The 144,179-nt window shown below is 31.5% G+C and overlaps 1 protein-coding gene across 3 annotated transcripts; it reads right to left on the reverse strand.

The window, feature by feature from the left end:
• Positions 1-11,781: 11,781 nt before the first annotated feature.
• Positions 11,782-81,414, reverse strand: LOC143238848 (leucine-rich repeat, immunoglobulin-like domain and transmembrane domain-containing protein 2). 3 transcript variants are annotated; one of them, XM_076479424.1, is made up of 4 exons: positions 81,179-81,414; positions 41,739-41,834; positions 30,915-31,059; positions 11,782-13,949 (listed from the first exon to the last, which is right to left on the reverse strand). In XM_076479424.1, exon 4 carries the CDS (start codon positions 13,841-13,843, stop codon positions 12,044-12,046), a length of 1,800 nt encoding a protein of 599 aa, XP_076335539.1. In that variant the 5' UTR covers positions 13,844-13,949; positions 30,915-31,059; positions 41,739-41,834; positions 81,179-81,414; the 3' UTR covers positions 11,782-12,043. The 3 variants fall into 3 exon arrangements, 2 of the variants coding, with proteins under 2 accessions (XP_076335539.1, XP_076335538.1); XM_076479423.1 differs by lacking the exon at positions 81,179-81,414 and adding an exon at positions 42,742-42,855; XR_013020804.1 differs by lacking the exons at positions 11,782-13,949; positions 81,179-81,414 and adding exons at positions 23,382-23,909; positions 42,742-42,855.
• Between the last annotated feature and the right edge of the window lie 62,765 nt (positions 81,415-144,179).

Raw genomic sequence — 144,179 nt, forward strand, 5'->3', positions numbered from 1 at the left:
TGAAAGTATTGTTGGGGTTTTGCAATGCTGCTTAATCTTTTAGAGCTTTGATGGCAGTTATCTTCTAAGATTAGTTTTAAACATGCATTTTGTATATGTTCTAGCTTTTTATTTGCAATATATTGGTTATACTGATCGTTTGATGCTGCACAATCCAGGATAGGTTAAGATTCTAGATTCAACCTTGGTAGAACAAGAAATATCTCATTTTTCAGATTTATTTCCTTCCATGAATTTCAATGCACTTTGCCCTGGTGTTTATAATTATCGTGGTGTTAATGTGAGTAGTGAAATGAGTTGTCTGCTTAACGTTACCCATAGGTGTTCATCAAGAACTGTGATAGTTTGTTCCCATCAGCATGTCTGTTGTTCAATTTGCAGATCATTGTTGTGGTTTTGTTTAGATTTATAGCCATTCTCTAATTGTACTCTTTCCTCACACTGCAACCTGCTTTCGATTCTAGCTTTTCTAGTACCACGAGATTGTACTAGAATGTCACCAGTATGGATTAGTATACGGAATCTTATCGTTCTTTGAAGGTGGACTAGATTAAGAAATAAATGTTTAACACAACGGGTGAGAATAGTTATCTTTGAGGCAGACCATTGACTATGGCGATCCAGTCTGAAGGCCATTTTCCATACTTTATCATGAAACTACAAGCTGTCTTGTGTGTGTTATATAGATGCCTATTCTTATTATATGATCAGAAAGTATGGAAAGCTAGACTCTGTTTTACACATCGTTAAGAACTACAGCTAGAGCCAAAGTTTTCTCATCAAACTCAATGATGATGTTAAAAGTGGTTGAATTGGACAGACAAACCTTTTATCTATAACCTTCTCTGGGAGTTCGTCAATGATTTTTTCGTGCGACAGCCATGGTCTTTTAAGAAGAAAGTGGTCCTTTATGGGTTTGATTAAATATCCGCCAAAAGCATTAATCCATGTTTCAGGGGTGCTTCCTGTTGTCCAGTTGTATTCCTACTACATCACTAACTTCAAAAGGTTGGCCTTTTTGGGTTCTTATACATTCTGGACATGGAGCTCCATTTTCAGAGGAATTTATGGTTCCTCTGCTCAGTCAAAATGGACACCATATATACATTTTGTAGTTCAAATAAGAATTGTTGTAGCTTGAGTCTCTCAAACATATCAGAATAATCACATTGACTAATGTATCTGTGCTTGAAGGCTTCACCTTTTACCAGGATGGAGTATCAAAATCATCCTAAATTATATATTATATGCATCTGCTATTTATTTTAATATTATATATTTCAACATTCAACAATACTTTTATTTATATATTTAACTTTAAGTACCCAATGTTAATAAGATGATTTAATAATATTACTTCTGCTACTATTAAGCACTTGAAAAGTTTGACAGGCAAATGAAATTAACAAAACTATTTTATAAATTAAATACTGAATATTATACATAAATATTTTATGCTAAATAAGTATTAAACATTGTATATTGTGCATTAAACTTAATGATAATATTAATAATAATGTTATCATAGATTCCGTGTTATACATAAATATTTAAATTTTATCAAAGTTTAAGAAGTGTTGCAAAAAATATAAAAGTACAAAAACCTTTCACTTTTATTACTAAGATTAAAGTTGTCACTTTAGGCCTAGGAGTGTTTAAAGTAATAATAAGACTGTAAACGTAACTATACCAAATAAGGTACGATCATTGTATATGATCCTCAAAAATAAAGTTGCATTTAATTTATGTATTGAATAATTTATCGTGTACATCCCAAATGTGTGTGTGTTTCTATATTAGTTTAACTAATGGTTATTACAAAGTCTGACAATAAAACGTAATTAAAATGGATGTATAATGTTAAAAGCTTTATGTTATTTAGTTTAAGCAAATATAGTTTTCTGCCATAATTTGAAGTAATTCTAAAAAAGAATGATTTTAATTTATTTTGTATTTTATGGCGGTTACGAGACTAGTGAAACTGACCGATTTTACATAAAATTAGAGTAGTGAATACATTAGATAAAATACGAAGACTTATATAAAAAAATAGTTGAAAATATATTTCCAAGATTTTAAAAATTGCAATAAAGAAATTTGTTTATTTTTATACTGACAAAAGTATTTTTGATTTTAAGATTAAAATCAATTTATACTCGGTGCAGTGACGACTTTAACTCCATGTACTATCACATTAATTTTTAGCGAAAAAAATTGTTAGCAGTTCTTATATTTTCTGTACAAAAGAAATATAATAATTACTGAAGACTTGCCAAATTTTGTGACGATACATAAATCGTATCAGACGATGTATCGATAGAATCATATCACGGTTTCATGATATGATATCGTATCATTGTTCAGCCACACCTCTAGTCTCTATATATATATATGTCTTTGTGTGGGTGTATTGCTTATTTCTTATGTGACGTTAATATATAAATATATTGTTTAAATAAGCTCAAATAACTCTTTATGTTTATTGGTTTCAGAAAGATAGAAACAGGAAAAATCTCCTATATGTTTTATTTATCTTTTTCTTGCGAAAGAAGAAGAGGTAACTGTCGATCTTTACGTCAAAACAAATATTTTGTGAATGTGTAATGTTAAATCTAACAACACTTAACAGCAAGCATAGTTTGTGTTTTCCCTAACTGCTGAAGACCGTTCTAGGTTTGTCTAGTTTGACTCGCAATATTCATTGATTGGATACAGAGTTAACGCAAAATTTAATCTTAAAATCGAGGGACCTGATTTGTTGGTTGTAGAATCTTCTTTGGCTTTACACAAGAAACATTTTAGGAAATATATTAACATTCCCTTATAAACAAGCATATTTATGCGTATTCTCTTCAAATCGGGAATTAATTAATTAAGAAACAGAATATAAATTAGTAAAATAAACAACATTACATGTAGAGAAGAAATCGTTTTTGATATGCATGTCAATTAGACTTCCACAAATATTGTCTCTCTTTGATATACAAGTATATTTCATAATTACGCTTATTTGAGAATTTGTTTTTCTTTTGGAATTAGAATTAATATTATTTTATGTTTCAATATCCAGAAAATTTAAGATTTTCTGATATAATGCAAGTTCATGAAACTGGGATTGTTTCCCATTAAATTTATGTAAGACATCTCAAATATTAAGGATTCGAGAAAGGTTTTTTAGCAAAATTGGCAAAATTAAACATAATTATGAGAAGTGAATAAAGTCAGGTTAAACCAGAACTGTTTTTTCTTCTCACTTCTGCTATTATTATTCTTGAATTAACAATTAGATTACATGCAGCTGCGATGCAGTGTATCACTAAATTATATTAGTAAGTAAACACTGTTGATGTAATCATATGATTGAATATTATACCCTCTCTCCCAGGTAACGTCGAGGTTGGAATGCATAGGTTGGAAGAATACATAATCTAAAAATCTTGTTTATAGAAAGTCCATTCACGTTTGTTTTTGTAGCAACTTCTATTATTCTGGCTTTCTGTGTTATTTGCCAATTACATTAACATAAACAATGTATACTTTGTCATGAGCGGTGCTATATCATCTGACAGAGAAATAGCATAAAGAAGAACACAAGACACATCTGCAAGTACCACACATTCACTACGTAGTAGTGGGCTGCTAGAACACTGGAGAGACAGACAATGAAATGCAAATATTCAAGGTTGTCAATATGTCGAATATGTTAAAAGTGTATAGAGTTAGGCCTATTCTGGCCATTTCCGCTCAAAATAGTAAATTTATTCTCTTGTTTGCAACATTTCATCGTTTTCAGATAACTGAGAAACCCTGACAACGTTAAAATATGGATTTCCATACCTGTGGTGTTCACACCACAGGAAACCCATTGTGTAGATTGGGGTTCAACAACAAACAAACGTTTATAAACAACTAGACAATTGGCATATTTAAAACTTTTCTATAATTAATTTTTAATTTGAGTGTTTTGAGACATTTGTAAGATTGGATCCAATAACATAGGGCAAGTAATTATAGAATGAAATAACAAAACGTTGCACAAAATTGCCATCTAAGATGGAGCTTTTTTGTTTGGTATTTAAAGAATTATGATTTTATATTACAAAAATGATTTTATTTTGTTCCGTTTCTATGTAGCTTTTTCCTATTCTGTTGATTAATTACAATTTATAAAGTGATTTTCCATGTCCCGAGGTGTACTTGTGAGAATATTTACTATCATGGATCGTGCTCAAATTTAACATTCATTACACCTTCTGTAAGACACTATTATAACAGAGTCTGATTTTTAAGAACACATTTAAATATAAAAAGAAAGAAAAGTCCGTTGGAGCAATATCAAAGAACTTGTCGAATAGACGGAGCAAGTGTTGGAGGACCTGAGAGGCATATGGTTGAATTAATCGAGTAGAGCCATAGAACCTAACAGGTATCTGGTTCAATGAATGGAGCAATGCCAGAGAACGTGACAGATATCTGATTGCATAAATGGAGCAATGCAAGACGACCTGACAGGAGAGTGGACAAATGGAAAAGGCAGCATCAGAGGACTTGACAGACATGACGATGGACGTAAATTATTCAGACATATCTCTTAATGAACAATGTAATTTAATTCAAGACGTCGCGGAATCTCATGAACTTTAAATCCCAGTTTTTTGTGCTTGGTACCTTTTTGAGGAAGTCAAATGGTTTTCTTGCATTAATAAAATCTTTTCATTATCTTGTGCAAGGTCTTCTCCTCGAAGTATAATACAAAAACTTCCCTTTTTTCAAACTAAAGTAAGTTACGGTTTTAGAGTTTCTAGAATACCACCAAACATTGTACATGAATCTTACAGTATTAAATAAAATTCAACTTTTATGCTCTTTTTATATTTAGGCAAATATTGCAAGTTTCAACGAATTTCAATACATTCCAATGTATGTCTTATCAGTGGCAATAATAAATTTATTAACAGTTGATAAATGCAGTGAGTCAAATACTCCATAAAAGAGTATAGATATCTGGATACTAAAAATAAAACATCGAACACTACCTAAAATACCTGAATAACAAATATTAAACAAATACTGAATACGAAATATAGGACACAACCTAAAACACCTGAATAATACATAATAAACAAATACTAAGTATCAAACATAGGACACTACCTAAAATACCTGAATAATAGATGGTTAACAAATACTGAATATGAAACGTAGGACGCTAACTAAAATACCTGAAAAATAGACAGTAAACACATACTGAATATCAAACATAGAACACTACCTAAAATATCTGAATAATAGATGGTAAAAAAAATACTGAATATGAAACGTAAAACACTAACTAAAATACCTGAATAATAAACAGTAAGCAAGTAATGAATATGAAACATGAGACACTACACAAAATACCTGAATAATTATAGGAACGAAATACTGAATATCAAACATAGGAGAGTTCATAAAATACCTGAATAATAGATAGTAATCAAATACTGAATATCAAACATAGCATAGGACACTACTTAAAATACCAGAATAATGGTCAGTAAACAAATACTAAATATGAAGCATGGTACAGTACATAAAATACACAAATTAAAACTACTAAAAAAGTATTGAATATGAATCATAGCACACCACCTAAAATATCTAAATAATTGATAGTAAACAAATATTGAATATGAAACATAGGAATTACCTAAAATACCTGAATAATAAATCATACATAAATAATGAATATGAAATACACGACACGAGACAGAATATCTGAATAATAATTACTAAACAAATACCAAATACGAAACATACGACACAACCAAAAATACACGAATAATACATAGTAAACAAATACTGAATATGAAATATAGGACACCACCTAAAACACCTGAATAATAGATAGTAAACAAGTACTGAATATGAAACATAGAACACTACACAAAATACCTATATAATATATATTAAAGAAATTCCGAATATCAAGCATAGGACAGTGCACAAAATACCAGAATTATAACTAGTAAACAAACACTGAATATGAAAATAAGACACTACCTAAAATTTCTGAATAATAAATAGTAGATAAATAATAAATATGAAACAGGGGACACCAGACAGAATACCTGAATAATAACTAGGAAACAAATACTGAATACAAAACATAGAACACTACCTAAAATACACGAATAATACATAGTAAACAAATATTGAATATTAAACTTAAGACACTACCTAGGATACCTTAATAATAGATAGCAAAAAAAACAACTGAATATGAAACATAGAATACTATCTAAAATACCTGAATAATAGATAGTTAGCAAATACTGAATATCAAAAATAGAACAAAAGATAAAACACCAGAATAATAAATAGTAAACAAATAATAAATATCAAACATAGGACAGTACACAAAATGCCTGAATTATAACTAGTAAACAAATACTGAATATGAAACATAGGATACCACCTAAAATACCTGGATAATAAATAGTACATAAATAAAGAATATGAAATATAGGACACCAGACAGAATACCTGAATAATAACTACTAAACAAATACCGAATACAAAACAAAACAAAAATACACAAATAGATAGCATCAAAAGATAGTAAACAAATACTGAATATGAAACATGAGACACCACAAAATACCTCAATAATATATATATGTAACAAATTCTGAATATGAAATATAAGACAATACACAAAATACCTGAATAATAAATAGTAAACAAACACTGAGTATGAATCACAAGACAATACCTAAAGTACCTGAATAATAGATAATAAACAAACATTGAATGTGAAATATAGGACACTGTATTACTAAGATAGTAACAAACTGATACAACTATATACTATAGATATAAAAAACTTAAAGATAGTAACACACCTGACACAACTAAATACTGCAGTTAAAATAAACCTTGAAGACAGCAACAATCTGATACAACTAAATACTACAATTGAGAGAAGATAGAAGAGAGAAGATAGTAACAAACTGAAATACTACACCTAAATTCTAAATATAAGAAAACCTCAAGATAATAAAAAAGTTGAAACAACTAAATACTACAGTAAGAACAGAACTTGAAGTTAGTAAAAACACCTGACATAACTAAATACTACAGACAAAACAAAGCTTCAAGATAGTAACAAATTGATACAACTAAATATTAGAGTTAAAAAAACATTTAAGATAGTAACAAACTGATGCACCTAAATACTACAGGTACAACAGCACTTGAAGATAGTAACAAACCTTTCACATATAATACTATAGTTAAACCAATGTTTGATGACAGTAACAAACCTAACAAAATTAAATACTACATTAAAAAGCTTTACGATAGTAACAAACCTCACACAATTACATACTACTGATAAAACAAAGCTTGAAGATAGTACCAAACTCATACAACTAAATCATACAGTTGAAAGAAGGTTGAACATAGTAACGAACTGGTACACCTAAACACTACAGATAAACCAAACCTTGGATATAGTAACAAATTTTGTTACATCTAGGTACTACAGTTAAAAGAACATTGAAGATAATAACAGACATGACAAATAATACTACAATTAAACCAATGTTTGATGACAGTAGCAAACCTGACAGAACTACATACTACTGATGAGACAAAGCTTGAAGATAGTAACAAACCTGATAGAACTACATACTACTGATGAAACCAATGTTTGATGACAGTAACAAACCTGACAGAACTACATACTACTGATGAAACAAAGCTTGAAGATAGTAACAAACCTGATAGAACTACATACTACTGATGAAACAAAGCTTGAAGATAGTAACAAACCTGATAGAACTACATACTACTGATGAAACAAAGCTTGAAGATAGTAACAAACCTGATAGAACTACATACTACTGATGAAACAAAGCTTGAAGATAGTAACAAACCTGACAGAACTACATACTACTGATGAAACAAAGCTTGAAGATAGTAACAAACGAAAACAAGTAAATCCTACAGTGAAAAAAGATTGAACATACTAACGAACTCGTACACTTAAACCCTACAGATACAACAAAACTTGAGGATAGTAAGAAACTGATATACCTGAATTCTACAGATACAACAAAACTTGAGGATAGTAACAAACTGATATACCTGAATTCTACAGATACAACAAAACTTGGAGATAGTAATAAACCTGAAACAACGAAGTACTACAATTAAAAGAAAACATGAAGACAGTAACAAACCTGACACAACTAAATGTACAGATAAAACAAAACTTGAAGAGAGTAACAAACTGATACAACTAAATACCAGAGATAAAACAAAGATTGAAGACAGAAACAAACTGATACAACTAAAACTTGGAGATAGTAATAACCTTACACAACGAAATACTAATATTAAAACAAAGCACTAAGATAGTAACAAACATGACACGACTAAATAGCGCAACTACAACTAAACTTGAAGATACTAACAAACTGATAAAACTAAATACCACAGATATAACAACACTTGAAGATAGTAAGAAACCTGACACGACTAAATAGTGCAGATACAACAAAACTTGAAGAAGTAACAAACCTGACACAACTAAATAATACAGTTAAGAAAGATTCAAGATAGTAAAAAACTGATGCAACAAAATACTACAGATACAACAAAATTTGAAGATAGTAAAAACCTCACAGAACTAAACACCAAAGATAAAACAAATGTTGAAGACAGAAACAAACTGACACAACTAACGACTAGAGATACAACAGAGCTTGAAGTTAATAACATACTCGACACACCTAAGTACTACACTTAAAACAAAACTTGAGGATGGTAATAAACCTCACAAAACTAACAGTAGAGATACAACAAAACTTGAAGATAGTAACAAATCTAACAAAATTGAGTACTACAGTTAAAACAAAACGTTAAAATTGTAGCAAACTGATATAACTAAATTCTACACTTTAAGAAAGATTGAAGATAGTAACAAACCTGACACAACTAAATATTATAGTTAAAACAATGCTTGATGATAGTAAGAAACTGATAGAACTAAACACTAAGGTAAAAAAAAATGCTAAGATAGTAACAAACCTGACACAACTAAATACTACAGAAGAAATAATGAATGATGATAGTAACAAACCTGACACAACGAGATAGTAGATAAACAATAAAAATTGAAGTTAGTAACAAACCTGACAAAACTAAATGTTACAGATATAACAAAGCTTGAAGGTAGTAACAAACCTAATAGAACTAAATACTACAGAGAAAAGAAAACTCGAAAAGAATAACAAATTTCACAGAACTAAATACTATAGTTAAAACACAGAACTAAATACTATAGTTAAAACAATGCTTGATGATAGTAACAAACCTGACACAACTAAATACTATAGTTAAAACAATGTTTGATGATAATAACAAACCTGACACAACTAAATACTATAGTTAAAACAATGCTTGATGATAGTAACAAACCTAACACAACTAAATACTATAGTTAAAACAATGCTTGATGATAGTAACAAACCTGACAGAACTATATACTATAGTTAAAACAATGCTTGATGATAGTAACAAACCTGACAGAACTAAATACTATAGTTAAAACAATGTTTGATGATAGTAACAAACCTGACAGCACTAAATACTATAGTAAAAATAATGCTTGATGATAGTAACAAACCTGACAGCACTAAGTACTACAGTTAAAAATGCCTGAGGATAGTAACAAAACCAACACAACTAAATACTATATATAAAACAAAGCTTGAAAATAGTAACAATCTGATACAACTAAATACCACAGTTAAAAAAACATTAAAGATAGTAACGAACTCATAAACGTAAATACTACTGTCACGACAAAACTTGAAGATAGAACAAACCTGTCGTAACTAAATAGTAGAGACACAACAAAACTTGAAGACAGTAACAAACCTGATACAAGTAAGTATAAGTACTACAGATAAAACAATGCTCGATGATAGTAACAAACCAGACAGAACTAAATACTACAGATAAAAAAAAACTTGAATATAGTAACAAACAAATACAATTAAATAATAAAATTAAAAGAAGACTGAAAGTGCGAGAATGGTCGGTACGAGCGGGATTCGAACCCATGTCTTTTCGATTCAAACACATTAACACACTTGCCCATGCCGGACTTGAAGATGGTAACAAACTTCACACAATTAAATACTACAGATAAAACAAAGCTTGAAGATAGTATGAAACTGATACAACTGAATACTACAGTTAAAGAAAGATTAAAGATAGTAACAAACTGATACACCTAAACACTGTAGATACAAGAAAACTTGATTATAGTAACAAACATGACAACTACAGATATAAAAAAACTTAAAGATAGTAACAAACCTGACACAACTTAGTAGACATACAACAAAACTTGTAGTAACAAACCTGACTCAACTAAATATTACAGTTAAAAGAAAACTTGAAGATAGTAACAAACTGATGCAACTAAATAGTACAAATACAAAAAATGTTTGTAAGTTATCGATAATATTTTAAAACATTAGTGTTCATAAGTTTGTAAGTAATATATTGATAAGTTTACAAAACATTAATGTATTTAAGGTTATAAGTAAGATATCGGTAGGTTTATAGGACATTAATTCCATAAGTTTGTATGTAATATATCGATATATTTATAAAATATCAATGTCCGTAAGTTTGTAAGTAATATATCGCCACCCGCTAGTTCAGCGGTACGTCTACGGATTTATAACGCTAAAATCAGGAGAGTTCGATTCCCCTTGGTGGGTTCAGCAGATTGCTCGATGTGGCTTTGTTATAAGAAAACACACACAAGTAAGATATCGGTAAGTTTGTAAGTAAGATATCGATAAGTTTGTAAAACATTAATGTCTTTAAGTTTGTACAGGAATAATGTCTGTGAGTTTGTATATAAGTAATTGTAATTTTGTAAAATTGTAATGTACATAATAGTTAAATAAAAAGCCAATACGTTTGTAAGGAAGAAATGTTCATAAGTTTTCAAGTAATAATCCAATATGGTATCAAAGCAATAATATCTATATGACTCTAAATAAGAATTCATAAGTTTGTAAGATAGTACCGTCTATAAATTTGTAAAGAAAGAATATTTATAAGTTTATAAATACGAGAATTCGATAATGTTGTAAAACAGTTTACAAGATTAGAAATAAACAAAGAGTAATTTTATAAACAATAAAGTTGACAAGTTTCGAAATAAGAAGCAAGTGTGTGTGTTTTCTGATAGCAAAGCAACATCGGGCTATCTGTTGAGCCCACAAAGGAAATCGAACTCCTGAAGAAGTGAGTGAATGGTAATTGTTAGGCGATTTCTTGATCTGCCTTTTCTGGTTGTTGTTTTTTCCAGATAATTACTTTGTTTCGAACTCACAATTTTCATAATACTAAAACCAAGAAATATCATTACTTGACCAAAGCTTTAATTTACTTAGAATTTCGTGTTAGCTTCCCTTATTTAGTAAGTGTAGAGTAGATGGAAGGTAGCTATTCAACACTATGTTAGTGTGATTAATAGTGACATTATAACGCAACAACAGCCGAAAGGCGAGCATGTTTGGCGGTACAGGGATTTAAACCACAGATATCGAGTCGATCTCTGTGACTTCAGGCCATGTCACGCTTTTTACATCTTAATGAACAGTTTGTTTGTTTATTGTAACCAAGATCACATTAAGACAGGGTTAAGTGTAAACATATTTTACTATCAACAGAAGTTCGCGGAATATTCATTACACCATTAACAATGTGTGTACATTTATAATAAGATTTTAATCTGCATGACCACCGTAACAAACAAGAAGGCTCAATATAGTTTCTCTGTATAATATACAAATATAAACAGTAAACTACAACTGTTACAATATAAATAATACGTTAACAAATAATACAATAATGAATGTTACCTGACTTAGCGAAGGTTATTTTCAAGCTTTGTTTCTCTAAAAAAAACAGTAAGTGAAATGGTTAAACTGTGACCAAACTAAGAAATAGTAGCTTCGATTATCACGATTTATTCCAAAATATCTGTTTCATATTCACGCTCATCTCCGAGGCCTTCGTCCGGGGAATCTCGAGCTTCGGAGGTTAAGTCGAGGTTAAAATAGTTTGGCATAAAAAGGTAATGAGCAAAACTGTTGTGAGATGGCGCCACTAAGTTTTGGTCGCTTCTTGAATCTTTTGTTCTGTCATTGTGCGCCACTAGGGATTGGGGCTTTGATGAGGACAACACATTTTCACAATCATTGGTAGAGAAAGACCTGTCACATCCGTACATATGCGTGTCAGAATTACATTGTTCTAGTGCTGATAGCGAACTACAGAGCTGGACATCGCATGGCAGGTCCACAAGGTCTGGATTGGCTATTTTCTGACTGAGTCCAGTTGAAGAACTACTAGCATCTTCAAGATCAGCCTGAGACGGCATGCTCAATGTCGCATCTGAAGAATAGCCGCTGTTCCCCCGGGTCTGTCTGTCTGGTCCAGCTCCTTTGTCTTCGACTGCTCCATTATCTAACAATGAAAGCTCCACGTGGTTTTGTTTTACCGAATCGAAATTCTTGTACAAATTAATTCCTATACTCTTTCGCTCTTCAGAGGAAATTCTTCTACGGTACACAGTAAGGAAGGACACAACGATAAGTAACAAGCTGGTAACTAGGAACAAACCAATTATGATTCCTGAAATCTCGCCTCCACTTAGTGTTGTGTCGACAGTAGTTTGAGGAGTGACTTCAACTGTCACGTTCACCGTCACGTTTCCTGCATGGTTATATGCTACACACACGTAGCGACCTCTGTCTTTCATCATCACATTGATTATTGTTAAAATACTCTCCTTCTCGTCCTCGCCTCTTTCTTGTATTAGATACATCTGCTGCCCAAATGACATCAAAGACAGATTTTTAATGATCCTTCCTTGCCACAGCCAAGTAATTTTTGCACTCGGAACAGCCCGTATTTTACAACGTAAAGTAGCGTTTCGTCCTTCGACAATAGAGGTTTTTGTGTCCACTCCAATTATCTTGGGAGAGCAGGCAAAGTCTTCGATATCCATGAGGTCCCAGGTTACACCCTGGACCCAAGAAGGTTGTTGACATCGAGGAGGAACCGAGAATGGAACGTTCATCGAGACCATCCATCTTCTCACGCCACTGTTTCTACAGTCACATACCCACGGGTTATTATGCAAGTCTAAGGCGTACAAGGTTTGAAATGGTTGAAGAACTGTCCCCGAGAGATATGAAAGTCTGTTTCCATCAAGACGAAGATATTCCAAATGCTTAAGTCCACTAAATGCGCTAGGCCCAATAGTATGAATCTGACAGTTGCTCATCTCCAGGGTAGTTAGATGACTTAGGCTAGAGAAAGAGTTGTCTAACAAATGTTGAATAGGATTGCGACTAAGTTGTAACCGACGAAGAAGTGAACAATCTTTAAGAGTGGGTACCCAGCTCAAATTGTTCTCGCTTAAATCTATTTCAATCAAATTGGATACACGATAGAAGGCATCATCAGAAATTTCTGTTAAGCCACACCGAGCTAGGAATATTTTCTGTAGATTGACCAACCTGACTGAGTGGAAAGCCCTGCTAGCGAGAGTATGTAAAACGTTCCCGCTTAGATCAAGTACCTGGGTTGCGCTGTTCAGGCCAGCAGGCACAGTCGTAAGAAACGCGTCAGCACATTCAGCAGTTTGTTTCCCGTGCTTCCACTTACACAAACAACCCTCGACACATGTGGTACCACAGTGGCACAGCTGTGAACAGACGCACGCCGAAACAACAATTAACCAAAACCTGGTCGGAATCATTATAATACATTCACAAGATTCTTACAGTTAGAACACATTATGGAAGTATCTCCTGGCATTAAGAAAACCTTCACAAAACCTAACACCAGAGGACTCTCAATGAAATCTGCAAGCAAATAAAAAAGAAATCAAGATTAAAATAAGAAACATATTACATACTATCTAGATAACAGTGGATTAACTATTTAGATACGAGAAACAATAACAAAAATTAAATTTTATCTTTATTCACGACAAACTATTATGATAATATGGTGTCCATTGTTTATGGAATTCAAATACGCGATGGTTTTCATAAGGTCTCACGTAGAGATCACTGGTCGCTCAGTTCAGGTGACTTTATGTATTTCTATCTCATGACATGCCATTTTGATAGAAATGTTCCCTCAGTTGGACAGTAGTAAGATATGCGGACTTACAATGCCCCGTGATAAACAGAGCTCAGATATTCTATTATATAGCTTCACACAAAGAAAACATCAATATGATATACATAGGTCACTGTGAGAAGAAGAATGGATGTGAAGATTGTTTATAACGATTGACCTGAAACTTAACATTAACACAATTTAAACAACACGCTTGTTAACACCGAATAACTTTTGTGACACTGACGTTATAATAACACTTTTATAAAACAGTTATCCAGTGGTACATAGGTATGTCTACAAAGTTAAAACGGTAGAAACCAGGTTTCGATAACCTTGGTAAACAGATCACAGACAGCCCTTTGTGAAGCTTTACGCTTAACTACACAAAAAAAATATATTTAACGCTCTAATACTGTTTCTATAACACAATTATTAACACTGAACAAATTTTATAACATAGACATTTCATAAAAGTGTAACATTTTTAATATGACACAACTGTTAACACCAAACATCCTTTTTGACACATAAAAACACTTAATATTACCGTTGACACTGTTGGAAAAGTAATGTTGATATTAGAAAATTATTTTTTTGAATGATAACTTAGTGTGTCCAATATTACTTCATTGTATTAAAGATTTTACTTAATGATTTAGTTGACAGCATAAAAAAATTTGATGGAGATTACATCTAGGTAAAGTCAATATTTGCTCCATTTGTATTTTAAATAACAATGTTTATTAAGAATTGTGGAACACTGTTAGTAGGATGACCAGACCTTTAGGGTACACCAGATAAAAATGGTCTTTTCAATGTCTTTCTTCTTGAGAGGAAAGACTTTAAAATTGCTGTATACTATTTAATACCACAGTCCTTTGCATTTATGTACAGTTGGCTCGAATGTTCAAGAATCTTGACTTATCTACCTGTCTTTCTCCTATCTACTGATAAGATTTATATTATTATATTTATGACACCTAGAGATGTTTTAAAGAGCGTATTATTCAGTGTAGCTTCATTGTTTCAAGCAGAATGTTCAAAACACCAGGAGGCGCTCACTTATTTCAGGAGTTTACCAAACGCTATTGACTTTCGTGATAATGAGAAACCCACTTGAAATAAAAATAAATCTCAAGACGGCTGGTGTGGTAATTAAAACTTTTATTAAAATATAGAACAACGTTTTGACCTTTTTAGGTCATCTTCACATTAACTCTGACGTTGGTGATAGTTTTAACACTGTTGGTGTTGTGTATCTGCTGCTGGAAAAATTGACTCTGATGAGGTGTTATAAATCCTCACTATCTTGGAAAGAAAACCCATGTCTAACCTACAGATGAACATACATGGTTTTTGTGATTTAGGTAAGTCCTATTTACTGTTGACAGTTTCTTATTTTTACATTTCAGTTATATAATACATTAATTATTAAATATTTCTAAGTTCTGGTTTGGTTTGTTTCGAATTTCACGCAAAGCTACATGGAGGCTATCTGCACTAGCCGTCCCTAATTTTGCAGTGTAAGACAAGAGAGAAGGCAGCTAGTCGTCACTACCCACCGCCAACTCTTGAGCTACTCTTTTACCAATGAAGAGTGGGATTGACCGACACATTATAACGCCCCCACGGCTAAAAGGGTGAGCATGTTTGATGCGACGGAGATTCGAACCCGCGACCCCCCACATTACGAGTCGAGCGCCCTAACCACCTGGCCATGACGGACACTCTAAGTTCTGTGTTTTCGTCTTCAGTCATCGGTTTAACATGACACCAGTGTTCCAGAACTTTCTGCACCTACTGCTGAAAAGCTTCCAAGAAAGACTACTGCACATCATCTCAGTAAAATTAGGTTTTGTATGGTATAAAGAAACGCCATTTGATCATAAAATTTCGTGGACAACATTCCTACAGCTGTTATCATAAAACTGTTGAACGATTATGTTAAACCAGTACAAATATTTCCCATGTTTTGATATCAACAGCTTTACTGTAGTACTTGTGAAGGGTTTTTTTTTTCATTACGCTCAACAACATTCAGATCAGATGTGACTTTGGAATACCTGTATAACGTTCTCGGAATTTTGTTATCTTGTTATTTACAAATACCAGACGAATACTATAAGGTGAGTCTGAGGTAATCTTTTCTGCTGTTGTTAATGTTATGTCCAAAGATATATTCTGGGTCTCTTTGCACCACAGGAGATTATTAGATATAAGTTATGGTGCTTCTATACTACAGAAAAAAAAACACAAATCACATGCTACAACATATCACACACAACAATAAAATCGCAAGGACGGACGAAGAGAAAGCTGACTTATTAGCTGACTATTACAAATCCTCTTTTAGCGATTTAAACTCAGTAGATTTCGACACACAACACCATGTCAAGAACTTCATAAGTACAAACCAAGCTTCATTCTCACCAGGATTTCCCGGAGAGACACTAGAAGCATACTTAAATTCAATCAATAGAAAAATAACCATAACCGAACTAAAAATTAATATCAAAAACTTGAAGAACACTTCCCCCGGACATGACCAAATACCAAATATTATTCTGAAAAAAAGCTCCACTCTCCTACTACAACACCTCACAAACATCATGAACATTTCACTAGCGACCGGGTACTACCCTGACACGTGGAAAAAAGCCATCATAACAACGATCCCCAAGAAACAAACTAATAGAACAAATCCAGATAATTTACGCCCCATCAGTCTGTTAAGCTGCCTTGGAAAACTGATGGAGAGAATTATCTCCAACCGTCTCCTCCATTTTTGCGAATCGAACAACATCCTTCCAGAAACTCAAAATACCTCCAGAAAAAAATAGACAAACAACAAATCACCTCACACGACTCACCGAATCAATCTACAAAGCTTACAACAACAATCAAGTAACCATCGGGGTATTCCTAGATGTCAAAAAAGCATTCGACAGCGTATGGCACAACGCCATCATATACAAACTAAATCAACTGCAAATAAATCCCACGATAGTCAAATGGATTTCAAATTTCTTCACCAATAGAACTATATCCAAATTATTTAATATAACGGCAGGAGTGCCCCAAGGATCAGTCCTCTCTCCACTTCTATACATAATTTTCGTCAGTGACATACCTTTTCCAAATCTAACATACACACACAATTCACAATACGCAGACGACATCGCAATCTGAAGCACCTCCAGAAACCCAGTAATGGCCATGTCTTGCGTACAAGAATCACTAAACAACGTCTCAACATGGAGCAACAAGTGGAGAGTCGTGTTAAATCCAACAAAAACACAAGCAATCACCTTCTATAAAAAACTAAAGAAGCAAAGAAAAAATCTAGAAAAAATAAAACTATCACTTGGAAACACAACCATTAACATGAGCAAAAACATCACATTCCTTGGCATCACTTTCGACACAAAACTAACATGGAAAAAACATATAAACAATATACACTCATCAATCAGAAAAAGGATTTCATATCTAAAGACTATAACTGGTAAACAATCGAAATGCGCACCGAACACCATTATACAAATATACAAGGCTTACATCCGTCCACTAATAGAGTACGGATGTCAAGTAACATACAATATGTCAAACAACACACTCCAGAAAATCCAAGTGCAACAAAACAGAATATTAAAATCTGCATTCAGCCTACCATCATTTACGCCAACAAATTATCTACACCAAATTAGTAATTTACCAACCATAAGAGATAGAATAACAGAACTTTCCATGAAATATTATCGAAAAGCAGAAAATAGAAACAAACTAACGGCATCACTACACAAATTATCAAGTGCACCAACAAAATACATATCACCTTACAACATATTTCAAAAATCACAATCCACTCAACAAAGAATCTAAATAAATAAAATCCATGTTATTACCATGAATTTCTTTTTTTTTCAGATACAGGGCACACGACAGGCAAAACTTTCGGCGCCTGTCCTGTGAAAGTGGGTTTTCTCGGGGCACTCCCGTTTCCCCCCCCACATCAAAATCTTTAGGCATTGGATTTCTAGATCCCAGCCCAGGCAACTCTTTTGCCAGACCCTGAATCGTGCCGTTTGATTTGATCCGGATTTGAATTATATTCATGTTCACATCTGCTCAACTTCTTCCTTTCGGGACAGGTCCCGGCCTTTCTCTCCGCTGCTGCCTTTGCCTCCACCCAATACAACATTTAGAGAGACATCCTCCACCCAAAAAGTCAAGAATAATAACAATAATAAATTTATTTAAAAAAAAACACCACTTAATCTTAATAACAATCCACGAAAGGGGACGACGAGGAACCACAACGTTCTTGAACACCCTGGTTGGGGAGAGAACTCTTCTGATTTCTCTCTCTCTAAACTGAACCCCTGCCACGTTAGTTTAGTTTAGTTTACTACAGAAAGGAATTGGATGTAAGTTATGGTGTCTCTGTAGTACGGGAGGTTATAATATTGGGTTGAGGAATAATTCGTGAGCGTTTTTTTCAAGTTAAAAAATATATTCATAAATGAAACGCTTTCGCAAAATATTTCATGCCATTTGGTAGATAATATTTTGCTCTAATAGATGGTATGTTTGATTTTCATATGTCTTTAGTTTTTGCTTTCATTTTCAGCTCATTAAATGGAATGTCAAGTGGACAAAATCGAGCATTTTCGACACCATCTGCTTTTCGCATTTAATTTCTTGCAATTTCGTTTAAAACAATGCATACTATATACCTAGGTATTACATGAAATAAAGTATCATAATAAATGTTTTGGGTGTAATGTGTTCATGCATTGAAGTATTGTATAGTCTTGCATGTAATGCTTGAATGAAATTATTTAAAAACGCTCACGAATTATTCCTCAACCTAATATATAAGTTACGGTGCTTCTATAGAACCGAAAGATATTAGCTGTAAGTTCTGGTATCTCTGTATTACAGGAGGCTATTAGACATAAGTTACGGTGTTTCTGTTGTGCAGAAAGGTAGTGGATGTAAATTATAGTGACTCTGTACTACAGGAGGTTATTACACGAAGTTCAAGATGTATGAAGGCAAAGAGCAGCAACAAAAAAGTGTCACTTTTGAAAGCTCAGTTATCAAAATATTTTTGTTGTCTATGTAACGCCATATAGCCAGGGATTTGCTTGATATGTTTTTTTGTTGTTGTTTTCATCACTGTCCCGACTACAAATCTCAACAGTAAAAGTATAATTATGCGATCTGATGCTCAGAATAATGCTTTACTGAAGCAACTGATAAAAGAGAAAAAGAAAGATACTCTTGTGTTCTGCAAGACAATATAACTAAAATATAACTAAAAAGCCAGACTGCCGTTGCAACCACCCATACTGGTAATGTGTTACTTGTTGAAACTAGTTTCAAGAAATACAGTGTAGTACCAAAAGGTGGATATGACCCAGCCTTTCGTAACTCAAAGTATTAAAAGAGAATGGATGGATTCTTGATGACGAGAAACTCATTTGAAATAAAAATGTTTTTCAGAACGGTTGGTACGAGTAACACTTTTACTACTGCAGCAAAGAACAAAGTTTTGACCTTCCCATGTCATCGTCAGGTTAACAAGAAAATAATGGATGAAGTTGAGTACTTTGATCAGAATCATGCAAGGCATCGTGGAAAGAACCTCAGCAGAAAATATTAATGGTCAATAGCACAGTTACGACAGAAAGTGTTCGTACCCCTGCGTTGTGAGTAGTTTTTTCCTCATAACTTTAAAAGTATCACGATTAGAATAATGAAAGTATAGTATATTATAAATATTATACTGACACACATCTACATAAATTTTTAGGTAAATTTAACGACAAATAAACTGTTTATAAACAAATAACCAAACATAGGAGGGGCAGAAAGTGTTCGTGCGTCCAGTTAAATGGCCAGTTGTGTAGCCTTTCAGGTGAATTACTTGGCGCAATCTCTCCTCATAGCTCTCCATGATCGTTTGACAGTACTCGACTGGTATTTTCTTCCGTTCTTCTTTACAGAAGGCCTCCAGCTTTTGCAAGTTTATCGGATTATGCTGATGAACCCTGGTCTTCAACTCATGCCAAATTTTTTTCAATTGGGTTGAGATCGGGTGATTGCGATGGCCACTCCAGAACGCTTATATGGTTCCTCTGCAACCAGGATTGCACACATTTCGATGTGTGCTTAGGGTCATTGTCGTGCTGGAAGATCCAATGACACCAAAGCTGCAAGTTCTGAGCATCATTTTTGATATAAGTGCCTAATATATCAACATACTCTTCTCTTTTCATGATTCTGTTGACGTGGTGAAGGCTTCCTACACCAGAAGAGCTGAAGAAACCCCATAGCATGATCGAGCCACCTTCGTATTTAACTGTAGGGACGGTGTTCTTTGAAATATTTCGTTCTCCCTTCTCACAGAAAATATAGCGAACATCACTGTGTCCGAAAAGCTCGATTTTAGTCTCGTCTGACCAAATAATACTCTTCCAATAGGTAAAGGATTTATCTACATGCTTTCTTACATACTTCAATCGTGCTTCTAAATGGACAGGCTTTAAATATGGAGTTCTACGAGGACGCATGTTTTGAACCCAAAAGAGCATAACATGTTCGTAACTGTAGAGGTGCTTACTTCAACCCCAGTTTTCCTTATCAGTTTCTGTATGTCATTACGTGTTAAACGAGGATTCCTACTAACTTTTTTGAGAACCTTCCTCTTGGTTCTCTCTGGTAATTTGGTGGGGCGTCCGGAACGAGGGAAGTTATCAGTTGATCCTGTGAGCTTAAACTTGGCAATTATGCTTTGAACAGTAGATTTTGGCACATTAAGTTGTGTAGCACTACCGGAAAGAATTGTATTTTACAATAATTCCTTTTTTTTTAAATTACTGGACAGTTGTTTCCTGTTCGCCATGATGACCAAGCAGATAATGACGGAGATGGCGCTAAATTGCCGAAACTACATTTTTTGCTGGCTAAATTCCAATAATTATGAACCCAGTGTCTAGTTCTGGAATGGTATAATGTAGTTTATTCACCAAACTAAACAAAATTTTTACGGGAATATTAGTTTTTTCACACGTTCTGAACTGTACGAACACTTCTCCTATTTTTGGTTATTTCTTTATAAACAGTTTATTTGTCGTTTAATTTACATAAAAAAGTATGTAGATGTGTGTTAGTATAATATTTATAAAATACCATACGTCTGTTAGCCTAATAGTGATACTTTCCAAGTTATGAGCAAAAACCTACTCGGGATGCAGGGGTGCGAAACTTTCTGTCGTAATTGTATGTTTTTGTCTGAATAATACTATTCTAAATGCTTAACTGCTGGGAATGGGTAAACAAAAGGTTACATTTTACTTCCAATAGAAAAAAAAAGGAAATAATTTAGGTTAAAAATACAAGACAGGTGTTCAGACTGAGTCGAAAGCGTCACATTTGAATTTGGTACCAAACTGATAGACAATGAAATAAGCAGCAGTGACTTATGATAAGAGGTGGTACCTACGTGTGGGAGTAGGCATATATATGGTTGGCTCATGTCGTTTCTTATAAAGTAGGTCTGTGAAGATATATATATATATATATATAAACAATATCAAAGTAGCCTAGTGATGGACCTTATCTCAACAGCAGGTATAGAGCAGCAGCAAATGGACTTAAGGGGTGTTGCAAAAACAAATGTGCTGTTTTCCCCGAACAAGAAAAACTTTTGCAAGCCCGAATACCTCTGGTTTGTTTGTTTGTTAGGTCTGGTTTGAATTTCGCGCAAAGCTACACGAGGGGTATCTGCACTAGCCGTCCCTAATTTAATAGTGTAAGACTAGAGGGAAGGCAGCTAGTCATCACCACACACGCCAACTCTTTTACCAACTCTTTCACTATCACATTAAAACGCCCCATCAGCTGAAAGGGCGGGCATATTTGGTGTGACGGGTATTCGAAACCACGACTCTCGGATTAGGAGTCGATGCCTTAACCATCTGGCCATGCCCGGACCACGAAGACCTTTGGAAAAATCAATACGTGCAATGATGCTGTGTAAAAACATCACTACCACGCACTTAACATTTCATTAAAATAATTTCTGTCGTATCTTAATTATCATGGTGTTGAATCGACTTCAGATTCGTGTTACTTCCACTGCATTTGGGCTTCCAGACAGACTTGTGGCAGACATTTTAACCACGCCAGTAGGATAACTGATACATCCAGATCTAGTTAATCACATCTCTAAGGTAACCAATACGCCGAAACCTAGTTAACCTCATCACTAGGGTAACCAATACGTCCAGATACAGTTGACCACACCACTAGGGTAACCAATATGTTCTTGTTTAGTTAACTACACGACTAGGGTAACCAATAAATCCAGATCTAGTTAACCACATCAGTAGGATAACCAATACGTCCAAACCTAGTTAATAACACCACTAGGATAACGAATACGTTCAAATCTAGTTGACCACACCACTAGGGTAACCAATACGTCCAGATCTAGTTGATCACACCACTAGGGTAACGAAAAGTCCAAATCTTATTGATTACACCACTAGGGTAACCAATACGACCAAACCTAGTTAACTCCACCACTAGGGTAACCAATACGTCCAGATATTATTAACCACACCACTAGGGTAACCAACAATTCAGATCTAGTTAACCAAACCACTAGGGTAACCAATACGTCCAGATCTAGTTAAGCACACCACTAGTGTAACCAATACGTCTAGATCTAGTTAACCATACCACGAGGGTAACCAATTCGTCCACATCTACATCGTAAACGTATTCTCAACCATATGAACGGCGATATTGCGATTTTTCTCTTTAATGTATGTAATTTTCAGCAGGATACAATAACCATCTGTAGTTTCACCGATTATCGAAAGTTCATTTCAAAAAGAACAAATTATTTAAAAGCGAAGTTTTGATCATTAGATAATTTTGTTTCTATGAGATTGCGTCTCTTTGTGTATAGCTGTGCGACAAGGGTTTGAAAATACAAAATCAATACACGAAAAAGCCATACCTTTGATGTGTCAGTCTCACTACTAAATCTGTTCATCGTTCGAGCAATAATTTACACATTAATCAACAGCTATCACTTTTGAAACTAAAAAAATTCAAATTCCTCATCAATATTTCTTCTTTAATTTCTTACAAAAATATTCCTTGAAACCGGAACTATTGTCATCTCTAAAGTCACAAGATACAAATATAATGAACGTTCCAAAGAAGCTCGTGCAACGTGAGCTTGTAATGTATTTGTGTTTTTGCAAACATGTGATGAAAATAATATATTATTTATCACAAGAAATAATTCCAAAGCTACGACCTTTATCTCTTGACCTTGTGAAACATGCAATCTCAAGTACTTTTAGAAACGCTTTTCTTACGTTTATTGTTGAAGGATGTAGCTGGTCTGTTGAAATAATTTTGTAGATTCCTTCCAAACTCAAATCCATACACTGACGTCTACCACCTTTCCAAGCCATATAACATCAAAGCAACGACTATTCAATGATTTTGTACTCTAATTCTCGAAATCGGTAGAACATGTCAGTATTCTTGTCATGGTTCAAGATTGGAGATTTAGTGTTTATCATACAGCAAACCTTCGTCTGTTTGATCTGTGTAACACGATTAAATAGTGCAAGGTGTTCCGTATCTCGTCTTTATCACTGGAAACGCTTCAGTATTTGTGGACATGAAAAATAATATTTTAGAAAGAGCAATTACATATTTTATAATGAAAAGGCTAACAGGTTTATTGTGTTATAATGAGACAGGTTCGTTTGTTTGTTCACGTTATAATGATAGATGTTTTTAGGTTTTCAAGATATAGGTAGGCCCCACATGGCCAGATAGGTAAGGTACTATACTCGTAATCTGAGGATCGCTGGTTTGATCCCCATCACACCAATCGTGCTTGCCCTTTCAGCCAGCCGTAAGGGGCGTTATAATGTGATGGTCCATGCAATTATTTGTTGGCAAAAAAGTAGCACAAGAGTTGGCGGTGGGTGGTGATGACGAAATGCCTACCCTCTTGTCTTACACTGCTAAATTAAGGACGGCTAGCACAGATAGTCTTCGTGTAGCTTTGCACAAAATTTAAAATATAGGTAAAATACCAATAAACATTCTAACTACTCTGAGACTAAACACGGATATTGAACTTTTCTTGCTCTTACTGCACTTGTAACATAAAGTGAAGTATAAAACATGCTTACACAAAATGAAACATTCAAACTATAATGACACAGACATTTTTCAACTAAGTAAAATCTTCAAATTATAAAAACACAGACTTGTTTTTCAATTAAATAAGGATTTCAAATATTAAAAGCATAAGAACATTTTTACACAAAATAAAACCTTCAAATGATAAAGGTACGAACATTTTTACATAAAGTAAAACATACAGTTCATAAAGGCACAGAACATTTTTATATTAAAAAATCCTTCAAATTATACAGCCATCAACAATTAGAAACATATAATACAATTCATAGAATAATCAGTAATCACATTTCAGTTTCAACAACAATGTATCAATAGATATTTTTAAAGTAATGTATTAGCTTCTGGTTCTAAAGAATAAAACCAATTATTAGATATACTTTTAGGATAAAACGGTAAAACCAATTAACAGATATTGTTTGCTCTTTTGTTTTTTTGTATTTCGTGCAAAGATAATCAAAAGCTATCTGCGCTAGTCGTCCCTAAATTAGCAGTGTAAGACTAGAGGGAAGGCAGCTAGTCATCACCACCCACCGCCAACTCTTGGGTTACTCTTATACCCACTAACAGTGGAATTGACCGTCACATTATAACGCCTCCGCGACTGAAAGGGTGAGCATGTTTGGTGCGACGGGGATTCGAACCCGTGACAGTTAGATTACGAGTCGAACGCTTTAACCCACCTGGCCATGTCTGGCTTATTAATAGATATACTTTTACAATAAAACGATAAAACCAATTACACTTTGTTTAAAATTTTTACTTTTTCTTGTTCCTGGGCATAAAGTGTTATTTCCCAGTTGCTTATGCTTAAAGTAAACGGAAAAGACCTATTTATCTCTTCAAATTTTGCTTTTGTGACCCGAGACCGTATAACGAAAACGTGATGGGAGACTATATTTTGAGGGTTATACGTGAAAGTGATTTGCATTACAATCGCAAATCTCGAAAAACTACTCACTTCTAAACATTTATATCATTTTTGTATAACTTTAGTGAAGATATATGTAAATATTGATTCATACGTTGTTTTATTCAGATCTTATGCAAATAAAAATGTGCAAATTTGCCCGTCTTTACATAAAAAATAGGTTAATTTTTAAATTTCATTATCCAGGTCACAAAAGCAAAGTTTGAAGGAAATAATGGCTATTTTCTGTACTTTTACAACATAAGCAATTAAGAAATAGCACATGCTATCCAGGAACAAAATTTGTGTTACATAGTGTTATTAGATACTTTTTTACAGTAAAACGATAAAATCAATTATTAGATATACTTTTACAACAATGATGTAATAAAATAAAACTTCAACAATATTCACTTTCTATCAAAGAACAAAATAATCAATTACATCTTACTAAGTTTCAATACTGTTCATATGTTATATCTTAAACAGTTTCAATACTGATCATTTGTTATACTTTACTCAGTTTCAATACTGATTATTTTTCATATCTTACTGTTTCGATACTGATCATTTTTTATATCTTAATTTCAATACTGATCATTTGTTATATCTTAATTTCAATATTGGTCATGTTATATCTCACTCAGTTTCAATACTGATGATTTGTTATATCTCACTCAGGTTCAATACTGATTACTTGTTATATTTTAGTTTCAATACTGATCATTTGTTTTATCTTAGTTTCAATACTAATCATTTGTGATATCTTAGTTTCAATACTAATCATTTGTTATATATTACCCAGTTTCAATACTGATGATTTGTTATATCTTACGCAGTTTCAATACTAATCATTTGTTATATATTACGCAGTTTCAATACTGATCATACATTATATCTTAGTTTCAATACTGATCATTTCTTATATCTTACTCAGTTTCATTACTGATCATGTTATATCTTAGTTTCACCCCTAATAATTTATATCTTACTCAGTTTCAATACTGATTATTTTTATATCTTACACAGTTTCAATACTGATGATTTGTTATATCTTACGCAGTTTCAATACTAATCATTTGTTATATATTACGCAGTTTCAATACTGATTATTTACGATATCTTAGTTTCAATACTGATCATTTCTTATATCTTACTCAGTTTCATTACTGATCATTTGTTATATCTCACTCAGTTTCAATACTGATCAATTGTTATATCTTACCCAGTTTCGATACTGATCATTTGTTATATCTTCGTTTCAATACTAATCATTTGTTATATCTTACTGCGTTTCATTACTGATCATGTTATATCTTAGTTTCACCCATAATAATTTATATCTTACTCAGTTTCAATACTGATTATTTACGATATCTTAGTTTCAATACTGATTATTTACGATATCTTAGTTTCAATACTGATCATTTGTTATATCTTACTCAGTTTCATTACTGATGATTTGTTATATCTTAGGTTCAATACTGATCATTGTTATATCTTAGTTTCGATACTGATCATTTGTTATATCTTCGTTTCAATACTGATCATTTGTTATATCTTACTCAGTTTCATTAGTGATCATTTGCTATATCATAGTTTCAATACTAATCATTTGGTATATCTTACGCAGTTTTCAATACTAATCATTTGTTATATATTACGCAGTTTCAATACTGATCATACATTATATCTTAGTTTCAATACTGATTATTTCTTATATCTTACTCAGTTTCATTATTGATCATTTGTTATATCTCACTCAGTTTCAATACTGATCAATTGTTATATCTTACCCAGTTTCAATACTGATGATTTGTTATATTTTACTGTTTCAATACCGATCATTTGTTATATCTTACTTAGTTTCAATACTGATTATTTACGATATCTTAATTTCAATACTGATCATTTGTTATACCTTACTCAGTTTTAACACTGATCATTTATTATATCTTAATTTCAATACTTATCATTTTTGATATATTAGTTTCAATACTGATCATTTGTTATATCTTATTTTCAATACTGGTCATTTGTTATATCTTATTTTCAATACTGATCATTTGTTATATCTTACCCAGTTGCAATACTGATGATTGTTATATCTTACTGTTTCAATACTGATCATTTCTTATATCTTACTCAGTTTCAACAATGATCATTTGTTATATCTTACTGTTTCAATACTGATTTGTTATATGTTACCCAGTTTCAATACTGATCATATATTATATATCAGTTTGAACAAAAAAAGAATTTATTGTTGCCGAAAGTGTGGAGTAATCAGTAAAAACGATCAGTTATTACAATTTGTTTCTAAAATAAATAATTATACCTCTGCTGATATATTAATCTAATTTAGAGCCAAATTCCGACCATAATTACTTAATATAGCTTAGTTCTAGCAAACTGAGTCTTTAGTTACGAGTTAATAATTTTCAGAATAACTTAGCTCCACGCCATCTTGCAAGATATTTTCAGCCACATATTCTTTCACAGATTTGTCACGTGATTGAAATGACAAGGTTGATAACAAGATCGGCGTCGTAAGAACACTGACTTAGCTCCCTACTTTTACGACACTAATCAATAGAAGTCTACCTCCAATACCACAACAGAATAGAGTTTTTGTTCGATTAACGGCAGACAACAACCTTGGCTCGTTCACTTTGACTTCTTATGACCGTTCACTGTCTCGTGATTCACGACTTCAACAATTATTAATACAATTAGCAAATAGAAAACAATTAAATATTTCAAATTCAGTGGATGTCGATTATTTGTTCGAGTTTTAATATTTCCACAACTATGAAAAGATATTCAGACAAACCTTAGGTCTGAAGTATATCCTATTACATAACACAATTTATTTTTTTATGCTCTACAGGTTATATTATTGCAAACTGCAATTTGCCTATCAGGATCTAGAGACCTTAATTTACCTATCAGGTTATAGAGATATTTAATTTGGTTGTCAGGATATAAAGATATTTAATTTGCCTACCAGGATATAGAGGCCTTTAATTTACTTATCAGGTTATAAAGGTCTTTAATTTGTATATCAGGATATAGAGACCTTTAATTTACCTACAAGTTGTTCAAGATCTACAAGTTAATCACATATAAACCTCTGTTTATTTCTCAGGCTCTGTAATGACTTTAGTTATACACTACAGTTTGCTGTTAGAATGTGTTTAGTTATACACTACAGTTTGCTGTTAGAATGTGTTTAGTTATACACTACAGGATGTCTTTAGTTATACACTACAGTTTAATATCAGGACGTGTTTAGTTACACACTACAGTTTACTGTCAGAATGTATTTAGTTATACATTAGGGGATGTCTTTAGTTATACACTACAGTTTATTATCAAGACGTGTTTAATTACACACTATAGCTTGCTGTCAGGATGTATTTAGTACACACTACGGTGTACACACTGATGTTTATTTATCAGAATCTGATTGTTCATCCAGTCACGTTTCTGATGTTGTATTCATACCTTTATTTCTTTCGCAGTTTACTTCTGTGATGACCATTCCAGGCTGTTATTTTGTCTGGCAATGTATCTGAAAATGTTCTACTTTCTCAGGTCTTATTTCAACAAATATCGATTGATTTATTCTCGTCTATGGAATCTACATAATATCTACATCATATCAGCCAAGTTTAAGTACTGCAGTTGTTGCAACTACTTTATTCAATTCACAAAAAGTGTATATATCCTAACCTTCATGGTTAGAAGTAAGTTCTTGTCCTTCATCAGGTCTTCAGATACACTTTCTTCAGTTACTGGCTGTTGGTGTTAACACCAGATAGTAGAATGTGTCCTCCTAAACATTAGCTTGATAATCCACAATCAGTATATCTTTATATGGTTTTATGCTGTCAGTTATATTTTTTTTCCTGATCCAGTCCCAAACTTCTACACTGTTTATAAACAGGTATGTTTCACCAATTAGTGTTATCTGATGTTCTCCAGTTAAAGTATACTCAATAAATCATTACTAGTTCGGCATCTAGTGCAATTCTTTGAATATGTTCACCTTTCTCTTGTTCTAATTATATTATATCGCAACTCCATTTCTGACATCCAGAAGGAATTGCAACCATTATGTATTGCCATGTTCTAATCTAACTGCTGCTTCTTAACCTCTTTACAGATTGTCAATTGACTTGATTAAAGTAACAGACAAGCCGTGAATTGTAAAGTTATATAGAGAACTGTATCTCTTCCCAATCACATAGCCAATCAAGCACGTAATTAATGGTTGGTTGAACTCTAACCTTTCCAGATATTGTTGATTTATTATCCTTCTTACGGTTGTAAACCCTGCTTGTTCTCATAATAGAAATTCAAACTTTAAATATATTTTTTCCAGAATGACTCACGAAGGCAGCAGTTTTACAACATGAGAACAACTCTAGATCACTCGTTTATGAAGGATAAGAAGAGATGTCTTGTTACACTCATACTGTCTTTTCCCTTAGAGTCACACTTCCTTGCAAAGTTTATATTTCACTTAAAAATTATCCCCAGCACAGTTTTTGAATTTCCCACCAGGATTCAATAAACACCTTCTAAATTTACTTAGGGCACACACTGATTTAAAAATAAGAATGAAGAGATTAACACTTCATATACTACACTTTAATATTCAATATATAGGTTAATCCTTCAAACTCACTAGTTTAATATTCAGTATATAAGTTAATCCTTCAAACTCACTAGTTTAATATTCATTATATAGGTTCATCCTTCAAACTCACTAGTTTAATATTCATTTTATAGGTTAATTCTTTATACACAGTAGTTTACTGATCAAGTTATTAACTTTTCAGTTTTGATTTCATAATCTGAAGGTTACCCATGACATCTAATAATTCAGTTGTCAGGCTCTACTGGATATTACAGTATATATTTCATTTTACCAGTTACATTCTATAGGTTATCATAAGTACGGCACTACTTAGAGTAGGAGTAAGCCAGATGTGTAGCACAAATACAAATGTAAAACACGATACAAACAACATGTAAACTAAACTTTATAAACACTTTACAAACCTGTTAAGTAATAAACAACTCAAGTGCAGATTAAAAGCCGTCAAACCACTTGAGAGAGCCGGTAGTGTAAAAACCAAAATTCACAATACCACAAATTTGTTAGTCTTACTCTATAACAGATTACTATTTTTGAAAAGGCACAACTCTCTCCTGCTTTAACATTCTGTAAATATACAAATACACATTGAATTATGCTAACATGGGAAAAATCGTTTTTCTTAATTTCACTGATAACCTTGGTAATAACAATAACAAGTTCAACACCAATAATAAGCTAACAATATATTAGTAGTCATACTCCATGGTTACGAACATGCTCTGTGAGTTTCCAAGCAACAAACTGCCCATATATCAAGTGCAGGTGCACAACTGTTTAGGCGCACACCCTACGTGATCTCGCCTGCAGCTGTATCAGCTAGACTTAAAAAATGGACTACGTACATTCTCTAGATCTAGATTATAACTATGATCCAACCTTTAAAATTAATGTATTCAGTTCTATGCATCTGACTTGACTATTTTGGAATTCTTTCATAGTAGTCGGTGCCTAAGACGCGAGTCTTCTATGTGAAAGCGAATGCTTCCACTGTCGAAGTCTGACAAGGTTTTGCACGAGCACTCTGTAATGAAAATATGAATGACAAACTGTATAATCTACCTTTGCAATCTTTTTAAATTAAGTGTGACCTACTGATATCTACGACTGTACTTGAAATAGTGATTTTTAAAGTATACCTTTCAAGAAAACAAAATGAATGGAAAGCAGAAATTCTTGTGTTGATAACCTTGAAGTTTATTTAGCTAAGAGAAGAAAGAGTTACTGCAAGAATAAAGATAGTTTAAAAACAGTAATTCTGAATACACAAAACAAACCTTAGGCATTAATCCAGCAAAAATAAAGGCTTCCAGCCTGGTTAGTTGGAAGAAAGGCTACATCAAAAATATCAGCAAAATCTAAGAAATCTGAAGAGATAGTTATAAGAAAATCTCCCAGACGAATATGCCTGGAGCACCCATACCTACCTTGTTTCCTTACTTTTTGGTGTTCTCACTTCTAATTTTCTTATTTAAAATTGTTTACACTTGTTATGAATACACTATAATTTACCTGTCAGACTCTATAGTCTAACTAATTACATTTTGCAGCTTACATGTCAAGTTCCTTAGGTTGTTCAGTTTTATACTTCAGTTGACATTTCAGGTTCTTTAAGTCAGTCGTTTATAAGCTACAGGTGTTCAATTATAAAGTATATCATATCTGTCGTGTTCCACACGTTCTTCACTTACACATTACAGATTTCTCGTTAGGTACTAAATATTACTTTCGTTACACGATTTTACAGGTTAATCACTTGAACGCTATTAACTTTATCAGTCAGGCTATTCCGTTATACGATATTTGATCTGAACGTTTTTACCTATTCCTAGAGTTTCTTTCAACTTGTCGACTTTTTCGCTTGAAATAATGTTTCTTACAAAGTGACTTTCATTGCTTTCTAATATTAACTATATTAAGTAAATTGTATTATCAAAGTAAATATAACTCACCCATACAGTTTGGTCGTACTCTAATATCTCATATACTAATTCAAACATACTATTGGGGAATTCCTTAAATAATGCCTTAAAACTAATTACTTGATAAAACAACGTTTGATAAAAGATGTACTGGTTATTTGAGAATCCTGTTTACTGTCGTTACTTCAATAATATAGTGAAAGTTGTTCCATCATATGATCTCCTAACGTTAGAATTCGAGGTCAGATTCCCTTCGATATTAATTTATCTTATATTAACTAATACTGTATGATGCTTATACCAAATCTGAATTATAGATATTGGTATTGACACAGAATACGGTGAATACCACTTTTAATCAGAAGCTAAGAACTAACCAGACTAATATACAGCGATCGATACATCTAACTAACAGATAATTACTTGATACTCCGTAACTATCACTTGTCCAACAAATTACTAACTATATAAGTATTTATCAACCGACACTAAATATCCAAATAAAATATGTATTGTGCACTGCCGATCGAAAATAGACAGACCAAATATCTGGTATGTACGGTATATCCGAAATGTATTTCCCAAACATCTAATATATACAGCAGAGCCAAAATATACACATCAAATATGTAGTTCGTACAACACATTCAATACTATAGCATCAGATATGTAGTAAGTACAACACATTCAGAAGATATGTAGCATGCACAACAAACTCAAAATAAACGGAAAGATACGTAATACTACAACAGATCGAGAACACACTAATGAAATACGTATTATGTACAATGCATTCAAAATAAACAGATCAAATATATATAGTACATACTGTATGTATTGTTGGCTCACAATACACAGAAAGATATGTTGTAATTACAACAGATACAAAATACGGAGATCAAATATGTAGTATCAACAACATTCACTAAAAATACACATTAGAGTACGTTCTATGAACAACACACACAAAAATAATAATAAATTATCTAATATGTACAGCAGATTTAAAATACACAGAAAAAGTATTTACAACATTTACAATATACAAAGATCAGTTATATACAATATTACAATATACACAGAAAAGATATCAACTATGCACAATATTACAAAATACACAGATAAGATGTCAAGCATGTACAATATTACAATATACACAGATAAGATAGCATGTACAATATTATAATATGCATAGATAAGATATCAATTACGTACAATATACACAGATAAGATATCAAGAATGTACAATATTACAATATATACAGATAAGATATCAAGTATATACAATATTACAATATACACAGATAAGATATCAAGAATGTACAATATTACAATATATACAGATAAGATATCAAGTATATACAATATTACAATATACACAGATAAGATATCAAGAATGTACAATATTACAATATATACAGATAAGATATCAAGTATGTACAATATTACAATATACACAGAAAAGGTATCAAGTATATACAATATTACAATATACACAGATCAATTATGAAGTACATACAATGGTTAAAAATACATAAAAATATAAATATTATGTACAACAGATACAAAATACGCTAATAAGTATATAGTCTCAACAATATTTACTAGATACACAGACAAAATACAAATAAAATAGATAGTATCTAGAACTGATCTAGAATAAAAGGATCAAATAGGTTATGTCCAACAGATTCAAAATACACAAGAAGATATATTTATAACACTTACATAATACACAGACAAGACAAACTGTCACTACAACAGATTCAAAATACACATATAAATATATAATATTAACAACGGTCACAAAATATACATAAAGAAATCATTCTATAAAACAGCACACACACAAAATAAATGGATAACGCGTGTAGTAGGAACATAAAATACAAATAAACATAAATAAAATACGTAGTATGAACAAGAAACAAATAAACACAGATAGAATATGTAGTATAAACAATAAGTAAATAATCACAGATATAAATTATGTATGTAATAATATACAAGAAACATAAATAAACAGATAAAATATGCAGTACGAACAAGAAGCATAAATAAGCATAGATAAAATATGTAGTACAAACAAGGAACACAAATAAACACAGATAAAATACGTAGTTTGAATAACAAACACAGATAAGCACAGATAAAATATGTAGTATGTGCAAGAAACATAAGTGATCAGATATAAATTATGAAGTATGAAAAATGAACACAAATAAAATATGTAGTATGAACAAGAAACATAAATGAATACAGATAAAATATGTAGTATGAACAAGAAACACAAATGAACACAGATAAAATATGTAGTATGAGCAAGAAACATAAATAAACACAAAAAATTATGTAGTATGAACAAGAAACAGAAATAAACACAAAATATGTGGTATGAACAAGAAACACAAATAAGCACATATTAAAATATGTAGTATAAACAAGAAACACAAATAAATATATATAAATTATGTAGTGTGAACAAGAAACAAACACAGATAAAATATGTGGTATGAACAAGAAACACAAACACAGACAAAATATGTAGTATGAACAAAAAACACGAATAGACACAGATAAATACGTAGTATAAATTAGAGATCTCACATGCAGTATAAAAACAAAATTTCTGATAAATACTGTGAATACATTACCTGTATACTATCTGTAGTAAGAGCAACAAATACTAAATGTATAGATAAAATATGTATTATGAACAAGAGGTTCAAACATATAGTTAAAAATACAGTTTGAAAAATATATAATAGGTGAGGATTTAAAAAGAAATTCGTTTGAACAAAAGATTTGTGTGGTGAAAAAGGAAGAAACACGAACGATCTATGACGTATTAAATCTTTGTTAAGGATAATGAGAAAGGAAGTCTTTCTTTGAGTCTATTGATTTTCTGAATCTGGTGATTAACGAGATATTCCAAACATTTTTGTTTTGTTTTTTGGGTGGGAGAAGTATTTTCTTTTTGCATAACGAAAAATAAAATAGTTCGTAGGGTAGGATGGCAAAATATGAAATTGAGAATTGATCCATATATATTCAGAATGAAACTCATATATCCAAACACTAAAACTAACTGTGTCAACAGTAATATGGGTTGTGATTTAAGTCTCATATTCAAACACTAAACCTACTTTTCCAGTGATCCTGCAACTGGAGTAGTACCACTAAATATCTACAGTGTAGTGAGAAAAAAACAGCGAACCACGAGAAAGTTTCTCAGTGACACCAGGATTGTTAGCTGGAAGTTAAAGAGCTATCACGCAAAAAATTCGGGGTTTGATCCCTAACTTGTGTTCACCACGTGTACCATTGGGCAGTAAGCATCATGCTGATTCTGAATTAAAAGATTATCTAAAAGTAATAGTAGTATAAGTTCTGGGCAACATCTAAATAAAACAACTGTCTCGTCAACAAAACTGAATGTAAAACTGTAAATCTCTCGTAGTAACATTGAAACTGAATTTCATCTTTTAGAAAACAAAGAAAAGCTAACAAAGTAAAGCTGACAAAATAGTATACTATGTACTCTTAAACTTTCTGCAAAGCAATTATAAACTACAATAATGAACGTGTAAACCAAACTAAGTGAAACGTTTTGTGTTGACTAAATTAAAATATAAATTACAATAATGAACGTATAAACTAAACTAACTAAAACGTTCTGTGTTGATTGAAATAAAATATAAACTATAATGTTGAACTAAGTGAAACGTTCTGTGTTGATTTAACTAAATTATAAACTCCAATAATGAACGTGTGAACTAAACTATGTGAAATGTTCTGTGTTGACTAAAATAAAATATAAACTGCAATAATGAACGTGTGCATTGTATATGAAAACTTTACAACATAACTGTTTGCAACAGAAAGTGTACTTTAACTTTTCTATCAACTTGCACGGGCATTAGTGAAGTGAACTATGATGTAGTGAGGTTACAAAGTAATTCTAATTTAATCAACTTAACCTCTGTAGGTTATGACAAATTACAAATACAGGACCTACAGTATCAAACAAACTTAAGCACGAAACTACTTTAGGGGTTGTCTGTGTTTATCCCACGGAAGGTATAGAAACTCGATTTTTAGCTTTGCAAACCCTTTGATTTATCAATAAGCCACTGGGGGCAGTTAGTGCGATACGTTACATATGATTATACAAATAAATCAGAATTTTTATGCATAAATTAAACGTGGTAAACAATTCTTTTCAAGGCTACGAAGATTCATTGGTAAAATAAATTACAGTACGAATAACCATGTAAAGAAATTACAGAAAGTTCTCTAAAGACCAATCTATAAATAAACTTTTATTCCTAAATATTTTAAGTGATTCCTTACACATCTTATCTTACACCCGCAGGAAAGTGGAAAGGTTACCGACTGCAAAAAAACTACAAACAAAATCTCTATTCAACCTGTATAATCCTCCCTCTGTCGGTAAACTCCTGAACTGACGTCTACAGTGATAGGTCGCGTTATGTTTCACACTCAATGGATATCTTCAATGATATTAATATACGACTTTCAATAACCAGACCAACCTTGTAAAGTGAATACTCCTGGACTGACGGCACATGTCCCGTAAATGCATAATATCGCACGTTTCCAATATTGAACATATAAACTATACATACATAGTAATAAAAACTCTTTAGTACAGTACATTATTTAAAGTGTTAGCTCTGCACACCTTTACTGAATACGTCTAAACCTAAAACAATAGGTGAATTAGGCAGGAACTGCTGTTCACACTAACTGAAAACCCTAGAGAGCTTTAGAACAGCTCTGTAGGGAACAATTATGCTGTACGACACTAAGCTCTGATTATCTACTTCATTGTGATACAAGCGGAGTTGGAGATAAGTAATATTATTATAGCCAATTTGAACAGAGTCCCAGCAAATTTCTGAAAATAAACTTTTATTTACCAATAATCCAGAAATAGTACTAAAAAGAGCAAATATCGTTCACGACAAAAAATTCACTAAAAATAACGGGTTATTATTATTGTAAGAGTGCACTGAAAACATCACAAACAGAAAACAAGTGATAAACATACAATAATACAAAGAAACACAAAACACCATAGAGTGAAGAAGACTTATTATACCCCTAAACACTATACAATACAGCACAAAACACTATATACTAGAGAAGACTTATTACAACACTAAACACTATATAGAAAGCAAGGATTATTACTAGACAAAACACTGTATAATAGAAAAGACATATTACAACACATACCACTTTCTGGTAAGGAACATTTATTACAACACTAAATAATATACATTCACAAGCTTTATTACAGCACTAAACACTATATAGTACCGAAGACTTATTATAACACTAAACACTATATAGTACCGAAAATTTATTACAACACTAAACACTATATAATAAAGAAGACTTATTACAGCACTGAACACTATATACTAAGGAAGACTTATTACAACAATAATCAGTAGACATTCAGAAGACGTATTACAACACTAAAACTATATAGTAAGGAGGACTTTATTACAAAATTAAACACAATATAGTAACGAAGACTTATTACCACAGCAATCAATATACATTCAGAAGACTTATTAAAACACTAAACACTAAGTAGTAAGGAAGACTTATTACAACACCAAACGCAATATAGGAAGAAATACGTATTACATCACCGATCATTATATAGTACGGAAGACATTACAACACTAAACACTATATAGTAAAGAAGACTTATTACAATACTAAATAGTATATACTACGGAAGACTTATTACAACATTAAAAATATGCATTGAAAACACTTATTACAGCACTGAACACTATATAGTATGTAGACTATTGCATCACTAAACATTATATACTACGGAAGACTTATTACAACACCAAACACTATATAACAAGAAAGACTTATTGCAACACTAAACACAATATACTACGGAAAATTTATTACAACACTAAACACTATATAACAAGAAAGACTTATTGCAACACTAAACACAATATACTACGGAAAATTTATTACAACACTAAACACTATATAGTAAGGAAGCCGTATTACAACACTAATATATATCCAAAAGACTTATTACAACACCAAAACCTGTAGAGTAAGGAAAACGTATTTCAACACTAAACACCATATAGTAAAGAAAACTTATTACAACACTAAATACTATATACTATGGAAGACTTATTACAACACTAAACACTATATAGTAAAGAAGACTTATTATAACACTAAACACTAAGTAATAAGAAATACTTATTACAACACTAAACACCATATAACAAGGCAAGTTATTAAAATACTAAATAGTATATACTACGGAAGACTTATTACAACACTAAAAATATACATTGAAAAGACTTATTACAACATTAAACACTATCGTATGGAAGACGTATTACAACACTAAACACTATATAATACAAAAGTCTCATTACAAAACTAAATATTATACAGTAGGGAAGACTTACTACAACACTAAACAGTATATAATAAAGAACGCTTCTTACAACACTAAACACTATATAGTATGTAAGAGTTATTACAACACTAAAAATACATATTCAAAAGACTTATTACAACACTAAACACTATATAGCAAGGAAGATTTATTACAACACCAAATACTACATAGTAAGAAAGACGTATTACAACACTAAACACTATATAGTACGGAACATTTATTACAACACTAAACACTGTATAGTACGGAAGACTTATTACAACATTAAAATATATATATTCAAAAGCCTTATTGAAATACTAAACACTATATAGCAAGGAACATTTATTACAACACTAAATACTATACAGAAAGCAAGATTATATAGCATGGAAGAGTTATTAGAACACTAAACAATACACATTCTCGAGACTTATTTGAACACTAAACAATATACATTTTCGAGATTTATTAGAAGACTAAACGCTATATAGTACAGAAGACTTATTACAACACCAATCATTATATAGTATGGAAGACATTACAACACTAAACACTATATAGTACGGAAGACATTACAACACGAAAAATATATATTCAAAAGTCTTATTACAACACTAAACACTATTGAGTAATAAAGACTTATTGCAACACTAAACACTATATACTACGAAAGATTTATTAAACCACTAAATAGTACAACAAATATATTACAACACTAAACATTATACAGCACAGCAGACGTATTACAGCAGAAAACACTATATACTAGAGAAGACTTATTATAACACTAAACACTATGCAGTACGAAAAACTTATTACATCACTAAACAATATATTTTCAAAAAACGTATTACAAGACTGAACACTATATAGTAAGAAAGACTTATTGCACCACTTCACACTATATTGTGTAGAAGACTTATTACAACCAAAATACTATATAGTAAGGAATACTTATTACAACACGAAATAATATATATTCCAAAGACTTATTACAAGACTAAACTCTATACAGTACTGAGGTTTATTACAACACTAAATACAGTATAGTAAGGAAAACTTATTAGAACACAAAACTCTATATAGTACGGAAGACTTATTACAACAGTAAACATTACATAGTAATGAAGAGTTATTACAACATAAAACACTATATTTTCAGAAGACTTGTTACAGCACTAAATAATGTATAGTAAGGAAGACGTACTACAACACTAAACACTGTATAATAAGGAAGACTTATTACAACATAAAGTACTATATAGTACAGAAGACTTATTACAACACTAAACACCATATAAGAAGGAGGACTTAGTTAGTTAGTTTTGGAATTTCGCACAAAGCTACTCGAGGGCTATCTGTGCTAGCCGTCCCTAATTTAGCAGTGTAAGACTAGAGGGAAGGCAGCTAGTCATCACCACCCACCGCCAACTCTTGGGCTACTCTTTTACCAACGAATAGTGGGATTGACCGTCACATTATAACGCCCCCACGGCTGGGAGGGCGAGCATGTTTGGCGCGACGCGGGCGCGAACCCGCGACCCTCGGATTACGAGTCGCACGCCTTACGCGCTAGGCCATGCCAGGCCTCAAGGAAGAGTTATTACAACACTAAACACTATATAATAAGGAAGACCAACAAACACTTGAAGCTGGTAACCCTTGCGGTCTTTTCGAGTTAAACAGTTTATAAGTTTATTTTGGTACATTTTTCCTTGGCTCCAGTAAATGAAACCAAATCTTTGGGTTTTAATTTAACCAGTATTATCGATCTAAGTATTGTTTGTTCTCTGTTATAAAGTAGGTGGAGCCAGTGTTGTGCGTTAAGTATTTCTGCAGGCAGTATTGATTGGATGTTAATATGACCGAGAAACACCTTCAGTTTGTATGGCTTAAATACAGGGTGTTCGGAAAGTCACTGTGCAGTTTAGTAATCATATGTCTATTCAGTCTATTTCACGCCAGCAACCGACAGCGGGGTTACTTTCAACATTGTTTATAATTGTCATTCATACTTACCTCCTGTATTCTATATTGAAACATGTCTGTTAATAAATATATAAGTGAACAGTGACTTTCCGAACACCATGTACAACTAAATATTTCCTCAATCCTTTCATGCTGACAAAAGAAAAAGAAATAGATGTTATTAGTGTAAAAATTTGGTGTGTCATTAGAAATACTTACCTCTTTGTAAGTTTGTGTAGTAATTTTTGTATAATCAAAGAGTTATCATAATAATAATTCCTAAACACTAATTAATTTTGCATTATGGGTTACTGTTCTATAAGCGAAGTAAAACGATCGCATACGAAGCAGTATTTCTTGGTTATTTAAAAAAAACATAGCATTACTTACGTTATCAATTTTTTAAAGCAATTTTTAATTTGGTCTAAAAGGCAACAGATGTCGCTTTTTATACGCCACCAACGTTACGAAACTGCCGAACACCAAAAGAACCAGATTTTATGTTTTAGTAGAAACAAATCTGTTAGTTTTGATAAATTACTAAAATTTTAAAAAGAGAAATTGTAAAAAATTGTAATATTTTCCACGATAAACTAGATTTTTCTCGATATTGAAGTCCAGATTTTCTGTAACGTAAATTTTACACTTTCGCATGTTTATCTGTTTACACAGTTTGTTGGAACACAAACCTGTATATTCAGTTTTCAAAAGCTTATATGGAATATATTTATCACTGAACTTAAAAACCTGTTAATATCCTTGTTACTTTAATAGCAATTTCTGTTCCCTCTCTAAATTTTTGTCGAGAAGAATATTTAAATAATTCCTATGACTGAAATCCTGTAGATACCCCGTTTATTTTTTACAGTTTTTGCTGTCTTGCTGAATATTTCCTGAACCCAGTGAAGCCTAAATTTCCTAACTGAAGTTTATTAATATCTTATACCATGACATGGAAACTAGAGCTGTTCTACGCTTAACAATTTACCCATACTTTAAACCGTGGTGTGAAAAGTAGAGTTGTTCTAAGCTTCACAGGCTATCCACATTTTAAACCGTGGTGTGAAAACAAGTTGTTCTAGTCTTAATAGTTTAAGCATTTCTTGTCCAGAGTTGTTAATAAGGTCTACTACAATTAACTGTATGATATTTATCAAACGTAAATAGTTTCTTTCATTATTTTAAGCAGTAAAAGAGTACAGGATTTCCATTACTATCAAATGAGACAAAAACATCTCTCTGCATATATAATAGGACAAGTATTCAATATTGGGACATAGCATATTAAACTGTCGTTTTCTATTAACGTACACGTATCACACATAATAACTGAAACATTTGGCCTACCTGTTTTTGTCACTATCGTCTTCTCATTTCTTTATGATGTACAGCTTGAAATTCCTATTGCCACATTTAAACTCGTGAGTAAAACTCGAATGTTGCCTGTGGTGAAAATAAATTTTAAAAGTAAATAAAGATCTGAAAATTTCCCAACGAAATAATAAAGTTTGAAATATTTATATTTTCATGTTGTTCACGTTCATTCACCTTTCTCAGATAAAAGTTCATTTAGTACTGAATTCGACATATAATATACCAGCATGGTCTCGCCAAACAAAACTTCGTACCTCACCTTCTGTAGAACAGACAACTTTAAGCATGACTTACCACCTTGCATCAGATTCTGCGCTAAACTACACTTTACAAGTAAAGCTATCAATACGCTCGCCTATTCATTTAGTCCTGACAGTAATACTTGTTGCATGGCGATATTATACACATGGTAGTCCTAAGATCACTTGTACCTAGGCAACCTTGTACACACGGCAATCAGGATAGCAACACATGTTGCTGGGCAACCTCATACACGCAGCATTCATGACAGAATCACTTGCTTTTGGAAAACCTGTACACATGGCAGTTCTGACAGCTAACCTACTGTTGGGGTAATTTTACACGTATGGCATTTCTGACGGCAAAACGTGCTAGTGGATAACCTTATATAAATGGCTGTCCTGACAGTAACACTTACTTCTGGTTAACTTTATACAAATGAGAGATCTGACAGTAATATTTGCTTGTGGAAACCTTATACAAATGGCTGTCCTGACAGAAACACGTATTACTGAATATCCTCATATATATATATTTTTTTGGCAACACCAACAATCATAAGGTTCTGCTAACATTAAAAATAAAACAAAAAAATGACGTATAAACTATTTAAAAATGGAACTTAACATTAAAATACACGATAAAGAAGCTTCTAAGCTATTTAAAACCCTGGACTTCAACAAAGGAAGTTAAAGTTAAAGGTATGAATAACGTGAACTGAACAAGTTAACTCAACTGGTTGATCATGCCCATAGTTTGCAACCCTAATGACACGAACAGCTCTAACCTATAACGGTGCCGAACTATATTCTACTATACTCATCTCGCGCAAGGCATTTGACTAACTGTTGGTCGATTTTTCTACAATCCTTTCGTGATTGGTGGATTCACAGACGGTTAAATCCACTTCAATAAAGGTGAGGAAAGTATAAGGTTTCAAGAAAACACCAACAATCATTAATTACGCGACAAATAATTAATTTTACGTCGTACTTTTTATTTATCACGATCGGTGATTCGTAGCTTAAGGATGAAATCAAGTCGTGATTTTTAGCCGTGCGTTGAAACGCACACCGTTCACTAACATAGCACAAGGCTGATTCATAAAATTAGGCCTTAATAAATATCGGAATGACAAGGAATCCATGCAGGGGCGGACTACACTCTGAAATTTTACAGATAGATGAAGCCCACATAAGAATAATAGAATTACATACTTAATAAATATGTATGTAACTTTATGTAAAACCGTTAAAGCAATTCTACATAAGACAAGCAATAACATAAATGTTATCTTCTAAGGACTTTTCTATAGACGTCATTATTGGTACAATAAACGCACGTGATAATGTGATGACTGTTGTTTGTGTACGTTACAGCAAAGAGCAGCGAGTTATCTTCTGTGTCCACCGCCGGGAAACGAACCCGGATTTAGCGTTGTAAGTCTGTGGGTTCATCGCTGTCACACTGAAGGACATTAAAGTTACGTCAGTAGACAAGTTATTATTTCTCTGTTGTGCTGACTGTGTTAACTTGTTTTACATACTTTTCTAGAGGGTCCAATGTGGACCTTTTTTATAAAGTCCAATTCAAGTTCGGCAAAATATGATTGGTGGTACGAATCATTATTATTACGGTTTCACGTCTTTGCATTTGGGATATGAGTATCTATCTGTTCTGGATTGAACACGACCTCCTGCAGTAAGTTGTTTTTGATTGGTGCTCAGGCGATGTTATTTAGTAAGTTGTTTTTGACTGGTGCTTTTTAAGCTTGTGATGTACGTTTGTTTGTTTGTTGCTTATCGCGCAAACATACACGAGGTCTATCTGTGCTAGCCGTTTCTAATTTATCAGTGATAGACAGGAGGGAAGGCACATAGTCAGTTCATAGACAGGAGGGAAGGCACATAGTCAGTTCATAGACAGGAGGGAAGGCACATAGTCAGTTCATAGACAGGAGGGAAGGCACATAGTCAGTTCCAACCGCCAACTGCTTGGCTACTCTTTTACCAGAGAAAACGTTCTGGCGAACACAATCTGTGACGAGATTAGAACCTACAACCCGACGGTTTTGAGTCAAGTGCCCTAATCACTAACCAATACCAGGTATAATTCCAACTGTATTTTAAGCGCAAGATATTGAAATAATTGTTTCTTGTATCTTAGATGTTATTAAAATATGGGGAGAATTTCATGGACACGCTTAGAGTTCGTCAATATATATGTTTATCTTACAGCATATGCCGAGTAGCAGAATTTTCTCGAACTGTACATCAAACGAAAGTTTATAATAAAATTCCAGACTTCCCGATTGTTATGTAAGAAACTACTATTTGCAGCAATGGTTATAGCCTGTCGTCATATTATATGATAAACCAAACTTAACACGTAGAATTATGAATATGTCATAAAACCCGATATTGTGTAACTATTAAATGTTATATATAATTTATAATAAGAGTACCTGATGTTTTTTCAAAATACGCTGTAATAAACAAGAGGGAATTCTCAATTGTCGCAGCTGTAATTAAATCACAAATCGGTCAAAATATATGTAGCTATGAGCTAAAAGTTTGCACTTGAGAAAAAAGATTCAGATCCTTTTTTATGAGTCGAGGTTACAAACACTGTTCGCCAGCGTAGTGTCTACCTAGAATTCACACTGTACAACAGTGGTTCCCAACCTTTTTTATATCTCGCACCCCTTAAAAATTTTAATATGTTCTCGCACCCCCTCACAGTAATTATTTATTTAAGAATAAAGGTGAAGATGGCAAAAATTTTTTATCACGCATCCCCTGGAACGCTATCTCGCACCCCTGGTTGGGTACTACTGCTGTAGAGGGTTCAGTAAATTGCGTCAAAAGTGCAGCATCAACACGTCGAAACAATCCATGTAGTTACGTCCGTTCATGCTCTATCTGACGACCATGCTCTTTCTAGTAGTCATCCTTTTTAGTCTCTATTGTAAGAGATTTCATCGTAAGATTGTCATTTATAAAGCACAATTATCTTCCCTGCTTCTTTCCATATCTTTCAGGCATACAGAGACGACAGTTTCTCATTGGCCATTTCAAAATCCGTTAGTAGAGTTACTTGACCAGTGTGTTATTGTATGAAATAGCCTGAGTACCGTTTTCTTTCTCCAACTGTTTCAGGCATGCAATGGTTGAGAAGGAGATCTGCCTAGAAGCCTTTATTTAGCGAAACCATATTCTATTGCTCGCGTTTCAACACTAAGATCCTTAATGACAAAGTTTAGTTGTGTTATTTGGGATACATGGACATTTTCCCTCTGACCTTTGCGTTTGTGAACTTACACATATTCAATATGCTGCACATTGTTTACAGTGTCTGAGCAAAACTTATTCTAAGTCTCTCTTTGGATAGTTCTGACGCCTCAAGTTGATCCATATTTCTTTAATTTCCAATACCATTAAATACAAGAGATGTCCTCGTTTAGGAAAGCCTAAATCCTCGATCTAAACAAGTCTTCATGATCTTACTTGTGTCTGGAAATACTGTCACATAAACTTGACAAAACGAGAAAAATTTTCTGTGGCATCACACTGTCTACATAACGCCAAAAACGAAAATATATATTTATCACACAACCTGTTTCACCGCAGCTTTAAATCTGCTGTGGTCTTTACTTGACTTACAACGTACTCAACCATGTGATATGACATTTTTTACCAAGTTACCTAAAAATGAGCACTAATACTATTTCCACTGTGCTATACACCTGTGATAAATTTTATAATATTTCGTCTGAGTGTCATTCTGTATGAAATTATAACACTTAAATAAACAAGCAATGGACATATACTTTTAGATTGCATTATCTAAAGAACTTAAAGTAACACTCTTGTTAGAAGAAGAAAATGTTCGACAAAAGATCAGCTTCATGAGAAAACAATATTATAGATGGCTCTGAATGTTGGTTTATTCCTTAAAAAATAAAATTACAATTGTGTGAGTTTTCGTTGTCCGCCTCTGTTGAAACATTCTAATCTAATCTAGTCCTATATAAATCTTGTTTTGTCTTATCGAACCTTGGATGTCAAACCTTTTTCAAAACATGCCTTCTTATTTTGTTCATAAGCTCAAGAGACACTAATACACCGGTGCTGTTTTGTTTTTCTTTCTTTTTTCACTTTTTCTCTATCTTAGCCCCACCCCAGCTTTTCTCATCGTGGCTTTTTGTATTGTCACTAACTTCCCTAATAGTAAGCTTACCACTAACGTCAATACCTACTCGGCTGACGACAAGAAAGACATCAATAACCACTGGTGACTCCATTGTCTAGTGATGAGCGAATTTCAACAAGTGTGTTTAGCCTAGGGTTTCTACGTTATGGTATGGTGAATTCTATATACACTAGAAAATTAAAGCGTTTTATAGGAATGGTGACAGAGTGGGCGAGTTAACATGATAAAGGACTAAAGGGGGCGTTCTTTACATGTTCTTGTTAAGGTATCTCTTACAAATAACCATGTTTTCTACTGGATCACTTCTACATACTCGACTCTTAAGAGTATTACACTCTGATATGTCTTTACATTACCACTTGTAAATTTATTTCCATTATGACACTCGATTATATTTTAATATCGTACTCGAATATTTCTTAATAGTAATCATATCGAGTATCTGTAACACTTCTATATGCTTTGACATTATAATACTCGAATACGTATTTATAGTATACTTGAAAATGTCTTTACAATACGTTACTCTAACATGCCACTCTGGTTTGTTTGTTTTGAATTCCGCGCAAAGCTCCACACGAGGGCTATCTGTGCTAGCCGTCTCAAATTTAGCAGTGTAAGACTAGAGGAAAGGCAGCTAGTCATCACCACCCACCGTCAACCTTTGGGCTACTCTTTTACCAACGAATAGTGGGATTGGCCGTAACATTATAAGGCCCACAAGGCTGCAAGGGTGAATATGCTTGATGCGACGGGGATTCAAACCCATGGCCCTCAGATTACTAGTCGAACTCCCTATCCCCTGGCCATGCCGTATCCAACCCAACATAATACTGGACTACTAATCTTTGAGTACAATATTACAGTAAAATAATCGAATATATCTTTAGAAAATACTTCTTTACTATGCCATAGTAGTCAAACATAAATATCACTTTACAGGTCATATCTCTGTTTGGTAGTAACTAACAATATTACATTGGAATATGTCGCTAGAGCTGATAGCAGAATAGGTCATTACAATACTGTATCTTAATACATTTTTAGAGTGTAACACTTAAATATATTCCTTCAGTATGATACTAGTGTCTTGACAACCAGCTGATCGAATATTTCTCAATGTCAGTACTTGAATACATCTTTACAATATGCACCTGAATATGTCTTTCAGCATCATATTAACATATATATATATCACAATATAATGCTAGAATATGTTTGACTGTATTTCTATGTTTTAATTTTGTTGGCTTCCTAATTCTGTAAGTCAACTTCGTTTTAAAACTATTTACATACTTTAGAAATGAGAAATTCAATAATTGGAAACAGAAAACAAATTATCCGGTTCTACGATTTAAACTTAGATCGACTTTGAATCATGACTGAAATTATTATTATGCAAGCTTTTATCAGTATTATTGGAACATTTTAATTTCTTCATCAATATTATTGTAACAATTTAATTCTTTATCAATATCATTGCAACCGTTTAATTTTTATCAATATTATTATAACAGTTCAATTATTTCAATAATACTGTAACCGTTTAATTTTTTATCAATATCATTGAAACCGTTTAATTTTCTTCTTCGAAATTAAGATTGTTAAACTGTTCATAAGATAATTATACTTAAGTTTACCTCCGTATTGTTTCGATTATATTCACTTTTTTCGATATAGTTTGATCGCTTACATTTTGTTCAGTATAGTGTTCATAACTTACGTTTTGTTCAATACACGGGGTAATACTAACACAACTATTCCCACTTTAATCAGCCTGTTTCACTAAACATATGGAATATGCAGATATAATAAAGTAATATTTTCTCTGACACACCCTAAGCCTAAAAAAGTCGAGTGATAATAAAAAGACTTGGGAAACTTACAAGAGGAAATACGTTAATTAGTTATTACTGACCTAGCTTAGGCTAATAACATCATGTCTCAGTAGTGTTATACAGCTAGTATTAACTACACATAATAAGAGCTTATATTAAGGGATATCAAACGCAGAATTGTGTAATTAACCAGATAATGCAACTGAATATCAGTATCTTTATCAGTATTAGTTAATAATATCCACTGACTGATAGATAATAATCGAAATAAATTCACATGCAATAAAAACATGTACTCAAGGTGGCAGCACAATGAATGATATACCTTCATCAACAACGTAGTGCACTCTAAAACTGACGTAAATCCATGAATATCAAGCGTTGCTACGCAATAAAAACTGTTTCTGATTATAGAAGCAAAATAATGTAAAATAATTCAGTTAATCCGTATATCTGTATTCCTTAATGAATAAAACTTTCGATCATCTATTTACTTTAGAAATAGTTTCAACATCCTTCTTACATCAGTTCAATGTTTGGATGTATGAGAACTACTCTAAACTCTGTATTTACAACCACAATGATGTTGGCTAATGACACAGAGAGCATTCGAGATTCACTCCACTCTTCTTTTACCGTTTACAGATCTATTCCACGTTCTAAAGATACCAGTATACATTATTTCTATATAATGTTGTGTTGTGTTATACAATCTAATCTTACTGGATCAATGTAGATTATATCTGTATAATGTTGTGTCGTGTTATACGATCTAATCTTACTGGATCAATGTAGATTATTTCTGTATATTGTTGTGTCGTGTTATACGATCTAATCTTACTGAATCAATGTAGATTATATCTGTATAATGTTGTGTCGTGTTATACGATCTAATCTTACTGGATCAATGTAGATTATTTCTGTATAATGTTGTGTCGTGTTATACGATCTAATCTTACTGGATCAATGTAGATTATATCTGTATAATGTTGTGTCGTGTTATACGATCTAATCTTACTGGATCAATGTAGATTATATCTGTATAATGTTGTGTCGTGTTATACGATCTAATCTTACTGGATCAATGTAGATTATTTCTGGATATTGTTGTGTCGTGTTACACGATCTAATCTTACTGGATCAATGTAGATTATTTCTGTATATTGTTGTGTCGTGTTATACGATCTAATCTTACTGGATCAATGTAGATTATTTCTGTATATTGTTGTGTCGTGTTATACGATCTAATCTTACTGGATCAATGTACATTATTTCTGTATGTTGTTGTACAGTAACATATACTTTCATCTTCCTCTATAAAATAAAATTGTGTATGGTTTCGGAAAGGGTCAAAAATAACTATTTGTACTTTTTAAAACATGTACGTACAAAAATAATATTGTCATCACGTACCACTTATAAAGTAACTTCAACGAATACACTACGGAATCAATCCTGTATTAGATCTAATGATTGTTGTGTTTCTACATATTTCAGTCGATTCTGCTATTTTATTTGGAACTAATTTCACTGCTACAATAATCCATATAAAAGCCCCAACTTACGCAAGGTCTATGTTGTCGATAATGGCTCCGCTTTTCATGGTAATCATATGAAAGTAACCTGATCCATACAGAGAAGACAGGATTAACAGTTTTTAAGGGAAGGAGAATCATTATAGCGAGCTCGTACATTTCCGGGCGGACAACTTGTTTCTTCCACAGAAGACTGTTTCGACTTCTCCGTGTGATTTAAGTAAAGCCGAAACTAGGAGCACCTTATAATATATTGTGAAATTCTACACAGACTATAAGTGTAATTATAAGGCTTACCACTTTTCACTTTCACTTGATAAGTGCTGCAAATAACTTAAAACTTAAGATCATGTAATCTAGAATTTATTGCTACAAAACTAGAAGGACATAAGCACGAGATTTAATATGAACATTCTGATATGTCAGCAAGTATTCGATTGTAAAGAAAAGACGCTAATTTATAAAAATTAACGCTATTATGTATACATTATTTATCGTGACTTGTACGGTATTATATTGTTTAAATTAACTGTATTATTTATGTTTGTTTTGTATCTTGCGCAAAGATACACAAAGGCTATCTGCGCTAGCCGTCCCTAATTGAGCAGTGTATGTCTAGAGGGAAGGCAGCTAGTGATCACCACCCACCGCCAACTCTTGTGGGATTCTTTTACTAATGAATATTGGGAATGACCGTCACATTATAACGTCGTCACGGTTGAAAAGGCGAGCGTGTTCAGTGCGAAGGGGATTTGAACCCGCGACCCTCGGATTACGAGACGAGTACCTTAACCACCTGGCCATGCCGGATCTCTTCACTTACTTTCTGTTATACTAAATATGAAGATTAATATAATTTTAATGTTTCACCTATGGTTTACCTTCTATTGTTTTTTGAAAGTAAACTGAAATCTAATGTTAGGACTTTATCGTAACATTTTGTACAGTGCTGTACACCTGGTTATTATTACAGCTAATGTTCATTACTGATACTACATTTAAAAACTTAGTTTGTATTTTATTCCCATATAAGAAAACTTGAATATTTTTGGTCTGTAGCTAGATTACCTCAAGTTGTTCGTGCAAGAAAAGGTAAAGGGGTTATGTTTGGTAACAAACACTAACACTGTAGTCTACCTGAAATCTGCTTGTCTTATTTCAACAGTTTAATCTACATAAAGAAAGCATGTGCAATGTTAACAGTGCGGCCTATCTGAAGACAGCATGTGTTATTTTAACAGTGTTTTATATCTAAAGACAGCATGTGTTATTTTAACAGTGTTCTATATCTAAAGACAGCATGTGTTATTTTGACAGTGTAGTCTACCTGAAATACCCATGTAGTTTATCTGAAGTCTGCGTGCCTTGCTCTAACAATGCAATGTACCTTACGTCTACCTGGTTGATTAATATTTCTTAAATGCTTAATATTTATATGGTTGATTAGAAAAAGACGTTGAGTATTTATTGTCAACCTAATTTCATACGAAGGTTCATAAAGCAAATAATTAGTGATATACTCTACCTGGTGAAGGCTTAATAAAGTAATATGTTTGATAGGGTAGTTCTTGAAAATTCTTATTGTTGTGGCCTTAAGTCTTTTCGTTGTTTTATATTATAATAACATCGTAAACAGAACAATAACATGGGTCTGAAATAGTACAATCAGTTTCCAAATTGTTTTTGTATAAAGTGTTATCGTACCTTTTAAAGCTGTTAAGAAATGAACTCGATACTTAACTTAATGCCATAGTTCACATATTATTTAGCTCGTTATTTTCATTCTTCCACTGTCCATTGTGTTAAGTAACGTGAATCTAACACGGCTGTATCACTTCTTTCATAAAGCTGTGTTAGGCGATTAACGTGTTATTCGGCAATAACTGAAACTTTGCTTTATAATTACTCCAAAAGAAACTAGCTCTGCAAAGAGAGAAGACAGCCTATTATAATACTAGCCGAAAATTAGGAGCTCGTGTTGTTCTCAGAAACGAGGCAAGGACGGAGCTAATGGACGTTAATTTTCGTCTTTCGAGCTAGTTTTTATATTAAGATATGATATTAATGACGGTCATGACAATAAATAGTTAACGAATTTCTTCCTTGTAGTCGCGTTTTTGTAAGAAAATTAAAGTAATTAGTTTTAATGCGAGTAAAATGAATCGTAACTTTTTACGCTAACTGCGCTTCTATTCGTAATTATAATGGTGATAAGAAAATTATTTTAAAACATTTGTTGCTTTAAACTGTATTCAATTATACCAGATGCTGATTAAAAATATATTGGAACTGTAGCTATTTTACTTTTATAATTTCTGTTTGAATTCTTGTTCTGGACAAACGTTTTTTTTTTCTTATTCATTAAAACATCTCGATTCAGAAGTTAACATCTGACGAACCTCCTGCAACTAAAATGAAGACACAGTTACGCGTACAAACGCGTACCTTGTTCAGGAAAAGTTTCGAATTTTAAGTGCGGCGTTCTTTTTTATCTCGTGATTCTTTGTATCTACTCTGTTTCTAATTAAAGATGAGATAAAAATTAGGAATATTTTCTACAGTTAGGCTGCGAATTTCTTCATGTTTCGGATACACAAAGTGGATATTTTTATTGAAACCTGCCTTTTAAAGCATTTCTACCAATAGATCTCTCTAATGATCATAAAATAAATGTTTCTCAAGTCTTTAGGCACTTGTTTTCCAAGTTGTTCCAAATTCAGAGCCCGAGATTCGATGAGAAACCTTCGTGAAACAATGGATTTTGAACATACATTTAAATATGTTTTATTGCGTATTAGTTATAATCTTTAAAAGTCCAGGGAGATATTTGTTAGTAAAATGTAACTATGTACAATATTGCGAGGAAATGTAAAGCTTCAACAATAAAGCAAGTGACAAATCAGTTTGTACAGTAATACCATTTGTAATCTTACACGAAGTAACAGCAATAACATTGCATCGTTAGGACTAAACTTCTATAATAATAATGCTTGAGATGTTCATAAAACATAGAAGTAACAAAAATACAGTGAATGTTAATAATATCACATCATACACAATACAGGATAATTAGTGTTTCCTACTCTAATATGTACTTTGTAGTAGTAAGAAAAACACTATAATGGAATCATATACCACCATGAATGACATTTACTCCCTTACGTTGCTAAAATGTTTTATTTTGTGACACTGGTTGTTTACATTTCACACATTTGGAGTGCTGCGAACGAAAATGTTTTATTATCTAGCACTTGTTTATATTTGAAACAGTTGGAGTCATGTCAACTAATGTTTTATTTCGTGACAATGCAGCACGAGATAAGATCTTTGTGACGTCATAGTCGTGAATAATATTTTTGCGGTCAGTCCACACTTTTAGCTGAAATACGAAGGTTATAACCGTCTCATGTGATACGTTGGTGATATCACGCTATTGGCTAAAAATATTATCCTGTCGTTGCCTTTGGTTAGTAAAACTAATATTCATGTTCGTTTTATTCTTTGTGTTGATTTTCTCTTTGTAGAAAAATTTAACGTTGAAAATTTGTTGTTCACGAACGTTTGTCATGATTCTTTGCTAAAAATATGTCACGTGCAATAAAATGTGCCACGAGAGTATTCATCAGTTACGAGAGTTCTAGAGCTCGATAGCGAAAATGGGGTCGATAGTATATAATGGCTTGGTTTATGGAATTTCGCACAAAGCTACTCGAGGGCTATCTGTGCTAACCGTCCCTAATTTAGCAGTGTAAGACTAGACGGAAGGCAGCTAGTCATCACCACCCACCGCCAACTCTTGGGCTACTCTTCTACCAACGAATAGTGGGATTGACCGTCACATTATAACGCCCCCACGGCTGGGAGGGCGAGCATGTTTGGCGCGACGCGGGCGCGAACCCGCGACCCTCAGATTACGAAGCGCACGCCTTAACGCGCTAGGCCATGCCAGGCCTAGTATATAATGTAACAATACAGAACGGATAGCTCTTTCTGGCCCAGCATTGCCAGGTGGTCAGAGAGCTCGACTCGTTATCTGAGGGTCGCGGGTTTGAATCCCTGTCGCATCATAGATGCTCGCCCTTTCAGCCGTGGGGGCGTTATAAAGCAACGATCAATCCCAGTTTTCGTTGGTAAAAGAGTAGCCCAAGAATTGGCGGTGGATGGTGATAACTAGCTACCTTCCCTCTAGTCTTACACTACTAAATTAGGGAAGGATAGCGCAGATAGCCCTCGTGTACATTTGCGCGAAATTCAAAAAACAAAGAGCTCTTTCTAAGTTACTCATATAGATTATTTACGTCTTATCATATTTCTATATTTTCACAACTTTTAATATCGTGTCTGAACGTTTGAAATTGGATTAGAGCTGGCTATTTTCCACTTAAAAGTATCTCATTCATGCTTATAAAAAATTCTAGGATCGGGCCTGTATCACTTGTGGACTAGCGAGGACTGTGTGGACTCGTGGTTCGTGGCCTGTTTCTGCAATAATGGCGTTTGCCCCTTGTTGCCTCAGGTACGCCATGAGAATAGCCCCATAAATGCACAGCGGTATGTTTACGGACTTAAAACGCTAGAAACCGGGTTCCGATATACGCGGTAGGCAGAGCACAAATAGCCCATAGTGCAGCTTTACGCTTAACTTCAAATAAAACACAATAAAAGTAACAGTCAAATTCCATTATATGTTAGAGTGATAGAACTTTAGTGTCGGTACTGTTAACCACCTGAATGTTCTTACCTGTTCAAGGCTGGACACGACTGAGCAAAAATGGTCATCGTGTAACAAAACAAGTAAATGGATATTGATCTATTGGTAACTGTATGAAACGTTACTGACAACAGACGAATGATAACAGTATTAATTAAAGACTTCCTTCTACTGACTACAGACTTATAAAAATCTATTTTGTAACGAGTATTGTTTAATAACAATAATTTATTCTTTATATATGGAAATTAAAAAATAAGTAGTCAGAGAGGGAGATGTTAGATTCCATTCCAAACTTGGTTTTATTTCGAATTATATAGATTTACGAAATTCGCGTCCAATGTTGTTATATTTATGTTGGTCACCCGCATATTATTTCAAACTGGTCTTTTTTTAAAATTTTACGCATGTAGACAGTTTATATTAACTATGTTAACCTTCAATTTATGGTAACCCTGAAACTGCTAATATTGATACTTCCAAGTAGTCTATTTTAGTTATGATATATAATCGAAGCAGGGTAAATAGAAATCAGCTTTGGAAGATTTGAAATAGCAGAAAATTTATCTCTACAAGTATTCATCAAACACTCTAGGTTATTTACTAATTAGTCATTCTGAAACGGCGTCGACATTCAATAGATAAAAGTCTATTTCCATGCTAAGAAAGACTTGGTATAACGGTTAACATCCTATGCATTAATGGTTACTATTACCTGTTCAGAATCCAAAAACGTCGTAATCAGATCTATCGTAGGATTATGTGTATATATATATTCTTAAATATTGTATGAGCCTACATTTTTGTCACAATCTACATTGATAATTAATATAAAAACGTTGCTATTGAAACTAACTTCCATATCATGAAATATATTACAGATCATGACTACGCAATTATCATTGTTCAATAACATTATTGCTAACTGATTCATCAGGTAAAAACAAAGTTTTATGATAAATTTTATAAACCCGGCGATACCAAAAAACACATTTAATAACAGACGTTTCGAAATTTCCTTAAATTCCATTATCTGCGTTAATATATTAAAAAAAAGGTAGTTCATACTATAGAAATACAGAAAACAACATTAGCACCGAGCGTTTTTGTATTCAATTGGTAGTTTAGGAAGAACAGATTTAAACAGTAACAATGTGATGTAATATATGATAAAAGGTGTGTCATACACATTTAAATAAATAACATTGTTAAAAGAAACTACTACCGAGAAAGGCTTAACTATAAGTATAAACACTGTATCTTTAAAATTATAATAAATATGAAATAAAAATACTGGAAATCCAGAATTGAGGAGTTGATGTTATTATTTAGCTGAAAATGGATAGGTTTTTTTTTAACAAAGAGTTTGAATTCTCTGGTTATGGATCGTTAAAGTTCAGTAGAAGTATGTGATGTTTATTATTCTCACTGTGCAATCAGATACAAGACCCGGATGGATTACTCAGTTTGTACAGTAAAACCTGCACAAGCCAGAAATATCAACATTTTGCAGCATTATATCAAGATTTTTCTTATTAAAGGGCCTCTATATGGCGGAACCTGCGTAACGCGGACGGAAAACTATCTTTAACCTATCTCATCTATCAACAAGTAGGATTAGAACCTGAGTAAGGCAGAAAAAAATGTTTTTGATTAAATAATAATTTATTATTTAATTAATAATTCCTTTAACATTAATCAGTTCTTGTTTAATTAATAATTTGTTTAAATATTAATAAATTCTCGGACATTTTGTTTGTTTGTTTTTGAATTTCGCGCAAAGCTACTCAAGGGCTATCTGTGCTAATCATCACCACCCACCGCCAACTCTTGGGCTACTCTTTTACCAACGAATTGACCGTAACATTATAACGTCCCCACGGATGAAAGGGCGAGCATGTTTGGCGCGACGGGAATGCGAACCCGCGACCCTCAGATTAGGAGTCGAACGCCTTAACTCACCTAGCCATGCAGGGCGGACACTTTGTTACAGTAAGTATTGGTTAAATATATTCTGTTCTTTTTTCTGCCCTCATTATTTTTGCAGATAAATTAGATTCATGATTTGTAGAAATATATTTGTCTTTTAATGGAAAATTCTACTGTTCAAATAATTCTCACAAAAAAAGTAAATTCTTATTTTACCTCATATTAAAATTTAGGAAAAATTTACCATGGATAATAGGTAAAAGTAAAAATCTGAGCTGTTTCAAAAATTTAAGGAAGAAGCAACTGAATGGAAAGCGAATAATAAAGTGTGGATGACAAGTGCTATATTAGAAGAATATTTGAACAAATTAAACAAAAAGAATGGAACAAGAAAATAGGAATATTCTACTTTTCCTAGATAATGCAACTTGTCACCCAAAAGTTCAACTTTCAAATGTTCATTTAGTCTTTCTACCTCCATGTACAACATCAGTTCTACAGCCACTAGATAATGTAATTATACAGTGTATAAAATTGAAATACAGAAAATTGCTGCTTCAGCATATTATTACAAACATGGATGACTGTAAGAGAGCATCTGAAATGACCATGAAAATTGACATGTTAGATGCAATTTCATTTCAAGTCATTCAATCAAATGCCTAAAAGATGAATGCGTAATAAAGTGATTTCGAAACTGTGAATTTATTCTTGATAAAGACGGAGATTGTGGAGAAGTTGTTTGTTATGATGATTCTAGCGAAATCCAAACTGTGAGAAGATGCAGATGATTCTGTGAACGCGGAAAGTCTGGTGAACGTTGACAAGAATGATTTAACAGAAACTGATGAAATTGATTTAATATCTATAATAGAATCGCAAGATGGTAACAGTGTGAGAGATACAGAAGAGGAACAAAATGGAAAAGACAGTGAGGAAATAGAAATTACTACTTGATCGCAAGTGTTAAGTTATATTAACACTATCAAATTGTATGTAAAAATGAACTTCATGAAAAGGCCGTAGAATTGGCATTCTCTTTCAACCGCATGAGAAAGCCCTTTGAAAAAACGATAAGTTAAAATTAGACACTTTTTTGAAATAAATTTGATTAAGATTTTGTGTGCTTGTGTATATTTTGAATGTATATTTTGTTCCCATTATAATAAATATAGCATAAACAGTATAATAACTTTATTCACAAACGTCTTACTTCCCTTGAGTCAAGCAAGTATAACGTTCCGCTCAAAAGTTATATATAATTAAGGAAATAGCGTTCACAATGTCCAAGCCAGAAAATCTGCTTAAGCCTAAAATTTTACGCGGTCCCGTGCGATTCCGCCTTAGACAGGTTTACTGTATCACCTTTTAGCTAAAATCCTCACGTGATAATGTGCTCAAATTTGTAGGTGAGGTGTAAGTTTTACTAATATAGGTAACTTTATAGCTATTACACGTATATTTATATACGACCTAAGAGCACATAGGAATGTACAGAGTGTCTTTGGTTTTAATACTGACGTAAATATTAAACGTAGATTAATTTGTATGTAACATGTTTTGATTATTTTTTGAACTTCATGTTTGAGTTCAATATTTTGTTTGCCAATGAAAGGAACGATAACAACTAGTAGATATTTTGAAAAAATGGGTGATTTTTGACATCCACTAGCTGTTAAAAGTAAGCTACGTTTAGTATATACGTGTTTTTAATATTCATCATTACAAGGAACATTTAGTATTTTCAAAGTATGATTAATAAAAACAAAGAAGTTGTCGACTAATTTGTTTGTTTGTTTTTGAATTTCAGGCAAAGCTACACGAAGCCTATCTGCGTTAGTCGTCCAAAATTTAGCAGTGTAAGACTAGAGGGAAGGCAAGTAGTCATCACCACCCGCCACCAACTCTTGGGCTACTCTTTTACCGACAAATAGTGTGACTGATCGTCACGTTATAACGCCCCAACGGCTAAAAGGGCGAGCATGTTTGATGCGACAGGGATTCGAACCCGCACCCTTCACATTAGGAGTCCAGCACCTTAACCACCTGGCCATGCTGGGCTCGACTAATTTGACTGATATAAAACTTGCCATAAGTATATACAGGTTCACTTCACTTACGATAATGAAACATCTAAGTTTTGTTTTAGTGTAAATATTAATTAAACTTATTTCATTTTATTATTTTTTTGCTGATTACGAATAAAGTTTTTCTGTACGTACGTTAGTTGTGTCAAGACTACTATAAAATACTGAATTACAGCTGGGTCATCTACAGTTACGAACTGTAAGTTAGGTCAAACTAACAAACATGATCACACACCTGTTTTAGAAAAGAGCCAAATGTGACACGTATCAAGTAGATGTCATGACAAAATAGTATAAAATTATATTGTCGATTTTAATTTTATAAGGTTAATACCGTCATTGCAGTCATTGTTACATAATAAATATCTTGGTTTTGTTTGTTATACTGTCTTTCATTATGTTGTACACTACTGTTTATACACTTTTATATGACTTACAGTATTAGTATTATTTATTTAAACATAGATAGATATCTTCATACTGGATGTAACTCACATCTGTAAGATGTCATTGTTTATAGTCGTGCAGGGCTAATATTTCACACCTGTGCTACGAATCTACAGAAAACTGTGTCAGAGTTTACACCTTTAAAGTGTCAGTGTAATACATGTAGACTTCAACGGTGAGAATTATCAGATCAGATCTCCATTTCTTAGAACGTGCTTGCAGCTGTTTTAACCAAGCTTCCTTTATAGTAACATCCTGGAATTTAGTTAAACAGTTTCTCGTCATCGCCAGTATGCACTAGGTACAGATCTATTAAATATCATTATTTATGTTAATTGCTGAAGATAATATCATGTGGTGCTAAACGCTTTTTAATCATAAGAATTTAATAAAATTTAGCATATTCGTGCTTTAAAGTTGCCAGTGAATAATAATCGTCTAGCTCTATGATTATTTGGAAAACCTCAGCTAGAATCTGCTGATATAATTTGCTTGGCCTAATCAACACTATAATTTTGCTACTGTATGTCAGCTGTATTCAGTAACAATGACACAACAATAAAAACTGTATATTTATTTATTAGATAAAGCTGTATTAAAGATTTTAGACCAATAACTCACGTGAAGTTTTCCTAGTAGTGCGCAAAATGTTTGGACAAATTTGAGTGATGTTTGTTAAATACCTACGCACATGTGGCTTATATTTCGATCAATTTTCACACCTAATTGTACGTTGTACCAAATTTGAAAACAGTAAAAATAAGTATGTTTTATATTCAATAATGCTTCTTTACTTTCAGTGAGAAGAAAAAATGGATGAAATTCAATCAAAATTGGAAATTTTATATATCTTGTAATTCTTAATCAGTTGTCTTAAATTTTCGTGTCTGAAGTAATAGTTAGGCAGAAAATACCTACTGAAAGTATTTGATACTTTAGATTACCACAGCTTACGCTACAGAAACTGAAACATTGTTAAACTATCACTCCTGTTAATTAATAACACATAATGTGTACTGCAGACTGTATGCCTTGAGAATGTAATTAGATTACTGTTTATGCCAGCTTATAACCAGGAAATAACTTTTATTGGTCTGTGTATATGAATGTAGAAGAACATAGGTAGATAGAGAACACGAAATCAATATGACGGTTTAATTATCTGCTTCGCAGAATACGTAAGTAGCTACAAGTTTAATCGACGTTTGGACTTTTGAATGTTATATGCTGTTCAAGTTCTATTGAGTATATTTAAATTTTCTTAATCACAAATCAGCATGAGTTTTCCTCCTACTCAATACACCAGTAATAGACAAAATAAAATAAGGCGTATTTTATCATTTTTCTCTGTTTTTTAGAAGATAAAGTTTCCCATTAAAAACATTATCAGTGGTATAAAGTGAACATCGCATTATTCTTACTGGCTTGAGTCCTTGTAATGTAAGTGGCTTCAGAAAAGAATGTTAGTGAAGTCTAGCGTGTTTGTTATCACAAATATTGTCTTCAGAACTTCTAGTAATATATGTTTCACCACTAATAATGTTATCTTGAAAGCAGACAAACAATTAATAATTACAATTTCACATATTATTCGTCAACGAGTATTAATCAAATATAAAGTGATTCGAAAAAAGTGATTAAATAATAACAATGGCAATATTAAAAAAGTCAAAATTGACAAATTTGTTTGAAGTTAAGTGAAAACTTCCAAATGTTTCTTCCCAGGACAGGTATGAAAACCTCATTCTCAGTGTTGTAAGTCTGAGGCCACTGGGGAGGAATTTAAAGTACTTCTGTTAATATAAAGATTATGTTGAGCCTTTCAAGGGTATTGAAAGAGACACGTCGATTACGTCGTCCTTAAAAGTGTTAAATGAAAAATCAGAGTAAAGGATATATACATTGGTCATGTGACTATTTAATTTACATACGGAATTTAAAGATCGACTCTCAACTTCTGACTTTCCAACCTGTCATTTTTATGTAAGATATGAGAATTATAGTATTTTATTATTTCTTTAGTTTCTACATTTAAATTTTGTAAATACCCATTTCCTCCTTTATATGAATTATGCTTTCATTTTTATTTGTTAAAAATAAATGTGCTTCTCACGTTCCTTTTAAAGGAATAATCTTGGTTAGGGTTTTATATATGTAGCCTTGGTTTTTTTTTTTACAGTAGGTGTCTGTGATTGGTTGGCGATAAACTCGGACAAGGAAAAAAGAGAACAGAATCCACTTGCCTTAAAAAAATATATTCAAAACAAATCAAACGTATGTACAACAAGTCTTTACAATCTAGGATATCACAGTTGTATCTAAAACTATAAATAATTCTCTGTTCTTGTCAAAACTTTTCACAGTTTGAGTCAATAACTTTAAAATCCAATATAAAAGATGAATTATTTTTCTCTATTCTATTTCTTACTATACAATCTGCAACAATTTTACTTACGTTAATCCATGGTTTACCACAACTGTTTTTAAAGCTATAAATAATTGTCTCCTTTATGTCAAAGTCCACGCAGGCAGGTTCAATTAGTTTAGGACACCATATGACGTGGCAAACTATTCTCCTTCTCTCTAATAAACAAACTCTAAAATATCGTCCGTCATGGCTGGACTGACAATCACGTAGTCTAACTTAACTTGCATTCACGTGGTCGTCGATAAATATATATATATGTGTTTTGCACAACTGAGGCTTAGAACTTTCTACAAACTACTAGACGCTATGATGTAACAATACTCACTTAAGGCAGTGAGAAACATAGAGAAGGTTAAAGTAACGTGACGTCGAATTACAACATTTAAACTATACGCACAACTTACGACTCTCTCCGAGTTACAAAACAATCTTTTCGTGATTATCGCTTTTAAAATAATTACTTTAATACTTTTGTTATGAAAACTAAATGATCATTAAATATTAAATGACTAAATAATCTAAATAATAAATTTTACAATAAGCATCCTTGTATATCCAAAATTCATAACAGTTTTGTACGAATATACTTGGTTGTAATACATCTGCTAGAGGAATACATGTGTGTATAATAAACCTGTTATTGTAATACTTTAATTTTATGCCTCTTTTGAACAGAGATTACTTTTGTCACCTGCTTTAGTCTGTCAATTCCCTATATAACGAATATTTTGTTTATCATGAAACTACTATATATTAAGGTCATATTTCGGTGAAATAATATACTTCTTTGTCATACTACTAGTGAAGGCATATTTTAATTTACCAATGTTTCTATTGAAGTAATATATTCTTTCACATGTCTCTATTGAAGTGATATTTTATTTAACATATCTTCATTGAAATAATATATTATTTAACATGTCTCTAGTAAAATAATATTTTATTTAACATGGCTCTATTGAAGTAACGTTTTATTTATCATCTTCCTGTTAAATTAATATTTTATTTAACACGTCTCTATTGGAATATTATTTTATTTAACATATTCCTATTATATTAATATTTTTAATGAAAATGTCTCTATTGAAGTAATATTTCGTTTAACATGTGTCTATTGAAATATAATTTTATTTAACATGTCTCTATTGAAGTAATATTTTAGGTAATGTATTTCTCTTAAAGGAATATACAATTTAGAATGTCTCTTTTGAAGTAATCTTTTATTTAACATGTCTCTATTCAAGTAATATTTTATTCAACATGTCTCGATTCAAGTAATATTTTACTTAATATGTTTCTGTTAAAATAATATTTTATTTAACATGTCTCTATTAAAATAATGTTTTATTTAACATGTCTCTGTTGAAGTGATATTTTATTTTAGATGTCTTTATTGAAATAATATTTTATTTAACATGTCTCTATTGAAATAATATTTAATATAACATGTTTCTTTTGAAGTAATATTTTATTTCAAATGACTCTATTGAATAATCTTTCATTTAACATGTTCTTATTGAAGTAATATTTTATTCAACACGTTCCTATTGAAGTAATATTTTATTTAACATGTTACTATTAAATTAATATTTCATTTAACATACACTGTTGGCCAAAATCGTAAAGCCAATGAACATTAAGAAAAAATATGCATTTTGCGTTGTTAGACTCAACCAATTATCTGAGTAATTGTTTGTTTGTTGAATTTCGCACAAAGCTACTGGAGAGCTATCTGTGCTAGCCGTCCCTAATTTAGCAGTGTAAGACTAGAGGGAAGGCAGCTAGTCATCACCACCCACCGCCAACTCTTGGGCTACTCTTTTACCAACGAATAGTGGGATTGACCGTCACATTATACACCCCACGGCTGAGAGGGCGAGCATATTTAGCGCGACGCGGGCGCGAACCCGCGACCCTCGGATTACGAGTCGCACGCCTTACGCGCTTGGCCATGCCAGGCCTTATCTGAGTAAAGCTTCGAAAGATGAAAATAAGAAAAGGGAAAATAAAAAAAACAACAAAAAACTCTTTAACATTTAATAGGAAAAATGTGAACACTATGAAATTAGCCTAAATACTAGCTGGTCAAAAGTTTAAGATCATACTAAAACGAAGCGTTAATCGGTAAACACGTTACGAAATTTAGTCATTTGTGTTCAAGCATTATCGTTGTCAACATCTCCCACTCACATCTCCTGTGTTACATTGGGTAAAAACATGGCAAAGGCTAAAAAGTTGACAGAGTTTGAACGTGGCAGAATTGTCGAGCTGCAAAAGTAAGGTATCTCTCAACGTGATATCTTTGGTAAGGTCGAACGTAGTAAAACTGATGTTGCAAAGTTCTTAAAAGACCCTGAGGGATACGTAACGAGAATTTCGAGTGATCGGCCCAAGAAAATTTCGCCTGCGTTGAACAAAAGGATTCTACGGGTTTTCCGGCAAAACACCAGCCGATCGTCGAACCAGATTAAGGCCCTTACGGACTCAAATTCAGCTCAAGAACAATAAGACGGCATCTACGAGAGAAAGGCTTTAAAAACCGTAAACGTCTTCAAAGGCCACGCCTCCTTCCACACCAAGAAACAGCTCGGTTAGTTAGTTAGTTAGTTTGTTTGTTTTGGAATTTCGCACAAAGCTACTCGAGGGCTATCTGTGCTAGCCGTCCCTAATTTAGCAGTGTAAGACTAGAGGGAAGGCAGCTAGTCATCACCACCCACCGCCAACTCTTGGGCTACTCTTTTACCAACGAATAGTGAGATTGACCGTCACATATAACGCCCCCACGGCTGAAAGGGCGAGCATGTTTGGCGCGACCGGGATGCGAACCCGCGACCCTCAGATTACGAGTCGCACGCCTTAACACGCTTGGCCATGCCGAGCCCAGCTCGGTTGGACTTTGCTGAGAAGCACCAAACATGGGACGTAGAAAAGTGGACGAAGGTTTTGTTCTCTGATGATAAAAAATTTAACCTGGTTGGTCCAGATGGCTCCAACGTTATTGGCACGATAAGGTTATCTCACCGGAGACATATTCAACACGACACAGTGGAGGAGGTTCCATCATGATATGGGATGCTTTCTCCTTCCATGGAACTTCAGGTTATACATGGGCGTCAAACAGCAGCTAGCTACATTGGCATATTGGAGAGAGCATCCTTATTAAGGCCCTCGTTTGTGTAGAAATGACTGGATTTTTCAGCATGACAAAGGACTTTTTCATGGCAAATAACGTGATTCCTTTGGACCATCCAGCGTGTTTGCACGAACTGAACGCCATTGAAAGTGTTTGGGGGTGGATGGCAAGGGAAGTCTATAGAAATGGACGTCAATTCCATACAGTGAATGATCTTTGTGAAGCCGTCTTCACCACTTGAAGTAACATTCCAGCGAGCCTTCTGCAAACGCATATATCGACCATGCCAAAGCGAATGTTTGAAGTTATTCACAATGACGGCCGTGCAACTCATTACTGAGACCTCTTGTTAGGCATTTCCTACCCTGTTTAGAACTTCGTTTTGGTATGGCCTTAAACTTTTGACTGGCTAGTATTTAGGCTAACTTCATAGTGTTAACATTTTCACTATCAAACACTAAAGTTTAAGTGTTTTCTTGTAGCAAAGCTACATGGGCTATCTGCTGAGCCCACCAAGGGGAATCGAACCCCTGATTTTAGCGTTGTAAGTCCGGAGACATACCGCTGTACTAGCGTGGGGGCATCAAATACTAAAACAGTTTTTTATTTTTGTTTCCATCTTTCGAAGCTCTACTCAAATAAGTGGTTGAGTCAAACAACGCAAAATGCATATTTGTTCTTTATGTTAATTGGCCTTAAGATTTTGGCCAGCAGTGTATTTCTATTAAAGTAATATTTTGTTTTACACGTGTCTATTGAAATAATATTATACTTAACATTTTTCTATTCAATAAATATTTTATTTAACATATCTCAATTGAAGTAATATTTTATTTATCGTGTTCTGACTGAAGAAACATATTACTTAACATTTCTCTAATGAGTAATAATTTATTTAACATGTCTCCATTGAAATAATATTTTATTTAAGATGTCTCAATAGAAGTAATATATTAACATATTAATATATTTAACATGTTTCTATAAAAGTAATATTTTTCAACATGTCTCTATTCAAATGATATTTTATTTAACCTGTTCCTATTAAAGTAGTATTTTCTTTAACATGACGCTATTGAAGTAATAATTTATTTAACATCTCTCTATCTAAATAATATTTTATTTAACATGTCTCTTTTGAAGTAATATTTTATATAATATGTCTCTATTGAAATGATATTTTATTTAAAATTTATCTATTGAGTAATATTTTTAATATACCTCTACAGAGGTAATATTTTACTTAATATGTCTCTACTCAAGTAATATTTTATTTAACATGTTCCTATTGATATAATATTTTATTTAACATATTTCTATAAAAGTAATATTTTATTTATCATGTCTTTATTGAAGTAATACTTTATTTAACATGTCTCTATTGAAATATTTTATTTAACATATTTCTAGTAAATTAATATTTTTAATCAAAATATCTCTGTTGAACTAATATTTTACTTAACACGTGTCTGTTGAAATATTATTTTATTTAACATGTCTCTATTGAAGTATAATTTTATTTAGCATGTCTCTATTGAAGTAATCTTTTATTTAACATATTCCTATTAATGTAATATTTTATTCATCATCTTTCTAATAAAATAATATTTTATGTGACATATTTCTGTTCAAGTAACATACTATTTAACATGTCTAATAGAAGTAATATTTTATTTAACATGTCTAATAGAAGTAATATTTTATTTAACATGTCTCTATTGACATCATGTTTTACTTAACATGTCTCTGTTGAGTAATATTTTATTTTACATGTTTCTGCTGAAGTAATATTTTATTTAACATGTTTCTTTTAAAATAATATTTTTTGACATATCTCTATTTAAGTAAAATTTTATTTAAGATGTCGCTATTGAAATAATATTTTGTTTAATGTCTCTATTGAAATAAAATATATTTTAAACGTCTCTATTGAGTAATAATTTTAACATGTCTCTATTAAAGGAATATATTATTTAACAAGTCACTATTTAAGTAATATTTTATTTAATATGTGTTTATAGAAGTATTATTTTAATTAATATGTCTCTATTGAAATATTATTGTATTTAAAATTATCTATTGAGTAGTATTTTTAACATGTTTTTAATGATTAATATCTTATTTAATATGCCTCTATAGAAATAACAGTTTATTCATAATGTCTTTATTTAAGTAATCTTTTATTTGATACGATTCTATTGAAATAACATTTGTTTAACATGTCTATGAAAGTAATTTGATATTTAATATGTTCCTTTTAAAGTTATATATTATTTAAGATGTCTCTGTTGAACTTATATTTTATATAACATTTTTCTTATTGAAGTAATATATTATTTAACATGTTCTTATTGAAATGATATTTAATTTAACATGTTTCTATTGAAATAATATTTTACTTAACATGCCATTATTGAAATAATCTTTTATTTAACATGTTCCTATTAAAGTAATATTTTATTAAAGATGTTACTATTAAAATAATACACTATTTAACATGTCTCTTTTGACATAATAATTTATTTAACATGTCTCTATTGAGGTAATGTTTTATTTAACATGTCTCTATTGAAATATTATTGTATTTAAAATTATCTATTGAGTAGTATTTTTAACATGTTTTTAATGATTAATATCTTATTTAATATGCCTCTATAGAAATAACAGTTTATTTATAATGTCTTTATTTAAGTAATCTTTTATTTGATACGATTCTATTGAAATAACATTTGTTTAACATGTCTATGAAAGTAATTTGATATTTAATATGTTCCTTTTAAAGTTATATATTATTTAAGATGTCTCTGTTGAACTTATATTTTATATAACATTTTTCCTATTGAAGTAATATATTATTTAACATGTTCTTATTGAAATAATATTTAATTTAACATGTTTCTATTGAAATAATATTTTACTTAACATGCCATTATTGAAATAATCTTTTATTTAACATGATCCTATTAAAGTAATATTTTATTAAAGATGTTACTATTAAAGTAATACACTATTTAACATGTCTCTTTTGACATAATAATTTATTTAACATGTCTCTATTGAGGTAATGTTTTATTTAACATGTTCCTATTAAAGTAATATTTTATTTAACATGTCTTTATTGAAGTAATATTTTACTTAACATTCTCCTATTGAAGTAATATATTATTTAACATATCTCTATTGAAATAATATTTTACTTCACATATCTCTATTGAAGTAATATTGTATTTAACATGTCTGTATTGGTATAATATTGTGTTTAACATGTCTCTATAAAAGTAATATTCTATTTAACACATTTCTACTAGTGTAATATTTTATTTAACATGTTCATATTAGGGTAATATTTTAATTCACATATTCCTATTGAAATAATATTTTATTTAACATGTCATATTAGGGTAATATTTTAATTCACATGTTCCTGTAGAAATAATATTTTATTTAACATGTATTTACTGAGTAATATTTTATTTAACATGTCTCTATTAAAGAATTATTTTATTAAGCATGTCTGTATTGAAGTAATCTTTTATTTAACATACCTCTATTAAAGTAATATTTTATTCAACATGTCTCTATTCAAGTAATATTTTATTCAACATGTCTCTATTCAAGTAATATTTTATGTAACATATTCTGTTAAAGTAATATATTATTTAACATGCTTCTATTGAACGTATCTCTATTGAAGTAATTTTTAATTTAAGATGTTACTATTAAAGTAATATTATTTTTAATGTGTTCCTATTAATGTAATGTTTAATTAGCACGACCCTATTGAAATAATATTTTATTTAATATGTCTCTATTAAAGTAATATTTTATTTAACATGTCTCTATTAAAGTAATATTTTATTTACCATGTTCGTATTAAATAAAATATTACATAGCATTTCTCTATTGAAATAATAACATCTCTGTTTTGAAGTAATATTTTATGTAACATGTCTCTATTGATGTAATATTTTATTTAACATTGCCATTTAAAATAATACTTTATTTAACATGCTATTAATGAAGTAATAATTTATTTAACATCTCCCCATTGAAATAATATTTTATTTATTATGTTCTTAATAAACTAATATTTTATTTATCTTATTCATATTAAAGTAATATTTCATTTAATTAGACCCTATTAAAGTATTATTTGATTTAACACGTCCATATTAAAGTAATATTTGATTTAATACGTTCCTGTTAGGGTTATATTTTATTTAACATGTCTCTATTGAAGTAATATTTTATTTAACATGTCTCTATTTTAATAATATTTTATTTAGCATGTCTCTATTGAAGTAATATTTTATTTAACATGTCTCTATTTTAATAATATTTTATTTAGCATGTCTCTATTGAAGTAAAATTTTATTTAACATGTCTCTATAGAAGAAATATTTAATTTAACATGTTTCTATTAAAGTAATATTTTTTCAATAATCTCTATTCAAGTAAAATTTTATTTAACATGTAGCTGTTGAAATAATATTTTATTTAATATGTCTCTGTTGAAATATTTTTAAATGTTTCTATTGAGTAATATTTTTAACATGTCTCTATTGAAGTAACATTTTATTTAACATATCTTCATTGAAATAATATATTATTTAACATGTCTCTAGTAAAATAATATTTTATTTAACATGCCTCTATTGAAGTAACGTTTTATTTATCATCTTCCTGTTAAATTAATATTTTATTTAACACGTCTCTATTGGAATATTATTTTATTTAACATATTCTTATTATATAAATATTTTTAATGAAAATGTCTCTATTGAAGTAATATTTCGTTTAACATGTGTCTATTGAAATATAATTTTATTTAACATGTCTCTATTTAAGTAATATTTTATGTAATGTATTTCTCTTAAAGGAATATACAATTTAGAATGTCTCTTTTGAAGTAATCTTTTATTTAACATGTCTCTATTCAAGTAATATTTTATTCAACATGTCTCGATTCAAGTAATATTTTACTTAATATGTTTCTGTTAAAATAATATTTTATTTAACATGTCTCTATTAAAATAATGTTTTATTTAACATGTCTCTGTTGAAGTGATATTTTATTTTAGATGTCTTTATTGAAATAATATTTTATTTAACATGTCTCTATTGAAATAATATTTAATATAACATGTTTCTTTTGAAGTAATATTTTATTTCAAATGACTCTATTGAATAATCTTTCATTTAACATGTTCTTATTGAAGTAATATTTTATTCAACACGTTCCTATTGAAGTAATATTTTATTTAACATGTTACTATTAAATTAATATTTCATTTAACATACACTGTTGGCCAAAATCGTAAAGCCAATGAACATAAAGAAAAAATATGCATTTTGCGTTGTTAGACTCAACCACTTATCTGAGTAAAGCTTCGAAAGATGAAAATAAGAAAAGGGAAAATAAAAAACAAAACAAAAAAACTTTTTAACATTTAATAGGAAAAATGTGAACACTATGAAATTAGCCTAAATACTAGCTGGTCAAAAGTTTAAGATCATACTGAAACGAAGCGTTAATTGGTAAACACGTTACGAAATTTAGTCATTTGTGTTCAAGCATTATCGTTGTCAACATCTCCCACTCACATCTCCTGTGTTACATTGGGTAAAAACATGGCAAAGGCTAAAAAGTTGACAGAGTTTGAACGTGGCAGAATTGTCGAGCTGCAAAAGTAAGGTATCTCTCAACGTGATATCTCTGGTAAGGTCGAACGTAGTAAAACTGATGTTGCAAAGTTCTTAAAAGACCCTGAGGGATACGTAACGAGAATTTCGAGTGATCGGCCCAAGAAAATTTCGCCTGCGTTGAACAAAAGGATTCTACGGGTTTTCCGGCAAAACACCAGCCGATCGTCGAACCAGATTAAGGCCCTTACGGACTCAAATTCAGCTCAAGAACAATAAGACGGCATCTACGAGAGAAAGGCTTTAAAATCCGTAAACGTCTTCAAAGGCCACGCCTCCTTCCACACCAAGAAACAGCTCGGTTAGTTAGTTAGTTTGTTTGTTTGTTTTGGAATTTCGCACAAAGCTACTCGAGGGCTATCTGTGCTAGCCGTCCCTAATTTAGCAGTGTAAGACTAGAGGGAAGGCAGCTAGTCATCACCACCCACCGCCAACTCTTGGGCTACTCTTTTACCAACGAATAGTGGGATTGACCGTCACATATAACGCCCCCACGGCTGAAAGGGCGAGCATGTTTGGCGCGACCGGGATGCGAACCCGCGACCCTCAGATTACGAGTCGCACGCCTTAACACGCTTGGCCATGCCGGGCCCAGCTCAGTTGGACTTTGCTGAGAAGCACCAAACATGGGACGTAGAAAAGTGGACGAAGGTTTTGTTCTCTGATGATAAAAAATTTAACCTGGTTGGTCCAGATGGCTCCAACGTTATTGGCACGATAAGGTTATCTCACCGGAGACATATTCAACACGACACAGTGGAGGAGGTTCCATCATGATATGGGATGCTTTCCCCTTCCATGGAACTTCAGGTTATACATGGGCGTCAAACAGCAGCTAGCTACATTGGCATATTGGAGAGAGCATCCTTATTAAGGCCCTCGTTTGTGTAGAAATGACTGGATTTTTCAGCATGACAAAGGACTTTTTCATGGCAAATAACGTGATTCCTTTGGACCATCCAGCGTGTTTGCACGAACTGAACGCCATTGAAAGTGTTTGGGGGTGGATGGCAAGGGAAGTCTATAGAAATGGACGTCAATTCCATACAGTGAATGATCTTTGTGAAGCCGTCTTCACCACTTGAAGTAACATTCCAGCGAGCCTTCTGCAAACGCATATATCGACCATGCCAAAGCGAATGTTTGAAGTTATTCACAATGACGGCCGTGCAACTCATTACTGAGACCTCTTGTTAGGCATTTCCTACCCTGTTTAGAACTTCGTTTTGGTATGGCCTTAAACTTTTGACTGGCTAGTATTTAGGCTAACTTCATAGTGTTAACATTTTCACTATCAAACACTAAAGTTTAAGTGTTTTCTTGTAGCAAAGCTACATGGGCTATCTGCTGAGCCCACCAAGGGGAATCGAACCCTGATTTTAGCGTTGTAAGTCCGGAGACATACCGCTGTACTAGCGTGGGGCATAAAATACTAAAACAGTTTTTTATTTTTGTTTTCATCTTTCGAAGCTCTACTCAAATAAGTGGTTGAGTCAAACAACGCAAAATGCATATTTGTTCTTTATGTTAATTGGCCTTAAGATTTTGGCCAGCAGTGTATTTCTATTAAAGTAATATTTTGTTTTACACGTGTCTATTGAAATAATATTATACTTAACATTTTTCTATTCAATAAATATTTTATTTAACATATCTCAATTGAAGTAATATTTTATTTATCGTGTTCTGACTGAAGAAACATATTACTTAACATTTCTCTAATGAGTAATAATTTATTTAACATGTCTCCATTGAAATAATATTTTATTTAAGATGTCTCAATAGAAGTAATATATTAACATATTAATATATTTAACATGTTTCTATAAAAGTAATATTTTTCAACATGTCTCTATTCAAATGATATTTTATTTAACCTGTTCCTATTAAAGTAGTATTTTCTTTAACATGACGCTATTGAAGTAATAATTTATTTAACATCTCTCTATTTAAATAATATTTTATTTAACATGTCTCTTTTGAAGTAATATTTTATATAATATGTCTCTATTGAAATGATATTTTATTTAAAATTTATCTATTGAGTAATATTTTTAATATACCTCTACAGAGGTAATATTTTACTTAATATGTCTCTACTCAAGTAATATTTTATTTAACATGTTCCTGTTGATATAATATTTTATTTAACATATTTCTATAAAAGTAATATTTTATTTATCATGTCTTTATTGAAGTAATACTTTATTTAACATGTCTCTATTGAAATATTTTATTTAACATATTTCTAGTAAATTAATATTTTTAATCAAAATATCTCTGTTGAACTAATATTTTACTTAACACGTGTCTGTTGAAATATTATTTTATTTAACATGTCTCTATTGAAGTATAATTTTATTTAGCATGTCTCTATTGAAGTAATCTTTTATTTAACATATTCCTATTAATGTAATATTTTATTCATCATCTTTCTAATAAAATAATATTTTATGTAACATATTTCTGTTCAAGTAACATACTATTTAACATGTCTAATAGAAGTAATATTTTATTTAACATGTCTAATAGAAGTAATATTTTATTTAACATGTTTCTATTGACATCATGTTTTACTTAACATGTCTCTGTTGAAGTAATATTTTATTTTACATGTTTCTGCTGAAGTAATATTTTATTTAACATGTTTCTTTTAAAATAATATTTTTTGACATATCTCTATTTAAGTAAAATTTTATTTAAGATGTCGCTATTGAAATAATATTTTGTTTAATGTCTCTATTGAAATAAAATATATTTTAAACGTCTCTATTGAGTAATAATTTTAACATGTCTCTATTAAAGGAATATATTATTTAACAAGTCACTATTTAAGTAATATTTTATTTAATATGTGTTTATAGAAGTATTATTTTAATTAATATGTCTCTATTGAAATATTATTGTATTTAAAATTATCTATTGAGTAGTATTTTTAACATGTTTTTAATGATTAATATCTTATTTAATATGCCTCTATAGAAATAACAGTTTATTTATAATGTCTTTATTTAAGTAATCTTTTATTTGATACGATTCTATTGAAATAACATTTGTTTAACATGTCTATGAAAGTAATTTGATATTTAATATGTTCCTTTTAAAGTTATATATTATTTAAGATGTCTCTGTTGAACTTATATTTTATATAACATTTTTCCTATTGAAGTAATATATTATTTAACATGTTCTTATTGAAATAATATTTAATTTAACATGTTTCTATTGAAATAATATTTTACTTAACATGCCATTATTGAAATAATCTTTTATTTAACATGTTCCTATTAAAGTAATATTTTATTAAAGATGTTACTATTAAAGTAATACACTATTTAACATGTCTCTTTTGACATAATAATTTATTTAACATGTCTCTATTGAGGTAATGTTTTATTTAACATGTCTCTATTGAAATATTATTGTATTTAAAATTATCTATTGAGTAGTATTTTTAACATGTTTTTAATGATTAATATCTTATTTAATATGCCTCTATAGAAATAACAATTTATTTATAATGTCTTTATTTAAGTAATCTTTTATTTGATACGATTCTATTGAAATAACATTTGTTTAACATGTCTATGAAAGTAATTTGATATTTAATATGTTCCCTTTAAAGTTATATATTATTTAAGATGTCTCTGTTGAACTTATATTTTATATAACATTTTTCCTATTGAAGTAATATATTATTTAACATGTTCTTATTGAAATAATATTTAATTTAACATGTTTCTATTGAAATAATATTTTACTTAACATGCCATTATTGAAATAATCTTTTATTTAACATGTTCCTATTAAAGTAATATTTTATTAAAGATGTTACTATTAAAGTAATACACTATTTAACATGTCTCTTTTGACATAATAATTTATTTAACATGTCTCTATTGAGGTAATGTTTTATTTAACATGTTCCTATTAAAGTAATATTTTATTTAACATGTCTTTATTGAAGTAATATTTTACTTAATATTCTCCTATTGAAGTAATATATTATTTAACATATCTCTATTGAAATAATATTTTACTTCACATATCTCTATTGAAGTAATATTGTATTTAACATGTCTGTATTGGTATAATATTGTGTTTAACATGTCTCTATAAAAGTAATATTCTATTTAACACATTTCTACTAGGGTAATATTTTATTTAACATGTTCATATTAGGGTAATATTTTAATTCACATATTCCTATTGAAATAATATTTTATTTAACATGTCATATTAGGGTAATATTTTAATTCACATGTTCCTGTAGAAATAATATTTTATTTAACATGTATTTACTGAGTAATATTTTATTTAACATGTCTCTATTAAAGAATTATTTTATTAAGCATGTCTGTATTGAAGTAATCTTTTATTTAACATACCTCTATTAAAGTAATATTTTATTCAACATGTCTCTATTCAAGTAATATTTTATTCAACATGTCTCTATTCAAGTAATATTTTATGTAACATATTCTGTTAAAGTAATATATTATTTAACATGCTTCTATTGAACGTATCTCTATTGAAGTAATTTTTAATTTAAGATGTTACTATTAAAGTAATATTATTTTTAATGTGTTTCTATTAATGTAATGTTTAATTAGCACGACCCTATTGAAATAATATTTTATTTAATATGTCTCTATTAAAGTAATATTTTATTTAACATGTCTCTATTAAAGTAATATTTTATTTAACATGTTCGTATTAAATAAAATATTACATAACATTTCTCTATTGAAATAATAACATCTCTGTTTTGAAGTAATATTTTATGTAACATGTCTCTATTGATGTAATATTTTATTTAACATTGCCATTTAAAATAATACTTTATTTAACATGCTATTAATGAAGTAATAATTTATTTAACATCTCCCCATTGAAATAATATTTTATTTATTATGTTCTTAATAAACTAATATTTTATTTATCTTATTCATATTAAAGTAATATTTCATTTAATTAGACCCTATTAAAGTAATATTTGATTTAACACGTCCATATTAAAGTAATATTTGATTTAATACGTTCCTGTTAGGGTTATATTTTATTTAACATGTCTCTATTGAAGTAATATTTTATTTAACATGTCTCTATTTTAATAATATTTTATTTAGCATGTCTCTATTGAAGTAATATTTTATTTAACATGTCTCTATAGAAGAAATATTTAATTTAACATGTTTCTATTAAAGTAATATTTTTTCAATAATCTCTATTCAAGTAAAATTTTATTTAACATGTAGCTGTTGAAATAATATTTTATTTAATATGTCTCTGTTGAAATATTTTTAAATGTTTCTATTGAGTAATATTTTAACATGTCTCTATTGAAGTAACATTTTATTTAACATATCTCTATTTGAATAATATTTTATTTAACATGTCTCTATTGACATAATATTTTAATTAACACTTCTCTAATGAGGTAATATATTATTTGTCATATTACTGTTAAATTATTATTTCCCTAAGATATCTCTATTAATGTAGGATTTAGTTAACATTTGACTGTGAAAGTAATGTATCATTTGACATTTATCTGTTCAACTAATATTTTATTTTACGTGTCTCTTTTGAAATAATATTATATTTAACTTGTCTCTATATAACTTGTATATATAACTATATAACTATATTTAACTTGTCTTCTATTCAATTAATAATTTATTTAACATATCTCTATTGAAGTAATATTTTATTTTATATGCCCCTATTGAATTAATATTTTAACATGTTCCATTTGTAGTACTATTTTATTTAACATGTCTTTAATAAGTAATATTTTGTTTAACACGTTCCAATAAAATTATTATTTTATTTAAAACATTTTTGAAGTAATATCTCATTTCATATGTCTCTATTAATGTAATAATTTATTTAACATGTTGCTATTGTAGTAATATTTTGTTTAACATATCTCTATTAAAGTAATATTTTATTTAACATATCTCCATTTAAGTAATATTTTATTTAAGATGTCGCTATTGAAGTAATATTTTAATTAACAGATTTCTATTAAAGTAATATTTTATTTAACACGTTAATATTAAAGTAATATATTATTTAGCATTTATATATTGAAGTAATATTTTATTTAACATGTCTCAATTGATATAATATTTTATTTAAAATATCTCTTTTATATTATATCTCTATAATATTTCACATATTATATCTAATGAAATGAAGAATTCTTGCACTTAACATGTACCTACTAATATAGTATTTTATTTAACATATCTCTGTAAGGGGTAATATTTTGTTTCACATGTTGCTATTAAAATAATATTTTATTTAACATGTCTGTATAGAAATAATGTTTTATTTAAAATGTATCTATTGAGTAATATTTTGTTGAACACATTATTCTTAAATTCATATTTCACTTAACATATCTTTATTTAAGTAATATTTTATATAATATGGCCCTATTAAAGTAATGTATTATTTAACATTTATCTATTAAAGTAATATTTTATTTTACATATCTCTATTGAAATAATATTATATTAACATGACTCTATTGAAGTAATATTTTATTTAACATGTTTCTATTGAAGTAATATTTTATTTTGCCTGTCTTTATTGAAGTGATATTTGATTGAACTTGTTTCTATTGAAATACTATTTTATTTAACATGTCTCTATTGAAGTAATATTTTATTTAATGTGTTTCTATTGAAATACTATTTTTTTAATATGATCCTGTTGATATAATATTTTATTTAACATGTTCCTATTGAAGTGATATTTTATTTAACGTTTTTATTGAAGAAATATTTTATTTATCATGTTGCTATTAAAGTAACACCCCCAGTGACTCAGCGGCATGTCTGCGGACTTACGACCCTAAAAACCGGCCTTCGATATTCGAGGTGGGTGGAGCACAAATAACCCATTGTGTAGCTTTGTGCTTAACGCAAAACAACAATTAAAGTAACTTTTTATTTAACATGTCTCTATTGAAATAATATTTGATTTAACATGTCTATTGAAGTACTATTTTAGTTAAAATGTCTCTATTGAAGTAATATTTTATAAGATATATATCTGTTGAAATATTATCTTATTTGACATGTTCTTAATTAAAGTAAGTGTTTTATTTGACCTGTTCCTATTAAAGTAATATTTTATTTAATGTGTTTCTATTGAAATACTATTTTTTTAACATGATCCTGTTGATATAATATTTTATTTAACATTTTCCTATTGAAGTGATATTTTATTTAACGTTTCTATTGAAGAAATATTTTATTTATCATGTTCCTATTACAGTAACACCCCCAGTGGCTCAGTGGTATGTCTGCGGACTTACGACCCTAAAAACCGCCCTTCGATATTCGAGGTGGGTAGAGCACAAATAACCCATTGTGTAGCTTTGTGCTTAACTCAAAACAACAATTAAAGTAACATTTTATTTAACATGTCTCTATTGAAATAATATTTGATTTAACATGTCCATTGAAGTACTATTTTATTTAAAATGTCTCTATTGAAGTAATATTTTATAAGATATATATCTGTTGAAATATTATCTTATTTGACATGTTCTTAATTAAAGTAAGTGTTTTATTTGACCTAACATTCTCTGTTCAAATGATATTTTATTTATCATGCCTCTATTGATGTAATATATTATTTAACACGTCTCTGTTATATAATGTTTTATTTAGCATGTTCGTGAAGTATTTTTTTATTTAACATGTCCGTATTAACTAATATTTTTATTTATCACGTCCTAATTAAAGGAGTATTTTATTTAACCTTCTCTTATTTAAGTAATATTTTATTTAACACGTTGCTACTAAAGTAATATTTTCTTTACCATGTTCCTATTGAAGTAGTATTTTATTTAAGATATCTCTATTAAAGTAATAGTTTATTTAGCACTTTCTATTAACGAATACATTTCTTGTCAAGTCACTGTTAAAGAAATATTTTTGTATGTATTTTGTTGGTTTGGTAGCATCAAGCTTTTACTTGCGATATACCTAATAAATGATTTTTTTTGCCTTATACTTTATAAATGGATTGTTTAGTTATAGTTTTAAACCACTGAGGACCAAGTTTTCTCATAACGAAAGACCTTCTTCAGAAATAAGGCAATGCTGAAACGAGTTGCTAAGTGAGCAAATATTGTAAAAATTATAATGAACAAATTACAGTAACGATCGAGAAAATATTGTAAGGTTTTTAATGAATCTATTACAGTAACAAAAGTGACAACTAAACCACTTTCGTATTCAACGACTTCTTTCTTCTACAGAAGTTTCTAAAACAACCAGTTATATTCAAAATTGATTTGGAAGTGTAGATTTCTTCACGAAGGACGAAAAAAAAAAAAGGGAAAATGTTAAAAACAATTATACATGTAACTTTTATGCTTTTGAACTTTCATGAAAAACAGTTACGTAGGTGGGTAAATGTTGTGAAGTCCATGCCAGTTATTTGTCCTTGTTTATTATCAGACGAGTTTCAAATAAAATCGGTTGTGTAACAAGTCTTTTCGGAAAGAGAGAATACAAGTCTTGTGTGCTCGAAGCAATATAACTTCAATCACAGATGTTTGTAATAAACGTGAGCGTCTCCTGGAATACTTTCATCGAAACAAATACGAAGAAAAAATGTCAATACGTTTTGTGATAAAACTGCCAATAAAACTTGTGTATACTCGAGTTAAAGCATTTCAATAAAATAATGAAAACAGATCCTTACTTCCGATATTTTCACAAATGGTTCATATCCGAACGATCCAAATCTACAGAGTTATAACGCGAGCTTCACAAAGACTTAAAATAAAATAAAAATATAAAAAACAGTGTTAAATTTAGAGTCGAACTGGAGCTCACGTTAAGACTTGAGTAACACTTAAAACCACAGATATAGTTAAACATAACAAGTATACCCAATGCATCAAGTATAATTCACACTTACAATGTACATAAAAACTCGTATTACATATATATTCAACATTAAATTCCACATGTCGTTACGCGTTAGATACAACCACTATTAAACTATACATGTCAGTACACATTAGTAAACATATCGGAACATATTCATTATAACCAATATCAAACTCCACATCGCAGCGGCACGGCATGGCCACGTTGTTAAGGCACTCCACTCATAAGCCGAGGGTCGCGGGTTCAAATCCACGTCATCTCAAACCTGCTACCCCTTTCAACCCTGGGAGGGGTTATAACGTGACAATCAATCCCACTATTCGCTGGTAAAGAAGTAGCTTAAGAGTTGGCAGTGGGTGGTGATAACTAGACTAGACTAGTCTTCCCTCTTGTTTTACACTGCTAAATTAGGGACGGCTACCGCAGATTATCCTCGTGTAGCTTGAGCGAAATTTAAACCACGTATTAGATCACATTAGTTACAACCACTATTAAAGTACCCATTAGTTATAGCCACTCATTAAGCTGTACATATCAGTACACCTTTGACATATCAATCTTTACATTAGATTGAAATGTTAGTAATTACCGTTTACTGAATTAAAATATAGCAATGATAAATATCCAGGTTACTGTAGAATTACAGTACATCATTGTTTCAGTCCTGGTGATCTTCTATCTTGCTGTAAAAGTGGCTAATCTATAATTTATTTGTGATATCCTTCATAAAGAATGAAGAATTGAGGAATTATATGCAACTGTTCTTAGCTTACGTTATATGTGATTAAAAGGCATAACAAATATATAACCATTGATTTTTGACTGTGTAGAAACGACTGTGTTTTCAAGATATGCAAGCTTGATGCAAAACACATTCGTTTGTCTTAATGATCTAATGCAAATTTCCAAATTACATCATTTCTTAGTGAACTACCACAAGTTTTTAGAAAAGTAATTACAAAAGCTGGAACTAACACATCACATCAGTTGTCTTATGGTAAAGAGATGTAATTAATTCATCCTAAAATATCTGATATTTCTAACACTACAATCCTAAAGAATTCTGTTACTGAGCGACAAACCATATCGACAAACAAAGAGTTTATACAGAGCTTTTACCGGAAACTTTTGCACGGTTAGTAACAGTAAGATAACCCTTTTTTCAACTTTCTAGAAAAAGCCAAGATGTTGCACATTTTAGGTAAATTAGGTTCATAATTTGGCTCATATGTTCCACATTTTAGGTAAATAAAGTTAATAATTTGGCCAAGATATTGCACATATTAGAGAAATTAAGTTAATAATATGGTCAAAATATTGCAAATATTAGATAAATTAAGTTCATAATATAGCCAAGATTTGTGACTTATGAGGTTTATAATTTGGCCTAGATTTTTCGCATTTTAGATAAATTAGTTATGTATCAGGTTCATTATTTGATCAGGATTTGCACATTTAAATAAATTAAGTTCACAGTTTGGCTAATATGTTGAATGTGATAGATAAATTTGGTTCATAGTATGGAAAAAAATTCATCTTTAAGATAAATTAGGCTCATAATATGGTAAAGATGTTGCACATTTTAGATAAATTAGGTTCATAATTTGACCTAAATGTTACACATTTTAGATAAATTATGCTATAATTTGGCCAAGATGTTGGAAAATTTAAAGAAATTAGGTTCATTATTTGGCAAAGATATTTCACGTGTTAGATAAATTAGATAGTTTGCCAAAATGTTTCACTTTTTAGATTAATTAGATTCATAGTTTGTCCTAGATGATTCATCTTTTAGATTAATTAGGTTCATAGTTTGACCTAGATGTTTCATCTTTTAGATTAATTAGGTTCATAGTTTGTCCTAGATGTTTCATCTTTGAGATCGATTAAGTTTATAGTTTGAATTAGATGTTCGATCTTTAACATTCATTAGGTTTATAGTTTGTGATAGACGTTTCATCTTGTAGATTTATTAGATTCATAGCTTAGCTAAAATGTTTCATATTTTAAATTAATTAGGTTCATAGTTTGACCTAGATTTTGGAAACTGTAGCTAAATTAGGTTCATAATTAGTCAAAGATGATTCATAATTTAGATAAATTAAATTCATAACCTGGCTAATGTGTTTTACATTTCAGATAAATTAGGTTCATTATATGAAGTAGATGATGGAACTTATAGATAAATCAGTCTCTTAACTTTTACAGCTTTATTATCGACTTACTTACCCTAAAGTATTCATTATATCCTTTTTCACATTCACTGGATATATACGATCAGTCCTACAACATCTCAAGAAATCCATCAAATCCAAGGATCCAACGGACATACTTCGAATCTTAAACTTTAGCTACATGGAATCATATCTACCGACGTCTCTCTCTTCCCAATGACTAAACTACAGTATGAGCGAGTGAGACCTCATCAGTCGGTGTGGCCTTCGGTGGCACAGCCCAATGTTTGCGGACTTACGACACCATGAACTAGATTTCGATACCTTAGGTGGGAAGAGCACAAGTAACCTACTGTGTAGGTTTGTGGTTAACTTCATTGAAACAAACAAATCTATCGAGTCATCTTTCTTCACCAAAAAGGGAGATATGAATGACCGACAGTCGTAATTGTGATGTGACGATCAGGGTACGAAAAGTTAGGGCGTCTTTCACCTAAAGAAACGCGGAGGAGAGGTGCGAAACTATATGACTATAAAAGCATATTAATTAGATTAGAAAGTATAAATTTCAAAATAGAGTTTTAAAAGTTACTGTAGATAAGTACAATATATTAACTAGTACAGTGAGAACAAGCTAATGACATATTATACAGAAACGGCGTATTCGGGTTGCGGGGATGGCGCAGAAAATCCGCGTGTCTGAAGGTTAATAATTGATTACGTGTATCTCGATATCGGAGAACTTCAACATAACATCGCACGTGGGGATAACTGAGGGTCAAGCTATATATCAGGAGCGTTTCCTCCATACAATAATATTTACATGGCTATCACGTTTCATCAGAATGGTGTGGTAATTTTATGAAAGCAAATTCTACTTTGAATATCAGTGAAAAGAAACAGCGTGACAAAAACGCAGGATGTGTTACACACCCACTTGTTCCTTTGGTCTGCTTCTAACTAAATCTCGAGATTCCAATATTCTGGAGTAGTCTGCTTAATGTTCTCACTATAAGCCTCTTGAGGACAACACTAAGAGATATTCATCTTTCATGAAGACAGACATTTTTTTTCGCTCAAAGCACCCTAAAGTGGTTTTGTTGCACTTAATGAGAATTATTTTCTCTGATGGTGTCTTCAAACGTTTTAGACCTGACAGATGACGAGTGTAGTTTAAGATTAGTCTAAAATACTTTAAACTGAATATCTCTAACCTGTAAACCTTAACAAACACGGACACCGGAGAAACTAGCTCAGTCTTAAAGTCACTATAGTGTTTTATTGTACCTTGACTGACTCGTCAATTGATGAAGAGTTTACTTTTATCGAAATCGGAAAAAATTAAAAGCTAAAAAGAATGATCGGAAACGCTGCCAGAAGATTAAGTCCCATCCGAAAGTGTATAATATTTAACTTACTATTTGGAACTTATTTTTAAAGTATTAATTGGGACTGTTTAGAGCACTACTTGAGACTTGGTACTCGTGAGTTCACTGTTTATGTTCTAGTTAGGGCTGGTATTTAAGTAATGTTCAGAGTGTGACGTTTCAGCTTCTGTACTGACGCCGTCTTCGAGCCGAAGTCGTACGTAATTTGTGTTTAAAGCATTTTATACAAGAAAAATGTGTCACATGATAGCGTCCATATTGATTTAATACCCATTTAAGTTAAATATTAGTTTTTCTGATAATTTCAACAAGCAGCGTTTCTCCTGCTGACCGATAGGTGTTTAAAGCTTTGTAGGCGGTAGACAGATGTGTTTTATTGTTATTTATGTGTCTGTACAAAATAATTAATGAATAGCACAAATTAAATTGCTAATTACTTTGTTAAAACATTATCATTAATAAAGAGGCTAACATATTTATTAAACGTATAAAGGAAGTTATGTCAACATGACGTCATTAGTGAAATGAATAAACAATAATAGACCAATAGACGTGATGAAGCAGTATTAACTTATCTAATTAACACCATAACTGAATACCTTGTACTAGTTAAATACCTAATAATTATTCTTCTAAGAGTGAGCTCTAAACATCTATTTTATAAGTATCTTTTCTAACAGTTAATTATGCTGTAGTACGACATGGGTGTGTTTTCTTAGAGCAAAGCCACATCGAGGGGAATTGAACCCCTGATTTTAGGGTTGGAAATCCGTACACTTACCCCTGTACTAGTGGGGGACAGTACAATATGGATATATATATAATGAATATTTATACGTTTTCTGGTATTGCACGAAAATATAATATATTCTTTTGTGAGTATATTTTGTTATTTCTTCTGAATTGTCCATAACTCGAATTTTTACTTGTAACGCGTGTTTTTCTTTATAAAGCTTCACAGAATGAAAAATGCGAAAAACTGGTTCCTATTGGCAAATGTGATCAATTTTATCGTGATGGGCATTTGCATGAAAATATAACAACTCGTAAGAAATGCATATTAGTTTTGTAATTAAATCTTTAACAATATTTTAATAAAGATAAAGAATATTATAATAATATATTATTGCACCATCAATTTGGTTGGAACAATATTTAAGTTGTTTTAACACCTACAGGCACCGTTGTATAATATCGTGTTATCCCTAATTTAACCTATAATAATATTCGTATTTTCCCGAATATTCAACTAACCATCGTAAATGTAATAAATACGTAGAAAAAATAAATAGCCTAATAAACTAAACTGAATATAAAAATCATAATTCGAGTGGGATTTGAACGTGAATCTATCACGTAACCACATAAACTTTTTTTAAAGGATCTGCTGACAAGACATTTAAATTTTTTAATATAAACTACCCTGTTACTGTAGTTTTTCCAAATATTGTTGATTTTTTCCCTAAGGAAGATTATTTAATAACTTAAAAAGTTATAAAAATCCCCATTCGACTGGGATTTCAACTCGAGACTTCCGTTGTAGACAAACTACCGAGTCGATAAAAAAGTTACCAACAGAGAGTTAAGCGTTACGAACAGAGAGTGGCTTTTATTATGCATAATGATATCTATTAAGGTAGCGAGAACATAACATGAACAAGGTCATCTCAAAACGAATAATATAACAGTTATCCTTTTAAGGAATATACACTATAGACAGTAAAGGATTTCCATCAGTTATCCTTCTAAATAATGTAATCTAAACACAGTGAAAGCTTCATACAAGTTATACTTCTGAGAGTTGTAGTTTTTACACATCAACCTTGCAAGGAATGTCCAAACATGATAAAATCTTTCCTCTCAGTGAAGATTTATTTCTGCAATAAGTTTTGTGTAACAACTTTTATTTATACTCAGTCCTTCCCATGTATCATTCAGATCATAACTTCCATAGTATGTTTGTAATATAAATTTATTAGCTAAATTTTCAATTATTCAAGCATGTAACATTATTAAACGTTCTATGTTTCTCAGGTTAATTGTCATGTGTTGAGATGTCTTAGTGTGCAATTTGTTCTTTGTGTTTCTTAACTTATGGCCCGGCATGCTGTGATTAAGGCACTCGACTCGTAATCTGAGGGTCGTGAGTTCGATTCTCCGTCACACCAAACATGATCGCCCTTTCAGCCGTAGAGCGTTATAATATAACGGTCAATCCCTCTATTCGTTGGTAAAAGAGTAGCCCAAGAGTTGACGGTGGATTGTGATGACTGGCTGCCTTCCCTGTCGTCTTACACTACTAAATTAGGGATGGCTAGCGCACAAAGCCTTCGTGTAGCTTTGCGCGAAATTCAAAAACAAACAAACAAACAGTGGAAATGCTTGAGTTCAGCAAACGGTTAATATTTTGTGTGTTTTCTTTTGTTTTAATAAATACAGACAGTATTTCAGGCATTGTTTCAACGTATCTAATCAAAGTATCCTTTGCTAGTTTACTATAATACGTTTTCATAAAGTTTCTTTGGAAGTAACTTTAGATTTGTCTCATTTTATATCTATCAAATCTCAGATTTATAATTGGGTTTATATCGGGGCTTTTTGGGGACCATTACATCATTTGAGTGATTTTCGCGGCTTCTTTCTCAACTAAGTAATTTTTGTACAAGTTGGATGTGTGTTTGAAGTCATTATCTTCTTAGTACTAAAATTTTTTACTAATTATAGACAAACCACTGGTTGTACCAAGAAGCTTAGTATTTGATGATACTTACATTGGTCCATTGCTCCATCCATTTTGCAAATATCTCCGGTTATCATAACAGAAAAAACACCCCAAACCATCACACTATCTCCCTAATATTTCATGGTGGGTTTAATGCATTGAGGTATCTTTCACCTTTTTTTTTCACCAGATGTACAACCTGCGCTTTAAACCTGATATTTCAAACTTGGACTAGACAGTCCATAACACCGTTTTCCAATAACCAACAGTCCAATTTTTATATGTTTTAGTACATGCCAGTCTCTTGATAATATATGGAGATCGAAATATAGGTTTCGTAACTGGTACACAGCCAAATATTCCATTCTCATTGAGGTTTCTTGATACTATAGATCTGGACATTTTTCTCTCATTTGGTACATGGTTGTTTATCTCATGCTTGAAATTAGTGTCAGTCTTCTTTCTGTCCTGAATGCTACATAAACAAAGATACTTAACATCAGTATCATTGAGCTTAGATGTTCCGTCTCTTCCTTTTTACAATAAAAATGTATACATAACACAATAAAGAAATATTAAACTAAACCAACGTTTTACTTCATAATTAATAGAGCCGGAATGTAATCTGAGGGTCGTGGGTTCAAATCCCATCATACGAAACATGCTCGCCCTTTCAACCGTGGAGCATTATATTATTACGGTCAATCCTACTATTCGTCGGTAAAAGAGTAGCTCAAGATATGGCGGTGGGTGGTGTTGACTAGCTGCCTCCCCTCTAGTCTTACACTAAATTATGGACGGCTAGCGCAGATAGCTCTCGAGTAGGTTTGCGCGAAGTTCAAAACAAACCGTTCTTAACTTATATATCATGTATATGTTTACCATGTTTTATTCCAGTTGTTATACAGTTTGAGTGTGCATACTCTTGTACATGCTTTTATGGTAACTTTCAATTGTTGAATCTAATGTGCGTATTGTTTGTTGTCAATTATTTAATCCTTTAACAACACATATTTCGCTATGTTTATTTCCAGGTTACGTCTCAGTTTTTAAAACGTGTAAATACATATATTGTTTTGTATATTTATCTGGCTAAATGATTGCTGCTCTAACCCCGTGATTTATAAATACTGTTTTTTTATGTTTCTCAAGATAAATCTGAACTCTTAAACTGTTTAAACACATTTACGTAATGCTTAAACGGAATAAATTATACGCCCTCTGTGCCACTACGTTCTCATTTAATGACTTGTCTGTTGATTAATAAAATCATTTTTCCACTAAACTGCAGAACAGTTTGTGCACTACCAGAAAACATCAGTGTTTCGGAACGTTATTTCAGGAATAACGAAGGTCACATTTTATATGGTAAACATTCCGTCTGGGTTTGGCTTTCATGTTTGTTTAAAACGTATGTGGTTAAGCTTCATTCCTCATATTCCACGTTAAATGTTCTTTATTCTAAATCTCATGGTAAAACAGTAGATAACCAAACCTAAAAAACTCTTCTGAATGAAGTGTTGTCCAATGGTTAACCAAGTATTGTCGACTGTGATTTAAAAAGACACAAATAACAAACATCTGGACGAAAAATCACCTTATATTTCCCTTTTGTCTAAGGGCCACTATGAATTTTGGCCTTTTATAAGAAGTTCAAACATTCTGTTTGCTACTAAATGAACATAACTGTTATACTGCAAAGGCTACAAAGTCAACACGTGCTGTTATTAGTGTTGATCAGTTAGCTGTACATCAGTTACACAACTCCTTAGAAAATAAGATAAAAAGAAAGCAATTTTATCAATATCAGTATCAAAATATTAGAAATATAATTACAACCTACAATGTAGGAATACTAAAATGTTATGGTAAGAGTGTCGAAATAAGCAACACACGGAACAGTTGTCACAGGAGCTACTGAACACCTAGGAGAAAGTGTCATTCAAGATCTGTTGTTAAAAAAGCTACTGAACATTTGCGGGAAAGTATCATATCGTATAAGTTGTTGCAGGAGCTATAAAATACCTAGGAGAAAATCTCATATCAGATCAGTTCTAACAGGAGCTATTTAACATCTAGGAGAAAGTGTCATACCAGATCAGTTGTTACAGGAGCTACTGAACACCCGGGAGAAAATCTCATATCACATCAGTTGTTACAGGAGCTACTGAACATCTTGGAGAAAGTCTCATATCAGGTCAGTTGCTACAGGAGCTACTGAACACCTGAAAGAAAGTCTCATACCAGACAAGTTGTTACAGTAGCTACTGAACACCTAGTAGAAAGTCTCATATTAGATCAGTTGTTACAGGAGCTACTGAACAAATAGAAGAAAGTCTCGTATCAGATCATTTGTTACAAGAGCTACTGAACACTTAGGAGAAAGTGTCATACCAGATCAGTTATTACAGGAGCTACTGAACACCGAGGAGAAAATCTCATATCTGATCAGTTGCTAACGGAGCTACTGAACACCTAGGAGAACGTCTCATATCAGATTAGTTGTTGCAAGAGCTTGTGAACACATAGAAGAAAGTGTCATATCAGACAAGTTGTTAGAGGAGCTACTGGATACTTGTGAGAAGTCTCTTACAGATTGGTGGTAACAGGAGCTACTTAACACTTGGGAGAAAGTATCATACAGATTAGCGGTTACAGCAGCTACTGAAATCGTGGGAGAAAGTCTCATACCAGATCAGTTGTTACAAGAGATACTGAACACCTAGGAGAAAATGTCATAGGAGATCAGCTGTTACAGGAGCTACTGTACTCTTAGGAGAAACTCTCACACCAGATCAGTTGTTAGAGGTGCTACTGAACACCTGGGAGAAAGTCTCATACCAGAAAATATTTTGTTAGCCCACTTCTCTACGACTTGTAACTTAATATTTAATATTTATCAACCCACTTCTGAATGTCTCTCAATCTACCAGAAAATATTTTAGTTGTGCGTTTCCTCAGAAAAGTAAATCGTAACTTGCACGGTATCATTATTATTAATGGTGTGTCTCTGTTAATGTTTCCTACCAGCGTTCTTCTTTTGTGTCACTGTTTCACAGACATTCAAATATTCCATGATAAAGCACACAGCCTTTAAAATGCTATGTTAGAATTTCATATAGTATAATTTACTGTTTTTTACCATAAAATCAGTTCATCATTATACGTGACGGGAGAGCAGTAGTACGTGTATTTTATCATTATTAAATTAAGGCCTTGTTCTTTAGTAAATTTACGTTTCAGGTAATTACTCACTGAAGGTATCGCTTTTTACTTGATTTATGACCCTTGATAACTCTTAGAAAGTTGAAAAATAACCTTTAGAATTACAATAGCTATTGTTAAATTTATGACGTTCTCTCAAATCTATGGTTATAGATTTGTTTTAATTTCTCACTTTTTAAAATGAGAATTTTATTTCATTTTAATAAACAGTGGTAGATTTGTATCTATACTATTGTGATGTTTTCTGTTCTTGAGGGTTTTTTTTGTAAAATGTAATAATAGAACTTCTATTCCATTTAATGGTTTGGTTTGTTTTTTCGTGTTGTTTTTATTTCGCGCAAAGCTACACGAGAGCTATCTGCGCTAGCCGTCCCTAATTTAGCAGTGTGAGACTAAAGGGAAAGTAGCTAGTCATCACCACCCACCGCCAACTCTTGGGCTACTCGTTTACCAAGGTATAGTGGGATTGACCGTCACAATATAACGCCCTCACCGCTAAAGGGCGAGCATGTTTATTGCGACCGGGATCCGAACCCGCGATCCTCAGATTACGAATCGAACGCCTTAATCCACCTGGCCATGCCAACCCCAATTAAAAGGTAATGAAAAGTTTTATGATTCACGGTTACATTGTCAACGTTCATAGCTAGACTTAACTTTATTAATAAGCGGAAGTTATAATTTTGTATGTCTGTTTTATTCACAACACAAAATGGTGAATATTTTCTAACAACCAAACGTGTTAACTAACTAAGTTATCCGGACTTTCTTTTAAATTCACATTATCTTTCTTCAATTCAGGTTCATTTTATAGATATAGGAAAAAGATTAAAGCCACATCCATCACATCATGTGAAACTTCCTCTCAGCGAAGCAACAATAATTTCTGAAAACGTCTAGATTAATGTTCCATAAGCTACAATAATATTTTGATATATCTGATTAGCATAAAACTAACATTTTTGAATAATAAAACGGAACCCGAAGGCAACTTGAGCTTGAATAAAGTTAAAGGTATTGTGTCGTCTTGACAACGTTATCTCATGGAAACAAGCTGGTCGTTTCACAATCACCCTTCCATGTGAAAAAGTACTAAAATAATTAAACCTGTCTTTTATTCGAGAAATCTTCGATTCCCGTCTTAAACTCCTGTGAAATACCTGCATCAACAAATCTAAATGGAACTGAGATTCTAAATATGTTACTTACACTCACTCACTTGCTATACCTCTGCGGGCTAATAGCTGGTATATCTAACACAAATACATTGAAACGAGAATGTTAACATATCCAAAGGTTCGTGAGGATTATACTGGCTTGTCTAGAACAGCAGTCGAGAAAATAAAAATTATTGAGGAAAATCAATAAATTATAAAATTCGCGTTGTTTTCGAATTTCGCACAAAGCTACAGGAGGACTGCCTGCGCTAGCCGTCCGTAAGTTAGTAGTGTAAGACTAAAGGGAAAGCAATTAGTTATTACTACCCACCGCCAACTTTGGGATTATCTTTTACCAATGAATAGTTGGATTTGCTGTTACATTATAATGCCCCAGGGATTCGAACCAACTACCCTCAGATTGCGTGTAGAGCGCCCCTAACAACCAAGCCATACCAGGCCTTACCCCACTCTTGTTTGTTATATATTGTTATTATAAGAATTATCTTGCACTGTTTAGCTTAACATACGAATTTAAGACTAACCTAAATCTTCTAAGCTGGGCGAAAATCTTAAAATATTATAAGGGTTACGGCCGAAAATATCGATGACAGCGTGATTATCCAGCTGATTAGTAAATGTATTCTAATCCATACAAGGTTTTGTTTCACAGTTTTAAATACACTTAATTTGACTGACATAAATAAATTAGTTGATTACTGAAAGAGTTAATTAATTTCTTTCTATAAAGTGAACCAATATGTGAGAAAAGAAAGGGGTAAATCCAGGAATATACACATTCGGGTAAATGGCAACGAAAACAAATCTTTACATCGCTATGAGTCACTAGTAGGAGAGGAGAACTTTATATAGAGGAGTGTTTTTTTACTGGATATATCTTTCAAATTACAAAACAACGTTGAACGAGACGTATATAAACGACGTATTCTCAAGACCGCTTGTATGAGCATTACAACTTTAATTAAAATGTTGTTAACCTGAAGATGACCTAAGAAGGTCCAAACGTTGTTCTGTACTTTATTTTAATACTTATACCACCCGTCTTTACAATAGTTTTTCACTTCAAGTGAGTCCAGTACAGTCGCACTTGGCAGTTGTTTCGGTTCAAAATCTCGCCAGTCCCGAAGGGGCTTGCGATACAACAAGTGGCGCTCAGAAACGATTGTTTCTCTTCAAGTGGAAACAAGTTTTAGTTCGAACTGAAGGCAAGCAAGTATTGAGCATACATGGGAGAAAGGTAAATCCAATGAAACTTTAGGGAGATTTAAAAGTGTATTAGAGTTAATGTCACAGTTTGGAGGTGGAAGAAGGCTGAAAAAAAATATTGCTTGGCGGGGCTGCAGCTGGCTGGACAGGACTGTAACAGTGGCTGGTAAATCCATATTACGTGCTGCAGCTGGCTGGACAGGACTGGACCAGTGGCTGGTAGGTCCATATTACGTGCTACAGCTGGCTAAAAAGAGCTGGAACAGTAGCTGGTAGGTCCTTAATACGTGTTGCAACTGGCTAGAAAGGGCCGGAACAGTGGCTGGTGGGTCCATATTACGTGTTGCAGCTGGCTAGAAAGGGCTGGAACAGTGGCTGGTAGGTTTATATTACGTGTTGCAGCTGACTAGAAAGGGCTGGAACAGTGGCCGGTAGGTCCATATTACGTGCTGCAGCTGGCCAGAAAGGGCCGGAACAGTGGCCGGTAGGTCCATATTACGTGCTGCAGCTGGCTAGAAAGGGCTGGAACAGTAGCTGGTAGGTCTTTATTACGTGTTGCAGCTGGCTAGAAAGGGCTGGAACAGTGGCTGGTAGGTTTATATTACGTGTTGCAGCTGACTAGAAAGGGCTGGAACAGTGGCTGGTAGGTCCATATTACGTGCTTCAGCTGGCTAGAAAAGGGCAGGAACAGTGGCTGGTAGGTCCATATTACGTGTTGCAGCTGGCTAGAAAGGGCTGGAACAGTGGCTGGTAGGTCCTTATTACGTGCTTCAGCTGTCTATACAGGATTAGAACAGTGGCTGGTAGGTCCATATTACGTGTTGCAGCTGGCTAGAAAGGGCTGGAACAGTGGCTGGTGGTCCATATTACGTGCTGCAGCTGGCTAGAAAGGGCTGGAACAGTAGCTGGTAGGTTTATATTACGTGTTGCAGCTGACTAGAAAGGGATGGAACAGAGGCTGGTGGGTCCATATTACGTGCTACAGCTGGCTAGACAGGGTTGGAACAGTAGCTGGTAGGTCCATATTACGTGCTGCAGCTGGCTAGAAATGGCAGGAACAGTGGCTGGTAGGTCCATATTACGTGCTGCAGCTGGCTAGAAAGGGCTGGAACAGTAGCTGGTAGGTTTCCATATTACGTGTGCTGCAGCTGGCTAGGTCCATAACGTGCTGCAGGGCTGGAACAGTGGCTGGTAGGTCCATATTACGTGCTGCAGCTGGCCAGAAAGGGCTGGAACAGTAGCTGGTAGGTTTATATTACGTGTTGCAGCTGGCTAGAAAGGGCTGGAACAGTGGCTGGTAGGTCCATATTACGTGCTGCAGCTGTTTATACAGGAGTAGAACAGTGGCTGGTATGTCCATATTACGTGCTGCAGCTGGCTAGACAGGGCTGGAACAGTGGCTGGTAGTCCATATGACGTGCTGCAGCTGTCTATACAAGGCTGGAACGGTGGCTGGTAGGTTCATATTACGTGCTGCAGCCGACTAGAAAGGGTTGGAACAATGGCTGTAAGGAGAAAGAGAAAAATCCATTTTTACGGCCAGGGTACCGACTAAAATACCCTGACGATGCCCGAAAGTAGCTGAAAGAGAAAGCAGGGTTAATAAAACATAATGAGGATTACAGATAACGTACAAGATATCCTGGAACTAAAACTAATCGAGTGAGGAACACCATAGCTGAACACAAATATTGATTCGGGTCAATTAGTCGGTAAAGTAATCGGTGTTGTGGTTGTCTTTATATCGGAGATTGGCTAGAGGAAGCTTGCGTCAGATGGACTCGTGGAGTTGGGGATAGGGAGGGGGGTTGATGGTGGAAATCGGTGATGATCATCATCCTGTTTTTCTGCAGTTTCGACTTTTTGTCTTTTCCTGCAATTCAAGTTTGTGTCTGCTGGCAAGTTGTGGGTTGGCTGACAAGCGGAGGCTGACGAGTGGGAAGTTGATAGACGTACGTTTTCTGTCTGGGTTATGGTTGTAATGTTGATTTGGACTGGAGGCTATTGTCGACGGAAATCTGGGTATAGTTGTCTTTCGGCTTACAGGTACATACTAAGGCATTATTCGAAGTTGAGACTATAAGCGGTGAAGGGGTTTTAGGGTTAAAAGTACGTGGGATAACATACTGGAATAAACTGTTCAATTGTCATGGAGGTGGATTTTGGTGAGAGCGTTCGACTCTGTAGTGAAAAAGATGTGAAGAGCAACCACGAGTCAATATATGTTCTTTTACTTGCTTAGAATAAGTATAATGTTGGACATCGTTTGTGGACACAGATACGTGAACGTCCATGCGGAAATACACTTCAAGTGGGTTTCTTGTCATCAGGTATATAAACACCTTCCATAACACCTTCCATTTGTTTTACCAGCTGTTATATCACCTTCTATTTGTTTCAACAGCTGCTATATCAACTTCTGTTTGTTTTACCACTTGCTACATTAACTTCTATTTGTTCTACTAGCTGCTATATATCCTTCTATCTGTTTTACTAGCTGCTATATCTCCTTCTATTTGTTTCATTAGCCGCTATATCATATCCTATATCATTTTCTATTTGATTTACCAGCTGCTCTATCACCTTCTATTTGTTTCACAGGCTGCTATATCACCTTCTATTTGTTTCACCAGTTGCTACATCACTTTATATTTCTCTCATCAGGTGCTGTATCACCTATTTGTTTCACCAGTTTCTCTATCATCTTCTGTTTATTTTACCAGCAGCTATATCACCTTCTATTTGCATGTAACTTGCTTTGATCAGAAGTTATTATCAATTTGAGTTATCAAATGAAACATTTCATTTCTGCAAATCATTTGGGATGTACATTTATGAGAAACATTTGTATGTGTCAAGGAACAGCTTGAAGTATTTCTAATGAGACAAGGTAAACAGCAACATTAAGCAAATTTTTTTATATTTTGAAATACGTACTAAATAAGTACCACGACTAACGTTTATATTATATTAAAATATGTTCTAAATAAGTACCATTACTAATGTTTATATCATATTAAAATATTTACTAAATAAGTATGATCACTAATGTTTATATTATATTAAGATATGTACAAAATAAGTACCGTCACTAATGCTTACAATATATTAGACTACGTACTAAATAAGTATCACCTACTAATGTTTATAATATATTAAAATGCGTACTAAATAAATACCACCATTAATGTTTATAATATATTTAAATATGTACTAAATAAGTACCATGAATAATGTTTGTATTATATTACAATATGCACTAAATAAGTACCATGACTAATATTTATATCATATTAAAATATGTACTAAATAAGTACCATGAATAATATTTGTATTATATTAAAATATGTTCTAAATAAGTACCATGACTATTGTCTGTATTACATTAAAATATGCACTAAGTAAGTACCATGACTAATGTTTGTATTATCTTAAAATAGTACTAAATAAGTACCATTACTAACATTTATATGATATTAAAATATGTACTAAATAAGTATCATCATTAATGCCTATATTATATTAAAATATGTAATAAATAAGTAACGTCAATAACTTTTTATAATATATTAACATACGTACTAAATAAGTACCATCACTTATGTTTATAATATATTAAAATATGTACTAAATAAGTACCATCATTGATATTTATAATATATTAAATATGTAGTAAATAAGTACCATCACTAATGTTTATAATATATTAAATATATTTACTAAATAAGTACCATGACTAATGTTTATATTATATTAAAATACGTGCTAAACAAGTGACGTCATTTGTTGAGTTCAATACCCCTGAAGCTGAGTTCGTCATTTTGTCCAGAATATTTGTTAAGGGTACTGGTATTAAGATATTAAAAATGTTGAATGACCAACTGGTTTGAAGGTTTTATCAAGATGTCTAAGTCGAAAATAACAAGAAAAATCAGGTTTTAGTTAAAATTTTATTTCTTGGTGAATCTTACATGAAGATGACTTAAAAATTTTAAAAATAATTATTAAACTTGAAAATAGTCAAGACTCAAAGTTAACTGTCATGGTTTCAATAGTCTTGTGTCCAAACATTATGAATAGTTCCTTTTAGATGGGCCCGGCATGGCCAAACGTGTTAAGGCGTGTGACTCGTAATCTGAGGGTCGTGGGTTTGCATCCCCGTCGCGCCAAACATGCTCGCCCTTTTAGCCGTGGGGGCGTTATAATGTGACGGTCAATCCCACTATTCGTTGTTAAAAGAGTAGCCCAAGAGTTGGCGGTGGGTGGTGATGGCTAGCTGCCTTCCCTCTAGTCTTACACTGCTAAATTAGGGACAGCTAGCACAGATAGCCCTCGAGTAGCTTTGTGCGAATTTCAAAAACAAACAAACAATCCTTTTAGATAGTATAGTTACAGTTAGTACAAAGCTAACATTTTAAAAACTATCGGTTAATAATATGAAGCATTGTTTATCTACTAGACAAAAACCGACAAACAATAATTTGAAGTGGAATGGCTGGCATATTAAATTTAAAGGACCTTAAGAGAGACTTTTTACATCGAGTTTTAATATAATGAATATTTTTATCTTGGGAAATTTTTAGATTTTATTGGAATAGTAAAACGATAGATCAACTGCGGGCCAGCTTCTCGTTTGTTAAAAAGTAATTTAATCTTTATACTTTTCTACAAACTACTATACAACTTAGAATACTTTGTATTCACATATTCAATAGATAACCAAAAACTAAAGTTAACAAACGTCTTACTGTTCATATTCGAAGAAATAAAAATAACACGTTGTTAAAACTAAAACAGTTAACAATTTAAACATTCTTCGAGTTCCAATATCAGTTAATTGGATGTCATATCCAGTTTTTACCCACTATCGCAATAAATAACACTGATAATTGATTATTCTTTTATCATCTTAAAGGTTAAATGAGTAGATCAATAAACTCTTATAATTTTGATTTAGACCAATCATAGCTTTCCAATAGTTTTTTAAACCGAATAATTTGGTTACTTATGACATCATCTAGAGTTAATTTCCATTTATTATGAATTACCAGGAAAGGCTCTGAACGTATCTAATTAGAGCTTGTAACTCATGACATTTGTCGAATCCTTGTAATTTAAATTATATGATTTTCTAATCGTTGTGCTTAAATTGAATAAACTTAAAACAAAAATCAGATGTAAAATAAATAAAAGGTATATTACAATGTGGAAATTGTTTTAACACTGAAAATAAATCATGTAATTTTAGGACAAACCATCAGACGTAACAGCCAACAAAATTAAACAACAAGAACAGTTTCAGTACACTGTCATTATGATCTCACTGTCTGTTTAAAAACATCTGTCATTGTGACCTCACTGTATCCGTAAAAACTACTGTCATAATGATGTCACTGTCGCCATAAAAACTACTATCACTACGATCTCACTGTTTCCTTAAACCTACTGTCATAACGATCTCACTGTTTCCTTAAAATCTACTGTCATTATCATCTTTCTGTCTGTTTAAAAATTCTTGTCATTATGATCTCATTGTCTTCTCTGAAACTACTGTCATTATGATATCACTGTCTGTTTGAAAAATACTGTGTTTATAATTTCACTGTTTCCTTAAAGAGTAATGTCATTATAATATTATTGTTTCCTTAAAGAGTACTGTATTTATGATCTAACTCTCTGTTTAAAACCAAATTTCATAATGATCTCAGTGTCTGGTTAAAAACTTTCATTATGGTCTCATTTTCTGTTAAAACCTACTGTAATTGTGATCTCAATGTCTTCTTAAAAGCTGCTGTCATTATGATATAACTATATGTTTAAAAACTGCAGTCATTATTATATCACTGTCTTTTTATAAAATACTGTCATTATGATGTTACTGTCGTCTCATTTAAAACTGTTGACATTATGATCTTACTGTCTGTTTATTATTACGATCTTTCCTTTGGTTTAAAATCTACTGTCATTATGATCTCACTATTCCCTTAAAACCTCTGTCATTATGATCTTTCTGTCTCCTTTAAAACTATTGACATTATGATCCCACTGTCTGTTTAAAGACTTCTATCAATATGATCTCAGTGTCTGTTTAATAGCTGCTGTCATTATGATCTCACTCTTTTCATAAAAACTACTCTCTTTATGATATAAATGTCTGTTTAAAAACTACAGTCATTAAGAGATCACTGTCTGTTTGAAAACTACTGTCATTATCATCTCACTCCCTTGTTAAAACTACTGTCACAAAATCTCACTGTGTCCTTAAAAACAACTGTCATTATGATATCACTGTCTGTTTAAAAACTACTGCCATTATCATCTCTCTCTCTTCTTATAAACTATATTCATTATGATATCGGTGTCTCCTTAAAAACTAATATCGTAATTATATCACTGGTTCCTTAAAAACTACTGTCATTACGATTTCCTTGACTTCTTAAAAACAACTGTCATAATGATCTCACTGTCTCCTTAAACCGTCTGTCATTATAACCTCACTATGTGTTTAAAAACTACTGTTATTACGATCTCATTGTGTGTTCGTTATGATATCACTGCGTCCTTAAAAAATACTGTCATTACGATCTCACTGTCTCCTTAAAAATTACTGTCATAATGATCTCACTGTCATCTTAAAAATCTCCGTAATTATGATCTTACTGTCTTTTATAAACAACTGCCATTATTATTCCACTTTATCATAAAAACTACAATTATAATGATCTCACTGTCTCCTTCAAAAATACTGTTATAATGATCCCGCAGTCACCTTAAAAACTTCTGTCATGACGATCTCACTTTCTTTTTAAAAACTACTGCCATTATTATATCATTCTCTCCTTAAAAACTACTGTCATTTTGATTTAACTTTCTGTTTAAAACCTTCTATCATTATGATCTCAATTTCAATTTAAAAATTACTGTCATTATGATATCACTGTAACCTTAAAAACTACTGTCATTGCGATCTGTCTCGCTACCTGTTCAAAAACTACTGTCATTGCGATCTATCTCGCTGCCTGTTTAAAAAATACTGTTATTACGATTTCACTGTCTGTTTAAAAACAACTTCCATGATGATCTGACTATCTTTTAAAAACTGTTGTCATTATGAACTCACTATAACCTTAAAGAATACTGTAATAATGATATCACTGTCTCTTTAAAAACTTCTGTCATTATCATCTCACTTCCTATTTAAAATCTACTATCATTATGAACTCGGTGTTTCCTTAAAAATTACTGTCATAGTGATCTCACTGTATCTTTAAAAACTGCTGTCATTATGACCTCACCTTCTCCTTAAAAACTATCGTCCTTTTTTTCTTACTTTCTTCTTCAAAATGTCTGTCATTGTGATCTTATTGTCTTTGTAAAAACTACTATCATAACAATCGAACAGTCTCCTTAAAAACTACTGTCATAATGATCATTTTGACTTTTATCATTTAATCTCACTATCTGTCTAATAGCTATTGTCATTATGATCTCACTGTCTGTTTGAAATTACTGTCATTATGATCTAACTGTCTGTTTGATACCTACTATCATAACGATCTCACTCTAATTATTATCTCCATGACTGTTTAAAAACTACTATTATTATTATCTCACCGTCTGCTTATAAACTACTGTCATTATGATATCAATTTCTGTTTAAAAACTACTGTCATAATTGATCACACTGTCTCGTTAAAAACTTCTGTCATTATAATCTCACTGTGTTTTTAGAAACTACTGTCATTATGATATAAATACCTACTTAAAAACTTTTGTTATTATAATCTCACTATGCGTCTAAAAGCTACTGTCATTATGATCTCCCTCACTGTTTAAAAACTACTATTATTATGATCACACTGTTTCTTTAAAAACTACTGTCATTATGCTAGCAATGTGTGTTTAAAAACTGTAGCCATTATGATATCACTAACTTTCTAAAAATTTCTATCATTATCATCCCACTATTTTTTAGAAACTATTATCATTATGATATAACTGTTTGTTTGAAAACTTCTGTTATTATCATCTCACTATCTATTTAAAAACTATTGTCATAAGTGATCACGCTGTCTTGTTAGAAACTTCTGTCATTATAATTTCACTGTTTTTTATAACCTACTGTCATTATGATTTAACGGTCTGTTTAATATCTACTGTCATAATGGCCTCACTCTCATTATTATTTTCCTGACTGTTTAAAAACTACTACTATTATGATCTCACTCTCTGGTAGAAAAATGCAGTCATTATGATGTCACTATCTGTTTTAAAACTAATATCATAATCATTTCTCTGCCTCCTTAAAATTACTGTTACAATGATCTCACTGTATCCTTGAAACTACAGTGATTATGACCTCACACTCTCCTTAAATACTGCTGTCATTATGATCTCATTCACTCCTCAAAAACTAATATCATAATGATCTCACTGGCTCCTTAAATACTACTGTTACAATGATCTCACGATCTTCTTAAAATCTGCTATCATTATGATCACATCCTCTCCTCAAAACTAATATCATAATGATTTGACTGGCTCCTTAAATACTACTGTCATAATGATATCACTGTTTGTATCAAAATTACTGTCATTATTATCTCACCCTATCCTCAAGAATTTCCGTTATAATGATCTTAGTGTCTGTTAAAAACTTGTGTCATTATGATCTCATTTTCCTTTAAAAAATTACTGTAACAATAATCACATTCTATTCTTAAAAACTTCTGTCACTATGATCTAACTGTCTGCTTAATATCTGTTGTCATAATGATCTCACTGTTATTATGATCTCCCTGACTGTTTAAAAACTACTATTATTATGATCTAACCGTCTGTTTAAACAATACTGTCATTATGGTCTCAATTTCTGCTTAAAAAGTTATATTATTATGAACTCACTTTGTGTTGAGGAACCACTGTTATTATGATATCAATGAATGTTTACATATTACAGTCATTATGATATCACTGCCTATTTAAAAACTTCTATCTTTATTATCTCATTGCCTCTTTAAAACTACTATCACAAAGATCTCGCTGTATCCTTAAAAACTTTCGGATAATGATCTCACTGTCTCGTTAAACACTTCTCTCATTGTGATTTCACTGTCTCTTTAAATACTACTGTAATTATGATCTCCCTGACTGTTTAAAAACTACTGTCATTATGATCTCACTCTCTGTTTACAAACTACTATAATCATGATACCAATGCCTGTTTACAAACTACAGTCATTATGATATCACAGCCTATTTAAAAGCAGCTGTCATTATCATCTCGGTGTTTCCTTAAAAACTACTATCACTATGATCTCATTGTACCCTTAAAAACTACAGTCATTATGATCTCACTGTCTCCTTAAAATCTACCGTCATTATGACTTTACTGTCTTTTAAAACTACTGCCATTATTATCTCACTCTATTCTTAAAAATGTCCGTCATAATTATCTCAGCGTCTGTTTAAAAACTTCTTTGATTGTGATCTCATAGTCTGTTTAAAAACTTTTGTTATGATCTCAATGTTTGTTTAAAACTACTGTCATTATGATCTATCATTTCTCCTTTAAAACTACTGTTATAATCATATCATCATATTTAAAACTACTGTCATTATGATCTCACTGTCTCCTGAAAAAACTACTGTCATAACGAACTTACTGTCTCGTCTAAAACTTGTATTATTATGATCCACTGGCTGTTTAAAAATTACTGTTATTACGATCTTACGATCTGTTTATAATCTACTGTCATTATAATATAAATGTGTGTTTAAAAATTACTGCCATTCTCATCTCACCCCGTCCTTAAAAACTACGGTGATAATATCTCACTTCTCGTTAGAAACCTCTGTCATTATGATTTCACTGCCGGTTTATAAACTATTATGATTATGATCTCACTGTCTGTTTAAAAACTACTGCCATTACGATATCAATGTCTGATTAAAAACGATTGTCATTATGATATCACTGTATTCTTAAAAACTACTTTTACTATGATCTCATTGTTTCCTTAAAACTTACTCTCATAATTATCTCACTCTTTCCTTAAAAACTACTGTCATTAAGATCTCTCTGTCTGTTTAAAAACTACTGTCATAATGATCTCACTGTCTCGTTAAAAACTTCTGTTAGTACGATATTTCTGTCTCCTTAAGTACTACGGTCATAACAATCTTATTACCTTCTTAAAAACTACTGTGATAATATCTCACTGTCTCCTTGAAAACTTCTGCCATTACGATCTTACTGTATGTTTATAAACTCTTGCCATTATGATCTCACTGTCTTCTCTAAAATTACTGTCATTATGATATCACTGTCTGTTTAAAAACTACTGTCATTACGATCTTAGTGTGTTTAAAAACTACTGTGTTTATAATTTCACTGTTTCTTTAAAATGTACTGTAATTATAATCTCACTATATCCTCAAAAAGTACTATCATTATAATATCATTGTTTCCTTAAAAAGTACTGTCATTATGACCTCACTGTCTGTTTAAAATCAAATTTCATAATGTGATCACTGTCTGGTTAAAAAACTTCTATCATTATGGTCTCATTTCCTGTTAAGAAAATTTCGATTTGGTCCGATTTGGTCAAAAAACACATTATGAAAAGGTACATCTTTCTTCTGAGAAATGAGATAAAGTAAAACAAATTGGAAGACGATGCTTACTCTTTTCTCAGGCTTCCCTCACTGAAGACAGATCAAGGAATCTTGTGAAGTTTATATGAAATAAAGGAGCAATTTCTAGTATTGTCCAAATCAGTATTACAGTCAGAAAAAGATTTTTTGGCCGAAATCCTCTCCGTTATATATATATATATATAAAACCATCTATATGATATATGACTTCTCTGTTATACATTTAAACAAATACATGACAAATGTCTTCTCTGTAATATATATAACTAACTACATTACAGATGTCTTCCGTGTTATATATATAATCAACTACATGACAGATGCCTTCTCTGTTATATATATGTAACCAACTACATGACAGCTGTCATCTCTGTTGTGTATATATATAGCCAACTACATGACAGATGTATTCTCTATTATATATATAACCAACTACATGGCAAATGTCTTTTCTGTTATATACATAACCAACTACATGAGAGATGTCTTCTGTGTTATACACGTATAACCAACTACATCACAGATATCTTCTCTGTTATATATATAACCAACTACATGATAGATATCTTCTCTGTTACATATATAACCAACTACATGACAGATGTCTTCTGTGGTATTTATACAACCAACTACATGGCAGGTGTCTTCTGTATTATATATATAACCGAGTACAGAATAGATATCTTCATACATTTATAATTAGCTATTTCAAGGTAAGAAAATCGTATTTCTTTCGATTTTTAACAACATCTTAGTTGTTTCAACTAAACCAGTATGAGTTGTATACTAAGTTAAACCTTACCTTACTTTCTGCACTTGACCGTTATATTATAATCTCTTTAGGGTTGAACTTGTTTGATGACGAGGTTCGGCACTGCAACATTTACATTGTATGGAAGTCTATTTTAGTGATAACCAGGTTCTCGTTAGGAACATTTACTGAGATTAAAGAAAGATTGAAAACCTTATTATGTGACAAACAAGTGTACAGAAGAACAGAGCAAAACAGAAAACATCAATGTATGTGAGTATCCAGGTTTCGAGTCCTACCGCCACCAAAAGTTCTCTCTACATACGGGCATCTAAAGTTTTGGCGGCGAGTGCTGTTGACTGTCTTCCATGTTTCTATATTATTTCACAACTTGTAATATTTGTAACAAAATACCTGAGATTCAGTTACGTCTACAAATTCTAAACGAACAAAATTACACGAGGAAAGCTATTTTTGTCTCGTCCTGATCACTGGCAAATTCGTGTTTTTCCCTTCTTGTGGAACCTACTAACATTTGACGATAAGGCTGTGATTAGGTAATTTTCTTAATTAACTATGTAAAATATAAATTGATTTTTAAATGACCGTGAAATTAAGTTGAGTGCTCGTTCTAATTATTCATAGATTGGTGTGGATAGCCCTCAAGGGATTTTGTTAGGAATTCAGAAACAAACAAAACAACTTATACATTATTTTGGTAGGTGGTAAATTTAGGAAGTTACAACGATAAAACCTGAAGTTTGATTCCATTTGGTGACAGAGAGTCGGTAGCACATTATCTACTTTCCCTGTTGCAGGCAGAAATGTGTGCACGTTATCTTTTTGACCTTGTTTATAGATAAGAATCACGAATGATTTGGTTCTGTATTTGATTCCGTTGTGTTGATTCTAAAGCTGTTGTCAGGATTTCTTCATCATCTCTAGAGTTCAGTTATTGTAATATATCAATACCTCATCAGCCTTATGTGAAATACCACACAATCAGCTTAGTACAATAGATTTATATTGTGAAATTCATTTAATTGCACAGATTAATGGGCAAAAGGCATGCACTTTTGAGAACTCCAAACACCGACTGTATTTCAATGGATTAAAAAGTCTAATGTACTGTTTACTCATGCTACTTATTCTTGCTATAATTGTAGCGAATTTCACCACTGCTGCTTCACTCCAACACTCCGCCCCTGAATCATGAAACTTTATGTGCTCAGTTTTTTTAGAAGATTTGAAAAGTCCCTTGACTGAACGTAAAAGAGGCGAGTTATAGATCTCTCATTCACTCAGTTGGTCACTTCGCCTTCATCCGCACACAGTCCGATCTTTCTCCACGTTACATAATCAAATTCTGCAAACTTCGTTTTAACAAATCTTTGAGCTCTAGTTGCGTTAACGCAAATTTTTTTATTATTTTTTAGATTTGAAATGCTGACTATCTTCAGTTAAGTAAAGTTTATAAAAGCAAAAATCAGCTCAACAGTTTCTGCTACGATTGTAAAACTAGATTACATTATCTCAAATGTTTGTTTGTTTGTTTTAAATGTCATTTAGATGAATAAAATTATTAAAGGAAACCTTATTATTTTTACAATAATTCAGAATATTTAGATTAAATTTATCATTAATGTAGAAACAGAAATGAGCAGTTATTTTCAGCCCTCGAGTGGCACAGCGGTATGTATTCGCTAGAAACAGGATTTCCATACTCGTGGTGCCCATGACCTGTTGTGTACCTTTGTGCTTTACTCCAAACAAATAAAGAAACAATATTCGTCAACATGATCTTTAGTATCATCAAATTATTTAGAAATAATTAGATGTTTTCTTTCAGCAAAGATAAATTGTTCGTTATTGTTACTCAACCTAATTAGCACAGTTTAAAGGTACTAAAGATCTTTATTCAAGTCACATCATTAATAGTATTCAACAAACGAGATATATTAATAAAAATATATATTCAAAATACAAATAACTCAATATTGAATAGGAACAACGTAATGTTTCACTGATTATACTATTATAAATAAATTTCTGTAAATTCACATTGTTCTCTCCAGACAAAAATCTTAAAGCAATTTGATTTTCATTTGTGGTACTTTGTTGATCAACAATATGTAATAATAGTTTTATTTTCCTTTGTGTGTCTTTGTTGATTAACAAATATATAACAGAAGTTTGATTTTTATTTGTGGGATTTTGCTGATAAACAATATATAATAGCAATATGATTTTCATTTGTGGGTCTTTGTTGATCAACACTATATAATAGCAATTTGATTTTCTTTCGTGGGTCTTTGTTGATCAACAATATATAGGTCTTGATCAACAATATATAATAGGAGTTTGATTTTCATTTGTGGGTCTTTCTTGATCAACAATATTGCTATAGCAGTTTGATTTTCATTTTTGGGTCTTTATTGATTAACAATATAAAATAGCAATTTGATTTTCTTTCGTGGGTCTTTGTTGATCAACAAAATATAATAGTAGTTTGATTTTCATTTGTGGGTTTATTAAAATATTAATAGAAATATTATTTAATTTTCACACAGATTCGCTACATTCTTACCATCTCAATGTAATATTGGTTTGGAAGTTTCCAAGATTGTGAAGTATTGTTCTCACAGGATGGTTTTTAAATGATTATTTTCTGTTGTTGATTCACGAATTTATCACTTTTAAGATGATCATGTTATAAACAGACTTCTATAGTTCGGTTGAATGAAAACATTGTTGTCCTCCGACGTAAGTGTACAGACTTACAACACTAGTATCCGAAGTTTGATAACCCATGGTGGACACGGCAGATAGCTCAATGTGGATTTGCTGTATAAAAACAAGCAAACAGTTCACTTTGTACTCTTCTTTTCAATGATCGCCAATATAAGTTATTATATTTCTGTATTATTTAGATTGTAATGGTTGCTCAGGGTCGAAAACATCTTTCAAATACATTGTAGATGGAAAAAGGGAACAGATGATACTTTAAATAAAGAAGACCAATATTTACTGGAAGAACAGTATAGCCTGCAGTAACTCTCTCTACCAGGGCCCGACATGGCCAAGCGTGTTAAGGCGCTCGACTTATAATCTAAGGGTCGTGGGTTCGAATCTCTGTCACACCAAACATGCTCGCCCTTTCAGCCTGGTCAATCTCAGTATTCGGTGGTAAAAGAGTAGCTCAAAAGTTGACAGTGGGCGGTGATAACTCTAGTCTTACAGTACTAAATTAGGGACGGCTAGCGCATATAGCCTTCGTGTAGCTTTTTGCGAAATTCAAAAAAACAAACAAACAAACATTCTAGTTGTTCTTCTAATGGAATTAAAAGTCACACATTTTTACGCAATTAATATCTTAGTTGTTGAATGGTACATGACAGTTACTGTTATGTTTTTTCGCAACAAAAGAGGACCTAGCTGTGTGAACGGATGTTGTATCTCATCCCCGCGAGCGAACCAGAACAGAGACAGAACCTGATAATCTGATCAGAAAGGTGATAAGAAATACAGTGTAGGAGATTAGGATAAAAAATGATTTTATAGTGCTGTCTTCAACGTTCTCAGGAGAAACTCGTGCTTTAAAGCTAAACCTGATACTGGTTGAAATAATTTCTTGTGACACAACTAGCAGTACGTCAATATTCATGTGTGGAAAAAATAAGTTCATTTGTTAATTTCACATTTGTCTTGGTTGATATTTATCAAATTCTTAATTATAATCCTAGAAACATTAATAATTAAAGGTATGTAATAACACCACAGTAACATTTGATGAATCTCTTGTTATTTACTTGTCTCTAATATTCAAATAATCTACCAACAATAACCTTATATTTTTTTTTATCAATAATATTCCACCATCGAATGAACAAAGTAGAATATAAGAAAACTTGTTCATATATGGAAGAAAGATCCATATTTAAAATGAATTGTTTAAAAATAGATGTAAGAATGTAACGTTTTTACTTACGCTGCATTCATGTAATCTTTTGAGACGGAAAGTTTTCTATGTATATTGTCAAACACAAAGTTCTACAGTGAACTTTTTAGCTTGTACCTAAGACCAGTATCCCAGTTTTAAAAGTGATAGACTTTCAAATATAACGCTAAGCCACTGGGCTTGGAGGGGAAGATGAACATAAGGTAATAATAATTTTTAATATAAGAAGAAACCCAATGGTAGCTCTATAGAAAACACATACGTATATATACTAACAATATATACTAATAATTGACCTGTTTTGGTCAATTTGTAATGTTCAAAGAATGCGAGATGAAGAATTTAAAAGGTTCAACTAATAAAGAAGACACAATATAAGTGGTCCCGAGCTGAAGAGAGGTCGTAATTATACATGTTTATGAAATATTCTGTGATCCACTTGAGACAACATTAAAAATTCCAATTAAGAAGCACGAGATATGTTTCAGATAATATTGGGAACAAATAAATTTAATAAGTATTTCATTAGGTAGGAAACAAGATACCTTCAATGGGTCTTTTATTCAACACAGAGTAAGATAAAAATTATTTATTTTTTAGCAACAATGTTGTCGGAATTTCTATTGCTTTCCTAATGTATAAATACCAAAATACATTTCAAACGTTTTTCGTAAAGTGGCAGAGATTAAAATCCATCTGATATGCCACGCCCCCTTTGGTGGCTAAGTCTCCAAGCTAATGACACTAAAACCGGGTTTTAAATACTCGTCGTGGGCAGCGATCAGATAGCCTAGTGTTTAGCTTTCTGATTATTTACAAACAACCATACAATTCGATTTTCATTTTCTAAAAGAAGAGATCCGGCATGGCCGTAATCTGAGGGTCGCGGGTTCTAATCCTCTTCACACCAAACTGCTAGACTTTTTAGTCGTTAGGACGTTATAATATAACGGTCAATTCCACTATTCGTTGGTAAAAGGGTAGCCCAAGTGTTGGCAGAAGATGTTGATGACAAGCTGCCTTCCCTCTAGTCTTACACTGCTAAATTAAGGACGGCTAGCGCAGATAGTCCTCGTGTAGCTTTGCGCGAAATTCAAAACAAACGAGCAAATTTTAAAATACTAATACATCATTCAAAACGTATTTATTTCTTGCTCTTCTAGAATATCTGCTTTTAATTCCTCTTACATTGAAAAAAAAATAAAATTTTTGTTTTGAAGGAAATGGTAATTATTTTGTTTATCTTATTTGATAACTGTTCGTTGTTCAACGTATGATTTTATCATTATTTTCTTAATCTGATTTGATGTGTTGTTGAAGACAAATGATAGACGTTTGAAGAGGTACAAACGATCATACATCATTTAGAACAAGGAAAGACATTGAATTTCGTGTTACTCTTTTCCTTTTATTTCCTTCCTTCGTTAATTCCCTAAAAGCTGACGTGTGACTAAGAATGTCATGCATGACTGTTCACAAGATTAAGGCAAGAAAGTGGACCTGGTCAGCAGAATTAAGGTCAACGTTACTTGTTATAGTCAGCAAACCTAGAGACACTTTCGTGGAATTCAAAGGAACATGACCATAACGTACGTATTCATAATTATGGTGTCCTTCTCAATATTTTTGTACATGTGTAACATACTCAGGAAGACTAGAATAGAGTTCACGTTATGCTATCCTCATTTATTTTCGATGCAATATTACTTGATTTAACCTTCAGTAGTTGTCAGAATGAAAACGTTGTTAGACAGAATGTTTGTATGACGATACAGAGAACAGTAGATCATAAGATGTCTCGGTGACTGTAAACTGTGTTATGTTCCTTAATTGTAATATACTTCATATCTTAAAGTATAACATGTCTAACTTTAGGTAATACTGACCACAATGTATTTACAATATTTACAATAATACCAATATTTTCCTTAATTTCATTGGAAATTGTAAATAAATACAAAGCCATACAAATGGCTATGCCTAGAATTTACCACTGGAAATAGCTGGTTTCCATAATATACCAGTAGAAGTCACTTTTGCTCAGACGATACAAATGGAAGTCACTTATGTCTGGACTACATTAACTGAATCACTTGTGAAGTCACCTGTGTCTACACTTAACCAATTGTCAGATTTTTGTATGGCTATGCCTTAACATAGACCTATGTATATTCTGAGCATAAGATACTTCCATTGGCACAGTTTGGACATAAGTTACTACTTTTGATGTAGTGATTTTCAGTGGTATAGTATAAATACAAATGACTTCTATTGGTAAGATATATGAATAAGTAACTAACATTGGTTTAGTCTGAATACAAGCGTCTTCCATTGGGATATTCTGGACGAAAGTGATTTCAATTAGTATAACTTAGAAACAATTGATTTCCAGGTGGCTCACAATGGTATACTTCGCTCATAGCTGGCTTACAATTGTACACTCCATTCACAGGTGGCTTACAATGGTACAGTCCATTCACAAGTGGCTTACAGTGGTACACTCCAGGCACAGGTGGCTTAAAATGGTACTCTCCATTTACAGTGGGTTACAGTGGTACACTCCACACACAGCTGGCTTACAGTACAGTCTAGGCAAAAGTGACATGCACTGGTACTTTATTGCCTTATACTGGTACAACAGGCTAGATACAAATTATTTACACTGATATAATCCGGAGGCCAGTAACTTTCAGTGTTATAGTCTATACAGAAGAGATTTCTAATTTTATAGTCTATACTGAATACATTTCTATTGTTATACTCTAGACACAAGATATTTCTATTTTTATAATCTATACTGAAGACATTTCTATTGTTATAGTCTAGACACAAGATATTTCTATTTTTATAATCTATACTGAAGACATTTCTATTGTTATAGTCTAGACACAAGATATTTCTATTTTTATAGTCTATACTGAAGACATTTCTATTGTTATAGTCTGGACACAAGATATTTCTATTTTTATAGTCTATACTGAAGACATTTCTATTGTTATAGTCTAGATACAAGATATTTCTATTTTTATAGTCTATACTGAAGACATTTCTATTGTTATAGTCTAGACACAAGATATTTCTATTTTTATAGTCTATACTGAAGACATTTCTATTGTTATAGTCTGGACACAAGATATTTCTATTTTTATAGTCTATACTGAATACATTTCTATTGTTATAGTCTAGACACAAGATATTTCTATTTTTATAGTCTATACTGAATACATTTCTATTGTTATACTCTAGACACAAGATATTTCTATTTTTATAGTCTATACTGAAGACATTTCTATTGTTATAGTCTGGACACAAGATATTTCTATTTTTATAGTCTATACTGAATACATTTCTATTGTTATAGTCTAGATACAAGATATTTCTATTTTTATAGTCTATACTGAAGACATTTCTATTGTTATAGTCTGGACAAAAAATATTTCTATTTTTATAGTCTATACTGAAGACATTTCTATTGTTATAGTCTGGACACAAGATATTTCTATTTTTATAGTCTATACTGAATACATTTCTATTGTTATAGTCTAGACACAAGATATTTCTATTTTTATAGTCTATACTGAAGACATTTCTATTGTTATAGTCTAGACACAAGATATTTCTATTTTTATAGTCTATACTGAAGACATTTCTATTGTTATAGTCTGGACACAAGATATTTCTATTTTTATAGTCTATACTGAAGACATTTCTATTGTTATAGTCTAGATACAAGATATTTCTATTTTTATAGTCTATACTGAAGACATTTCTATTGTTATAGTCTGGACACAAGATATTTCTATTTTTATAGTCTATACTGAATACATTTCTATTGTTATAGTCTAGATACAAGATATTGCTATTTTTATAGTCTATACTGAAGACATTTCTATTGTTATAGTCTGGACACAAGATATTTCTATTTTTATAGTCTATACTGAAGACATTTCTATTGTTATAGTCTGGACACAAGATATTTCTATTTTTATAGTCTATACTGAAGACATTTCTATTGTTATAGTCTAGACACAAGATATTTCTATTTTTATAGTCTATACTGAAGACATTTCTATTGTTATAGTCTGGACACAAGATATTTCTATTTTTATAGTCTATACTGAAGACATTTCTATTGTTATAGTCTAGACACAAGATATTTCTATTTTTATAGTCTATACTGAAGACATTTCTATTGTTATAGTCTGGACAAAAAATATTTCTATTTTTATAGTCTATACTGAAGACATTTCTATTGTTATAGTCTGGACACAAGATATTTCTATTTTTATAGTCTATACTGAAGACATTTCTATTGTTATAGTCTGGACACAAGATATTTCTATTTTTATAGTCTATACTGAAGACATTTCTATTGTTATAGTCTAGACACAAGATATTTCTATTTTTATAGTCTATACTGAAGACATTTCTATTGTTATAGTCTGGACACAAGATATTTCTATTTTTATAGTCTATACTGAATACATTTCTATTGTTATAGTCTAGATACAAGATATTTCTATTTTTATAGTCTATACTGAAGACATTTCTATTGTTATAGTCTGGACACAAGATATTTCTATTTTTATAGTCTATACTGAAGACATTTCTATTTTTATAGTCTATACTGAAGACATTTCTATTGTTATAGTCTGGACACAAGATATTTCTATTTTTATAGTCTATACTGAATACATTTCTATTGTTATAGTCTAGACACAAGATATTTCTATTTTTATAGTCTATATTGAAGACATTTCTATTCTTATAGTCTGGACACAAGATATTTCTATTGTTATAGTCTGGACACAAGATATTTCTATTTTTATAGTCTATACTGAAGACATTTCTATTGTTATAGTCGAGATACAAGATATTTCTATTTTTATAATCTATACTGAAGACATTTCTATTCTTATAGTCTAGACACAAGATATTTCTATTGTTATAGTCTGGACACAAGATATTTCTATTTTTATAGTCTATACTGAAGACATTTCTATTGTTATAGTCTAGACACAAGATATTTCTATTTTTATAGTCTATACTGAAGACATTTCTATTGTTATAGTCTAGATACAAGATATTTCTATTTTTATAGTCTATACTGAAGACATTTCTATTGTTATAGTCTGGACACAAGATATTTCTATTTTTATAGTCTATACTGAAGACATTTCTATTGTTATAGTCTGGACACAAGATATTTCTATTTTTTATAGTCTATACTGAAGACATTTCTATTGTTATAGTCTAGACACAAGATATTTCTATTTTTATAGTCTATACTGAAGACATTTCTATTGTTATAGTCTAGATACAAGATATTTCTATTTTTATAGTCTATACTGAAGACATTTCTATTGTTATAGTCTAGACACAAGATATTTCTATTTTTATAGTCTATACTGAAGACATTTCTATTGTTATAGTCTGGACACAAGATATTTCTATTTTTATAGTCTATACTGAAGACATTTCTATTGTTATAGTCTAGACACAAGATATTTCTATTTTTATAGTCTATACTGAAGACATTTCTATTGTTATAGTCTAGATACAAGATATTTCTATTTTTATAGTCTATACTGAAGACATTTCTATTGTTATAGTCTGGACACAAGATATTTCTATTTTTATAGTCTATACTGAAGACATTTCTATTGTTATAGTCTAGACACAAGATATTTCTATTTTTATAGTCTATACTGAAGACATTTCTATTGTTATAGTCTAGACACAAGATATTTCTATTTTTATAGTCTATACTGAAGACATTTCTATTGTTATAGTCTGGACACAAGGTATTTCTATTTTTTATAGTCTATACTGAAGACATTTCTATTGTTATAGTCTGGACACAAGATATTTCTATTTTTATAGTCTATACTGAATACATTTCTATTGTTATAGTCTAGACACAAGATATTTCTATTTTTATAGTCTATATTGAAGACATTTCTATTCTTATAGTCTGGACACAAGATATTTCTATTTTTATAGTCTATACTGAAGACATTTCTATTGTTATAGTCTGGACACAAGATATTTCTATTTTTATAGTCTATACTGAAGACATTTCTATTGTTATAGTCTAGATACAAGATATTTCTATTTTTATAGTCTATACTGAAGACATTTCTATTGTTATAGTCTGGACACAAGATATTTCTATTTTTATAGTCTATACTGAATACATTTCTATTGTTATAGTCTAGATACAAGATATTGCTATTTTTATAGTCTATACTGAAGACATTTCTATTGTTATAGTCTGGACACAAGATATTTCTATTTTTATAGTCTATACTGAAGACATTTCTATTGTTATAGTCTGGACACAAGATATTTCTATTTTTATAGTCTATACTGAATACATTTCTATTGTTATAGTCTAGACACAAGATATTTCTATTTTTATAGTCTATATTGAAGACATTTCTATTGTTATAGTCTGGACACAAGATATTTCTATTTTTATAGTCTATACTGAAGACATTTCTATTGTTATAGTCTGGACACAAGATATTTCTATTTTTATAGTCTATACTGAAGACATTTCTATTGTTATAGTCTAGATACAAGATATTTCTATTTTTATAGTCTATACTGAAGACATTTCTATTGTTATAGTCTGGACACAAGATATTTCTATTTTTATAGTCTATACTGAATACATTTCTATTGTTATAGTCGAGATACAAGATATTTCTATTTTTATAGTCTATACTGAAGACATTTCTATTGTTATAGTCTAGACACAAGATATTTCTATTGTTATAGTCTGGACACAAGATATTTCTATTTTTATAGTCTATACTGAAGACATTTCTATTGTTATAGTCTGGACACAAGATATTTCTATTTTTATAGTCTATACTGAAGACATTTCTATTGTTATAGTCTAGATACAAGATATTTCTATTTTTATAGTCTATACTGAAGACATTTCTATTGTTATAGTCTGGACACAAGATATTTCTATTTTTATAGTCTATACTGAAGACATTTCTATTGTTATAGTCTGGACACAAGATATTTCTATTTTTATAGTCTATACTGAAGACATTTCTATTGTTATAGTCGAGACACAAGATATTTCTATTTTTATAGTCTATACTGAAGACATTTCTATTGTTATAGTCTAGACACAAGATATTTCTATTGTTATAGTCTGGACACAAGATATTTCTATTTTTTTATAGTCTATACTGAAGACATTTCTATTGTTATAGTCTAGACACAAGATATTTCTATTTTTATAGTCTATACTGAAGACATTTCTATTGTTATAGTCTAGACACAAGATATTTCTATTTTTATAGTCTATACTGAAGACATTTCTATTGTTATAGTCTGGACACAAGATATTTCTATTTTTATAGTCTATACTGAAGACATTTCTATTGTTATAGTCTGGACACAAGATATTTCTATTTTTATAGTCTACACAAGATATTTCTATTGTTATAGTCTGGACACAAGATATTTCTATTTTTATAGTCTATACTGAAGACATTTCTATTGTTATAGTCTAGACACAAGATATTTCTATTTTTATAGTCTATACTGAAGACATTTCTATTGTTATAGTCTAGACACAAGATATTTCTATTTTTATAGTCTATACTGAAGACATTTCTATTGTTATAGTCTGGACACAAGATATTTCTATTTTTATAGTCTATACTGAAGACATTTCTATTGTTATAGTCTGGACACAAGATATTTCTATTTTTATAGTCTATACTGAAGACATTTCTATTGTTATAGTCTAGACACAAGATATTTCTATTTTTATAGTCTATACTGAAGACATTTCTATTGTTATAGTCTAGACAAAAGATATTTCTATTTTTATAGTCTATACTGAAGACATTTCTATTGTTATAGTCTAGACACAAGGTATTTCTATTTTTTATAGTCTATACTGAAGACATTTCTATTGTTATAGTCTGGACACAAGATATTTCTATTTTTATAGTCTATACTGAAGACATTTCTATTGTTATAGTCTAGACACAAGGTATTTCTATTTTTATAGTCTATACTGAAGACATTTCTATTGTTATAGTCTAGATACAAGATATTTCTATTTTATAGTCTATACTGAAGACATTTCTATTGTTATAGTCTGGACACAAGATATTTCTATTTTTATAGTCTATACTGAAGACATTTCTATTGTTATAGTCTAGACACAAGATATTTCTATTTTTATAGTCTATACTGAAGACATTTCTATTGTTATAGTCTAGACACAAGATATTTCTATTTTTATAGTCTATACTGAAGACATTTCTATTGTTATACTCTAGACACAAGGTATTTCTATTTTTATAGTCTATACTGAAGACATTTCTATTGTTATAGTCTGGACACAAGGTATTTCTATTTTTATAGTCTATACTGAATACATTTCTATTGTTATAGTCTAGACACAAGATATTTCTATTTTTATAGTCTATATTGAAGACATTTCTATTCTTATAGTCTGGACACAAGATATTTCTATTTTTATAGTCTATACTGAAGACATTTCTATTGTTATAGTCTGGACACAAGATATTTCTATTTTTATAGTCTATACTGAAGACATTTCTATTGTTATAGTCTAGATACAAGATATTTCTATTTTTATAGTCTATACTGAAGACATTTCTATTGTTATAGTCTGGACACAAGATATTTCTATTTTTATAGTCTATACTGAATACATTTCTATTGTTATAGTCTAGATACAAGATATTTCTATTTTTATAGTCTATACTGAAGACATTTCTATTGTTATAGTCTGGACACAAGATATTTCTATTTTTATAGTCTATACTGAAGACATTTCTATTGTTATAGTCTGGACACAAGATATTGCTATTTTTATAGTCTATACTGAATACATTTCTATTGTTATAGTCTAGACACAAGATATTTCTATTTTTATAGTCTATATTGAAGACATTTCTATTCTTATAGTCTGGACACAAGATATTTCTATTTTTATAGTCTATACTGAAGACATTTCTATTGTTATAGTCTGGACACAAGATATTTCTATTTTTATAGTCTATACTGAAGACATTTCTATTGTTATAGTCTAGATACAAGATATTTCTATTTTTATAGTCTATACTGAAGACATTTCTATTGTTATAGTCTGGACACAAGATATTTCTATTTTTATAGTCTATACTGAATACATTTCTATTGTTATAGTCGAGATACAAGATATTTCTATTTTTATAATCTATACTGAAGACATTTCTATTCTTATAGTCTAGACACAAGATATTTCTATTGTTATAGTCTGGACACAAGATATTTCTATTTTTATAGTCTATACTGAAGACATTTCTATTGTTATAGTCTAGACACAAGATATTTCTATTTTTATAGTCTATACTGAAGACATTTCTATTGTTATAGTCTAGATACAAGATATTTCTATTTTTATAGTCTATACTGAAGACATTTCTATTGTTATAGTCTGGACACAAGATATTTCTATTTTTATAGTCTATACTGAAGACATTTCTATTGTTATAGTCTGGACACAAGATATTTCTATTTTTATAGTCTATACTGAATACATTTCTATTGTTATAGTCGAGATACAAGATATTTCTATTTTTATAATCTATACTGAAGACATTTCTATTCTTATAGTCTAGACACAAGATATTTCTATTGTTATAGTCTGGACACAAGATATTTCTATTTTTATAGTCTATACTGAAGACATTTCTATTGTTATAGTCTAGACACAAGATATTTCTATTTTTATAGTCTATACTGATGACATTTCTATTGTTATAGTCTAGATACAAGATATTTCTATTTTTATAGTCTATACTGAAGACATTTCTATTGTTATAGTCTGGACACAAGATATTTCTATTTTTATAGTCTATACTGAAGACATTTCTATTGTTATAGTCTGGACACAAGATATTTCTATTTTTATAGTCTATACTGAAGACATTTCTATTGTTATAGTCTAGACACAAGATATTTCTATGTTTATAGTCTATACTGAAGACATTTCTATTGTTATAGTCTAGATACAAGATATTTCTATTTTTATAGTCTATACTGAAGACATTTCTATTGTTATAGTCTAGACACAAGGTATTTCTATTTTTATAGTCTATACTGAAGACATTTCTATTGTTATAGTCTGGACACAAGGTATTTCTATTTTTATAGTCTATACTGAAGACATTTCTATTGTTATAGTCTAGACACAAGGTATTTCTATTTTTATAGTCTATACTGAAGACATTTCTATTGTTATAGTCTAGATACAAGATATTTCTATTTTTATAGTCTATACTGAAGACATTTCTATTGTTATAGTCTGGACACAAGATATTTCTATTTTTATAGTCTATACTGAAGACATTTCTATTGTTATAGTCTAGACACAAGATATTTCTATTTTTATAGTCTATACTGAAGACATTTCTATTGTTATAGTCTAGACACAAGATATTTCTATTTTTATAGTCTATACTGAAGACATTTCTATTGTTATACTCTAGACACAAGGTATTTCTATTTTTATAGTCTATACTGAAGACATTTCTATTTTTATAGTCTATACTGAAGACATTTCTATTGTTATAGTCTGGACACAAGATATTTCTATTTTTATAGTCTATACTGAATACATTTCTATTGTTATAGTCTAGACACAAGATATTTCTATTTTTATAGTCTATATTGAAGACATTTCTATTCTTATAGTCTAGACACAAGATATTTCTATTTTTATAGTCTATACTGAAGACATTTCTATTGTTATAGTCTGGACACAAGATATTTCTATTTTTATAGTCTATACTGAAGACATTTCTATTGTTATAGTCTAGATACAAGATATTTCTATTTTTATAGTCTATACTGAAGACATTTCTATTGTTATAGTCTGGACACAAGATATTTCTATTTTTATAGTCTATACTGAATACATTTCTATTGTTATAGTCTAGATACAAGATATTGCTATTTTTATAGTCTATACTGAAGACATTTCTATTGTTATAGTCTGGACACAAGATATTTCTATTTTTATAGTCTATACTGAAGACATTTCTATTGTTATAGTCTAGACACAAGATATTTCTATTTTTATAGTCTATACTGAAGACATTTCTATTGTTATAGTCTAGATACAAGATATTTCTATTTTTATAGTCTATACTGAAGACATTTCTATTGTTATAGTCTGGACACAAGATATTTCTATTTTTATAGTCTATACTGAATACATTTCTATTGTTATAGTCGAGATACAAGATATTTCTATTTTTATAATCTATACTGAAGACATTTCTATTCTTATAGTCTAGACACAAGATATTTCTATTGTTATAGTCTGGACACAAGATATTTCTATTTTTATAGTCTATACTGAAGACATTTCTATTGTTATAGTCTAGACACAAGATATTTCTATTTTTATAGTCTATACTGAAGACATTTCTATTGTTATAGTCTAGATACAAGATATTTCTATTTTTATAGTCTATACTGAAGACATTTCTATTGTTATAGTCTGGACACAAGATATTTCTATTTTTATAGTCTATACTGAAGACATTTCTATTGTTATAGTCTGGACACAAGATATTTCTATTTTTATAGTCTATACTGAAGACATTTCTATTGTTATAGTCTAGACACAAGATATTTCTATTTTTATAGTCTATACTGAAGACATTTCTATTGTTATAGTCTAGATACAAGATATTTCTATTTTTATAGTCTATACTGAAGACATTTCTATTGTTATAGTCTAGACACAAGGTATTTCTATTTTTATAGTCTATACTGAAGACATTTCTATTGTTATAGTCTGGACACAAGGTATTTCTATTTTTATAGTCTATACTGAAGACATTTCTATTGTTATAGTCTAGACACAAGATATTTCTATTTTTATAGTCTATACTGAAGACATTTCTATTGTTATACTCTAGACACAAGGTATTTCTATTTTTATAGTCTATACTGAAGACATTTCTATTGTTATAGTCTGGACACAAGGTATTTCTATTTTTATAGTCTATACTGAATACATTTCTATTGTTATAGTCTAGACACAAGATATTTCTATTTTTATAGTCTATATTGAAGACATTTCTATTCTTATAGTCTAGACACAAGATATTTCTATTTTTATAGTCTATACTGAAGACATTTCTATTGTTATAGTCTGGACACAAGATATTTCTATTTTTATAGTCTATACTGAAGACATTTCTATTGTTATAGTCTGGACACAAGATATTTCTATTTTTATAGTCTATACTGAAGACATTTCTATTGTTATAGTCTGGACACAAGATATTTCTATTTTTATAGTCTATACTGAAGACATTTCTATTGTTATAGTCTAGACACAAGATATTTCTATTTTTATAGTCTATACTGAAGACATTTCTATTGTTATAGTCTAGATACAAGATATTTCTATTTTTATAGTCTATACTGAAGACATTTCTATTGTTATAGTCTAGACACAAGGTATTTCTATTTTTATAGTCTATACTGAAGACATTTCTATTGTTATAGTCTGGACACAAGGTATTTCTATTTTTATAGTCTATACTGAAGACATTTCTATTGTTATAGTCTAGACACAAGATATTTCTATTTTTATAGTCTATACTGAAGACATTTCTATTGTTATACTCTAGACACAAGATATTTCTATTTTTATAGTCTATACTGAAGACATTTCTATTGTTATAGTCTGGACACAAGATATTTCTATTTTTATAGTCTATACTGAATACATTTCTATTGTTATAGTCTAGATACAAGATATTGCTATTTTTATAGTCTATACTGAAGACATTTCTATTGTTATAGTCTGGACACAAGATATTTCTATTTTTATAGTCTATACTGAAGACATTTCTATTGTTATAGTCTGGACACAAGATATTTCTATTTTTATAGTCTATACTGAATACATTTCTATTGTTATAGTCTAGACACAAGATATTTCTATTTTTATAGTCTATATTGAAGACATTTCTATTCTTATAGTCTGGACACAAGATATTTCTATTTTTATAGTCTATACTGAAGACATTTCTATTGTTATAGTCTGGACACAAGATATTTCTATTTTTATAGTCTATACTGAAGACATTTCTATTGTTATAGTCTAGATACAAGATATTTCTATTTTTATAGTCTATACTGAAGACATTTCTATTGTTATAGTCTGGACACAAGATATTTCTATTTTTATAGTCTATACTGAATACATTTCTATTGTTATAGTCGAGATACAAGATATTTCTATTTTTATAATCTATACTGAAGACATTTCTATTCTTATAGTCTAGACACAAGATATTTCTATTGTTATAGTCTGGACACAAGATATTTCTATTTTTATAGTCTATACTGAAGACATTTCTATTGTTATAGTCTAGACACAAGATATTTCTATTTTTATAGTCTATACTGAAGACATTTCTATTGTTATAGTCTAGATACAAGATATTTCTATTTTTATAGTCTATACTGAAGACATTTCTATTGTTATAGTCTGGACACAAGATATTTCTATTTTTATAGTCTATACTGAAGACATTTCTATTGTTATAGTCTGGACACAAGATATTTCTATTTTTATAGTCTATACTGAAGACATTTCTATTGTTATAGTCTAGACACAAGATATTTCTATTTTTATAGTCTATACTGAAGACATTTCTATTGTTATAGTCTAGACACAAGATATTTCTATTTTTATAGTCTATACTGAAGACATTTCTATTGTTATAGTCTAGACACAAGATATTTCTATTTTTATAGTCTATACTGAAGACATTTCTATTGTTATAGTCTGGACACAAGATATTTCTATTTTTATAGTCTATACTGAAGACATTTCTATTGTTATAGTCTAGACACAAGGTATTTCTATTTTTATAGTCTATACTGAAGACATTTCTATTGTTATAGTCTAGATACAAGATATTTCTATTTTTATAGTCTATACTGAAGACATTTCTATTGTTATAGTCTGGACACAAGATATTTCTATTTTTATAGTCTATACTGAAGACATTTCTATTGTTATAGTCTAGACACAAGATATTTCTATTTTTATAGTCTATACTGAAGACATTTCTATTGTTATAGTCTAGACACAAGATATTTCTATTTTTATAGTCTATACTGAAGACATTTCTATTGTTATAGTCTAGACACAAGATATTTCTATTTTTATAGTCTATACTGAAGACATTTCTATTGTTATAGTCTGGACACAAGGTATTTCTATTTTTATAGTCTATACTGAAGACATTTCTATTGTTATAGTCTAGACACAAGATATTTCTATTTTTATAGTCTATACTGAAGACATTTCTATTGTTATAGTCTAGATACAAGATATTTCTATTTTTATAGTCTATACTGAAGACATTTCTATTGTTATAGTCTGGACACAAGATATTTCTATTTTTATAGTCTATACTGAAGACATTTCTATTGTTATAGTCTGGACACAAGATATTTCTATTTTTATAGTCTATACTGAAGACATTTCTATTGTTAATTGTGATTACACTGATACTGGTACAAAAGGCTACACACAACTAGTATAGTCTAAACACAACTGATTTTCATTGGTATAGTCTGGCAAAAAGGAGTTGCTATTGGTACAGTCTCAACATAGGTAACCTACACTGATAAGGTCAAGATATAGGTGAGTTACATTGTTACAGTCTAGAAAAAGGTGATTCAGACCAGTATTGTCTACATACATGTTTCTGTAAATGGTAACGACTGAACCTAATTGTTTAATTCGTATGGTGTAGAAATTTTAGTGTAGTTCGAAAAACTTGACTTTACTGGTAAATTCTGGACATAAGTTACTTCTGTTGGTAATGTGACTTTCACTGTCATATTCTAGATATAAGTGTATTCGATTTGTATATTTTGGACACACTGGTATGTTCTGGACATAAATGATTAAAATTCGTTTAGTGTAGAAACAACTGACTTTCACTGATATAGTCTAGACGCCTATGATTCGTGACGACGGAAAACCCACTTGAAGTAAAAATGTATTTCAGGACAGCTGGTATGGGTATTAAACTTTTTACCGAAATAAACCAGAGAACAACGTTTCGACCTTCTAAGGTCATCTTTAGGTTAATAAAGATAGTTTGCAACTGACCATTGCCAGGAGTTGCAGTATATGTTAAGTAATTGATAACAATAATTATTATTAATTACCTATACCAATTAATTACATAAAATATAACAGTCTTCCCCCGGCAACATGTGAACAACATGTGTTTAGTCTATGTTAGTTATAGCAATGTCTTCAGCCAACAACATGTGTTCAGTTTATGTTAGTTATAGCAATGTCTTCAGCCAACAACATGTGTTCAGTTTATGTTAGTTATAGCAATGTCTTCAGCCAACAACATATGTTCAGTTTATGTTAGTTATAGCAATGTCTTCAGCCAACAACATGTGTTCAGTTTATGTTAGTTATAGCAATGTCTTCAGCCAACAACATGTGTTCAGTCTATGTTAGTTATAACAATGTCTTCAGCCAATAACATGTGTTTAGTATATGTTAGTTATAACAGCCTTCGGCCAACAAGATGTGTTCAGTCTATGTTAGTTATAACATTGTGTTTACTCTGTCAGAATCGTTTGGTTTAGCCTGTGTTAGTGTTAACAATTTCTCCTTCCATGATTACAATAGTAGAACTTCTGTGTCTAAACTATACTGGAGGAAACAACACGTGTTCTGAAGAGACTCAAGTGAATTTAGCGTGCCACCGGGTGTTGAAAGTCAATATGGAACTATTGAGTACACATGACCGTTGGTCACCTTCACTATTGATTAAACTACGTCTTCACTGAATATCCACTGGTACTGAACGGTATTAACAAAAAGTAACAAGCCGGCGATACGCTAACTTCACCTGATTTCCTTCAGAACACGTGTTGTTTCCTCTAGTATAGCTTAGGTACAAGAGTTCTACTATTTTACCATAGAATTCAGATGGGGCCTGAAGTATAAAGCAGCATTGAAACTAATTGTTAGAAAACATTAAAATAAATCTAAGAAATCTTGAAGTTTGATGTCTTGTCCACTTTTGGAATTTCTAATTTCGAACGTGAGAACATGAATAATTTTATTTTTGTCATGTTTCTGATGAAATAACGATCCTCTCTTCTTTAAGATTCCATTCATTTTGTTTGTTTGTTTGTTTTGGAATTTCGCACAAAGCTACTCGAGGGCTATCTGTGCTAGCCGTCCCTAATTTAGCAGTGTAAGACCAGAGGGAAGGCAGCTAGTCATCACCACCCACCGCCAACTATTGGGCTACTCTTTTACCAACGAAAAGTGGGATTGACTGTCACATTATAACGCCCCCACGGCTGGGAGGGCGAGCATGTTTGGCTCGACTCGGGCGCGAACCCGCGACCCTCAGATTACGAAGCGCACGCCTTAACGCGCTAGGCCATGCCGGGCCGATTCCATTCATAGTTTGATAGAAACTTGGTACCATTCTTATATCATCAGGTGGGTAATCATGATATAGGTTTATTTATAACACAATGTCGTTATTTTACAGCTAGTTGTAAAAAGTTCTCAGAATTATCAGACAGAAGTTATACAGATAAAACCTCTTATATTTTCGTAAAAACATTTATATCATATTTTGTTTGTTTGTTTTCATAAGTTATTATTACAGTTTTATGTTGTTCTTATCATTATTATATTAAATAATAAACTAACTTCTCCATGGTGGGAAGTGTACCTTTAGAAAAACATGAAATCCACGTCGAGAAGTTATATTTAAATTAATATTTCTCACATGTAGTGAATTACCAGGACTTTTATCACTAAATGTTTAATTTTCGAAACAAGAAAAAGTATAATTACTAATATAACTTGTGCTACTTTTCAAACAGTTCTTAGAAACAGAGTCAGAATTAATTATTTAGTTTCATTTTTTTCGTCGTAATTATTATGTCATAACGGATAATTTTTGTAGCCATAGCAGTCATACCGGATAGTTTCTGTGGCTATAGATCCCGGTCGCACCAAACATGCTTGCCCTTTCAGCTGTGGGGGCGTTATAATGTGACGGTCAATCCCACTATTCGTTGGTAAAAGAGTAGCCCAAGAGTTGGCGGTGTGTGGTGATGAATAGCTGCATTCCCTCTAGTCTTACACTGCTAAATTAGGGACGGCTAGCGCAGATAGCCTTCGTATAGCTTTGCGCGAAATTAAAAAAACAAACAACTGTGGCTATAGCAGTCAAACACGTATGGGATATTCTATCTATCAGACAATGATGTAAAGCACGCTTTTCAGCAGCTATGGTGAATCCGTTAATATTTTTATGGTATATATTCGCAACTATTTATCTAACAGCATTACAGCAATGGATATATATAGTTTAATCTCAAAAAGCCGTAAAATTATTTTAACACATTTAGTTGTTTCAAACCTGTAACACAGATATCACCATGACATTACAGCTGTAGGTGAGATCTAAGTCCATTACGATCAAACGATGGAGGTTTTTATTCAGAAAATATTTGTTGTTTATTACAAACATTGGTAACGTTCTGTTGGAAGATGGCAGAACGATTACCAGTACCGCTAGTAACTAACTAGCTATACTGTTTTAGGGGGAAATGGAACCCTTGTTTGTGTTCTGTTTCTCAGTCAGTAATAACGACAGTGACCATAATAACGAACGTCGAACACTGCCCCACAATATCTAACTCACTACACCAGCACTTGTAAAACATGACTTTATTTGACCACCATACTGTTGTGGCATAAGTCCTTCTGAAGAACTCTTACAACGAGGATAAATAGTTTGAACGTTTGATTAATAACTGAAACAGAATTTGAACGACTGTTAATCTATTTGCCCGATTGTTTCTCAAAATTGTAATTAAGATTAGTGTCTTACATCGTGTTGGAAATTGCGCATATTTTATTAGTTAACTCAGTTTCAGCAACACTTTATGTTAAATGCACGGATATAATTTGTTCATATCTATCTAAGACACCGTATCTACGCAGTTGTATCATATCTCTACACTTAAGTTTTATTTATTTCGTATCTGTTTGGCTGTATATTAGGCCTAAATTTCATTTAGATGCACGTTTTAGTTACTTGAACTCTCTTTAGCCGTATAATAAAATTGATAAGAATATTTCTAATGAAAGTAATATATCACAGTTTCAGGGAAATGACATTATTTCGGTTTCATTTTCTAAACAAAAGTCAGTATAACCAACGAAAAAGGTATATTTCATACTACTGTGTACAACATATTTTTGTTCAATATTAACGATGACAACCAAATAATAAATATACATAAATTATTATTTTACTATTTGCGTTTTAAGAATATCTTCCATTCAAACAATACACTCTGTTTTACATGTTTCGCAAGTATGATGGAAAGGTTTGTTTAAACAACCTAAAAGTGACTCAAATACACTTCCAGTTGACTCCTTGTTACGAACATCTTACCTGAATAATTTATAACTGTACTCTTTTCATTACTTGTAAACTTATAATAACTTTTCATGACTTAATGACTGATAAACTTGTTTGTAAAACTTGTTGACGGATAAACTTGTTTTTATAACTTGTTCCATAACTTGATTACTGATAAACCTGATGCTTATATAATTTGTTGACCAATAAATTTGTTTCATAACTTGAAAACTGGTGAACGTGATGTTTTATTAACTTAATGACTGATAAATCTGTTTTCGTAACTTGATTACTGATAAACCTCTTTTTTCGTAATTTGATTAGTGATAAACTCCTGCTTTCATAACGTAAAAACTGACAAACCTGTTGCCTTCCTATCTTGTTTTTATAATTTACAAACTAATTGACTAATAAACATCTTAAGTAATTTACTGTTTCAATAACTTGTAGACTGATAAAGGTGTTGAATCACTGGTTTAATATTTTTTCAAAGCTCAGCTTAGTAAACGGTTAAGTTATTTCTAAAAGAACTCACTTGATTAATTGACATATTTTTTTTTTTCACTTACGAACTCAATAACTGATTAACTAGTTGATTTCCACAACTTATCTGACCAACCGACTAGCATACTTTTTAACGATTCATATGATTCAATGACTGTTATATTTACCCTAGCAATAAGTTAACATTCTCTATGTTGATATCAGTTCATGTGTTGTTCTTCACCAGGTTACATATCTTTCCTTTTCCTTCCATACACTTGTCCCACATATTATATTTTGTCGCCTCTTCCATTCATTTCCACATTATTTTCTCTGTAGCTCTGCCATCAATGAACGTTGTCTACCAAGAAAGTTTTTATCCCACCTTTTCAAGGTATGTGGGCCAGACATAGCCAGGTGATTAGGGCACTAGACTCGTAATTTGAGAGTCGCCGGCTTCCATCTCCGTCACACGAAACATGCTCGCCCTTTCATCTGTAGGGGAGTTATAAATTAACGGTCAATCCCACTATTTTTTGGTAAAAGAGTACCCCAAGAGTTGGCGGCGAGTGATGATGACAAGCTGCCTTCCCTCTTGTCTTTCACTTCTAAATCAAGGAAGGCTAGTGCAGATAGCCCTCGTGTAGCTTTGCGCGAAAGTAAAAAACAAATACAACAGTCAGAGCATGTTCTACGCATTCACCTATCTCCGTTCATATTAGGAGCTTTCATGCTGTTACCTCACCATATCCAAGTACGTTGTATGTTATTACCACTACTGTATCAAACAAGGTTGTACGTTGCTAATCCTACCATATCCCAAATAAGTTTTATGTTAGTACATCTGCTGTATCAAACTATGCTGTATGTTGCTAATCTTACCATATCAATTAAGGTTGTATGTTGTTACCTCTAGCATATCCAAATACGTTGTATGCTGCTACCCTTTCCATACATATATAGTTTGCATGTTGCTACACCTACCATATCCAAGCATGTTGTATGTTTTGACCTCCTATGTTCAAAGTATCTGGTTACACGTTATTATCTGCTCTATTCATTCGTACGTTAAATTCTGTTTTCTTTTACAATCATACTTGTATTGTAAACTTCCTCCTTTGATAAGAGATTACATTACGTTTCCTCCTGCAGTCATGAGGTTATATATTGCTGACTACATCGATATTAAACCTTTAATATGTCCCTTTTTTGAGCAAGTTATATGTTGTTACATCTTTCGTTGGTGTATAATCTCAAACATTTCCATTTCCCAACATTTAATAATCAGTAATACTCAAATAAAGAATCAGTACAAATAAGAGTCATGAAAATTATATCCAGATATAAAATAACCTTAAAACTAAATGAACATTTGTAATAATACGAAGTTAACTAATTATTGTTGAGAAACATAACAAAAATTAAACAAATAAAACAATAAAACTATTTAATCAATAAGGATTATGTGGGAATTTTTGTAAAACATGTACATTAACATTATGGACTTCGATTAAATTTGGTAAACTGAACATCACCACAGCTTTAACTTAAAGAATGCTTGACTGATGTAGTTATATTGTTAGGAGAATACTAGCCGTCCTGTTGGAATGAGAGCTATGTTATTCAGTTTGAAATCAGATAAAATATGTCCTCATCTTATTTGAAAATCTAGTGTTTGCTGTAACACTACCATATAAATATCAAACTTATTGTAAGCTACTCCTTAGAATCGAAATGTGCTCATCACACCTAGAGCAGGGACAAGGCTTAGCTGTTAAAGCATGGTGAATCATGCAAAGAATATGTAAGAGCACGAGCTGTACGTGATATGAAAATATAATATTCCAATCGATATCTCAGGCCTAAATGTGTTTCATCCAGAATACTGAGATGAGATTCAAAATATATTATTGTTAATAACAGCACCAAGATTACATGTATTATCCATGAAATTGATGTCCTAATTAATAAACTTTCCTTAGAGAAGAAACTACCGATCTAATTTTTATCTACATTCGCCAAGGTTAATGCCGTCCCACCAATTACAGGTTTAACTGTCTTAAAAATGATTACCACCACTTAGTGAGGTTGATGTGTTCAGAATATCGTAATGGTGGTCTTAGCTTAGTAAGGTTGAAGTGTATTTATGGAACGTACCTAAGTCATTACTAGTTTCCTCATTTTAAACTCTATCATACGAGTACAACTTTAGTAGGGGTAAAGCGTATTTTTAGAATACTATGATACCTTTGCTTTCTCTAATGTTCTCATCACTGTCTTTCAGGGACACAACACTTCTCTCTGTCTAATGTTCTTATCACATTTTAATTTATTGTATATTCTGTTCTCTGATTAATAGAAGTACCAGTTCTGTAAGTATGCGAGACGTAGTTATTGGTAATAATAAATTTTTCAGTATAAGGTTAGATGCTGTCTGTTGTCTCATACGGATGTGTCGATCTTTCTCTGTCTAACCTATTTCATCTACCTTTCTTAGTTGTACTCGCTGTATTATGAATGATCGTACCTGAAATTTGCGTGACTCTGGCATTGCATGTGTTTGTCATTAAGTATATAACATCCTTCCAGGAACGGTAGTGACGTCACTTTACCTGTATTGTCTAGAAGACTGCTGCTCAAGAAAACTCTTAGTTTTAATATTTGTACAGTAAGGTTGTTTATGTAAGGTTAATTTAACAGGTTAAACGGAGATAGTTACATGAATCAAGACTCAGACGAGCACTTCAGCGCCGTATATTACTACGATAAATATTGGAAAGATACATAAAATCTCCAAACGTTGTTACTTGAATATATTAACCTTTGACACCAATTTTAAAATTAAACTACTAGAAGAATCTTCTTCACAATAACATAAACAGGTCAGAGTTCAGTTCATGACCTCTAAAATATTTGTTTTCGATGTTTATTAATTACCAGTCGACTATACACGGTTTATCTTTGATTTTAAAATAGTATTTCTAGAATCTTCTTTATAATATGAATTGGTCAAGGTTAATGACCTCTTTGGGTTTTATTATCGATTTCTGTTTCCTATTTATTTTCGACTATAACCGTTTCTTCAGTAAAAGAAGTTTCGATTCTCTGGAAGAAAGTAGCTCGTTTCTCTCTGCGCGCTTTTTCTTCTTAACATTTACTAATCGTTGTGTTCTGGTTCTTTATATTATTTTGTTAAAATCGTTGCGTTGTGTAATTAATATAGCTCAACGGTCAAAACAAAAGATCAGAGTTCAAAACAAAGAACGTATATCTCCACTCATTATGGCAACACGTAGAATCCTGTCGTTGTTGAGTTAGTTGCTATAGTTACTAAAACACGCCCTCTTGTATAAATAAACCATTACATAAAGATTGTTCATATTTCTTCTCATGCAAAACGTCTCGAATATCACAAAAGTTGGTTAGAGATCTGAAGAAACAAGAATATAACAACAGCGACGATGTTTGATTGAAGCAGTAATATTATATGATATAACAAGGGTACTTGATTAAAGTATTTATATTATAAGATATGACAAGGATGCTTGATTGAAGTACTTATGTTATGAGATATAACAAGGGTGTTTGATTGAAGTAGTTATATTATATGATGTAACGACAGCGAGGATATTTGATTGAAGCAGTTATATTATATGATATAACGACAGCAAAGATGTTTGATTGAGTAGGTAAATGATATAACGACAGCGAGGATGTTTGACTGAAGTAGTTATACGATATAAGGACAGCAAGGACGTATGATTAAGTAGTTATATTACATGATATAACGACAACGGGAAAGTTTGAAATAGTTATATTATGTAACGAGAATGTTTAATTAAGGTAGTTGTATTATATCATATAACGACAGCGGGGATGTTTGAATGAAATAGTTATATTATATGATATAAGGAGGATGTTTGATTGAAGTAGTTATATTATATAACAAGGATGTTTGATTAATGTTATTATATGTTATAACGACAGCAATAATGTTTGAATGAAGTAGTCACAGTCATGTGAAAATGTTAGGGCACCCTATGAAAGCCTGTGTATTTTTGTAACATTTTTGGATATATAGATGTTTAATCTCATTTTCAACAATACTGAGAGATTATAGAAATATAACTAAACAATTAAAACTGAAGAAAAGACTTTTCAAGATCTTCTGTAAATATAATTCTACAAAAATGCATATTCTAACTGCGGAAAAAGTTAGGACATCATACCCTTTAATAGCTAGTGTTACCCACTTTGGCTGAAATAACTGCAGTGAGACGCTTCTTGTAGCCATCTACCAGTCTCTGACATCGGTCTGGAGAAAGTTTGCCCCACTTCTCAATGCAGAATTCTTTCAGTTGTGAGATGTTTGAGGGGGTTTCTTGCATGTACAGCCCGTTGCAAGTCACCCCACAGCATCTCAATGGGATTAAGATTTGGGCTTTGACTCAGCCATTCCAGGACTCTCCATTTCTTAGTTTTCAGTCAGTCCTTGGTGGATTTACTGGTATGTTTTGGGTCATTGTCGTGTTGCAGGGTTCAGTTCCGCTTCAGCTTTAATTTTCATACAGATGGTCTTATATGATCCTCAAGCACCCTCTGATACACAGTAGAATTTCTGGTGGATTCTATGGTTGTGAGCTGTCCAGGTCCTGCTGCAGCAAAGCAGCCCCAAACTATGACACTTCCACCTCCATGCTTCACAGTTGGTATGAGGTTCTTTTCCTGGAATGCTGTATTTGGTTTACGCCAAACATGTCCTCTGTTCTGATGTCCAAATAATTCAATTTTGGACTCATCTATCCAAAAAACATTATTCCAGAAGTTCTGGTCTTTGTCTACATTCTCTCTGGCAAACTTCAGTCTGGCCTTGATGTTTCTTTTAGAGAGCAAAGGTTTCCTCCTTGCGCACCTCTCATGCAAGGTAAACTTGTACAGTCTCTTTCTGGTTGAAGAGGCATGCACTTTCACATCAACAGTAGCCAGAGCCTGCTGTAGGTCCCGTGATGACATGTTAGGGTGTTTGGAGACCTCTTTTAGCATCTTGCGGTCTGCTCTCGGGATGAACTTGCTTGGACAACCAGACCTGGGCATGCTGGCAGTTGTTTTGAAAGCCCTCCACTTGTTGACTATTTTCCGGACAGTGGAATGGCTGATTTCAAAATCTTTTGGAATCTTTTTAAATCCCTTACCAGACTCATAAGCTGCTACAATTTTCTTTCTGAAGGCCTCAGACAGCTCTTTTGCTCTCACCATGGTGTTCACTCTCACTTCAACAGTCAGGAGCACACCAAACTAAATGTCTGAGGTTTAAATAGGGCAAGCCTCATTCAAAATGCTGAGTAACGACCTTCTAATCATGTGCACCTGGTGTGATACACCTGTGTGTGAGTTGAGCCATTTTAAGTGGGAATAAATGTTGGGGTGTCCTAACTTTTTCCTCAGTTAGAATATGCATTTTTGTAGAATTACATTTACAGAAGACCTTGAAAAGTCTTTTCTTCAGTTAATTCTTTAGTTATATTCCTATAATCTCTCAGTATTGTTAAAATTGATATTAAATATCTATATATCCAAAAAGGTTACAAAAATACACAGGCTTTCATAGGGTGTCCTAACTTTTTCACATGACTGTATATTATATTATGTAACGTCAGTGATGGCATTTGGTTGAAGTAGTTATATTATATTACGTAACGACAGCGAGGATGTTTGATTGATGTAGTTATATTATACGATATAACGACAACCAGGATGTTTAATTAAAGTAGTTATATTATACGATATAACGACAGCAAAGATGTTTGATTGAAATAGTTATATTATATTACGTAACGACAGTGATGACATTTGGTTGAAGAAGGAATATTATATGATGTAACGACAGCAAGGATGTTTGATTGATGTAGTTATAAGATAATGACAGCAAGTACGTTGATTGAAGTAGTTATAAGATATAATGAGAGCAAGGATCTTTGATTGATGTAGTTATATTATACGATATAACGTCTGCAAGAATGTTTGATTAAAGTAAGTATATTGTATGATACGACCGTGGTCTACTAGTGAAATCATATTATCGTAATATTATTTCCATATGATTTAACAATGACATACAATGTAACCAATTAATATAACAATAGACTGTGTATGATATTCCAAAGTTTTTAATGTAACATTGGTTTTGAAATGATATAAAAATAAGCTCAAAACAATATAACTTTGATCTACGTGTAATGTAATCATGGTATGAAATCCCATAATAATAAGCTGTCTATGATCTTGCAGTGGTCTATAAGTCAATGAATTAATCGGACAATAGACTCTGCACTGTAATTACCTTGATTTACGTATGATGTAGCCAAAGTATTCAAATCATGTAATAGAAACTATGTGATCTAACAATGGTCTATATTGTATACAGATAATCTAACAACAGACTATGTATGATATTCCAACGTTTTGTTTATGTGTTTTTCCTTATTGAAAGCCACATTTGGCTATCTGCTGAGTCAATCGAGAGGAATCGAACCCTGAGTTTAGCGTTGTAAATCCGTAAACTTACCGTTGTAGCAGCGGGTAACACAACGTTTTGTAGAGTAACCTTGATATCCAAATCATATAACAATTGATTATTTATATGACAATGGTATACATGATATCCGGATTAAATACAGACGACATAATCTTGCAATGGAATATAGTAGTTATAACAACATGTTGAACTTCTAGAATGTACCAGCCACGAAGTTATTCAAAAGTGCAGAGAATAAACTAAATGATACGTTTGACTCTGATCAAATACTAGAGGGATTCTGAAAAGATCTATTGTCTTTCACGATGTGAAATAAACGGTTTGAGAAAATGTATCTGTAAAACAGGTGGCAGCTCTAATGATGTATGATATACGTCATAGTCGACCATTCGTGAGCACGTGGGGTGGAGCCTCGAAGTCATCAATACATCTTAATGGTTGCCATAGATACCATGCTGTGTGTGCAGTCACTTGACCAGGTGTTATGATGGAAGACTACAATTTTAATCACATTTTTGCTATTTTCTTCTGCTTTGCCGTTAAATCAGTATTATATTTCACATGTGTGTGTGTGTGTGTGTGTGTGTGTTTGTACACTCAGTAGTGCACGTCATGATAGTGTAGCTATACTGGTTTTCTTCAATAATGTTAGGAAAACACGTAGGTTGAATAAATTAATTTAACACAAATACTAACTTGCACCATAATCCCAGAGCTTTCGAAACAGTAGATTATTCTTATGTTGTTGTTTTTTGAGATTAAAATAAGTAACTGAGCAAAGTGAACGTTTCTACATTTTGTATGTATAATATTCCTACAAAGCATTTTTATGTTCTTCTGGCTTTTCTCTGGAGGCTCATTACTTAGCCATTGTTTTGTTTATTACACCATCGTTTCATTATAGCTTACAAAACTAGCGTTTTTTTGTTTTTTTTACTTTGACTTATGCTAAAATTGCAATAATATCTTATTGGCTCATGTTACCAATGCTATATGTCACCTTGACTAATGATACTAATATATCAATATCACCTAAACTAGTGTAATTATTATGTTGATGTCATCTTGACTAATGCTAGAATTCCTTAGATATCATCTGGACTAACGTTACCATTGATTATATGTCATCTGAACCAATGCTACCATAGTTTACACGTCATTTGCACTAATGCTACTATTCTTTAGACGTCATCTCAACTAATGTTACCATTGGTTAGATGTCATCTTCACTAATGTTACCAATATTTGGATGTCATCTCGACTAACATTACGGTTGTTTAGGTGTCATCTTTACTAATGATATCATTGTTTAGATGTCATATCGACTAATGCTACTGATTGATATCATGTAAACATGTAAACATGTTGTTTACATGTCTTCTTGACTAATATCACCATTGCTCACATGACATCTTGACTAAAGCTGCCGTTATTTAGATGTCATCTTGACTAATGTTACCAATATTTAGGTGTTACCTTAGCTAATCTTACCGTCGTTTATATGTCATCTTGACTAATGTTACCATTGTTTATATGCCATCTTGACTAATGTTACCATTGTTTATATGTCATCTTGTCTATAGTTACCTCATTTTAGATGCCATCTCGACTAATGCTACCAATGTTTTGATGTTACGTCCACTCACACAGATGTAAATAAATGTTAATATCTTTCATGTACATATCATAAGTTCTAGAGAAATTAAACATGAACAGATAGTAACAATTCTTCACCTTTTTCTTCTAAAGTGAGGTAATATGTTTGTTGTGAAAAGTGACGTGAGAGAATCAGTGTAACGATCCAAGCATGAACGAAAGCTATTTACTCCTCTTGATGAACAACTTGGCAAACAACTTAGAAAGGAAAAGAAAAAGATGGATATAATATTGAAACTGAAGGCGTGAGTGAACTTTCGTACTGAAACACATCGCAAATTGAACGTCTCCATTATATTCAATATCGTTCATGGTTCTCTCTTCTAAATATCATTCTGTCGATATCAGAAATAATCAAATAGTTTTATTTAGGTAAGCATGATGTGTCAGACATTGTTGCTAAGAAATAATTTTCATCAAAAGAGAAACTTTAGTGAAAAGAAAGGAAATGCAGAGATGGGAGGTCACCAATCTTATTAAACCTACATTTGCTTTATTTGTAGTCCATAAGGTCATTCTCATATCTTCATTGTTCTGAGGGTTAGTAATTTGTAGGACTACCGTCGTATATCCTGTGTTGTCAAGGTTGGTACATCTATTTGGCTATTAAGTTAGGTTGTTTTATAAAGTATCAATGATGAAGTTCATGTTTCAAGAACTGCCTCAGACTTTTTGTAGCCAGCAATAAAGACGACATTGTTTGAAGAACTGATACAGGCTACATATGATAACAACCTTTATTTCATGTACTGACTTATGCTACTAATGATAACAACCTTTATTTCAAGTACTGACTTAGGCTTCAAATGATACCAACCTTTATTTCAAGTACTGACATAGGCTGCTCTTTACTCTGCTATTCATGAGACCTAAATGTTTTTCCAAAACTTATGAAAATTAAATTCATTTCTTTCCAACAACTGTATTCCAAGACAACTGGTATGGGCATTAAAACTTTTATCAAAATAAAGTAGAGAACAATGTTTCGACCTTATTAGGTCATCTTCAGGGTAACAAGGAGAAACTGCAACAGTTAACCTGAAGATGACCTAAGAATGTTGAAACATTGTTCTCCACTTTATTTTAATAAAAGTTTTAATACACATACCTGCTGTCTTGAGATACATTTTTACTTTAAGTGGATTTCAACAACTGTTGGAATTTGACTTTGAGCTATAAATAAGAATGGCCTGGCATGGCCGAGCGCGTAAGGCGTGCGACTCGTAATCCGAGGGTCGCGAGTTCGCGCCCGCGTCGCGCTAAACATGCTCGCCCTCCCAGCCGTGGGGGTGTATAATGTCACGGTCAATCCCACTATTCGTTGGTAAAAGAGTAGCCCAAGAGTTGGCGGTGGGTGGTGATGACTAGTTGCCTTCCCTCTAGTCTTACACTGCTAAATTAGGGACGGCTAGCACAGATAGCCCTCGAGTAGCTTTGTGCGAAATTCCAAAACAAACAAACAAATAAATAAGAATAGCAAAATATCTTTCTTCTTGTCACAGAGAATACTTTCTCTTAACAAATATTTGTTTCTATATAAGAATTAACTGAATAAGTAAGATTATATTAATTATTAAAGATATTGATTTGTTATCAATCAAAACATTAGTTGATACTTCTGCTGCTTAATGATATCAGAAACTTTTACAGAATTTTGAAAACGATTTGAATCTCTACCAAAAACAGGTAGTCGATGATTCTATTTAAGTCACCTAATAATGAGTTAGTTAGAATATATGTCACCTAATTTGTAATCAGCGTATAGTATGTCAGTAGTATAAAAATCAACAGCACAAAGATAAGGATATTATCAAGTAAATAATATTACATTTGTTGTCATTTCGTTCTGTTGCACACGAAGGATACAATAACTGTAAAACTTAAAATGTAAGAAACAGAATTTTTCCCTAATTGCTCGTTCAGTAAAGTGGAGTAATAACGTAGAAAGGACTCATTACATATAGAGTATTGCAACATTAGGAGAAAATAAAGTTTTACCTACCATTACAAATCTGATTAGAAACCAGGCAATTGTATTAGAAAGGTTTCAGAATAAAAACAAAGAACAAGACTAGGCTAGTCTGACACAAAGTTTAATATAAACAAGTAGTGAAACAAGATTAGGCTAGTCTGACGCAAAGTTTAATATAAACAAGTAGTAAAACAAGATTAGGCTAGTCTGACACAAAGTTTAATATAAACAAGTAGTGAAACAAGATTAGGCTAGTCTGATGCAAAGTTTAATATAAACAAGTAGTGAAACAAGACTATGCTAGTCTGACGCCAAGTTTAGTGTAAACGTATAAAGAAACAAGACTAGGCTAGTAAAGAAACAAGACTGGACTTGTCTGAGATCAATGTTTTTTTGTTCAGAAGCATTTGAGTTTAAGTTTCTCTTTGTGGTAACAATTACGTCAGATCAGTCTCGCAGCTGATGAGGAATCGATTGATTATGTTGTATGATTTTATACCGACAGTAATTATTCGTAAATAAATAAAAACATAGAAATGTAAGATCAAGCGAATTCAAAACCTAAACATTCAGAATATATGTGTTTTGTGAATAACAATTATGTTTTTAGCTATGAGTTGACAATAAAACAAAATTGTCAAACACGTTTTGGAAATCTGAAAAAAAAATTTAGAGGTAAATCCACAAATTAAACTAAAATTACTTTACAATATATTTACACATAAAAATCGTCCATATTCTTTGAACTGTTTCTTTCACATAATGGAATAGTCGGTCTCAAACAAAATTAATCTTTGAATGTGTTAAGATTAAGCTTTGTTGATTTTAAAATATTGAGAATGAACTCGCGAATTATTTCTACAACTTCACTAAAAATAAAATGATTAAAAGTAAAATAAATGGTTTTTTTCAACAGATGAATATAATCGTGTGGTGATTCATAGTTTCACTGTTTAAATTTGGTTGCTTGCTACAGGAGACTACTAACATAATGAAACTAGATTTTAAACGTTTCTAAAGTTAGGCCTAGAATACCTAGTATGTACTTGAATGTTTATTTACTATCGGCAGTCTTTAAGAAATATCTAGAGACAAGGTTGCATTATAAGTAGGATAACCAGTGAAGCACTGAATCAGCTTATATTTGTTCATTGATTGAGAAGTTAGAGTAACGTTCGAATGAGTGATCACGTATATTCAGTTATTCGATGTATTAGCCGTGAAACTGTACCAGCAAGTTAGTCATAGTACTACTAGCGAATAAAAGGAGTAAATTTCTCTTGAAAGTGAAAACATTATTCGTGGCCTACAACTGTGTGCAAATAATAAGTCTGTAAGAAACATTAACGAAGGAACACATTAGTTTGTTATGGTTATGTGAACTTGACTTGGCATTATTTTCACCTGATCACTTAATTAAAACAGCTTGCCTTACGAAAAACCGTATGTGAACGATAACAAAGAAATATACATTAGACACTTAAAAAGTTGTATGTACGTCCTCCTGGTGGAATTAGATATGATATTGTAACGTTGTTCTTCTGTAGTTGTACGAGTCTTTCTAAATTATTAATAAAAATAATTGGGATTCTGGTACACATAACAATAAAAAATTAGTTTATTTCTACATCGATGTCTATATAAGCTGCCTTTACTTGCATTCTTCTATGATTTGTATGCCTAAGTATACAAAAGGAAATACTTCATTGAAGGTGTGAAGGCTAACTTATTTAAACTTACTTGTACAATTTCATTGTTAATCGATCGAGCAACTGAATATATACTATGACTAACACTAATCCAAAATACTTCGCTAAGTCTATATACCTCACTCGACTAAACTGAGTGACTGACACTCTACCGATTCAATACTCGTTTATTATTCATTGCTTTCTATACCAACCGATAGCCAAACACATTGACGCGTTGCTTCACTGATTCTTATATTTGTACTCAACCCTCGTCTCTCGATACTCCCCCAATTTACTTGATTTTTGTTACGCTAAATTTAGAGCTTTTTTGCTTGACCTTAATGTTTTGTATCCTCTGGCTTTGTTTGTTTGTTTGGGAATTTCGCACAAAGCTACTCGAGGGCTATCTGTGCTAGCTGTCCCTAATTTAGCAGTGTAAGACTAGAGGGAAGGCAGCTAGTCATCACCACCCACCGCCAACTCTTGGGCTACTCTTTTACCAACGAATAGTGGGATTGACCGTAACATTATACACCCCCACGGCTGGGAGGGTGAGCAAGTTTAGCGCGACGCGGGCGCGAACCCGCGACCCTCGGATTAAGAGTAGCACGCCTTACGCGCTAGGCCATGCCGGGCCGTATCCTCTGGCTTCAACCCGAATTAAAAACATTAAAAATGTCAGCAAATTACCAACAGAAAGTTGTACAACTCAAAATCTGGATGAGTGTACTCGTGTTCAACTTTTGAAATTTAATATACTGATATAGCTTTCTCAAGTGAAAGGGAATAAACACTTGTACCAGTTTTTTGTTCTTAAGGAAAATTTATTATGAAATAATTATATTAATAGAATTTATTAGTTTAACTTTATTATAAACCAGATTTTGTTACAAACAGATCTTACTTCTAGCGCTGAATATTTTTTAGAAATAAAACAATCGTCTGTAACCTCCTTGCGAATACAGTAAAAACAGACAAGTACGTAAATTTAAATTTCTGATGAAGTGTCTTTGTTTACACAGTAAAGAAATTTTAGTAAAATCTTGGATGATTAAATATAAATCGTTTGGGAACATTTGAAAACACAATTTAAATTTCTCTAAGATTTCCATACAAACGTATCTAATGATATAAATGTGTGTGGTGTATATTATAATATGTTTTACTAATAAAAACATATACGAACATTCACATAAACCCACAGATTAATACGTTACGAAAATCGTAGCACGTACACTGAACAACAGATATAATAAGTGAAAAAATCGTAAAATGTTAAAAGGACTTATATTGAGCCTCGGACGTTGTAGCATATTACAAACACTCATACTGAACAACATACACAATACACTGATGATCAGATACGGTACGTTATAAATGCCGTATCATATTAAAACACTTACCCTAAATGAAAGATGAAGTGTTCCGTAAACATTGTAACTTAATGTCGAGTATAAATAAAATCAATCTGTTGTAAAAGCGAAGACTTCTTGTCAGTGTAAAGATGTTTCTTCAGCATCGAACAAGAATGTCATTTGTCAATATGTCTACAGATGGCTAACAAATAACGTGAGTTAAGTAGAAATGGTATTCTGATAACTGTTTCTGGATGTCTGTAGTTTACCGAGACAATGATGAATGTAACATGAAAGGATTGAAAAATAGAACATAGATTTATTAGAGCTCTGGCGTATACTGCGTAGTTTGTAAACTTCATTCCAGAAATATGAAAACAATTAAATATTTCTTGTTTATTAAAAGGTATTTACAATTTAGAAGTTTTATACACCTAATAAAGTCTACAAATCAGCACAACTCAGTTACCAGTTAAATGGAGGAACATTTCGAAACGTAATGAAATCAGTCCTGAGCAAACATAATTTATGGCTGTAACCAGTACATTGTATGTTTGGTGTGTTGAGTTGTCTTTTAATTAATATAATGTTCTTATATATACGAATACAATAAAACAATTAATTATATAAAATAAAGTAGGGAGCAATAGCTATGTATCCTAGTTAGTTAGAGTAATATAGAAATTTTTAGTGTTGCAAAAATAATGCTATTTAGTTATAGTAATACAGAAAGTTTTAGTGTTACAAAAATAATCCTAGTTAGCTATATTAATTAGAAAGTTTTAGTGTTACAAAAATAATCCTAGTTAGCTATATTAATTAAAAGTTTTAGTGTTGCAAAAAATAATCCCAGTTAGTTATAATAATATAGAAAGTTTATTATAACACTAATAAGATTATTAGTTAGCTATAGTAATGTGGAAAGTTTTAGTGTTACAAAAAGTATTGAGATAAAAAGTCAAACTACAAAACTGAGTAATCTAAAATAAAAAATAACATATATTCATACTTTGGTAAATAACTGTAATCATGTTAGTCTGATACAAATTAAAGATATTTTTTTTAATTATCGTTAACTCAGTTTTGTTTTTGACTTTTCGTTTCAATATTTTTGTAATATGAAAACTAGTATAGTAATATAGGAAGTCATGCTCACACTGAAACCTAACTGTCTTTACAGAATTTAATTTTTTATTATACTTGTTTCTTTATTTTCTATTAGCTATATTTTTTTCGCCAGCAATACCAAGAGTGGGGTAAGGGAAAATCCAATTCGATTTTATGTATCAGAATCTCTACCAACCCACTCTCAAGTCTAAATATATTCTTAAAGCAGTGCACCACCTGTTTCATGTAAATACTACGAAAAAGGTACAAGGAAGGAATAACTGGGACCCAAGATCTTAGAGTTTTATGAAATAGTTAGAACGATAAGATTCTTTTTTTCTCCACGCTTGTCTGGAAAAGTCAATTACTCACTCAGGTGAAAATGTGATTAAATAGTGAAATTCTGTTTTTCTCCGCCCACATGTATATAGTGATTCAGGCGACTTTATAAACATACTAACATTTAATTTTGTTAACTAATATTGTGAAATAATCATTGTTAATATTCGGACACATTAAATACGTTTATAGAAGTTGTTTATGAGTGTACACAGTACGTTAATAGAAGTTGCTTACGAGTGTACACAGTACGTTAATAGAAGTTGCTTACGAGTGTACACAGTACGTTAATAGAAGTTGCTTACGAGTGTACACAGTACGTTAAGAGAGGTTGTTTGTGACTGTACACAATACGTTATTAAAAGTTGTTAGTAACTGTACCAATACGTTAATAAAAGTTGTTAGTGACTGTACCAATACGTTAATAAAAGTTGTTAGTGACTGTACACAATACTATATTAAAAGCTGTTAGTGATTGTACCCAATAAATTATTAAAAGCTGTTTGTAACTGTACACAATACATTAATTGAAGTTAGTGAGTTTATATAATACGTTGGTAAAAGTTGTTAGTGTCTTTATACAATACGTTAATAGAAGTTGGATCAGGCCCTAAACAGTGTGCTAAAAAAACCTTTGATCCTCTTTAGATCGTTAAGTGTTGGATCGAACGTCATCCTCTTCAACATTATTTTAGTTAAAAAATTTATCGCGAAATAATTGTGATAATAATATCAAAAATATTCTATTAGGCTATATCTAAATGTCTTATGTTCTAAAGTAGAATATAAAATTTAACAACTTATTAAGTGCAAATTAATCACGATTTAAACAAAGCTATGATTTAAATTATCTAAATGTTTAATTTATTGTGTAAAACCTTTTTAGGATTTTATTTATATTATGGTACTTAATTTTCTTGAGATTAACCTTCCTTTGTTTAACAAATTATGTACTTTTCTCCAAGATACTAATTGTGAGAGTAAATGACTAACTGGTGTAATAGTAGGAATTAGTTCATTTTTAGATAGAGTGGAAACTGTGAGTCTGTCGCGTGATTTTAAACAAAGACTTTGTATAGTTGGAAATATGCGTGTCAAAAAAGTTGGTTTGTGAACTATATGTTGTTCACTATTTTGACTTTCTTTCTACTTTTTAAGCAAGAACTCAATGTTATTCTGAACGTTTGTTCTTTCCACAAGAGCTGTTTTCTAAACATCCAAACTTGTATCTTTAGGTAAGAAAGAAAAATGATAAGAATGACAAAGAAAACGCTTCCACAAGTGAAGTCTTTGTTAAGTAATATCAGAGAATTCAGCGATGTCTCCATTTGTATAGTCGAGAAAGCTTTGTCCTAATGTAGCCTCGTGCTGATGACCCTGCTTTTATTGACCTTTAGAATAAAGGGATTTCTAGGGATCATAAGAAGACTTATACCTACACCTTAATCCAAGCTGATGAAAGAGGGCGCCTCTGATGGTAAGGAACTTGCGAGATAGTTTTGTCTAAAGCAACGTGTCTGATAAGGTTTCTAATCACAAGTGTCCAGAAATCTCTATGAACAGCTGAGTTTCATTGTAATCCGGTGACTTTACATGTGCGAGAAAGTTTGGTTTCTATAGATACACACATGTCTAATACTTCACATTATGAACTAGAAAGTGAACACGTCATGACAAAACCTAACTAATAAAAAATACATGAACATCTATCATAAAAGCAGTTCTGTAAGCTACATTTTAACACATTTTGATCACAGTTCCTCAACAGATAAAGTATAAATATCAATGAACGAGTGCTATGAAGTTTATTATTCTAATCACTACCCTAAACCTCAGGTTAAGGTTTATCTAAAAACAAAAATAGAAAGTGATAATTTATTTTCATCTTACTCGCCATCAGTCGACTATAATAACTAATTAGTTACGTAATTGATACTTATTGTCAGACTAACTGTAAAAACAAGCAATACCGTCTTGTCAGACTAACTGTAAAAACAAGCAATACCGTGTTGTTAGACTAGTTGTAAAAACAAGCAATACTGTCTTGCAGATACCGTACCGTTGTTAGACTAACTGTGCAATACCGTCTTCTCAGACTAACTGTAAAAACAAACAATACCGTGTTGTTAGACTAGTTGTAAAAACATGCAATACCGTGTTGTTAGACTAACTGTAAAAACAAGCAATACCGTCTTGTCAGACTAACTGAAATACCGTGTTGTTAGACTAGTTGTAAAAACAAGCAATACCGTGTTGTTAGACTAGTTGTAAAAACAAGCAATACCGTGTTGTTAGACTAGTTGTAAAAACAAGTAATACTGTCTTGTCAGACTGCTACTAAAAACAAGCAATACCGTCTTGTCAGACTAACTGTAAAAACAAGCAATACCGTCTTGTCAGACTAACTGTGAAAAGAAACAATACCGTCATGTCAGACTGCTTGTATAGAAGAATATCATATACGTGTTGTTCTTGTGAACTAATGTCTCTACAGAGAGTTTAAAAACCAAGAGAAACTTATTAGATGATATTGAAAAATATTTTATCTTGAAAGGCTAAAACTCTCTGTCTATGTTTCCTTAGAACTGTATTAGTTGGCTGTATAAGTATCTATGTATTTACACAGGTGTACATTTTGATATGACTTCAGCTATAACCAGGAGATTATTAGCAAAAAAGTAACACGAGAAAACTTCCATTTTCTCACAACAACAGTGATACAACCATTGTATAAGACAGATGTCCTTTGACACCAACTTCATCACTTCCAACGTTTACATAAATACTCATTTCTGTAAAGGTCGTACAGAGAGCGGATCGTGTTTCAGCTTATCGTCGAGACAACAGGCCTATACCTTCATCTATTAAAAAATAGTTTCCGTTTCTGAGTCAGATCAACATTAGTGTTTAGCAGTGAGTTAAAGGACTTTGTTTCAGTTATTTTAAGACTTTATTAACGAGTAAACAAAGCACGAGTCGTTTAGTCAACAATAATAAACATTGATATGATTTAGGCGGGAAAAACAAATCATTAATGATCAGAATATCAAATATCAGTGTAGATTTTTACCAGGAAATTTTCTTTTGTTAGAATATATTCTATAGTACACTGTAAGCCTTTTTTTCAGTCATACAGTAAGATAATTAAAAAAGGCATTAAATGTTTTTCGAAACTTATATAGAAATTAAACTCCTATTATTCTAATTCATATCAAATGCTTCTATTACTGGTTTTGGTTTATATTCTGAGTTTATCTACAATTTAGGATGGAACGTTCTAACACAAAGATATTATGATAAATATAATACTATGACAAACAATCTTATGCAAGCTGTGGTGTGTTTCTTGTTCATATGCACTTCGTATTTGATTTGGTGCACCAAAACCGGAATTTAAAAATGTTAATTAATATTACAAAAACGAATTTATTCGTGAAAAATAGTCAATAAGTTTTTCTTCATACAAACTAACCGAGAGAACCACCACATGGATAATTGTTCATAAAACATGACCATGTGGTTTTCTCGATAATGTTACTGTATTTCTTACAACACATAGTCATGTAGTATACTAGATAAAATGTTGTTTATAACACATAGTCATGAAGTATACTAGATAACTTACTGTTTATAACAAACAATCTTGTAATATACCAGATAAGGTATTGTTTATGACACATAGACATGTAGTATACCAGGTAAGGTATTGTTTATAGCACATAGTCATGTAGTATGCTAGCTAAAATGTTTATAACACATAGTCATGTAGTATATTAGACAAAACGTTGTTTATAACACATAGTCAAGTAATATATTAGATAAGATATTGTTTATAACACATAGTAATGTAGTATGCTAAATAAATGTTGTTTGTAACACACAATCGTGTAGTATACCAGATAAGGTATTGTTTATGACACATAGTCGTGTAGTATACCAGATAAGGTATTATTTATAACACATAGTCATGTGGTATACCAGATAAGTTATTGTTTATGACACATAGTCATGTAGTATGTTAAATAAGTTATTGTTTATAACACAAGTATCACGTAATATACTAAGCAAGGTATTGATTATAAGCACATAGTCATGCAATATACCAGATAATGAATTGTTTATAAACAAATAGGCATGCAGTGTATTAGATAAGGTATTGTTTATAAGGTATGATGCTATGGAGTGTGGATGGTAGTTCTTCCCCTGCCAGTTGTTCATAAAACATAGCCATGTGGCTTAGCAGATAAGTTTGTTATTTATAAACATGAGAATGTCTGTTATTACACAAATTTCGTTTCGTGTTTTCTGTTAGCAGA

The sequence above is a fragment of the Tachypleus tridentatus genome, chromosome 13 (genome assembly GCF_004210375.1).
Source record: "Tachypleus tridentatus isolate NWPU-2018 chromosome 13, ASM421037v1, whole genome shotgun sequence".
Classification (NCBI taxonomy): Eukaryota; Metazoa; Arthropoda; class Merostomata; order Xiphosura; family Limulidae; genus Tachypleus; species Tachypleus tridentatus.

Bases quoted from the DNA above. Each gene is read 5' to 3' on its own strand.
- LOC143238848 (XM_076479424.1), bottom strand. From the start codon at position 13,843: ATGATTCCGACCAGGTTTTGGTTAATTGTTGTTTCGGCGTGCGTCTGT.